The 144,179-nt window shown below is 40.9% G+C and overlaps 3 protein-coding genes across 5 annotated transcripts; 2 read left to right on the forward strand and 1 right to left on the reverse strand.

The window, feature by feature from the left end:
* Window positions 1-53,514: 53,514 nt before the first annotated feature.
* LOC101698915 (mitochondrial import inner membrane translocase subunit Tim9-like) lies at window positions 53,515-53,845 on the forward strand. Of its 3 annotated transcripts, none has more exons than XM_013070069.2 (2): window positions 53,515-53,688; window positions 53,778-53,845. In XM_013070069.2, exons 1-2 carry the CDS (start codon window positions 53,556-53,558, stop codon window positions 53,843-53,845), a joined length of 201 nt encoding a protein of 66 aa, XP_012925523.1. In that variant the 5' UTR covers window positions 53,515-53,555. The 3 variants fall into 3 exon arrangements, with proteins under 3 accessions (XP_012925523.1, XP_012925524.1, XP_012925525.1); XM_013070070.2 differs by having other exon boundaries at window positions 53,793-53,845; XM_013070071.2 differs by having other exon boundaries at window positions 53,796-53,845.
* A 30,495-nt stretch (window positions 53,846-84,340) lies between these two features.
* Window positions 84,341-85,785, reverse strand: LOC147827020 (uncharacterized). Its single transcript, XM_087216478.1, has 2 exons — window positions 85,326-85,785; window positions 84,341-85,024 (listed from the first exon to the last, which is right to left on the reverse strand). Exons 1-2 carry the CDS (start codon window positions 85,368-85,370, stop codon window positions 84,341-84,343), a joined length of 729 nt encoding a protein of 242 aa, XP_087072604.1. The 5' UTR covers window positions 85,371-85,785.
* Cdc42ep3 (CDC42 effector protein 3) lies at window positions 84,472-107,289 on the forward strand. The gene is made up of 2 exons (XM_004839304.4): window positions 84,472-84,608; window positions 105,257-107,289. The coding sequence occupies exon 2, from the start codon at window positions 105,477-105,479 to the stop codon at window positions 106,239-106,241; it is 765 nt and encodes a 254-aa protein (XP_004839361.1). The 5' UTR covers window positions 84,472-84,608; window positions 105,257-105,476; the 3' UTR covers window positions 106,242-107,289.
* The last annotated feature ends 36,890 nt before the right edge of the window (window positions 107,290-144,179 follow it).

The raw sequence follows: 144,179 nt of genomic DNA on the forward strand, positions 1-144,179 counted from the left end.
ATTATTGACTGTACGTACAATATTGTACAGCAGATCTCTAGAGCTTTTTTACTCGGCTTCACTGAAACTTAATGCTTGGTAGTCAGTAATTTCCCATTTCTCCTTCCTCCAGCTAAAGTGTTTTTCCCAGGGCTTCACAACCTGTGTGCTTCAGAGATGAAAGAGAAAACATTTTGTGGGAAGAAGCAGAAGGCTTCATGGTGGGAGGCATTTGAGGTATGTCGTGAATTTGAAGTGGGATGTCTATGCCAGTGATGGAGGAAGCAGCCAAACTGGACAGGAAGAGCAGCCTGGGAAAAGGCCCAAGCTGGAAAAGCCTGTGGCTTTTTGCAGATGGTTAGATCTGCAACAGGAAGGAGGAGAAAACATGCATGGGAGGGGGGTTGGATGAGAAGTTAGACAGGACCCAAACTCCGTCATACAATTAGAAAATTGGGAGCTCTTCCTTTGTGTGTGTGTAAAAGAAAAATACACTTATCTTTAAATCTGATAACTGGGAACTTGTTAGAAATGCAGATCTCAGGGCCAAGGATTTAGCTCAGTGGTTCTGCCGCCTGCCTTGAAAGCACAAGGTCCTGAGTTAAATCCCTGGTACCAAAAACAAAACAAAACAAAACAAAACAAAGAAATGCAGATCTCTAGTCCACCCCAGACCTATTGAATAAGACTGCACATTTTAATAAGATGCTCAAGGGACCCACGTGCACAATGAATTTTGAGAAGCCCAAGTATATTGGATTTTGAAGGCCAAGGTAAAATTTGTGTATTTTATTCAATACCCACTTGGAACCAGTCAGTAAACCCCTTGGGAGCATAGATTTATGTCAGACAGAAAAACAAAGGTCAAGTATTTGCCCAATCAATGTGCTATGTTTTTTCTATTAAAATACAGTTTTCTGTATTAAAATCGGTTCTTAAAGATCAGATAAAATGAACTATGGAGACCAGTAAAAGAAGACACGGGGAGAGCAAAGTCTGGAAATGCTCCTCTGTGTGTATCCGAACATATTCTTTATCTAGTTCCTAACTCCCACTCCTACAGGCTCACACAAGACAGCCTCTGCTTCCCAGGTAAATGGGAAGGCACGAAATGACACTTTACCCAAAGTGCTCACAGTCCCTCTGAGCAAGCACCAGCTCTGAGAACTTGGGGCTCCTGTTCATTGTATAGCAATGTGGGCACCCTGGACACCCGTGGATGGGGAGAGGTGCACAGGTTCTGCCTCTCAGCCATAACTCCATCCTTCCAAGTGAAAGCAGAATCAGTGGGAGGGAGTTCTAGGGACTCAGATTTGAGTTTGACATGCAACTGGTCGACCCAGTGCCTGCTGTAGGCAGGGAAAGGGAGGCCTGAGGAACAGTGAGTGGTGCTTCTCAGTGGGGCTTATCTGGACATTTCCCTCCTGGGCCTTACCCTCCTACACCAGAATCCTTCGAGTCAGCCTCATAACCAACACCTTTTACAGTAAAGAAATCCTAGTTGTCCTATTTGCCTAGTTCAAGTCCTGGTTTATGTTTGTTGGGCAAGTATGATCTCTTTCCATTCTCAAAAGTGTCCTGGTTTAGATGATAAAGGATCCAGCCATATGTCTTATGGCAGCACAGCATCCTGAAATGCCTGAAATTAAATCCTGCCTCTGTTACTTACTAGCTCTGTGACTCAGCAAGTTGCCTACATTCTCCCTACTCAGTTTCTTCATCTGTAAAATAGGATGCTGATAAGTGGTATCTGCCTCATGGATTTGTTGTGAATATTAAATGATTATTAGGATTATTGTGGCTATTAAATGAATCAGTGCATATAGGATTACAGTAAAGTGCCATTTAAGTGTTTACTATCAATATTGATATTGTTGTATTGATTTGTTGATTGATTATAGTTTCACTAGGTGCTCTATTATGTCCCTCCCTCCTTCTAAGAGTTCTGTGAGGTAGGAGAAAAATAAGTATTGTTTTCCCCATTTTATAGCTTGGAAAACTGAGAGAAGGTAAAGGATGTGCTCACTATCAAACAACTAGTCAATGACAGGATTCAGGGCTTATAATGTCCATACTTGAGTTCCAAGGTGTTACCAAGTATCCCAATCAGGAGATCTCAGAAATGAAGCATGCAACCTCATAAAAATAGGTAAAAATAGGTATAATAAAAAGAAAATTGTAAATAGGTATAAAAAATAAAAATAGGTATAATAACTTTTAAATGCATATTAATTATAAGAGTAAGGGGTTTCATTTGGCATGTTCGTACTTGCATATAATATAATTTGCATTTTCTATCCCCTTTTCTTCCCTCCCCACTCTCCCTAATTCCCTTCCTCTTCTCTCTCAATCTCCCTTCTACTTTCATGTTGTTTCTTTATTTTATAAATTTTGCTTAGGAGAAAAAAAAGTTCTCTATTTGAACAAGATAACTTTTAAAGTACTTTCCCTTTCACCCTACAGTTCAGGGTCCACACAGGTGGGGGGAAGCACTGGTGGGGGGCTGGAGGAACAGGGGGCACCAGGGAAGGTGTCTGTGACTTCCTCTTCCACCCAGGTCCCGCTCAGCACAGTGTGCACTTCTAGGGTGGCTTTGACCACCATCCGAAATGCACAGCTATATTTCACATAATTTAACTATAGTGTAATAAATTATTTGCTAAAGATATGAAGCATAATGAAGAACGTAAAAATAATGGTCAAATTGGCCTCTTGATCCTACTTACCAGATTTAATTGTATTCGTGTCATCAGAATTTTTCCTTAAGAAGTCTGCAGTACTTCAAAAATCAATATCAAAACCAGAAACTGTATACACGATATCTAATTTGGCACATCTGGGGGGGGTAATATTAATAGTATTATGAGGCAAATGGAGTCATCCCAAATACTGCAGCCTTAACTCTGGGTACTTTAGAATGGGAAAGTATTTGGAGTCAGGGTCTTTACAGAGGTAAAACAAAGAGGTCACCTCACCAGAGGGCTCTAATCCAGTGTGAGTGGTATCTTTCTAAGAAGAGGAAATTAGGGCACAGGCACAGAGGAAAAGCATTTAAGAAAACTGGTTGAAGGTAGCTGTCTGCAAGTGTAGGAGAGAGGCCTCAGAAGAGTCTGACCCACTGACACCTTGATCTTGGATTTCCAGCCTCCAGAACTGAGACAATAAAGCTCTGTTGGTGAAGGCACCCATGCTGTGGTACTTTGTTGTGGCAGCCCCAGCGAAGTCACACCAGTATCTAAAGTTAGGTGATGTTCATTGCATTCTGGGTAATTTGAAATATGTTTACCATGAGTTTTCTCATTGAAACTTCACATCAACATTCTAAGCTCTGTTACTGCCCTTTCCTGATAGTATGGAGGTTGGCTAAAACCAAGATACCAACAAGGCATGGAGTTTTCTCAGCATCACCAGACCGTAAATGTTATCAAAAGCTGGGTTTGAACCCAGGTTGACTAAGTCACAAACTATACTGGTAACCAAATGTAAGTCTATTAACAACATCTGTGTGTCATTAGCAAGGAAGAATTTACAAATCCCAGCCTCAAAATATCTCTCTGACTTTTCCATTTAAAAGCAAACTGCAAAGATTATTAACAGAAACTAGTTCTTATAATCTTAATATAAAAAAAAATACTCCAAACAGGCAGGGGAAGAATTCTGATGTCATAAAATAAACTTAAATGTATGTTGTATGTTGTACTGTGTATTTGTGTATTGTACTGTGCATTTGTGACTCAAATTATGTTTTCCTATATAAACAAGCCTCAACTGAAAAATTAAAATATACAAGTAAATAAGAGTAGAAATGTATGTATGTATATATATGATTATAAAATAGTAGCTTAAAATAAATAATGCTACAGAAATTTTCATTATACAAATAAAAATTTATGTATTGTACAATAGTATGTCCAAATAAAATTCATTCTTTCATTTATTCTACAAATATCGACTGAACTCTATATTCCAGGCAGCAGAGTAGGCACTAGGGTTAAAAGTTAACAAGAAAGACATGTGTTTTATCCTCTGGAACTTATAGTCCAAGACCAAATCAATGCAGGCAAGGGAACCAATTCCATCACTGTGCATGACAAAAGTACGAGGAAGGGAGGAAGCCAGGATAGAGAGCAAGGGCAGGCTTATTCCTCTAGAGACATAATCAGGAACATCTTTGTGACACTTGAGCCAAAGTTTGAAGGGAGGAATGGAGCTGAACCGAAGGCCAAAATACTTAGCACTGGGAATCATTGTTTTCTTTTTCCCGTCATTTATTTTTTGATTTTGTATTTGATAAATTTCAGCTGTGTTCTTTCTTATTAGTATATATTTGTAATGCATAATGCCGACATTCATCTTGGGGAATTGGTACACACATATCCCACATCTTGGTGCTTTACTCCTGCTCCACAGCCAGCCCTTCATCCTTCATCCTCAGATGCCTCCACCATCTCCAAAGTCTGCCTCCCTCTTTCCTAGCCTTTCTCTTTTATTTTACTCTTTAAATTATTTATATTTGAGATCTCCCATATTAGAGAAACCATGCGACATTTAACCTTCTGTGTCTGATTTCTCTCAGTATTATATTTGCAAGATCCAACCGTTTTCCTACAAATGACTCAAATTTATTGATCAAAACCACTGATCCCTATACAAAATGGAATCTATCGTTTTGAGGCAGTGAAATAAGAGGGAGGAGCAGTGAGGGAAGAGATGAAGAAGTGGCTGGGGTGCAGGTCACTGTGGCCCTGGGCTATGTGAGGAATTGGCAAGAGAAAGTCATGTGGAGTGTCAAGCAGGGAGTGACGTGGTCTGCCCTAGTTTGAGAAAGTACTTCTGCTGTTGTATGGAGATGATTGGAGGAAATACTGTACTTGTGGAGAGACCGAGTAAGAGACTCTTGCAATATTCTGGGTCATAATGTGTTTACTATAGATGTGGCAGCAGAGCTAAAAAGGAGATTGATTGGAGATATATCTTGCTGGTAGAATTAATGGAATTTGATAATAAAATATGCAAGAGTAGAGAGGATGGCAAAGGAAAGGGAAGAGTCAAGGATGACTCTGAAAGCTCTGAGGAAGCATTTCCTAGATGAAGGAATTCAGAGGTGGGGAAAGTTAGAGGGTGATGGCTACCGAAAGATGCATTCTATATCTGGTGCTGCAGATGCATTATGTCAACAAGCTTTAGGTGCCTTTTGTTTTTCTGCTCTGCTACCTAAGTTCCTGGTGCTCATCCTCTCCTCGTGGTCACAAAATGGCTGCTGTACTGCCAGTCTCACAAACAAGAAAATGGAAGCAAGATGGTGGTCACCTGTACCTGAAACATGGAATCTTTTCCAGAAATCCTCTCAGACTTCTGCTTATGCCTTCTTGGCAGAAACACTGCCCCAAGTCTGGTCCTTGTTGTAAAATATAATACAGACTGTAGTATGGATACTGAGACAACTGGGTCACTTAAACCCTAACAAAACCAGGGCTGTCATATTAGGATGATGCAAAATGGACTTTTGGTGGACAATCAACAGCATCTGCCAGAACACTCCCTGCTTACGCTAGCCTGTGCATCTGAGTAGTCCGTAGGACAACATGTTTTAAAACTACTTGAATCTCAATTCTTCATGAGTGAACAAAATATAGGAGTGCTGGCAAATTTGGCCCTGTTTTCTTTCTAACTGAAAAGAATCTTTCCTCTGTAAATAATACCAATCTCCTGTCTCTGACCTCCCAGCTATCCCTCAACTGCATCCTGTGTTACCAAAACTTTTCTCTCTCACAGTCATTTTGTCATGTAGAAACATTGCAGTTGGGCTTGGTGTTCTGGCATAGGGACACTCACACCAGGTGTCCTGAGAAGCTAGCATGGCAGAATTGAATGGTGGCTCTTTCTTCCTACCTGTTGCCTATGATCTTGAAGACAACTGCTACCTTGGCTCTAGGGTGTCCAGATAACCTAGGAAGTTCAGCTGGCCACCCATGCCTGCCCCTCTGGAATGCTGAGGCTTTGTCCTCTGTACACCATAGGACACCTTGAACCCAAACCTTCTCTTCCCTGGCAGAACACAGGGACCATTTGCACACTGCAGCCCAGTATCCCTGAACAAACCTAGACCACACTCTGGTGGAATCAGTCTGGAAACACTTACTACATTCGCAGCACAAGTGCCAGCTACTTTACTTAAGAGAAGCCATGTTCACTTCTTTTTTTCTTAAAGAAAACTTCAAACTGAATATAATTATATTGATAATAAAAACAGTCTTCACTAGGGGAAACTGTGGTCTCCAGAGAACATCAGCCAACAATAAAGAGAAAGAGGAAGAAAAGACAAGAGCAGGAAGGGAGAGGCTCTGATTGTGTCAAGAGAGAAACCACTCTCTCTGGAAGCAAGCCAGAAGGTGAGGGCTCCATCATGTTACTCTATCAAAATCAAGGACAGTGAAATAGCACCAGCCATCCCCCAGGGCTCGAGCTTGAGATATGAAATTTGGCGAAATCTCAAGCTACTTTCCAAATGCTTGGGGTTTGGCGCCGTCCAGACTCACGGTTGGGAAGTTTTCTTGGAGGTCTGTCTAAATGCTCTGATTTTTATTCCAGCTCCTTGCAGTTAATATTCAGCTAATTCATTTGCTCCAAATCTTTCCTTTTGTCCATGTTAGACATCTTCAGATTCTTGCCGTGTGAGTGCCAGAAATTACACAGCTTTCCACGCATACCTGGTTTTCAGGGCAGGGGCCCATCCCTTCATGTGTGTCCATCACAATCAGGGATTTAGAGAGCTGTAACAAGAATGGAGAGGGCCTTTTCATGTTCTTACTGCAGAAAGCCTTGGGACTGTTGCCCTTGACAGCAAAGCATCATGGGGAAGTGACAACTGCCTTCAAAGTTTTGAAAGGATGGCAAAAGGATGAGGCCTGTTCTTTGTGACTCCAGAGGTGCAGGTGGGCTCAACGGAAGAAGGACTCTCTCCTCTCAGAGCAGCCAGCAGAAGAGATGGCTTCCCCTTCTGGACCCGAGTGCCAAGCCTATGCCAGAGGGTTCTAATAGTTCACCATTCGTTTTTGGAGATTAAAAAATGAATTAATGAAGCTATTCAAGGGCAGATTGAATATTGGATTCAAAGACTTTACAAGGATTTCTTCAAGTGTGGGCACCACATTCCAAAATTCAGCACAGTACTACTCCATAAGAAGTGCTCAGATAATATTTGTTTAGGGATTAGCTGGTTGGATGTAAAGCAGACAGTTTTAGCAGTGTGGAGCACCAACACACACTCAAAAAATAAACTGAGTGTGTGCAGTGCAGTCCCCTCTTCTCTGAGCAGGCCCATTGTTGCCTGCCTCTCAGAGGCAACTCCTAAAGTTTGAAGCAGACAATCTCCTGCCTCTGCTTCCTTCTTCAGCACTTCCCCAAGGCTGAGAATGAAACTGCTGCTCTGCCCCCATGTGATGTGGCCTCCGTGCCTGATGAGGCTGAAGTGACATGTGTGGTTTTCATGTGAATAGGTGTGGTTAACCAGATCATTAAGTAAAATCATGTCATGTCACAGAGCTCTCTAGAGAGGATCCTGGGGCTTGAATTAATACTCCCACCAACCTATCTTTGAAGGCTGCTAATTACACTGGGGAAAGGAGGAGGTGGCTTCTCTTTGTCCCCTGTGCCCATGACATTAGATGCCAAGGAGCCCTAATAGGAAGCCTATTAAGGGAAGAAAGACTGTGTGCCCTCAGGTAAGGCGGTCAGAACAGAAGGGGCTCAGCATTCCTGTAGGGAGTCTGCTGTGTGTCTAGCTTTTGTAGGTAGTAGAGATATTCAAGAACCAGCAGTGAGAAGTGCAGAAAGGGGAGTCTGCACTGATTCAGCATCCCTGTCAGTATTATTTTCTATAACATCCCATTTAATAGTGTCCCAAATTCAATAGAGTAGGGACTTATATCCACATTTTATAGGTAAAGAAACTAAGGTATTGGCAAGACAAAAACTGAATTAGTTGACAACACACTTTCAATCCCATCACAGCCAGGGTGCAGGCTAATTCTGCCTAACTCCAGGTAAATCCTCTGAACACAACATTCCTGACCAGAAAGCTAACACAATCTCTTTCTTTTCTAGTTTATTTGCCATTATTGTTCATTTGGCAAAGAGCTCAACCCAGCTGTTGACCTGAAGCATCTTTTGCTTGCTGAGATTGACTCATGCAGTTAAGAAAACTGAAGGCCAGAAAGCTGAGTTTTCCCTTCCCTAGTCCTTTCCAAGATCAGCAACAAGGAGAATCTGCAGGGCAGGAGCACATGGGCCTGAGCTTGTCTAACACATAACTGTTTGTAGAGGTCTGAGCCCATTTCCACTCATTCCAGAAGTGGGTTCCCACCACTTCGTTTGGATTTCTGAAATTTGACTTACTTAACTATTAAATAAGTCCATAATTATTGCAAATACTACTTCAAAAACTGAGAATAATTCACCTTAATAGAAAGATAAGCTCTATCCCTGGTGCCCCACTTAGTACCCCTGTGAGCATGGACAGTGTGCTTCCCCTTTGATGATCAGTTTCCTCAGATGTCAAATGGGGATGGAGTCAAGAAAGCTCATGAAAATATTTTGTCATCTCTAAAAGGTTAGTCACATGAATGATGTTAGTCATAATTATTTGTTTAGTACTTTTATATGGGAATTAAACACCACTGATTTGAAATTAGGAAAAAAGAAAACAGTAAGTTGAATAGATTAAATAGTTTTGCATGAATCCATTTTTAAAACAGACAAAAATTTATATTATGTTATCTGAAAGTGGGAATTTTAATCTGGGTCTCAAGATTTCTAACTGAGCTTGAAGATAGTTTCCTGTAATAAGAACTGACTCCTGCACCAATAGGCTACAACTAGATTGTGCATCTCAAAAAAGTCAGTCCCTAATTCCAGAACCTAGAAAAGAAAAAGTATCTATAGCAGCTTCCAATTTTTCTTGGGTTAATTTTAACTTGTATTCTTCAACATAAAGAGTACATTTGCAAGCTCTCAGAAGTGTTCATACAACATCTTTTATTTCAAAGTTCCAAAGCATTCTTGACCATAGTATTTTGTTTTCATAATTATAAATTAATACAGTGACATAATTTAGGTTTACTTAAGGTTGCTCTTTTGGGAACCTCTGTGATGTCCATCTCTTCTAATTTCCTTGGTGAAATACTGTTGACTAAATAAGTATGCATGTTAATGAACATCCCACAAGTATCTTTTTTGTCCACTGGGCTATGACACATTTGGAGCCATAGAGAGGCTCTGATATGGAAGTTTGCTTCCCATTTCTTTTTTGTGTGTGTGTGATATGCTTATTTATTTACTTATTTTTAATTCTTTTATTGGTACATTTTAGGTATACAACACATTTACATTTCTCATTGGGAACTTGTACCTTTACATGATGCATCTTGGTTCTTATTTTTTCCCCATTCCTAGCCCTCCCTTCACCCCCTCCACCCTTCCCTATTTACATAGATTTTGTTTCCATTTTTTTCCATTTCTCATAATTTTTCCTTTCCTTTCTTTCCTTTCCCCTGCCCCTCCCACTACCCCCACCCCTTTGGACCTTTTCTTCCTATTTCGCATTATTGATTATTCATTCTAATCATTGGTACACTTTAGGTATACAATATAATGACATTCATCATTGGAAATTTGCACCTTTCCATAATCTCTCTTGGTTCTTATTTTTCTCCCTTCCCCTGCCCTCCCTTCAACACCTCCGTCCCTCCTTATTTACAAAGATTTTGTTTCCATTTTCTCATATTAATTCCATTCTCTTTTTTCCTTTCCCCTACCCCTCCCACTTCCCCTTCCCCTTTGCCCCTTTTCTTCCTATTTCACATTATCTATTATGCCTTTTAGTCCTTATTTATGCTTTCAGTTTCTCACACCAGAGAAACTATTTAGTATTTATACATGTGTGTCCTATTTATTTCACTTAAGAGTATGGCCTCAATGTGCATCCATTTAGCTATAAATGTCTCTAATTTTTCATTCTTTATGGCTGAGTAGTACTCCATTTTATTAAAAACCCACATTTTCTTTATCCAGTCTCCAGTTGTTGGGCACTTGGGCTGTTGCCAAGTTTTAGCTATTACAAACTGTGCCTCTATAAACATGGGTGCACATATGTCACTGTGATAAGATTCTTTTAATTCTTTGGGGAAGATACCCAGCAGGGGAATAGGTGGGTCTCGCTTCCCATTTCTGAGACCTGACCACAGAGAAGATCCTTAGACATAAGAGTGGGAAATAGAAAAGCAGACAGGACTGACATCAAGGTTCAGAAATCTTATCTCCACCTCCCACCAGGAGTGTCCAAAGAGATGGATGAGAAGTTTGGCAGCTTCACAGTCCTCTGAAGAGCCAAGGCCAGATCCTCAGAGGTGTAGCCACCAGCCCACCTCAGTCAGGAAGCTTGCCATACGCAGGAGGACTTTATTTTTGGGAGTTCAGGGGGAAGCTCTTAGTGTTTGCCTTACGATTTGAAGACCATTCCCCTCTGCTACCCTCACTTCCCAGTGCTTTTTACTTACTGTTCTCTGGAGTTTCCCTGCCTGCTCAGACTCCTCCTCTCATGGTGAGCTTGATACTGCTCTGCCCTGCTGATCCTGCACAAAGAATCACAGAGAGTCATATGGTGACAAGAGAAGACTGAAGGTCAGGAAGAAGAGTCCAGTGGCTCAGCTACCGGTTCTTCTGAGTCCCTTGTCCTTTAAAAGGCTGAGGCCATATTCAAGATGGAGGCAAGTCACACAGAAAGGGGAGCCAGTGTCCAATTTTCAGCATTCATGGTCAATGCTAGTGGTCTGATTGGGGTCCCTTCTGGCTTCTTGTTTTTGTTCTACTTCCTGCAGGCTACCCAAATGTCAGTCATCACCACCACCACCACCACCATTGCCTCCATCATCATCATCATTGTATCATCACCTACGCGATTTATATTTTCTGAGTACTACTACATGCTTGGTAGCATTTTAAGTACTTTTACACATAAACCCTCATAATAACTCTACGTGGGAAGTACATGTTGCCTTTCATAAAATACCAATGGGTTTTGACTATCTGATTCTCTTTTTTACTTCCTTTTGTAAAAAAAAAAAATCCTTGTTTTCCATATCATTATTGCTATTATCTAGCAATTTTAAATGTGATGGCAATTCACCTCTGTAATGCAATTTCTATATTTGGGGGGAAGAACCAGAAAGGGCTCTCTGGTTACACAAATATAAAACATGTGCTCTTATTTGTCTTGGAGAGAAATGAAGTTATCATAAATCCCGATGCAGATGCTGCAATGTATCTTACTAAGTTCTATTTTGTAATATAAATGGAATGTATTTTTTAGGATGACTGTATCTTTACAGAATTAAAGAAACTTTCATGTACCTTAATATGGACATATTAAGAAGCTGCTTGGTTGTGACAGCCCACAAAGCATTTGAAGGACTTAGCTCATCATCTGGGTAGCAATGGGAGTTTCTCTTCAAAGCAATGGACATCTCCACTGTGGGTCATTCTGTGCTAGGAAGGTACAGAACACCAGGAATACAGAAAGGCCTGGAGCTGCTTGGAGAGGGAAGGCAGGGAGCTGATGTGGGTGAGAGAGAAGTCAGAGGTTGGTGGCAGGAAGGGAGCTCCAAATACTACCATCTGAGTATTCACGATATTACTCTTCATTATTATTGGACTGTCTTTGCGCTTTCAGTCAAGCCCTAGGCCTTCATCTTGACTGCTTTGGACATTTGGAAAACAGGCCAGTGGTCATGATAGGAGCTAGATCTCCACCAGTGCTCTGGAAAAACATACGGTTGGGAGGGAGGGCAGGGGACAATGACAAAGATGTGTCAACATCTCCAGGGATGCCCAGAGAGAGGAAGCATACATTATTTGAGAGTGAAAGAGGCTTGTACTTTAGTGGTTTAAATGTTAAAGGGGATTTAATCATAGGTTCAAGCTCAGTTGTCTTGAAATAATTTGCACTGTTGAAAATTAGCTAAAGAACCAGCTTCATATGTGGTAGAATACGTGATGCTTCATTTTCTAATCAACTATTTCTCAAAATATTATTTATAAAAAACTTTTTATAAGAAAGAAAAACTTACGAATTCTCAGTGTTATATTTTATGAAAGTATTATTGAAATGTATAAAAATATAAATCCAGGTTAAAAGTCCTTGTCCTTTTAGTTCTTACCCAACCAGAACATTGAAAAATTAATATGAATGAAATTATAAAAGCACTGTAATTAACAATAGCATTTTAATGTCACCAGTGATATTGTTTGGTAAGACTAAATGACCAAAATGGTGTTTAAGAGTAGAAAGTAATTGGTTCAGTTCCAGTTCTACATCAAATTTTGTTCCAGAATTTTTATGGTTTCTTTGTTAGTACATGTGTGTAGTATATAATGTTTCTATTCCTTGTGGGGAGTTAGTACACACACATAACACATTTTAATTCATGTTTTTATTCCCTTTCCTTCTCTGCCCTCTTTCTCCCTGTGTCTCTTGATCTCCCAAAATTTTGACTTTAGAGAACTGTATAGTGAGTACTTATCAGGACAAGTATACTATCAACAGTTGCAAAATTTCAAGACTTTATTTCCTAGCTTAAAATAAGCAGACCTAAAATTTAATGAAAAGAAGTTCTCTCAATGAGCAAACCTTAAATGCCAATGCTGATGACCTGCCCACTTGATAATCATATAAAGCTGCCTTGTGTGCTCAAAGATGAGGTGATATTTATGGAATTTTTGAAACCTGCATTTCATGGGAATGTAGTACAACTTACAATGGTGTGAATCAGAAATAGTACATTTTCCATCCTGCATTTCCTCCTCACTCACTGCAAGGTGATATGAACAAAGAAGTGGCGTGGGATACATATACTGCTCACTGCCTTCCTGAATACGCCACTCACAGCTCAATGCTAGCACTGTGGGCCTTCATCATTGTGCAATGGGCAAGCTCAGTTTTCCCACTCCCTCCTTTTGTTTTTTCCACAGCAAAAACTTCATTCAAATGGTGTGCCATGTTATTGTCCTCTGTTGATGCAAATATGAATGGAAAACAAAATTGCAAGTGCAAGCAACAAAATTATGTGGCAGTATTTTCTTATATTGTGCTCATTTAGATGATTAAGTCCATGCTTGATTGGGAGAGGGGTGGCAATACTGGGAATTGAACCAAGCCCCACCTCTAAATACATGAGACTGTTGGGGAACATTTTGTCTAAATTATAATAAGGCATTTTTCTTCCCAGCAGGTTCTTTTATTCTTACATATAAACAGAGTCCGGAGATGAGATGCCAGAGTCCCAACCCACCTGATGTGCTCAAATAAGCCTGAATCCACAGAGGACTACAATGAGGCTCACACTGTACGACTTTAAACTACATCTTAAAAATTCCTATGTTTTTTATGCCATGGAGACCTGGAATTTCACTGACCTGGAGAAGACTGACCTTCCTAGGGTTAATTAAGTTCTACAGGTGGTAGCTTGGAGCCTGCCTTGGATGTGCAAACCAACCAACTCTGAGTCCATACCTCTACTCCCATGCTCCCCAGTTGTCACACTGCAGGAGGCAATATTCTCTTGCCATAACCATCCCAGGGCCAGGTACCAGACAACTAGGGGCTACCCCTATATCCTAGAGCCTGTAGAAATTATTCAAACTAGCCAATCCCATACTCATCTAGCTGCTTATCTGGCTTTCACATTCATTTTCATAAAGGGTAACATAAAGACTTTTGCACATGCTTTGCTTGTCTGGGACCAAACCTGGTGCCTCCCCTGCGCCCCTATGTAGTTAGTGTGGTATGCCCCATGTCTCGGGAACTTTAAGAAGCAACCTGTCTTTTCACTGGCAATTGTACCTTGATCCATTGTCCTCATCATACCCCAAGACACCAACTCCCCAGCCACATTTAAAAACAACTGGAAACTTGCTTTAGTTGGAGATAAAGCTGGTGCATTCCTGACGATGGAGCCTAGTTTTAATTGTCTTTAAATCTTAAGGCCTAGCATAGTAGCTGGAATCATTGTAAGCTTCAATACTTCTATAAGCATCACTGAGATGTGTCCTAACATATCTGTAGCCTCGCAACTGATAAACAAAACAAAACAAAACAAAAACCATGCTGGGTCCACAAATCTACCACAGAAATGAAGATTCTCCCTTATCAGTACAGAGGGATAGGTCTGCAAGATGTGTGGGTGTCTTTTCAGCTATCTAGGGGAGCAAAAGTCACTCCCATCCCCCAAATAAATACAGTAACAAAATTTAGACTCTGTAGGAAATAAGTAATTGAGTTTGGGCATTTAATCTGATGAATTGTGTATCGTATCAAATTCTACCTTCCCTAACGACATTGTCCCTTGATGGAGTTGTAGTGCTTTTAAAAACATGTCCTCAAATACTTTGACACTCTCACAAGGAGAGGTGGTCTCTGTGTTTCCTTCCTTTAAGTTTTCCTGCTTCTTCGCATGACTAGTAAACTTTGATTGGATGCCAGACATTGGCTTTATCTGGTTTAGTGCTGGATACTTTTGTATTCTCCATAAATATTCTTGGACTTTGTTCTGGGTCACAGTTGAGTTGTTTGAAAACAGTTTTATCCTTTCAAGTAGGTCTTGCTAAAAGTTTGTTAGCAAGACCAGAGCAACATGCATTCTAGAGATAATTATTCCCTACTATGGCGGTAAGGACCTTCTGAATAACTTACTCAAAACCACGTGAATCACGTTTTCCCATCTGCTGGTAGTAACAGGCATCCCTCCTTGCCTGGTGTGAGTGTAATCATTGTTCTTTCTAGTTCTTTCAGGTGTTCTTCTCCACCCAGCTTTGAGTAGTCCTCTCATACACAGGTAGTGGCCAGTACTCTGCTAGGTGGACACAGACTCTCCACATACAGTGTAGCTCTATGGTTCTCTCTCTAGATGTTTGCCCTATGAACTTGAGCCTCCTGACTCCCAACTCTGTCTCCTCAACATGGGGTGGTCAGTGGGCTCTTTGTAGGCTCCCCTTATGCCACAATGTTAGGAGGTGGGACCCAGTTGGAGATGGCCCCCTGGGAGCAGACTCTTGGAGAACACCCACTCCCACCCTCTGCTCTGCTTCCTGGCCACAAGGAAGGAAGCAGCTTGCTTCACCAGACTCTTTCACCATGATGCTCTTGCCTTGGAGCCAACCAATCATGGAGAGAAACCTCTAAAATCATGAGCCAAAATAAACCGTCCCTCTTTTAAGTTGTATGTGTTGAACATTTGATCCCAGTGATGAAAAACTGACTAATACACTTACCTTAATTGCTTCTGATCTCTCAGGATCATTTTCCTTCATTGTCTGGTGCCCTACATCTTGAAAAATATGACTACAACTAATTTATCAGGTTTTTTCGCTTATTTCAGGCAGATAATATTAATTTTTATCAGTCATCTTGACCAGAAGTAGAATTTTCCAAATTATATTAAAAAGTGGCTATATCGATCTGTATTAGGACTTGCTGTTGCTCTACAGCCTCACCAGTTTGTTTTTTTTTTTTTTTGAGACTTTCTAAATTTTTAAAGGATTAAACGAGTCCCCACAAGGAATTGAATGCGCTTCTTCTCTCAGACTGATCTCAAGTTAAAAGAGGTAAGACAACATGAAACCTAAAGGAATGAATCTCTAATCATGGAATTTCAGACAATAGGTTAATAGATGAGGTATATACCAAGACTAGAGGAATTCAGTTCAGTACTCTTTGTCATTTCAGTATTTCTATTTGTTTAGGTAAAGCAAAGTCATTAACTCATTTAAAAAAAGTAACAATTCTGTGAAATGGAGGTAAAGCTTAGTGTCTAGTGTGATTCAAAGACTCTCACAAGCATGTAACTTCCTGAATGGAAAGTATGCTAGAAAATTTTGACTATAATTTTCTACTTCAAATCCAGACGAAGATTGAAGATTAGGTATTTATACACACAGGATGCTCTGGGTCAGCGATGCAGCACTAGCGGCCACGTAGGTCATTCTGTGAAGCCCCCTCGATCTCTGAGGAGTATGTTGTCACAGTTAAAAGCATTTTAATTGTTTCTTTTAAAATGCCCGTATTCTCCAGAGAAAAGTGAAACCTTCATTGAGCTCTCATGAAGGAATCTAATTACTTTGAAGTCGTGGAATTCTCTAGGTGACTCCTTCCCTATAAATAAGGTTCTTACGTTGTCTCAAGAAAAGTTTCTTGGTATTATTCATTATGAACTGTCTGTTCTCTCTCTCTCTCACTGTTTTGCACAGAGGAGCAGTGGAATTCTTCAGTCTCTCCTCTCCACCTGGCCTTCATCAAACTTTATATCCAACACTGTGTGTAAGCATTTGGTTTGAAAGAGAAGGAAGGAAGGAGGGGAGAGAGAGAGAGAGAGAAGAGAGAGGGAGAGAGAGGCTTTGCTAGTGAGGATACTCATTAAATTATAGAAAGCCTTTATAATCTTCTTTTGATTTAGCTTTTAGTATTTTTGTATCCATGGTCCTTATTCTGGAATAACATTTGTTTTGTGGTTGCTGGTGGATGTGATGAAATTGCCCAAAATCTGCATTCCACAGTTCTTTGTGACAGACCAAAATAGCATTCTTGTTCACACTAGGATACCCTAGATTTGGCCTTCATTCTGACCAACTAGCAAAGGGCTAACAGAAAGTAATTAATTCTTTAGTACCAGAATAGACCCTTCAAGATTGCTTCCAGTAAAGAAAGTATGTAGCTGCTTCATGCTACTCTTTTTCTTGATCTAACTCAAAAGCTCTCCTTCAGGAGAAATAGGGACAAGTGGAGTCACAGCCTTGTGTCTGGCGAAAAAAGGTTTTACTTCCTTGTGAATATGAGTTCCACAAGTTCACTGGTAAAAATTAAATGCATGTTTTCCATCAAAGAACTTTATTTTGGAGGCTGCAAAACTCAAACTGCCAACTGTAGGTTGTTCTACATAATAAACTGTTCATTTTTCAGATTTTTTTAAACAATGGTAATTCATACTTTCTGTGAACTCCTGGAGAAACATTTGCAGTAGAAGGAGGAGGTGGTTCAGATTTGGCCATTGGTGCTAGAGTTTTATTCTGCTCCTCACTGTTAGACACAAGAAGGGAAAGACAAGGCCCAGGGGAGTGTTAAAACTACTATTATTAATGGTCCTATTCTGAATCAATCTTGCCTCTGAGAAAGCTTCTCAAATCCAAAGCCAGGAACGATCTCAAAAACCAGTCCTATGATTGTGGCATTTCCTTTCTGCATGGGAATTCAGCACATTCCAAAAGCAGTTGATAAGTCTTCTGTTCGAACGGAACCACTTCACATCTAATAGAAACATTCTTGTCAAGTGGATCTGGATACTCCCCGCCTCTGCCTGCCTCACACCAGCTAGAAGGAAACTTTAGGGTCACGCTCACTGCCCTCCCATCCCCCACTCTCACTCAGCCAGCCTTAGAAATACTTTTTGTCCTTTCCAAGATGCTTTCTTCGAGTCCTATCACTTATGTGAATAGGGGCCCCACATGGATCTCCCTTCAGTCCCAATTCCACAGTGCTCCCACATCGACCTACAGAGTCACAAACAACTTTGGGTTACTTCTATGCTTACAGTCTCCCCATCATCATCCAGCTTGCCTTTCAGATGGCCTCCTGTGGAGAGGAGGTACTGAGAACATTGAACCCCAGATTTTCCTCCCTCTGCTTGAAAGAAGCTACTCCTCATCCATCTTTCTTATAGTTTAGGAACCTGGGTCAAATATTTCATGGAAAAGGAAGTATGCTAATTTAAAAAAAAAATCAATTCCCAACTCCCTCTTGTAGCATAGAAGGCCCTCCACAGACAACTCCATCCTGTCTAGGCGCCTCGTCTCCTGCCAGTTCTCCTGGTAACTAACCTCTGTTCCAAGTCCCAGAGCCCCTTGAGAAGTCTCTGATATACAAAATGTGACAGTTAAGCTTCATTGCCAACTTAATTAGATTGAAATGTGCCTAGGAAATTAGTGCAGCACACTTCCGGGCATGCCTATGAGGGTGTTTCCAAAGAGAAATGGGGGGAGGGGGGAGACCCACCCTGAATATGGGGAGGCACCATCCAATATGGAAAAAGAGAGAAAGAAAGAAGTCCAGCTCCCTCTCCCTCTCTCTCTCTCTCCCTCCCTCCCTCCCTCCCTCTCTCTCTCCTGGTTTCTATGAGGTGATTTGTTTTCCTCCACCATGACCTTCTACCATGGTGCTTCTGCCTTGCCGTGGGTTTAAAAGCAATGGAGCCAGTTGACCAAGGACTGAAACCAGGTGCCAAAGTAAATCTTTCCTCCGTTAAGCTGCCATTCTCCCGTGTTTTGTCACAGCACAATGATAGAAAGCTGACTAACACATCAGGGTTCCCACTGTTAAGAGTCCCTTCCTGATCTTCATGTTCTAAAGAACTCCTGTCCTCAAAAATACAACTCATCCATCACCTTCCCAATGAATCTTCTAATTCCCAGTTAATTATTTGTATCTCAGTGCTCCCCTGGAGTTATAATCCTGCTTTGTAATCTTCTACACTGCATTATAGTTTTGCCTTTTTTCTTGGACAATTTCTTATTAATCTTACTAATCTACCACTGGCATTGGGCATAGCTTTTCTGGCACATGGAAGGCCTTCTTAAATTACTTAACGCTCTCATACTGTAAGCCACTAAATCTTTACCCCAGTATTTTAAATGTGTATTTATGGACCCTCTTAAATTAAACTTTAAAATTAGGACTGGGAATATAGCTTAGTAGTAGAGCACTTGCCTAGCATGTACAGGCCCTGGTTCAAACCCTAGCATTGCAAAAATATAATTAATTAAATAAAAACAGATAATGAAACAAATACAAAAATCCACTTGCAATATAATAGAAAAATAAAGCAAGCTTTGAAAAGGGGAAAGAATGTAGCCATGACAGAGGAAACTGAGAGCCACAGCTGACTAACTGAATCTCAACTAACAGTTCTGAGTTTTGCAAAAATCTGCTCCTTGAGCACAGTTGGAAACTCCCAGGAGCTCATTAGTACCAGAGTAAATTCATTTTGGAGGACAAAACTAATATTTTCTATTTTGTGTATAGGTAAGCTTCACTAACTGAGACTAAAGGGTAAGACTGAATTAATGAAATTCCATATTATAGAATGTTTAAAATGTAATACTTTTAAAAATACTGCAGTTTATAAAAATACAGGAATATGTAACATGAGCACAATCATTACGTGCAAATTAGTTTATCACTTAAGAGTTTAGTCTCAGAGAAACTAAATATCTATCATTTGTTTTTTAATATTAATTCTATGAAAATCTTATTTTTCAAAAGTATGACAATGGTAAACTTTGTGATGCCTATTGAGACAATCATAATTCTGAAATAGGGTCATGGGAATTGATAACATTTAAACATAATTGTCATATTTCACCAAATATGCATGAACACATAGTACCAAGCCAGGAATAAAGAACTGGGCTAATAAGAGGCCACTCTGCACCCACTGCTTGTTTCCAAATTATATTCATGGTGAATTTAGCCAGTTTTCCATAGCTCACAAAACTTCAGGCTGGCTTGAGTTTCCTGCTTCCTTCTTTGGCAAGCCTGTACCAGACCTTCTCAAGAGAAGGGTTCTTACTTAGAGGGAAAGGAAATATCCCATCCAAGCCATACACCAGATGCCAAGTACCAAACAAAAGCAGCTCAGCTTTTCAAAGACTTGGTATCTTAGTTGCAGCCACTTGAGTAAAGACTAGTCTCCAGAATGGCCAAGTTAAATAAGGCAGGATTAGGTCTAAATTGATCTCATCTAGTGTTCATAAAAATGCATGAAGAAGTTCTGAATCACAGAAAATAAATTTAAAATATGTAATATTAGTTTACATCTGTGTGCTTTGGAGAAGAAATATATGCCTCATTGTTGCTATGAAAACCGTCATTTGTCAGTGCCGGTTGAGTTTGGGGCTGCTTGTGGAAGTAGAGCCCAGTTAACTCTGGAATTCTAGAAGACTGTCCCTCAGGAAACTCTCTACTTGGAATCTTTTCCTCTACATGAGGAGAAAGGAAAAGGCCTCATAGACATCTTTAGAGCCATCATGAAATCCAAGTGACTTTCAGGGAGAGAAGCAGGAGAGCTACTGGCTCTTCTGTAATCAGATGCCCATCTCCGGTATAAAGATCCAAAAAGGTTACAAATGAGACAAGTCCTGTAGGTCTGATGGGCGGGTGGAATTTCTAGTTCTAGGAAGCAGGGATACTAATGCAATGGAGTTGTATTTTGAGGAAAGGGTTGGTTTTCTAGCAACTGCAGTTAGCCGAATACAGTAAATGTCTTTTGGTGATTGCTGACAATGGTCCTCCTTATCTGAGAACCATCTTCAGGCAACAGTAGGACCCGATGGCACAAGTCCATGGGCATTGTGTGTACACAACACATTATGAATATTGCCATCTGGAACTTCATGCTCCAGAATCCCTACTCAACAACCCACTGTGGAATATGGGATCTTTCTCACTTGGCTGCACTGGGGGTGAACCCTTGACTATGCTAAGCCAATCAGAGAATGACAAGCTCTCTTTCAGGAATTTAGAATTGAGATTGAAAGAATGTCTGATTAATCTAGCCTGTTGCCTCATACAAAGGCAAGCTAAACATTAGTACTCTGACGCAGGGTGTGTTTATGTGTTGGGTGATGGATTGAAAGGGCTAAAGTCGTCTACTTGAGGCTAAATATTCTATAGAGGGAACAGAATATAAGCAATAATCAGAGAAAAGGAGCAGCAAGAGAAAGAGAGGCAGACCTATTGGGACTCCTGACAACTTTTTGCTTTCTGGCTGCAGATCTCTCTGGAGACACGCTGCATTTCTGTTCTTGGATTCTGTGAGACACCTCCAGCCTTAAAACAAATCTTTACCGAAACTCACTTAAAGCAGTGATGTTTACTAGCAACCTAAGAATTCTAACAAAGATGCGACATAAAACAGTCACTTATGGCAAAATTGTTTCTGTGAGAGTATGCCTTCCTTTTTAGTAACTCATGCAAAGCCTGGGTAGGTCTATAAATAAACCAAGCCAGGCTTTATGTTTATCTATTCCTTTTTTAAACAATTTTTTTATTGGTACATTTTAGGTGTACAATATAATGACATTCATCACTGGAAATTTGCACCTTTACATAATCTCTCTTGGTTCTTATTTTTCCCCCTTCCCCTGCCCTCCCTTCAACCCCTCCATCCCTCCCTATCTACAAAGACTTTGTTTCCATTTTTCATTTTCTCATATTAATTTCACTCCCTTCTTTCCTTTCCCCTAGCCCTCCCACTTCCCCTTCCTCTTTGCCCCTTTTCTTCCTATTTCACATTATCTATTATACATTTTAGTCCTTATTTTCACTTTCAGTTTCTCACACTGGAGAAACTATTAGGTATTTACACATGTATGTCCTATTAATTTCACTTAAAGAGTATCACTTCAATGCGTATCCATTTAGCTATAAATGTCTCTAATTTCTCATTTTTTATGGCAGAGTAGTACTCCATTTTATTTTAAAAAGGCCACATTTTCCTTATCCAGTCTCCAGTTGATGGGAAATTGGGCTGCTTCCAAGTTTTAGCTATTACAAACTGTGCTGCTATGAACGTGGGCACATATATTACGTGGTATGATTCTTTTAATTCTTTGGGGAAGATCCCCAGTAGAAGAATAGCTGGGTCAAATAGGACCTTCAGTACTAGTTCTTTGAGGTAGCTTCATACTGATTTCCACAATGGTTGCACCAGTCTACACTCCCACCAGCAGTGGAGCAGGGTTCCTCTTTCCCCACAGCCCCGCCAGCATTTGTTATTGGTTGATTTCATGATAGGAGCCATTCTTTCTGGAGTGAGGTGGAATCTCAGCGTTGTTTTCATTTGCATCTCTCGAATGACCAGTGATGTTGAACATTTTTTTGTATGTTTATTTGCCATTTCTACTTCTTTGTGTGAGAAATGTCTGTTCATTTCAAATGCCCATTTTTGGATTGGATCTTTAAATTTGGGAGGTGTGATTTTTTAAAGTTCTTTCTAGATTCTAGATAGTAGACCTTTGTCGGAGGACTAGCAGGTGAAAATTTGTTCCCACATTGTGGGTTGTCTCTTCATACTGCTGGTGGTTTCTCTTGCTGTACAGAAGCTTTTTAATAAGATGAGATTCCACTTGTTGATTGTTTGTGCTAGTTCACAGACAAGTGAGGTTTTGTTCATAAAATCTTTTCCTACACCAATGTCTTCAAGAGTTCTACCTAACCTCTGTTGCTGCAGGTTCAGCATTTCTATTTTAATATTTAGATCTTTAATCCATTTTGATTTTAGTTTAGTGCATGGTGAGAGATATCTATTCATTTTTAAGGTCCTCTAAAAGCAATTAAAGTCACTGTCCGATCCAGCCTCCTAGTTAATATTTCTTCTTATGGTCAAGTTCTTTAAATTCAACCTATGTGCTAATTGCTACAAACTTCAGTTCCTTTATGTAAGTTCATATCTAAGTGGATTTGGAGAATAAATACCAACCAACCACTCTTTGAGTAATAATTTCAAGTCTGGACATAGAATGAGGTAGAAAATTGAAACTTACTTGGTTGGTGTAACCCTCTAATTTGATGAATGAGGAGTCTGAAGACCTCAGAGGTTTATGTGCTTTGCCCCCAGGGTCACATGTCTAATTGTGACAGATCAGGGAAGAGACCCAGATTACAAACTGTCCCAAAGCCAACTTTCCTCCTAGAGAAATGCTAAAGGCAAAGCCAGTCATTTTCTGGTCATTAATTTTAACTTCCTAGTTATATGGTCTGGATAGTTTCTAACTCTGGGACACTTTTACAAGTAAACTCTTGGAAAATAATTAAATGGTTTCTCTGTTTAATTGCTGGCTCAGTACTATATAGTAAAATCACTGGGCCTTTAAGACAGTATTGACAATTTTATACATGTCAGAGTAAAAGAAATCTTCTGAATTTTGAGTTATGGACCTTATTAAAGGAGTATGCAGCCAAGATGTCAGTCAAATTTCAGAAATGCCTATGCTACATGAAGTTAAAATTGTTATAAACTAAAAAGAAAAAAGCATACCTATTTAACTATGTGTTGATAGTGTATTTGTGAGTCATGACCAAGTCAAGTTTTGGAATGAATTATAGGTGGGAATGGCTTTTATTATAATCATTTAATATAATTCAAGTTTCAGATACACTTCAGAAACACTTATGTGAGATGACCTAATCCTGCTAAATCTATAATGCTTCCTTAACATTGCATTATTCACAAAAGAATGGCAAGTTGTGCATAGCTAAACCCAGTATTCTTCTCTTAAAAAAGAGTTCGGGTCATTTGGACTCAACTAAAATTCCCTTCCTTTCAAATCATTAAGGATTTTAATATTCAAGATCCTTTTATTCAGAAAAAAGAAAAGAAAATTACTTAATAATATTTATGATACTAGATTTAGTGGAAAATAGAAAAGAAACAGGGTTGTCAACAGTGGTGTTGGTATGTGTGTGTTATGCTGCATGTTAAGGGGATGGTGCCTGCTCGTAAGGTCCAGCTGGTTCAGCTGGATCAATCATGGCTCTGATTCAGTAGGAAAACTAGAATTTTGTAGCATAAAGATAAATAAAAATATTCAAGATAATGGCAGCATGATAGAAAAATGCCATGATTCTTGACTATATATCCTGGGCCGAGGCTTTAGCTCAGTGGTTCCGCCACCTGCCTCGTAAGCTCAAGGTCCCAAGTTCGATCCCCAGTACCAAAAAAAAGAAAAAAAAGAACAGACTATATATCCTGAAAACAAACAAAAGACATGTTGTTAAGGAAAGCCATCCAATAAATAAGAAGGCATTAAAAAAAAGAAGGCATTACCCCAAAACTACAGTTAGAATATTGTATATAACACCATAATCTTATGTACCATATACCAGTATTTTAAACTTTATTCACACTGGATTTTAGTCTTCAATCAGATCTTTGTCATAATGAGTACAAGTCAAGATGATATAAAATTTTCTTTTGAGCAGCTTTTCTCTATAAGAAACTCCTGACAAAGAAATACTCAGTGGTGCTACACCAGTCGGTGTCCAATGTCCACTGTCCAATGAGAACACCCTCAAATATACTGCTGAATTCCAGCCTTCCTTGCTTTTCAGGGTAGTGGCCCTGTGGGATGTTGTAGGCCCTTCTGCCTCCTCCAGCCAGGCTGTACAACTTGTGGCTCACAGAACAAGCCATGCTCTCTTTTATCTCCATGCTTTCTCTCTCTCCCCTTTCTTCTGCCTCCCACCACCAATCCTCCCTAACACACACACACACACACCACACCACACACCACACACCACTTATCCTTCAGGGCTCAGCTCCTTTGTTACCTTTTCTCAGGAGCTCCTCAGTACCTTCAATCTGGCTTTGGAGCCCCTCTCAGATTTGCCAGCACCAACCTTAGTGTATTGGTCAGCTCAAAGAATCTCAGTGGAGTATAACAAGAAGCAGTTATTTCTCACTGGCCCACCTGCAGGTTGGCAGGGGCAGCCAGTGCTCCACTTGGATGATGCATAAGCTCAGTGACCCAAGCCCAACCTGTTGAGCCCGTTTCAAGCCTCTGCCCATTTGACCCAGCAACCCACATAGCCAAAACCAGAACCAAAGGCAGGGATGTGCACTCCATCCACAATGAAGCCATAGAAAGTGAGGCTATATAATAGTACTATTATAGGGAAATGAGGAGTTGAGACCAATAATTCCATCTCCCTCACTTTTATTGACAGTGCTTATTACAGTATATGGTCATTGTCTGGGTAAGTTTCCCTCTAGGCTACTATTTTTAAAAAATTTTTTTAAAGTTTTGTTTATTTTCAATTGATACATAACTATTACTGTCTTAAAAACAGGCACTATATATGTTCGTCTTTGTGCTGTATTTTCAATCTGGTATGTAATTGAAAACATTTCAATGAATCAATAAATGAATGAGTGAACTGGAGACAGGCAGTACGATGCCAGGCTCTGTCCTTGGTCCTTCATAATGCCTCTCCTGTGTGCCTAATGAGTATTCTTACTATAGTTAGCAAAATGAGAGCAAAAATAGTATGGGTAGGGGCCGGGGATTTAGCTCAGTGGTTCCACCTCCTGCCTCGCAAGCACAAGGTCCTGAGTTCGATCTCTGGTACCCCAAAAAAAAAAAAAAAGAGTATGGATAAGACCTGGTTTTTACTGGGGTGGAGAGTGAGGAAGAAGGCACCTGCACTACAAATCACTTGACCTACTTTGGCCCCTGTCCTAGATCACCAGTGGTAGCCTTGCCAAAAAGTTACTGTGTCTACCCTGCCTGGGTCCTGAGATACCAGTATCCCAGGCCAAGATAGTGAACCTCTAGAACACACTTCCAAAAATTATTTCAGAATCTATCTGCAGCCCAGTAATTTGATTTAGAGCAAACAGGAAATGGAACACATTTTTAAGCAAATACTTGGCTGATTACTTACACATGCAAATTCATGCACTAAGTTTAGAAGTATAATTAAGCATCTAGTTATTTCTGAGCCCACGCTCACAGGCCAGATCAGATGCCAAGAAGAGGCATGTGGTTGGCTTATTTTTATGTATTTGCTTGTATTCTCACTTCCAGGCTCTCACCTGGAAAAAAATGCACTGGCTCAGAGATTTCAGTGACCCACTTGTGGTCCCAAGAACAAAGTGACTCAAGGGCACGCCAAGTTTTGTGAATTTTAAGGATGCACCTGGCCAGGATGCTGGTTCTCTGGGCAGAGAAATGCGTGAGGATGGCACCCTTGTACAGACTGGGAAACAAGGCCAAAGTTGGTGTCAGCCTCAGCAGCTGTCACTCTTGTAATGAATGACTAATGGTCACCTGGCCAAAGTCAACACTGGTTTCTTATATTGCAATTCATTTTTTATATACTTTCATAAGCCATATGAAAACTTAATGTCGTTCATTTTTGTGCCAAATGACGTGTTTAGATGTCTGTTTTACACATGCAAAACAGATGAGGGATTTGGAAAGTTTGTGTACTTTGTTATACTTTGCAAGCAGATGGCGTCAATCCCTCACCTCCTAGTCACAGTGGTCAACTGTTCAAAGATCTTTTTGCTTTTCCTAAAAGCATCATTTACTGAAGATTTTCTCCAGAGAGCACGCACTTAACAACACTGTCAGCACAAGTAGGGATTTGTCAGTGAGTAGCCTGGCATGCTTGTGGTCTTCCATGGGGACTGACGCTTTACGTGACCCTGGCTTCCTACGTCAACATTATGGAGAAAGACCGCTTTGACAGGCTGCACCAGGAACCCCAGAGAATGTCTTACGCTCTTTTTGTCTTTACTTCTCCCACGTTGATTCCAGAGCCTGTTTTTTTCTAACTGGGTGTATCAGCTTTCTGTCACTGTGTCACAATCCCTAATAATACCAATTTGTAGGAGGAAAGGTTCATTTTTTGCTCTCAGTTTCAGGGTTTCAGTCCATTGTTGACCGGCTCTATTTCTTTCAGGCCTGTTGCAAGGCAGAAATATCATGGTAGAAGGGCATGGAGCAGGAAGGCTGCTCGCCTCATAGCAGTCGGGAAGCAGAGAGACCAAGAGCCAAAGAGGAAGAGATCAGAGATCAAATATAGTCTCCCAAGGTCATGCCTTCATGACCCACTGCCTTCAGCTAAGCCCTGCCTCCTAAGTTTCCATTACCTTCTAATAACGCCATCAGATTATGATTTCATCAATGGATTGATCCTCTGATGAAGTTAGAGGCCTTGTGATCCAATCAGCTCTCAAGTTCCCACCCTCTGAATATTACTATTTGGGGATCAAGCCCTTGATACATGAGTTTTTTGGTTTTTGTTTTTTTGATACTGGAGATTGAACTCTCGGCTCCTTGTGCTTGCGAGGCAGGCAGCAGAACCACTGAGCTAAATCCCCAGCCCCAGTACATGAGTTTTTGAGGGAAATACTTCATTTAAACTGTAACTGTGGGGAAAGAGGGCCTCTTGTTTCTCAGGGATTGCAGACCCCGTGGAATATATTTGAGCTATTGTTATTGTTGTTGTTGTCGTTATTTTGAGGCAGAATCTCACTATGTAGGTCAGTCTGGTCTAGAACTCACTTTGTAGCCCAAGTTGGCCTTGAATTTGTGGTGATCCTCCTGCCCCAGCCTCCTGAGTGCTGGGATTACAAGCATGTGCCACCATGCCCAGCTGGGCTACCTTTGCTTAAAACCATTCTGTGAGAACATGCCAATGCCACATACAGTGCTTATAAATGAATATATTTTTACCCCAGGAACAACTCTAACAACATTAAAGCTAAACCTTATTATCTCTACTTCACAGATGAGGTAAAGTAACTTTTGCAAGTCCCAAGTAAACATGCCAATCTGACTGCAAATCCCCATATCTTAACCAGATTATCCAAGCTTCTCCTGTCCCCATGAATGGATAAACTTGTTAATAATGCCTTCCTTATAAGACATTTGATTCCTTCATTGTGAAGTATCAGTGCCTCTGGAAAAGCAATGAGCTCAATTTGGCTAAGATACTGTTTTCTGAATACTCACTTTCCCCTGAATACCAAAACTAAAATTGCAAATCACTCTTTGCTTCTACTTCCATCCTAGGTAACAATAGTATAACCATGTTGAAATCTTACACTGTCTTATCCACTGCATTTTAGCATGCAGAAGTGCGTAATGTGAGAGCCAAAGGTTGTAATCATCATATTGTAAAACACACGCAGTTCAAAAACATCAAGTGGTGTGTTAAGCCTTTGGAGAATTATTCATGGTGGTTTGGAAATGATGCCATAAGCAGAAAAACATAAATTCCATAACTTTTCAAAATGTGGTCTTATTTCAGGCAAGAAAGCCCTGTGCTCAGTTTGCAGTGATTATCTTATGTCTATCGTGGCCCCTCCTTAGCATAAAGATTTCTTAAGGCTCCCAAGGTGGGGGCATAGTGCATGGGATAGCCTGGCTGTATATCTACATATGTACCAAGAGAGGGATAATAGAGATGCTCTTCCCAAAGCCTGTGGAGTCACCTTTGTATTTAGACTATCCCTATCCAGTAAAGAATGCAATCTAATTATTTCCTTCTCTTGGGTAAAAGTTTCATCATGGCAGTTTACGTACAGCTTTCTTTATCATTATAGCCCCAGCCTTAAAAAGAGGTATTAATAGAACACAAGCATAAATATTCATTGAATAAAACATTTATTCTGAAATTTTGGGGCTTCTTATTTGTTATAAATGAGATAAACATCACGATTTACTTGTAGAATATTCACTGTTATGGTTTGAATGATTGTGGGACCTCCAACATTTATGTTGAAATTTATTCCCCAATGCAATAAGATTAAGAGGTGGGGCTTTCAGAAGGTGATTAGGTTGTGAGGGCTTTGCCTTCATGAATAGATTAGCGCCCTTACAAAAAGGCTTGAGGAAAAAGCAAGACATTTTTGGATGTTCTGCCATGTGAGGACACAGTATTCATCCTATGTGGATGGACAGCACTCAAGATGCCATCTTGAAAAATTTATGCTGGTATAAATTACCAAGTCTAAGAGGCTTTCTTATAGCAGCACAAATGGACTAAGACATTTACCTACTAATATCAGTTCTTCTGAATTTCTCTTTTCTTCTGGGAAAGCAACACTCACAACCATAAATCAGTAGAATTCATACTGAGGAACACGTGAAATTGAAAATATTCCAATCAAGCAAATATCCCATGATCATAGACCCAGACATGTTGCCCCAGCTACCCTCTGTGCACGCTGGGTGTGTTGCCTTCTTAGGAAATGATGTTTGCTAGGGAAGTGGCAACAGCAGAGGAGATGGAACTCCTTCTGTGTCTGATTTTGTCAAGTATCCTAATCTTATCCTGTGAGCTAAGGTGTGCACTTTGCTCAAATTGCAGAGTATTGGTTATACACATTCATGAGAAATATCACTACCTTCTCATGTGCTTTGCAAAATGCTTCTCTGAGTTCGGAGCTGCAGAGGACTGGCTTCCCTTTTGGTGTATGTGGTCTCTCCTACAGCTCTCTGTGGCTCGGATCACTTCCCACCCCACCCTGCTGCAGCTGTTCTCTGATCCAATTCAGCATATCTTCTACAGGATGTCAGACCTGAGAAAGGCTCCCCCACAAAACAGATACAAGAAGAGCAATTCATTGCCTCCATTCTTGAGGAGACATCCTTCCTCACCGCAGATGTGTGGGGATCACTGGTAACTCTGTTTTGCTCTCTGATCTGTACAAATGTTAACCAAAATGTGAAGGAAACATAGAACTAGAGCATTGGAGGAGACTGAGAAAATAAAAAACTGATAGTGGGAGAGGAATATTAGAGAAAATGTAGAGAAGTTATTGATGAAAACACAGCTCACTGAGAATGTGAGCCTGTTACTCCATCCAGCAGGGACAGCACATTCCTGGTACTCTCCCACTTCAGAAGTGAGTCGGGCACTGAGATTCTTGAGAGACGACAGGATCGTTCATGTAGAAAACTCTATGAATACACAGCTATGAGAACTAATTAGTGAATTCAGCAAGGTCAGTATGCAAAAATCTGTTCTGTTTCTTCTACAGCAACAAACAATTGGAAAGCAAAGTTTTAAAAATACCAATTGTAATAACATAAAAAATATCAAATACTTGGGAAAAAAAATCTTTTAAAAGTATGCAATTCCTCTACAATTAAAAGCTATAAAACATTATGAGAAACTAATGTGGAAAAAATGAAGAGAGGTATAATGTTTATAAATTAGAAGATTCAGTGTTAAGATATTCATTCTCCAATCCTATTTGTGGATTTAATAAATTCTGATCAAAATTCCAGCCAGTTTTTAAAAGAGAAATATACAAGTTGAACCTAAAATTGATTTGAAAATACCAAAACAACCTTGAAAAATAATTAAGTTGAAAGATTTATCATACTTTGTCCCAGAATTGAATATAATGCTAGAGTAATCAAGACAAAATGGTAAAAAAGAAAGAATGGTATAGACCAGAAGATTGGCAAATACATCAATACAATCAATCAATACAATATCAATACAATTTTTAAAGAAGTTATTTTATTAGAGCAGTTTTAGGTTCACATCAAAATTATAGTCAATTCCGCCGCCTGCCTCGCAAGCTCAAGGTCCCAAGTTCAATCCCAGGTACCAAAAAAAAAAATTATAGTCAATTGATTTTAACTGAAAGTGACAAGATGCTTCAACAAAGAAAAGAAGACTTGTTTACAAATGGTGCTAGAACAACTGAATAGTCATTTAAAAAGTAAACAACTTTTATTTCACTCCATGTAATAAGATTCATTTGTGATGGGCTGGTCATAGAACAAAAAATAATCTAGAACAATAGTTTCTAGTAGTAATCATAACATAATAACTTTTCATCTTTAGAGTAGTCACATATGTCTTATAAAGGACACAAAAGCCACTAACTATGAAAAATGACACTTAGCTTTCATTCAAACAAAAATTTTTGTGTGTCAAACTGAAAGTGCAAATAAGGACTAAAATGTGTAATAGGTAATGTGAAATAGGAAGAAAAGGGGCAAAGGGGAAGGAAGTGGGAGGGCTAGGGGAAAGGAAAGAAGGGAACGGAATTAATATGAGAAAATGGAAAAATAGGAACAAAATCTTTGTAAATAGGGAGGAATGGAGGGATTGAAGGGAGGGCTGGGCAAGGGTGAAAAATAAGAACCAGGAGAGATTATGGAAAGGTGCAAATTTCCAATGATGAATGTCATTATATTGTATACCTAAAATGTACCAATGATTAGAATGAATAATCGATAATGCAAAATAGGAAGAAAAGGTCCAAAGGGGTAGGGGTAGTGGGAGGGGCAGGGGAAAGGAAAGAAGGGAAAGGAAAAATGCTGAGAAATGGAAAAAATGGAAATAAAGTCTTTGTAAATAGGGAAGGGTGGAGGGGGTGAAGGGAGGGCTAGGAATGGGGAAAAAATAAGAACCAAGATTCATTATGTAAAGGTACAATTCCCAATGAGAAATGTAATTGTGTTGTATACCTACAATGTACCAATAAAAGAATTTAATACAAAAAAAAATTAAGAAAATAAATAGGCAAGCTAATTCATGTATATGACAAGAGGCTTGTATCCAGTATCTACACAGAACTCTACCAAATCATTTTGAAAAATCTAATTTCTAAAAATGGGCAACAGATGGGAGCTATTATTTCTCGGAAGAAGACATAAGTATCATGAAAATGTTTTAACATTATTAATTATCACAGATATGAGAGTTAATCACAATAAAATATCATTGTATACCTACTGCAATGGTTAAAACATAAAGCATGGCAAATACTAAATGTTGAAACTAAACTCTCAAACATTGTTGCTAGGAATGGACATGGTGGAACCACTTAAGAAAATAGCTTTTCAGATTCTTAGACATTGATGTCTCTATCCTACAACCCAATAATTCCAAGGCTTCTGAAGATAAATGAAGACTTCTCTACAAAGAAACTTGTAAAAGAATATTCAGAGAGCCCTTATTTATAACAGCCCAAACTTGAAGTGGCCTAAATGTTTATCAATAAGAAAATGGATAAACATACTCTGATATATTCTCAAGCTGAAATACTACTCAGAAATTTTAAAAAATGTGTTGATGCAGCCACATGGGTAAAACTTTAGACCTCCAGGTATACTAAGCGCAAGAAGCTGGAAAAAAAAGTATATACAGTACTATGTGACTCCACCTATATACCAAAGAAAGTCCAAAAAGAGACAATATTAATCTACAGTAAAAAAAAAAATTCATAATGAGTAGCTGCCTCTTACTTGGTATAGTCAACTGTCATGATGCATTCAACTGTCAAATTATTAACTGAATAGTTGATACTTTTTGGTGGATTATATGTAAATTATATCCAAAAAGCATCTGCATCTATTGGTTAGTAGCTACGGAACTAACTGTATTAGGTTAAGTTCATTTATCCAACAAGCATTTATCAATAATTTATGTATCAAGCACCATGTTAATCTCTAGGAATATTGTATTCTAAAACATGTTCCCAGCACTAAAGAATGCATGGATTTGCGGGGCATGAGGTAGCCCAAAGAATTCCAAAATATTGGAATCAGTGATTTAATGAAGATATAGATTAAAGCTGTGTTTGGGATCACAGGGAGCAAATGGGATGCTACAGAATAAAGCCAGGCATGGTTTCACATACCTGTAATCCCAGCTATTCAGAAAGCTGAAGGAAGAGAATAACAAGTTTGGAGCCAGCATGGATAGCTTAGTGAGACCCTGTATTAGTCAGTTTTCTCTTGCTGTAACTGAAATAAACAGTTTAAAGCCAGAAAGGTTTACATTGGCTCACAGTTTCAGAGGTTTCAGTTTATGGTTGGCTAGCTCAACCAGGTAGAAACATCATGGCAGAAGGGCATAGTGAAGGAAACTGCTCAACTTGTGGCATCCTGGAGGCAGAGAGAAAAAGAAAAGCCCTAGGGGAAGGGGCCAGAAAGTATGTATAATACCCAAGCTCGTGCCCCCACGGCCCACTCAGACACACCCAGAAGTGTGCTTTGCTAACCTCCTAGGCATCTCTCAAGACAGTCAAGTTGACAATCAAGATTAACCATCACAGATCCTGTTCCCTGTCTCAAAATAAAAATACATAAATAAAAAGGATTGAGGATGTAATTCAGCACTCCCTAGGTTTAATCTTCAGTGTCACACACTAAAAAAAGGATGTTACAGAACGGGATAATGGTCTCTTGTGTGACAATGGTGGCCCTATCATTGCTTGGGAAAAGGGTAGAATGTGGCCTTATATTTTTGGATTTGGGAAGGGTGATATTTTAGCAGGTGTAAGGATGCTACATAATAGTTCCCCAGAACTTTAGCCTGAACTACTATTTGCAGAGGGAAATTGGAGAGACATTTTGTCTCAAGAATAAGCAGAAATGGGTCAACCATTTCCTGAGTAATAGGTTTAAAGGGAAGAAGGTCTCTCAAGGTGGTGTCCTTATGCCATACTGCAGAGCCACCTACAAAACAATCTAGAGGAAGTGGCTTGCTGGCCACATCCCTGGGTCATGACAGTCCTGACAAATAATGTTCTGAAAACCATTTAAGAGTCATCCAGGAAAACCACAGTCAACATTCCACCACTTGCAATGTGTGTGGTTGGGCTCCTGCTTCTCCCTGTCTTCTTTGGCTCCCTTGAGCTCTCCCCAGATCCCAGGTCTGTTAAAAAAGAAAGTCCAGTTTGCTTTCAGGTGATGTAGAGGATGAGCACCTGTCTGCAAGTCTCTATAGGAGTCCTGGGGAGCCTTCCTCTAAGTACCTCCAGGGTCCCCCTTCCAAGCTCTAGCTCCTGCAGGATTGTGACTATGACTCAGCAGATGGACCACCCAGAGAAGTGGCTGTGGGAGAAGCCTCAACAGGTCCTTTCCAACCACAACTGTATCAGTTTCCCATGGCTGCTATAACAAGTTACCACAAACTTAGTGGCTTAAAACAACGCCAAGTTATTATTCTACAGTTCTTGAGGTCGAAGTTATAAAATGGATCTGCAGGGCTGTGTTCCTTTTGAAGACTCCAAAAAAGAATCTGGATAATAATCCCAAGCTCTTTCCAGCTTTCAAAAGCAGTCTACATCTTTTGATTTATGCCCTCCTTCCTTTACCTTCAAAGCCAGCATCTTCAAGCAGCTCACCACACACCTTCTGTCTGGCTTTGACTCCTTCTACATCCCTCTTAAAAGGAACCTTGGGTTTATATTAAGTCCACCAAGATAATCTAGGATAATTTCCCCATCTCAAAAGCCTTACCTTGATCACATCTGCAAAACACCTTTTGCAATATAAGGTATAAGCCTTAGAATCCCCAGACTCTAAGGCTTAGGTTATGAACATCTTTGGGGGATAGATTTATTATTCAGCCTACCACAACACACTAAGTCCATCTCAACCCAGGATAATAACAACAAGAACACCTAGACAATAAGTGCTTTTATGTGATTATAAACATGGATATGGACAGAAATATAAATATCAATAGAGAGAATTTGTGTAGATATATATTTATATATTTAAATTCATAGATTATATATGCTGACATAAATTTTGTTTCAACATAGTCCTGAAAAATAATTCCACTTTACAAATGAAGGAAACTAGGCCTAAAGAATTAATAAAGCAAAACCAAAAACCACTTGTCAGAACAGATTTGGACAACTCCAAAGCCAATCCTCTTTACCCCATTGTTTCCCTTTTCTGTTCTATGTTTCAGTGAGAAACACAGAATACGAATTATTGTGAATAATGTCTTCAGTCTAATGTTTTACCTCCAAGGTAGGACTGAAGAAGCCCCACTCTATGGCTTAGAAGTCTAAAAATGAGTTATTCCCATTTGGCCACTTCTATAGAAAACACAAAATTATCCACTTCTATTATAGTTTAGATCTAAAATCTTCCTCCATAATCTCATGTGTTTGGAAAGTGATCAGATTGTGGGTTAGGGTTAGTACTGTACTCATCAGTGGATTCATCTAAGTCTGCTGTTAGAGAATAGAACACTGCAAGAGTGACCTAGAGAACATATTTTTGTTCTCAGCTCCTCTCTTTCTCTCTCTCTGTCTCTCCCTCTCTCTGGTTCCTGGCTGCCACGGATGGAGCACTTTTTCCTCTGTCATGCCCTTTTGCCATTTTGCTTCTGTCTCAGAGCCAACTGACCACAGACTGACACTGTAAGCCAACTCTTTTAAGTTGCAGGTGCTGAGCATTTTGTCCCACTGATGGGAAAGTGGCTAAGATAACTTCCCTCAGTAAACAAACTTGTCCATTCCTTTTCCATGGTGTCTTCTTTTCTTGCTTTACCTCCCTTGGTGTTTTTGCTTTTCCTCATCACTGTCCAGTCTCACTGGAGGATGTATTTCCATGCAACACTAGTTGCCACCCTAAAATCTTTCCCTCATTTCTGAAATCCATTTCCTCATATAAACCATCATATGTTATTCAAGCATGACAGGGGGAAGTCTAGAAATACTACAGTAAAGAAAACAAAATTAGAGGTTGAAAAAATGTAAATATTAAATCACAGTTAAAAAATAAAGTAAAATAGAAACCAGTATCCAATGAAATAAAAATGAATGGAGATTTGCTTTAACAATATTATCTGGACAGGATCATTCTCTCTTTTCTTCAGAGAGTTTATTTTTAAATATTTTAATGTATAGATTAAATCAGAATTAAATTTTTAGAAGATGGAATCCCTTTTCTCAGAGACAATCCTTAAAAAACAGTTGTTGATTCTTGTTTGTGAGAGTTTGTTCATCTCCATTTTAGTTAGCTTTCCCCTCTTTTCAGCTGAAGAAACATGTGGAATTTTTTTATTACTACAGGTTTGCAGTATATAATGTTTGCATTCCTTGTGTGGAGTTGGTACTAGTAAGCCTTTTATTGAAAATAAGAATTAAATACGTTTCTGATTTTGTATATGCCCGTTACTACTAAATCATGTGATTTGGGGATTTGGAGTGATAATGCACAAATATTTTTTCAATACTGCCTCCTCATCAAATGACTCATGAGTATTTATTGATAAGTACAGCCACAGTAAAATCTGAATCACAAATACATGAATTAAAAAAACTAGGGCAGTAGGGACAGGAAGGAGAACTATCATCAAATTTGGAAAACTATATCCTGGACCATGGTAAGTGCACCAGAGCGAGGCCACCTTGAGTGCTTTCCGGTTGTCAGACAGAGACAACCCTATTCTTAGTCTTCCCCAACCACTTATCTCCGTAGGATCTTCCTCCTCTCCGCCTTCGCTGGCAAGGAACTGCCACCCATTTGTACTGATCATAGTAGGAAGTGCTCTACTACAGTAGTGTTAGAAAATGTTCTACTATAGATGATCGTAACTGAGCAATAGTTTATGTTTTTATCTTTAAAAATACTTAACTGTTTGAAATTGATTTAATATCAGAGTGTATGGTAAGATACAGACATTTTTAAAGATTTTAACGAACTAATCTGATAGTTTCAAGAATACCAGAGAGGTAGAATTTGCTGTCTACGTATATTTTGGTCTTTTTAACTTGGTCTCTTTGCATCTATGGCTGCATCCCTCCAGCTTTTCATCTCTACTGCAGTCATAATTTTTTGTTGATTTAAAATACAAATCTGATCACCTCTCTCTCTCTCTCTCTCTCTCTCTCTCTCTCTCTCTCTCACACACACACACACACACACACACACACACACACACACACACCTTTAAGACCTTTCAATACCTTTTCATCTTCTCAGAGTTAAAGGCTAAAATCTTTAACATGGCTGATCTACACTGCATGAGCTATGATACATGACCCCGTCTAGCTCTCAAGCTAATTTGTCATCTTTATATCCCCTTACTTTTTATGTCCTGTACAGTCCATGAAAGTACTAGGTTTCTGCCCACCATAGGATTACTGGGTATGTTTAGTCCCTGCCTGGAATGTACCCCACCCTTAGTCCTTAGTTCCTACACACACACACACACACACACACACACACACACAACTATTCACCCAGTTATCTCCTCTCTCAGATCTCATACAAGCACACATTTACCTTCTAACCTGGGCCAGTCCTCCTGACACAGGTTTCCTAGCACATAATAGTCATTCCAGGGTATTTGTAACAAACACAGGAAAGTTAGCAGACTTTTTCATTGATACAGATTAATCCAGAGCACATGTCAAATAGGGGGCCATGGTTTTCAGCCAGTGAGTGAGCAGGGGAGGGGTGAAGAGTTAGATGATGTAGTTATGCAGGAACCTTAGAGGAGGTCTGGAGTAGACTTAGGTTGGAGTATGAGAAAGGGGTTATCTGAGGTAAAAGTCAAGCTATGAAGCACAGATGATCCTCCCAAATACTGAGCGCAGGGAAAGAGGAAGAGCAGGAGGAGGAGGAGCAGGGGGAGGAGAAAGAAGAGGAGAGGGCAGAGGAGTTGCTTATTGACATCAGCTTGACAGTTTGTTTAGAAAAGGGGCAGCAATCAAGAGAAGGGGAGGGGAAACAGAAGCGAGCACCGTGCAATGGACTTGGGTGTTGTTTTCAAATATTTTAAAGAACTTTTACAAAGATGCATTAATATGTTAAGATAAACTATGTTCCCAATAAATAACAGACCTAAGGACAGTAACTTATATAAAAGTGATCTGCAAGAAGTATCTGCAGTCAAGGTAGAAAGCTTTTAGCCAATACTTGAATTTAGTGGGTATGGAAAATATTTTATTGACTTCTAAAGTAACTATCTATGAATTTTAAGGAAATCCATTTTAATTGATATCATTTATGTAAAAACGGTATTTATTTATCTTTGCATGGTTTTAAACTGTATAGAACTGATCTAGAAGAATACACAAGTGTGACTCTGGTTTCCTCTAAATAAGGAGACAGATGAAGAGAGGGTTAGGACATAGAAAGGATTTTAGTTTTTGCTTTATATATGCCTGAATTTTTTTACAGTGAGCTTGCATTTATATATGACTTTTGTAATTAAAAATAAATAATATAAATGAAGTCTGTACAAAGAAATCAACATATTCACCTTAAATGTCCATGGATATTTTATTAGCACATGTATATTCACTGAGATCCCATAATAATAACAACATTCAGAGTGCTTTGAAGTGTTTGGAATGTTGACACCTATTATATAGCAGCCCACTAAGACCTGTCAGAAGTAGCCAGGGTCAGTAAGAGAGATCCCCCTTTATCATCCCTCCTTAAAGACAAAGAAACAGAGGCAAGAAGCAGCTAGGTGCCCAGCCCTGGCCAGGAGCTAGTGAACAACAGAGTTTGCAAAGGAACCCAAACTTTTCTATTCTTTCCCCTTCTGTACCCTGTTCTTTGTTATACTTTGTTCCCAGTGTGTCTGGGAAGTCTGAGCATTTTGAGGCTAAAATAAGGGAAGATCTTCGATTGCTGTACTTGATTGCTCATAAAAATGCTTCACTGTAAACTGCACTACAACTTCTGAATTGTGCTACATAAATGGTTTGAGGGTTTCTGGTTATTGCAGAAAAGGAAAATTTACTTCTCTAAAAAGAAGCTGTAATAGCCAAATATCTTTATTCTACTCACCTTCAGAGTTAATGTCTTAGAAAGCCAGCCCTGTTACACAGTAGCATTCAGGGTAAGGCATTTCTTGATTCAGAGACATAAGATAATAAAGTATATCTGCCCCTCAGTAGACTTGGACTGTTTCATTTCTCTTAGACCCTCACCTATGTGCTTAATATACACACAATGGGCGCTCTGTCAGTCCAGGCACTCTGTATGATATTTCTCCTCCCTCGTGGTAGTTTGTCTGCAAACATGGCTGTGACAATTCCCCCTCTTCCTCTACAGCATGCCACTGCTTCCATGAAGAAGGTGGCCTCTCTTCCTTCTCCTTGGTCTGGCCTGGATTTGTGACATTTTTTGGTCAACAGAATCCACCAGTACTGATGCCTTGCCAGTTTCAGGCCTTGGCTTCACATGAGCTGAGAGTCTGAACACTGCCTTCCTGATTCCAGCCACTATTTGAGAAACTCAGGCTGCCCCATTGGATGACATAGGGCCGTACCACAGAGGTCCTGGAGGGCAAGAGGCCATCCCAGGTGGAGCTCCCAGCAGAGCATAGCCTTGCAAGTGACCCCAAATGACAATGTATTTGGCAAATCTAATGAGCCCAATACCCAGCTCAGCCCAATAAGCCTAAAAATAATGAATGTTGTTTAGAGCTACTAAGTTTGGAGCTAGATTGTGACACAGCAACAGATAACTCTCCTGCTTCCCTCACCACTCAGTATATCCCTGACCATCTCTTAAATTCATTGTCTGTGCCATTATTTCTGTCTGAGGAAAAGGAAAGATTTTTCAGTAAGTCTTCGTAGTTCAACACATGCTTTTCTGGCCCTATTCAGAACTGAGTGTCATGTGAGGCTTTAGGAATACAGAGCTGGATAAAATACGTATCCTGTGTGGTTCAAGTAGTCTATAGATCAGTAAAGGAGACACATCTAAAAAATAAACTTTCTCACTCCCACTTTCCCCACCCACTCATGTCCCCACAATTCTTAGCATGGCTTGACTCTAAAGTCTATTCTTGGAGTCACACAGGTAACAGTAGAAAAAGTACCTAAGTGAGTTAAATTGTCTAAACTTACTGAAAATGATCCATTTTTAAATCTCTCTCAGATATGGGGTTGTCTTACAAAACAGTTAAATGAAGAGACAATTATCCACTTTATAAACATAGACCTTTCATTTACTTATAAATTCTTTTAAATTATCTTCTGCCCACTTAACTAGGCCCTGGGTAATATCAGGGAGGTATTTTGGACTGGAAACCAGTAAACCTAATCATAAATATTAACTCTACACCTAAGTAATTGTCATTTATGTAAATCATTTAGTTTTTCCTATTTCTTTATTAAAGAAAGTTTGACTCATTGATTACTAAAATTCTTTCCAGTTCTGAGAGTCCAGGATTACTGGTAGGTTTAAAGCAATATGTATGAGGGAGGAAGAAAATGTTAGCTTTCACAGTCAAATTGAGGGTCAATAGCAATATAAAGCATGCCTCCAATGAAACTGAACCCAGGAGAAAGCAAGACTATATCTTTGGGAGCCGTTGTTTGAATGATTCATGCCCTAAAATGAGATTGAGAGAGAAAATGAGTATTTGATGGACGATTTGGCAATAGGACAGAGTCTTGGATCCAAGGGAAAGAGAACCTGGGGGCATCCTGGAATGCTTTCTATTTGCACAACATCAGAACTGGTCATTAAAGCAAATGTGACCTTTTAAGTTCAAAGCCAGTGAGACCTGAATACAATGGACAGAGCAGATAAAGAGTTTCAAATTTCTCCACAGGCTTTCTCCAAGAATTCCATAGAATTCACAGAAGGCTTGTTGAGTAGGAAAGAGTAACTCTCAAACCAGAGTGTTGGCTCTCTCCTTGGTCCTTTAAATGCAGCCAGCATAATACCCAACCACCAGGCAGGAGAATGTATAGAAGCCAGCTAGGCAACCATGCTTGTTCTGGGTAGAACCTTCCATTCCTCACCATGGCCCAGCAGGTGATCTGAATTCAGTCTCTATATTTGAATTTCAGTAACTATCTTGTTCTCTTCATTCACCTGAATGCTTTTCTTTGGCTTCCTAGACCCTGTTTCTTCCTAGACCCTACTTCTTCCTAGACCTTTACTCTTACACAGAGCTTGATGACAACATTCCAGAGGATTTGGGTAAAACTGTTTCTCTTTTAGACCAAGGTCCCCAGTACCCTCAAAATGAAGGCCATCTGGAGAGGCCCACCCTGATACCATCAGCAAGTGTGCATAGATCCCAGCAAGAAGCTGGTGTGAACCAGAGTGACACAGCTGCAGTAAGGTCCAGCCAGGGCCCTGCCCTGATCCCAGCCACTTTGGCCCACAGGCTCCAGCCAAAGGCCTGCCTGGAAAATAGCTGCACAGGCATGCAAGCAACAGCCAGGGGCCCGCCCAGATTCCATCTATAAGTGTGTGCAGACCCTAGCCAGAAGCCCACTCTGACACCAGCAAATGGGGTTCACAGCCCCCAGACAAAGGATCAAGGAGACAACAGGTACCCAGGGGGCAGGCTCTAGGTAGAGACACACCTAGATAGCATACCAAGTGTGCACAGACCCCAGCCAGAACCCCACCCAGACAACAGGAGAGCACAGGGATCCAGAAGGCCACCATTCTGAACCCAGGAATTGGTGCAGTGGTGAGAAGCAGAGAAAAGACCCCTGGGTAGCTTGCTGAGAATTTAAGACCACTGGGTGAGCAAAAGTTGCCTCAATAAAGGCCCAGCAGGCTGCATCTGTTGAAATGAGAAGACATATAAAGAAAGTCTCAAAACCAGAGTTTCAGATCATCTAAGGTAACCCCAAGGGTCAACAGGATGGAACAATCTGATACTCAACCACCTGGACTCCCCGAACTGGCAATGAGAGAGGATCTGGGAAAAATGAAATCAGAAATAATTTCTCAGATAACAGCAAAGATTGTGCTCAGAGTGCAAGACATGATTAATAAATCTAGAGAGGACAGAGATAAAAAATAGAGGATCTGAGGAACATGATGGAATCCCAACATAGGAAACAAATGGAAACCATAAAACAGATACAAACAGATTTCCATGAGATTAAAAACTCCATCAAAAGTCTACACAGCAGAATGAACCAATGTGAGGACAGAATTTCAGGTATAGAAGATAAGATTACAATTAGTGACCAGGAAAAGAAAAATTGCTTTAAAATTGTAGGGAACATGAGAAATCAATCCAGCAGCTGCTAGATAAGGCAAAGAAGAATAACATAAGACTGATTGGAGTCAATGAAGAAACAGGAGAGAATGCAATTCTAGGCAATAAAGACAAGGTAGAGGGTATCACAATCCCTAACTTGAATCTATACTACAAAGCTACTGTGATAAAAACAGCATGGTACTGGCAAAGAAACAAACTGGAGGACGAGTGGAACAGATTAGAAGATACAGAAACAACTCCAGATACACTCAGTTGCCTCGTATTCAACAAAGGAGCCAAACATCCTCACTGGAGGAAAGATAGCCTCTTCAATATATGGTGCTGGAAAAATTGGGTTTCATCTTGCCAAAAATTAAAACTAGACTTACATCTTTCACCATGCTCTAAACTAAAATTGAAATGGATTAAAGATCTCAATATTAAAACAGAGATGCTAAACTGGCTAGAAGAGAGGTTAGGTAGAGGGGCAGAGAAGATGAGCCAGTCCCAGCTCCCGGGAGGAGGCTCCCCTGCCTCCATTCCACACCAGAAGAACCCAGGCCCCCCTCCCCATGGAAATGAGAAGACACATAAACAGTTCTCAAAAACAGACTTCTGGATCACCTACAGCAACCCCAAAGGGAAACGAGATGGAACAATCTGATACTCAACCACCTGGACTCTCTGAACTGGCAACATAAGAGGATCTGGGAAAAATGAAATCAGAAATAATTTCTCAGATAGCAGCAAAGATTGTGCTCAGAGTGCAAGACATGATTAATAAATCTAGAGAGGACAGAGATAAAAAATAGAGGATCTGAGAAACATGATGGAATCCCAACATAGGAAACAAATGGAATCCATAAAACAGATGCAAACAGATTTCCATGAGATTAAAAACTCCATCAAAAGTCTATGCAGCAGAATGAACCAATGTGAGGACAGAATTTCAGGTATAGAAGATAAGATTACAATTAGTGACCAGGAAAAGAAAAATTGCTTTAAAATTGTAGGGAACATGAGAAATCAATCCAGCAGCTGCTAGATAATGCAAAGAAGAATAACATAAGATTGATTGGAGTCAATGAAGAAAGAAGAGAGAGTGCAGAAGACATAAAAAAACTGTTCGCAGAAGTGATGGCAGAAAACTTCCCAAGGAGGGGAAAAGAACATGACATACAGATAAGTGAGGCATATAGGACTCCAGCTAGCCTTGATCAAAAAGAAATCTACACATAGGCATATAATAGGATTCCAGAAACCCAACAGAAGAACAAAATTCTACAAGCAGTGAGAGAAAAGAAACAAATCACATACAAAGGAAAGCCCATCAGAATCACAGTAGACTTCTCAATGCAAACCCTCAAGGCAAGAAGAGCTTGGAGTGATGTATTTCAAGCCCTAAAGGAAAACAGCCTCCAACCCAGATTGATGTACCCTGCAAAACTATCTTTCAAAATTGATGGAGAAGTAAGATACTTTCGTGATAAAGAGCACCTTAGGAACTTCATGAATACCAAATCAGCACTCCAAAAAATTTTAGACAGTATCCTAGGAAAAGACAATGAAGATCAAAACCCCAGGACGCCCAGCAGAATGAATCCACTGGACGTGACAAATTAAACATAAAGGAGGAGAATCCAACAAAAAGAAAAAGTCATGACAAGGCTTTTAAAACTTTTAACTTCATCTCCCTAATGAGTGTATAATTCAGTTTTGTTATTGTACTGATTAGTACTTTTCTGATTCTAGAGTTGCACATCTCTCCTTGTACTGTACTGGCTATTTATCATCTTCCTGTGTCTACTTTTTAGTTGGGTTGTCTATTAATGAGCTGTTAGAGTTCTTTATATATTCTAGTCATAGGTTATATGCATTGTAAATATGGTCTGGTTAAGGACTACTTTTCATTTTAATGATGTCATTTAAAGTTCTAAATTTTGTTGGAATCCTATTTATCAATTTTTTTCTTTTATACATCACATTTTTTTGTATCCTAGGTAGTTCTTGCTTACCCTAAATTCATAAACATTTTCCCTTATAATTTCTTCTCAAAGTTTTATACTTTTAGGCTTTCATATTTAGGTTCATAGATCCTTTCAAGTTATTTTTATGTATGGAAATAAAGGGTTGAGGTTAATTTTTTACATATGAATACCAGGTGTTCTAGTGTCATTTGCTGAAAACACTACCTTTTCCTCGGCTCTTGAATTGAGTTTATATTCTATAAAATGTTAATGTTAAATAATCTTTCAAAACTCAGTGGACCATATATGTGTGGTTCTATTTCTAAATTCTCTGTTTTATTCCAATGATCTATATGTCTTTCCTTACACCAACACTGCCTTGATTACTGTAGCTTTAGAAGAAGTCTTAAAATTAGATACTAAACGTCTTCCAACACTGCTTTTTTTTCTCCTCTTTTTCTTTTTGCTTTTCTAGGTCCTTTGTACTCCTACATAACTTTTAAATTTCAATATCCAATTCTTCATTTATAACAAGTATACATAGACATGAATTTTTATATATACCTTGTGTTCTAATCCTGATAAATTCAAATATAAGTTCTAGGGGCTCAATCTTAGTATTTCCTCTGTAGATGATCATTTCATCTACATATAAAGATTTTGCTTCTACCGTACCAATCCTATCCTAATTGTGTCATTTTATTGCCAGACTATTTTGGTTTGGGCCTATATTTCAAAATTTAGTGGACAGATGAAGAGTAAGCATATCTGCCCTTGTTCCCCACCTTAAGGAGAAAGCATTGTATCTTCTCCATTCATATAGGATGTTTTCTCTGGAAGTATGGAGTACATGCCTTTAATCTGTTGAGAAGGTTCTGTTCTACTTCTAGTCTCCTGATAGCTTTTACCACGAACAGCTGTAGAATTTAATCCAATACTTTTTCTCCAACTAGTGACAGGATCATATGGCTTTTTCCTTTCCTCTGTTAAAATGATGACTTATGGGGGTGGATCTTCCAATGCTGAACCAACACTGTCATCCCTATAAGAAACTCACTTTCTACATCCTGCCAGATCTGACTTCTAATAGTTTTTTTTGTTAAACAAATTTCTATCTATGTTCATACTTTTTTCTTCTATTATCTTTATCCAGTTTTAGGATTAGCACAATGTTGAGTTCCTAAAATGAGGGGAGAAGTGTTCCTTCTTTTTTCTGCTTTAAATGTTTGATATAATTTATCAGTTAAAATATATATGAGCCTGCTGTTGTCATATAGGTAAGGTTTTCAGGCTAGGAATATACTTTCTTTAATAGGTGCTATTCAAATTTTATATTTCTTCCAGAGTTAGTTTCATTAATTTGTCTTCCAAGGTACTTCTTAGAAGTTGTCAAATTTATTTCGAAACAGATTTTTGTGATATGCTTTCTATATCCTTTTAAATTCTGTAAAATCTGTGGTAATGTCTCCTAGGTCTTGATATTTTAATTCTAAAAATGTATGATTGATATTGTGTAATAGGAAGTAAAGGTCTAAAGGAGCAGGGGAAGTGGGAGGGGTAGGGGAAAGGAAAGAAGGGAAAAGAAAAAATATTGGAAAAGGAAAAAATGGAAACAAAGTCTTTGCAAATAGGGAAGGGTGGAGAAGGTGAAGGGAGGGCAGGGGAAGGGGAAAAAAATAAGAACCACGATACTCATGTAATGGTACAAGATCCCAATGATGTATGTAAATGTATTTTATACCTAAAATGTATCAATAAATTTAATGGGGGTGGGGGGAGAAAGAAGGTTCAAGGGCGAAATGTTTACATTGTATTAAAAAAAATTTACAAACATTTTCTGAGCTGATGGATCAGCTGGAAAACTAAATAAATCTAAGATCTTTTTTATGTGATAGTAAGATAGGTAACATTAAAGTATACATACTTTGAAGGTGTGGTATAATTTTGATGCAGAAATTGTATATAATTGTATATAACTTGTTTTTATATGATTTTTCCAATAAGCATAATTAAGAAGATGGTGATTAATTTTGTAAGCTTTTTGGTTATTTTTTCAACATTAAAGATTTGCCTATTTTTGTTCTGCTTTAAAAAAAAAAGAGAGAGGTTAGGTAGAGCTCTTAAAGATATTGGTGTAGGAAAAGATTTCATGAACAAACCATCAGTTGCACATGAACGGGTACAAACAATTAACATGTGGGATCTCTTCTTATTAAAAAAGAAAACTTCTGTAGTACAGTTTCAAGTTGGGGATTGTGATACCCCAGCCATGTCTCTGTTGCCTAGAATTTATTTTGCTATTCTAGGTCTCTTCTGGTTCTGAATGAATTTTTGGATTGTTTTCTCTAGTTCTGTGAAATATACTGATGGAATTTCAATCAGCATTGCGTTAAATCTATATAGTAGTTTTGGAAGTACGGCCATTTTCGCTATATTGATTCTTCCTACCCAGGAACAAGGGATGTCTTTCCATTTTCTTATATCCTCCTCGATCTCCTTTTTCAGTGTGCTATAGTTTTTAGTGTAGAGATCTTTTGGTTCCTTTGTTAGACTGACTCCTAGATATTTCATTTTTTTGGATGCTATTGAAAAAGGATTTGTTTCCCTAATTTCTCTCTCAGTGAGTCTACTATTTGTATATAAAAAGGTTATTGTTCCTTGAATGTTGACCTTACATCCAGCTACTCTACTGAATCTGTCAAGTGAGTCTAGAAGTCTTTTGGCAGAATATTTTGGGTCTTCTATGTAAAGTGTCATATCATCAGCAAATAATGACAGTTTAACTTCTTCCTTTCCTATCTTTATTCCCTTTATATTACACAGCTATTGTGATAAAAACAGCATGGTACTGGCAAAGAAACAGACCCAAGGATCAGTGGAATAGATTAGAAGATGCAGAAACAACTACAAATATACTCAGCCACCTCATCTTTGACAAAGGAGCCAACCATCCTCATTGGAAGAAAGATAACCTATTTAATAAATGGTGTTGGAAAAACTGGATTTCAACCTGCCAAAGATTAAAACTAGACCCATACCTATCACCATGCATTAAACTAAGATCAAAGTGGATTAAAGATCTAAATATTAAGACAGAAACACTAAACTTGCTGGGAGATAAGTTAAGTAGAACTCTTGAAGACATTGGCACAGGAAAAGACTTTATGAACAAAACCTCAGTAGCATGGGAACTAGCAGAAAGAATCAACAAGTGGGATCTCATCTTATTAAAAAGCTTCTGCACTGCGAGAGAAACCACCAACAGAGCTAAGAGACAACCTACAATGGGGGGGAAAATTATCAGCATCTACACCTTAGACAAAGGACTACTATCTAGAATATGTAAAGAACTGAAAAAAATCAGACCCCCCAAATTCAAAGACCCAATTCAAAAATGGACATCTGAAATGAACAGACATTTCTCAAAGAAGTAAAAGCAGCAAATAAATATATGAAAAAATGTTCAACATCACTGGTTATTTGAGAGATGCAGATGAAAACAACACTGAAATTCCACCTCACCCCAGAAAGAATGGGTGCTATCAAGAAATCGACCAATAACAAATGCTAGTGGGGGTGTGGGGAGAAAGGAACCCTTCTCTGTTGTTGGTGGGAATGCAGACTGGTGCAACCACTGTGGAAATCAGTATGGAGATACCTCAAAGAACTAGGATTAGAGGTCCCATTTGACCCAGCTATTCCCCCGCTGGGTATCTTCCCAAAAGAATTGAAAGAATCATACCACAGTGATATATGTGCACCCATGTTTATAGCGACACAGTTTGTAGTAGCTAAAGCTTGGAAACAGCCCAAGTGCCCATCAACTGGATATTGGATAAAGAAGATGTGGTTTTTTAATAAAATGGAGTACTACTCAGCCATAAAGAATCAGAAACTAGAGACATTTATAGCTAAATGGATGCATATTGAGGTCATCCTCTTAAGTGAAATAAATAGGACACATGTGTAAATACTGAATAGTTTCTCTAGTGTGAGAAACTGAAAGTGTAATTAAGGATTAAAATGATTAAAACTAATAATGGATAATTTAAAATACAAAGAAAAGGTTCAAAGGGGTAGGGGTGGCAGGAGGGGAAGGGGAGAGATCAGGTTACAGGCTGGAATCTGAAAAGAATTCATATATAGATTGTGTTTAAAACTATGAAAGAGATGTAGATAGAGACTAGGCTGGAGCTCATCAGTGGGTTGGGAAGGAAGAGTCACGGAGGTCAAAGGAGAGAAGGATGTGTTTCCAGAAGCAGCACATATAGCTATGTACAGTACACAGTATTCAATAGTGTGATAACTGACTGTTACTGTTTTAGGTACTTATCATAACATGCTGTGCTTTTCATCCTTTAGAGAATAATCCTACTTATATAAAAGAGTTTACTGTAAAGTAGTGTGCTGCTATGCCTGTGGTACCCTCATGTCTCTCGTGTTTAACTGCATATTTGGATAATATCAAGGGGCCATCACAGATAATTGACATATACTTTTTCAGTTTGCACTTAGAAGTTGGCACTCTGTGTGGTACTTTGCTATATACATGGATGAAATTGCCTAATAACATATTTCTCAGATTATATTTCCAACCTGTGTCACATGACTGTATTGAAATTAAAAAAAAAAAATTTGGCCTATGTGAAGTCTACTAGTTAATTAGAATTTTTTCTCCAGATCACTATTTGTTCAATATTAGTTTTGAAAATCTTTCTAAAAAAATCATATCTTCTTATGTCTTGTTAATGCTTGAGATTTTTTTTTAAATTATATGGAAAAATGTTTAAGTACTTTTCAGTTTTGCTTTGGTTGAGTTCTATTATATTTGAATATTATTATAATGTTTTTCCTTGCATTATTTTTCTTTGAATAATTTTAATTTTTGTATATTTGTGTGTTTAGTGAATGATAATGAAGTTACACATTAATAATTAAAAAAAAAATTCTGCACAGCAAGAGAAACCAACAACAACTTGAAGAGGCAACCCACAATGTGGGAAAAAGTTTTTTACCAGCTGTTCCTCAAAGGTCTACTATCTAATATATATAAAGAACTTTAAAAAAATCAGACCTCCTAAATTTAAAGATCCAATCCAAAAATGGGCATCTGACAAAGAAGTAGAAATAGGAAATAACATATGAAAAAATGTTCAATGTCACTGGTCATTCAAGAGATGCAAATGAAAACAATGGTGAGATTCCACCTCACCCCAGAAAGAATGGCTGCTATCATGAAATCAATCAATAACAAATGCTGGTGGGGTTATGGGGCAAAAAAAAACCCTTCTTCACTGTTGGTGGGAGTGTAGACTGGTGCAACCACTGTGGAAATCAGTATGGAGATATCTCAAAGAACTAGGATTAGGGCTAGGGATTTAGCTCAGTGGTGCCGCTGCCTGCCTCACAATTGCAAGGTCCTGAGTTCGATCCCTGGTACCACACACACACACAAAAAGAACTAGGATTGGTGGTCCCATTTGACCCAGCTATTCCCCTGCTGGGTATCTTTCCCAAAGAATTAAAAGAATCATACCACAGTGATATATGCGCATTCATGTTCATAACGCCACAGTTTATAACAGCTAAAACTTGGAAACAGCCCAATTGCCCATCAACTAGAGACTGGAAAAAGAAAATGAGGGGTTTTTAAAAAAATAAAATGGAGTCTTACTCAGCATAAAGAATGAGAAATTAGAGACATTTATAGCTAAGTAGATGCATATAGAGGTCATACTCTTTTTTAAAAAAATTAATTTTATTGGCACATTTTAGGTATACAATCTAATGACATTCATTATTGGAAATTTGCACCTTTACATAATCTCTCCTGGTTCTTATTTTTTTCCCCCTTCCCCTGTCCTCCCTTCAACCTCTCCATCCCTCCCTGTTTACAAAAGACTTTGTTTCCATTTTTTCATTTTCTAATATTAATTCCATTCCCTTCTTTCCTTTCCCCTACCCCTCCTATTTCCCATGTGTGCAGCTGAAAAGAATGTGTATTCTGATTTGGTGGAGTGGAACACTCTGCAAACATCTGTTAAGTTCATTTGTTCAAGAGGTTAATTGAGTTCTAGTATTTTGTTGCTTACTTTTTGTCTAGTTGATCTATCTGTTTGTGAAAGTGGGTATTGCGGTTCCCCATTACTATTGTATTAGTGCTTATTTGATTTTTCATGTCCATTATTATTGGTTTTACATAGTTAGGTGCACTAGTGTTTGGTGTGTATGTTTATGATTGTCATCTCTTACTCTTGGATTGTTCCCTTTACAAGGGTGTAGTGTCAATCTTTGTCTCTCTTAATCAGTGTTGGTTTGAAACCCACTTGATCTGCAAAGAAGATAGCTACTCTTGCCTTTTTTTGGGTTCCTGTCACATGGAGTATTGTTTTCCACCTTTAACCCTCAGTCTATGAGTTTCTTTTTGAATTAAATGTGTTTCTTGTATGCAGCATATTGTTGGATCTTGCTTCTTGACCCATTCTGCCAGTCTATTTCTTTTGATTGGTGAATTGAGATCATTAACATTGATGGTTATAACTAATACATATTGACTTATCATTGTCATGACTTTTTCTTTTTGTTTGATTCTCCCCCCTTTGTGATTAATTTCTTGTCATGCCTGATGGATTCATTCTGCTGGGCTTCCTGGGGTTGTGATCCTCATTGTCTTTTCCTAGGATATCATCTAAAATTTTTTGGAGTGCTGGTTTGGTATTCATGAAGTTCCTAGGGTCCTCTTTGTCATGAAAGTATCTTATTTCTCCATCAATTTTGAAAGATAGCTTTACAGGGTACATCAATCTGGGTTGGAGGCTGTTTTCCTTTAGGGCTTGAAATATATCACTTAAAACTCTTCTTGCCTTGAGGGTTTGTGCTGAGAAGTCTGCTGTGATTCTGATGGGCTTTCCTTTGTATGTGATTTGTTTATTTTTTTTCTAACTGCTTGTAGAATTTTGCTCTTCCATTGGGTTTCTGGAATCTTAACTATTATATGCCTATGTGTAGATTTTTTTTGATCAAGGCTATTTGGAGTCCTATATGCCTTACCTATCTGTATGTCAAATTCTTTTCCCCTGTTTGGGAAGTTTTCTGACATCACTTCTGTGAACAGGTTTTTTTTATGTCATTTGAACTGTCTCCTGTTTCTTCATTGAGTCTTATTAGTCTTATGTTATTCTTCTTTGCATCATCTCGCAGCTGCTGGATTGATTTCTCATGGTCCCTTACTATTGGTAAGAAATTTTTATTTTCCTGGTCACTAATTGCAATTTTATCTTCTATACCTGAAATTCTGTCCTCACACTGGCTCATTCTGCTGTGTAAACTTTCAGTGGAGTTTTTAATCTCCTGGAAATCTGTTTGCATCTCTTTTATGGATTCCATTTGTTTCCTATGTTGGGATTCCATCATGTTCCTCAGCTCCTCTATTTTTTTTATCTGTGCCCTCTAAAGATTTATTAATCATATCTTGCACTATGAGCACAATCTCTGTTGTTATCTGAGAAATTATTTCTGATTTCATTTTTTCCAGATCCTCTCTCATTGCCAGTTCAGGGAGTCCAGGTGGTTGAGTATCAGATTGTTCCATCCCGTTGACTTTTGGGGTTGCTTTAGGTGATCTGAAACTCTGGTTTTGAGACTTCTTTATGTGTCTTCTCATTTCAAGGGGGGAGGGACACGTGCTGCTGTTGCCCGTGGGGATCACTTCCTTGGCACTGGGGTTTGTGGTACTGCAGCCTGGAAGGTTCACCTCCTCTGCACTCAGAGCAGCTCTCAAGGTGATACTCTTAAGTGAAATAAACAGGACACACATGTGTAAATACCAAATAGTTTCTCTGGTGTGAGAAACTGAAAGTGTAAATAAGGTCTAAAAGGTATAATAAATATTGTGAAATAGAAAGAAAAGGGGCAAAGGGGAAGGGGAAATGGGAGGGGTAGGGGAAAGGAAAGACGGGAATGGAATTAATATGAGAAAATGAAAAAATGGAAACAAAGTCTTTGTAAATAGGGAGGGGTGGAGGGATTGAAGGGAGGGCAGGGGAATGGGGAAAAAATAAGAACCATGATAGATTATGTAAAGGTACAAATTCCCAATGATAATGTCTTTATATTGTATACCTAAAATGTACCAATAAAATTAATTTTACAAAAAGAAAATAATTTAAGGCCATTTGACAGAAGAGAATGGTTCAATTTGGAAGATGACAGAAAAAGCCATGCTAGGAAAGGCCAAAGAATATCAATATTTTTATAGGGACTGCGATGGGAGGTTGCTGTGGGTTTATTCCTCTAGGTTCAGTAACATGAGAAGAAGAGGTTGCATATAGGTGTAAAGTAGACAACCCAACCCATCAAAGCAAGGATGTGCTAGACGTGAAAAACTACTGCTTTACCCCTGAAGACGGGAGGTGAATATTCAAGCAGAGATGGTACCGGTCATCAGCAGAGGTTGAAGTAGTCATTTGGGGATTAGAGAAATCTGGCATGAGATATTAGGGACCCTGGGTTTTAGTAGCAAGAAGTTCTGGCATTAGAGGAGAGATGATACAATACAAAATATAGCTGTAAAGGAACTACTTTTAAAATATACATTGCTTTGAGATCTTTCAAATCACTTTTATTGTTTCCTTGGCTTAGTAGGATAAGTAAGGTAAGCTATTATTATTCTTATTTGACACATGAAGATGAAGCCAGATTATTGAAGTCTCATAGACGGAAAAATGCTGTAACACTGTGACAGGTGATGTGTAAGGAAAGCTATGATGAAGGTTGAAGACTCACCTCTTAAATGCCTTTGTTTCGGGTCTTCTTAACATTATTCCTTTGCTTAAAATCAATTAAGATGCATTATGTACATGTACCAACTTCCCATAATGAATGTAATATTATGTACTGCAAACATATGTAAATAAAAAGATAAAAAATGATTTTGGAGTACATTTTTGTATTGAACCTTGTAATCAATTAGATGCCCACCTACAATATCCATACCAATAACACTCAGGAAAAAATAAGAGGGCTTTAGATGTTAGACTGAATGTGAAAAAAACATCTCTTTTAAAAACTCATTTTACTCTGCAAATGATTTCAAAATCACTTCTGAATAACAAAACAGAAGTCATTCAATTTATGCAAGCATTTGTTTCCTTGATCTTTCCATTTCCTTGCACCTTGCCTCAGTACTAATGTAGAAGAAAATGTGAAATATTTTGATTAGTTAAATGGATATCTTCTGGTTAATTTTCTGGCTGGTGTATACTGCTGGATAAAATCATACAGACAGAGATCTTGGAGCTATGTTTTTTCCAGTATGGCTTCCATCTACCACGCAGCTCATACAGCCCATGGGTGCTGCTGTCTGAAAGCCATCATCACAAACCTGGTTGTCACATGAAGCTAAAATCACCACCCTATTAACCACTCTTGACTAGAGTCACCCAAGGACAAGCCCAGATCCTGCCCTGCCTAAAATCCAAGGGAGGGAGGTTCCTTAGGGCTGGCTGATCCTGTGGAGCCATGTCATTTTTGGTCACCAAACAAATGTTACTGAGACCCCCCTGACCTTCCACACTCTCATTTCGTAGGACTCTAAGCCTCTTGTTTCTGTTCAGCTACACCTCACTCCCCTGCTTCAAAGCTATCAACAGTGTCCTCTGGAGTTTTATTCCCATGGTAATCCAATCGTCCTGCCCTTCAAACTCTTTGCATTTTCTCCTTCTACTTCCTGACCTTAACTGAACCTGCCTCTCCCTTGAGGACATCGCTCTTCCACCCATCCTTCTCCAGTTGAAGGTAATCCTATAGTCACTCAAATATTCCCATCAATACCTCAAACTCAACAAGTACAAAACTGAATCTGTCATCTTCCCTCCATCATCCATTCTCTTTTCTTGACTGCATGACACAATGATGATGCCCAGTCACTGAAAAGAGGAATCTGGGGTCAATCTAAACTCAATTTTCTCTTTCATCGTCCATATTCTATCATCTCCATGTCCTGCCAAATGTTTTCTACTAGTTCTCTAATCCATTCCTTCTCCCATCATCTTTCTATTCTTATAGCCCAGTTATAAAGTACTCCATCAGAGTCGTCACAGTCCCCCCAGCCTCACATGGATGAAAGCCAGTGACTGAGTAGAAATCAGCCCTCACTGGAACCCTGAGCAGAGGTGGGACAACTGCTTCTCAGGAACTCAGGAAACTCATGTGTCAGAAAAGGTGACTCATAAATAAACCAAAAGAATATGTCTGCACAGATAGCAGATTCTGATCAAATAAAGCAGTTTAGGGAATTCCTGGGAACCTACAATAAACTTACAGAAACCTGCTTTTTGGACTGTGTTAAAGACTTCACAACAAGAGAAGTAAAACCTGAAGAGATCACCTGTTCAGAACATTGCTCACAGAAATGTTTAAAAATGACACAAAGAAAAAAAAAATGACACAAAGAATATCCATGGGATTTCAGGAATACCATATTCAGCAGAATGAGGCCCTGGCAGCCAAAGCGGGACTTCTTGGCCAGCCTCGATAGAGAAGCCCCAATGGCTGAGCTCTGGGTGGAGGCTGCCACGGCTGTTGCCCTGGGAAAGAGGACTCATCAGGTGAATCCCTGGAAGTGGTGGGCACCATGTTGAGCCATCTGTCATGACTATTTGGCAAATGGAAACCACTGGAAAAACGAAATTGCTGCTCACCAGGAATCAAAATAGAGGATCTTATTATTCATTGAAAATAATAAGGTGCAACATTAAGGTTGAGGCCTTAAGATTCAGTAGCTTGGTAAAAAAAAAAAAAAAAAAAAAAAAAAAAAAAAAAAAAAAAAAAAGATTCAGTAGCTTGGTAACTTAATTAGAAAAATAAGCCACTATTTCTTCAACTGTGACTGTTAACTTTAAAGCAAAATATGTGTTCAATCATGTAAGAGAAAAACATTACTGAAAGTGAAATAAATGGGAATATCACTGAAAAAAAATTTAAAAATAAAGTACTCCATCATCTCTTGCATAGATTCTTTTGCTTCTTTTAATTCACTCAGAAAATCCATCTCCCACTGGGCTACAGGAGTGATCCTTCTAACACAGAGTTGCCACTGTTACTGTTCTGCTGGTCATGGCCCAAGGACTCTCCCAAGTCTAGTAGAGCTCCTCAGGAAGAACAGGCCCTCCATGATCTATCCCTACCTACTTCTCCATTCTTACTGCTCCCAAACAGCTGCCTCCCATTTTGTTCTTTAATAATACTAAACAACTGGATCTTCAATGTACTCATGGGCTAAAATGCTCCCATACGTTACTCATGTGGTTTCCTTTGCCTAAAATGCTCTTCCCCACTCTATCCCATCCTTTGTCTGGTGATCTCTTACATGCTAGGCTTTGACTGATGTCATTCTGGCCAGGAATCATATCCTAAGTAATCATCCCATGCTCTGTAACCCTCCCTGCGTACTCAACATCCTTTTCTTGGCTTGTATTAACCATGTGAATATGCATCTTTCCCCTGTATCTATTTTCCCTGAAGTCATAAATTGAATTTTTTATATTTCTTACATTTCTATCTGTGAGTCTAGCAAAGTGACAGAGGCATACTAGGTGCTTAATAAATATTTGATGCACCGAAATAATTTCCACTGGAAATGGATTTTCTTAGCCCCAGTGGTCCTCAGGCATGCAGGTGTTCATTTACTCTTACTTGTTCAGCAATAGAACACCTACTAAATATTTATATCCCATTTATCTAGCATTCTTGACCTTTCTACTGTTTAGATATGCTGTAACTTCTTGAGATGTCCCAGATTCAATTTCCCTCAGAAGCCTCCTTGCATGTGGACTACAGCATATGCCTTATGCAAAATAACTGACAGAGATTATCTGAGAAGAAGCAAAACTGAAACAGCCCATGCCCTCATGGAATTTACAATCTGAACTGGCTGTACATATGTGCAGTGTTTGGCAATACTTTTTGTTTCAAACCTTTCAGCAAATGTAAATTAATAAAACACAAATGAAATACTTTCTAGAGAACTCAGAAAGGAAAAATGAAATGCTAAGAACTGGGTAAATTTAACCCAAACCAGCTGCAAAAGGTAAGATTTTGTTTTTAATGTAAAGACTCACTTACCATGAATGACTTAAAGAAGAAAAATAGCATTTCAGTTTAAATAAATGACATAAGCAGAAGAAAAAATATAAAAGCTCTATTGAGAAAAGTCACAAGCCCATTTGCTTGACTGAACTGCAGAATCTGAGGCAGGGAAGGAAAAGAGGTAGTTAGCATTCAGGATATGCACAAAACCTATCTATGAAGTTGAAATTAGTCTTTAAGGCCAAGCCAATTGTGGTAGAGTCTCCAAATCTATTTTTTCTTCCTTTCTTTTTCCAGAGAGGCATTTTTGTTTGAACCCTCCTGAAACATGGTAGCAATCATATTTTATTGTTTAGAAAAATGTCCACTATAATGCAATGTAAATAGTGAAGCTTTAAGCATGACTGCAGACAATGGAGGAGATATTTAACAACAGAAGCGTGCCTTTGTTTCTGCTAACTTACTGTATAATATTAGATGTGGGAGACATTAACATCACTCTAAACTATAAGTTCTTGAAAGGCAGGATTCAGGTTTAATATACAGATAGTTCTTCTGCAATGCATCATCTGAAACACTTGAGGTCTAAGAAATTGCACACAAAAATACAACAGGAATTATGGTACTAGCTAGGGAACTTGGGGCCTAAAAAATAACACAACGGTGAGTTGCCTGGGTTTCTTTTCTGCACATCTAAGCCAAACTTGGAGCTGAAGAAGTCAACTATCCCGGAACTGCCAATAGGAACAGACGAAAACACTCAAATCATATCTTGCAGTTTTCTTGTTTCGTTTTGTTGTTTGTCTGTTTGCTAAAAGATCCTTAGAGGAAATCTTAGACAGAAATTAAAGATACAGTATCATTTAAAACAGCTCAAGAAGAGGAAATACTTTGGTATAAATATAACAAAATATGCAAAACCCATATGATGGAAACTACAAAATTCTGATAAAAGAAATCAAAGATCTAAATAAATAAATAGACAGACTGTGTTCATGGATCAGAAGACTAAACAAAATAAATATATCAATTTAAAAATTAACATATAGATTTAACAGAATTTCTATCAAAATCCCAAGTTTCTTTGTAGATATACACATGGTTGTTCTAAAATGTATATGGAAAGGCAAAGTAAAAATGGTTAAAAAATAACCTTCAAATGGTAGAATAAATTAGGAGGAATCAATTCACCGAACTTCCAACTGTGTAATCAAGATAGTATGGTACTAATAGAGGGCTAGACAAATAGATCATTGAAACAGGGAGCTCAGAAATAGACCCCCACAAAAATACCCAATGGTCTTTTGAAAAAAGTACAAAATTAATTTAACCAAGAAACCATAACTGTTTTAAGAAATGGTGCTAGAGCAACTGGACATGACCAAAAAACCAACACAAAAAGCAAATAACTTTTTCATGAACCCACATCCTATTTCCCATATCCTATATAACTCTAAATGAATCACAGATTTAAATGTATAATATGAAACTATAAAACTTTTACTTAAAAAAGAGAAAATTTGAGCCACACATGGTGGCACACAACTGCAATCCCAGCATGTGGGAGGCTGAAGCAGGAGGACTGCAGCAAGTTTGATGCCATCATAGGATACCTTGTGTGTTCAAGGCCAGCCTGAACTGTATAGAGAGACTCTGTCGAGAGCGAGAGAGAGAGTGAGAGAGAGAGAGAGAGAGAGAGGCAAATTTTATAAGATATGGAGCTAGGGGGTAAGTTTTCAGACTTGACCCTAAAAATACAATCCATAAGAGAAAAAAAAACATTGTCAGACTTCTTCAAAATTAAAAATATTTGCTGTAGAGGATAAAAGAACAAATTACTGAATGGAAGAAAATATTTGCAAACCTTATACATAACAAAGGACTAGAAGCCAGAATATAGAAAGGACTTTAAAAATTTTGTCAGTTAATAAAATAGAAATCCAATTAAAAATATACAAGTGATATGAAGAGACATTTCACTGAAAAGGACATACAATTGACAAATAAATAATGAAAAGATGTTAAACATCACTAGATATTAGGGAAAGGTGAGCCAGCATCACGACATCATACCTATTAGAATGGCTAAAAAATAAAAAATAAAAAAAGTGACAAAACTCAATGGCAGCAAGTTTTCAGAAAAACTGAATCATGCATATTGTTCATTGAAATTGTGAAACAGAACAACCACAGTGGAAAACATGCTGCTGTCACATAACCTGGCAACTGTACTCCTAGGCATAAAATGAAGATTTATGATCATACAAAAGCCTCGACACAAATTTTTATGAAAGCTCAATCATAATAGCCCCAAACTGGAAATAGCCTGGATGTCATGGGATACACCAATGCCATGGGACACAGCAATAAAATAATAAAATATTGACACACACAACTTGGAAGATCTCCAGGGAATTTAACCTGCGTGAAAAAGCTCAATACCAAAAGGTTGCATACTGTATGGTTCTGTTTAATAAACCTTCTTATACTGACAAAATTATAGAAGTGGAGAATAGATCAATGAGTACAGTGATGAAGGGGGAGAGTGGGAAGGGAAGTGAATGTAACTATAAAAGGGCAATATGAGGGATCCTCGGGGTGATGAAAATGTTCTGCATCTTCTTTACATTAACCTCAGTATCCTGACTGTGATATTGCAGTATAGTGTTGCAAGATGTTCCATTGGGGGAAATTGGGTAAATGGAACTTGAACTGTCTTTCTATTCATACAACAACATACAATTGCATATGTCAACAATTACCTCTGTTATGGTTGGAACCCAAGGTATCCCCCAGTAAAGCTCACATATTCAGAGGTGAGACTATTGGAAGTGATTGGATCATGAGGGCTTCATTAGTGAATTAATCCATTGATGAATTTATAATTTGATGTCCTTATTAGGAGGTAATGGAAATTTGGCAGGTGGGCCCTAGTTGAAGGGGTTAGGTTAGGGAGACACGATATCTTGTTCCTATTTCCATCCTTTTTGGTTCTTCCTTTTCTCTCCTTCCAGGCTGTCATGAGGTGAGCAGCTTTGCTCTGACATCCCCTCTTTGCCATGATTCTCTGCTTTACCACAGGCTCAAAAACAATAGAGCCAGCTGACCATGGACTGATACCTCTAAAACCATGAGCCAAAGTTTCATTTTCTAAAAAAATTTGTAAAAGGCATACACACAAATATCAAGAATTCTTCTAATAATAAACTCTTACGAGATAAAAACCTTCCAGGACATAAAATATAATCAAAATGAAGGAAGAGTAAAACCATGCAGTAACTGGTCGTGTGTGGCACTGGTCTGTTGCATTCAGTTAGATGATGCCCTTTTTGTTCAAAAGTGTTCAACACAATTATTTGGGTGACACACATCTTATCACATGTTACACACATAAACCAATATTACTTCTACATTACTTTAATATTATTCTTTTATTTACCAGTGTTATGGCCTGTGTTTAGATATCCCACTGAAACTTCATGTGGTCATAGGTGGGGCTTTTTCAGAGGTGGGTGGATCTAGAGTGTGTGATGCTGCAATTGATTCATGGTGCAGTGCTAGGATCAAGGACACTAGGATTAAGGGTGTGAGTGCTACCTGCCCTAAGTAGCCTGGATAAGATATAAGGGATAGAAAGAGCTGTAGTTATCCCTTGCTTGTTTTGCTACCTTCTACCCACCATGAACTGTTTCTCCTCTGCAATGCCTGTCTGCCATGCCACCCTGCTGGAGCAGGGACTGAAACCTCTACAAAGTGTGAGCTAAATAAACCTTTCCTTCTTTAACTTTAGATATCAGGTATTTTGTCTCAGCGATGAGAAAAGTAACTAAAATAGAATTTGGTACCACAAAAGTGGGATTGCCGCTGTGACTGTACCAGACCATGTGGTTTAAGAGCCTTTGGAGCTGGCTTGTGGGAAGGTGAAAAGTTAGGAAAAATTTGGAGATGCCAGCAGAAAAGGTAGAGCCAGAATGCCTTAGGCTGTACTTGATGGGAGATTCTGGTCAAAGTTCAGAAGACCAGAATGCTGATAGAAAATCTGCAGGTAAAGAACAGGCTTAGGAGTTTTCTGCTGGAAACAAGGATTGCATTGGCTGTTAGACAGATGGTGCATGTTATGCTTAGGCAGAAAGTTTGTCTGCATTTTGCTCATGTCCAGAGATTTTTCCTGAGTCTGAGATTGAGAGCAGTGGACTAATTAATCTGGCAGAAGAAATTTCAAAGCCATCCAATGTTGAGGCAGTGGCGTGGTTACTGTTAGGGGTTTTTAGCCAGATTTATGTTGAGAATCAAGAGCAAAGATCCCAGCAGAATGATTTAAAATGTTTTGAGTTTGGCCAGAAAGGAAGCTCCAGTGAAGTCGTGGCCTGCAAAGATGGAACAGAGGAGAAATTGGTCACTGAAAAAAGACTAGCAAGAAAAAGCCAAGTATTTCAGGAGAAGACAACAGAAAAGATGGCCTGAGGGTATCACAAGAACCAGGAGGACTCCAGCCTTTGCAGCCTCAGAGTTGCAAAGGCGAATGACTTGAAAAGAGAGCCCCCAGAGCACCATGTTCCAGAATGACAGCAACCTAGGGGAGTTGTTCCTCAGGATTTGGTTCACAGGCTCTCAACCCCTACAGCCAAAAAAGAAAGAAGCCTGGCTCCTACTCCAGCTGGCAGCAGACCTTGGCATCATCCATGTGGCCCTGGCTTTAAGTGCATATGGAATGCAAGAGTTGTGGGGTCAGGAAGGCTTCCACCTAGATTTCAGAAGAATGTCTGGGAGGCCAGGCACTGTGTTCCTGAGAGGGCAGTGTGTGAAGCTGTGAGTGTGAAGGTGAAGGTGCAGTGGAGACCCCAGAAGTTTGGAGAAGCCACGAACATGGATCGTCTGAGGAAAACTGCAAGGAGAGAGTAGAGCTGGCCCCAGAGGGAAGCCATGGGAGCTACAACCACCAGAAGTCCCATAGGGGTGGAGCCATCCAGGGCCTTTGGAGTTCACAGCTTGCCACTGATTGCCAGGATGCTGGAAATGGAACTGCGGGATTTAATATTTACCCTGTTGGATTTGGGTCTTGCTTTGTTCCCATTCTTTGCTTTCCCTCTGTTTGTAACTATTGGAATGGAAATGTCTATCTTATGCCATTGAATGTTGGAACTGTTTAACTTTCTTTTCATTTATACAGAGTCTTGCAGCTAAAAGTTTGCCTTAAATCTCAGAGGGGACTTTGGACTTAAACTTTTCAGCAATGCTGAAGCTGTTAGGGCTTTGACAACTCTTGGAGATGGACTAAATGCCTTTTGCATAAAGGGGTGTGCATGAGTCTTTGGGGAGGCAGGGGAGGAAAGTTATGACTGGTGTTTAGATGTTCCCTGAAAGACTTGTGCGGTCATAGGTGGGGCTTTTTTAGAGGTGGCTGGATCTAGAGTGTGTAATGCTGGAATTAACTCATGACACAATGCTAGGATCAAAGACACTGGGAGTAAGGCTGTGAGTTCTACCCACCCTAAGTAGCCTAGGTAAGTTATAAGGGATCAAAAGAGCAGTGGTCATCCTTTGCTTGTTTTGGTACCTTCTGCCCACCGTGAACTATTTCTCCTCCTCAATGCCTGCCTTGGAGCCAGCTAATTATGGACTGAAACTTCTACAAACTGTGAGCTAAATAAATCTTTCCTCTTCTAACTTTCTGTGTTGGGTATTTTGTCTCAGCAATGAAAAAAGTAACTATGCCAACCATTCATATATAAACTATTTTGCATTACAGATTTGTTTACTTTGTGTTGGTACTGAGGACTGAACCCAAGGCCTTTGCACTGAGATACATTCCTAGCCCTTTATTATTTTTTATTTTAAGATAGGGTCTCACAAATTCACTATGTTGCCCAGGCTGGGTTTAAATTTACAGCCCTCCTGCCTCAACCTTCCAGAGTGCTTAGATTACAGGCATATACTGATCCCAGGCTCAGAAATGTATTGATATACCTTCAATCAACACAAGAAACGTAGTAATTTTTTTTCATTTCCAAGTGGCTATGATGGCATAAAGTAGATAAGCAATTAGTATTGGGGAAAAATGAATAAATGAAAAAAATTAATAAATGAAGTCAGACATGAGGCATGTGGGTAAAACTGGAAAACTACACATGAAGACAATAGGATATAACATAAAGTAGAGATTGAAAACAAAAATCATCCAAGTTTTTGTTAAAGTCTAACTAGGAGTAAGGAATACCTGAGTGGGGAAAAACAATTTTAGGATGTGTAAAACAGAATGAGCAAAACTGCAATACAATTAAAGCCAAATTCCCAGTCTTTCTCCTCACCAACCCTCCTGCCTAATTACATGATATGGTTGGAAGCCATGCCAAAGCCTTGTTTTCATTTTGCAGCAACAATACTATCTCAGACCCCACTTTCTTTTCCCACATCCAAAACTGTTAATTCCTACTTCTTCAACTATATCATCTCAAAAATAAATCCTTTGAGGCCTCTACAGTTTCTGAAAAATTCCTAAGTGTAACATTCACCAGAGCAAACCCCTCCACAAGTTTTCTAGCTAATTAGCTTCACAAAATACTACTTTGACTGGAATATTTTGCCAACATCCCTGATTTGCCTAGTAGTATCTGAAATAAAGAACAGATACTCCTCTTGTCAAAGCTTCTACTACAAGATTATTTTAATACAAGTTTAATTCATAGGAAGCAACACAATAAATAGTATCAGCAACAAGCAAATAGAAATAACAATTCCTAATCCTTCCAAACTCTCATATCTTTATGTATGTGTTTTTCCCACCTCACTATAGTGATCAATGAGATACACAGACTTTCTGTTTTGGCTTCTCCCCTGGCTTCTGTTACAGGTCCCCTCATGGGTCCCTCCTGGTTCTCACCTTCTCCATGTATCTTGAACCCTTCTGGAGCCCACTTAAAAATCTTTAGCATCCCTGAGACAGACATGGCCACGTGTGTACTCAGCTCTGTAGCTATGTAGGGTACTGAGAAATTTGCCCTTCCAACATCTTAATGGAAGCCTAGCAGGAAAAGCCCCACTCTTTGATTTATGTAATCACAATGGATTCTTCCTCCATTAAAGGGTGCTCCACTTCCTGTCTGCTCTTGAAGTTGTCCACCACCAGTTTTCTTCTCCCAGATCCACCATTGGTCCTTTGGCTGCTCACTGTTAGCTCATTACTGAGAAGGCACTGTCTCCTTCCTAGAATTCTGCCCTTGTTGCTAACATCAGCAGAAGATGACACTTCCTTCTACTGACACATTCCTTCATTCACCTCCTTCTATCCAGAACACACAGCTGTAAGACTTGACAAAGGATGTGGTAGTGGAGGTAATTCAAAATTTAGTATTAAAAATGACCCTGAACATTAATGTTCTAAGAATCTATGAAAAATCAAAGAGCAAATCTTCACAACAGTTCACAACAGATCTACTCAAAGGTCTCCAAGTGCAATTCTCAGAGAACAAGAACATTCTTAAATTCATCCTACTGTACATCTCTACCTTTCTGTAGGGCACTTTATCGTACTGTTTAAAGGGATTGGTCATGTCCTAAAATATAATCTCTTACTCTCCAGTAGGACAATCGTGAGACATCATAGTAGCTCACAACAGTATCTCCCTTAAAAGCTGAATTGTTCAGTCTGGGACAATCCTATGGATCTTCAGTCAAATAGGAGGGAGGATCAGAATGTTTTTATAAATACAAAGAAATGAAACATTCTCTAAAGGCAACATAATCTGCAGAACTTGTCCCACATCACAACAGAGACTGTATATTTAAATTATCAGAAAAGAAATTCCAATTCCCCTTTCTTATTCTCTTGTTTTCAGATCTTATCCAGGCTCTTCCCCATGTAAAGCAACCAGCCAAGAAAGGAACTAGGTACAGTGGCATTGAGGACATCATTGCTACTCTTAGCTTTTCTTTACTTTAGGTCAAATCCTATCCTAATCAAAATTCTGTCCTCATTCTGCTCTTGATAAGAGAGAAAAGACTAAAATAAAATGCATATCTTGCCAAATGCATCTGTTTCTTCTCTGCAGGGTTACTTTCTTCCCATTGTGTTGGGCATGGAATAATACTTACTTTCCCTACAAGGTTCTCTTCCGTTTATCTTCAAATTTCAGTTTCTTTCTAGGTTATACTGTGTCTCCCGTCCATGAGAATCAGTGGCAAATCTGGCAGCCCATTGGTTACATCTAGCTTTTTTCATTAAAGTATCTCTCTAAAACTAAACTTGCTCAATCCAGAGACATTCAAGATCATCTCCTGCCAAAATCATCTTCTAAAGGAGGAGGAAGGGGAAGTAAAAAAGATCAAAATGTAATATATATATTGCATTTATATATATATTCCTACAGGGAATGTATTTATGTATTAAAACTACATACTAATAAAAAGGGAAAATAACAATATAGCAAAATCATCTTGTTTCTCTCAGCATAAATCCCTCACCTTGTAACTCTACATTGTAGCTATATTGTAACTCAAAGTGTTTCTCTTAGTTCCCAGTTTCTTCTTAGTTATACTTCTCATCTTCAGCTAATTCTGACCCTACTGATTTTTAATCTCTCCTCTACTTACACCATTATTTCTAGGTTTCCTTTTTTTCTTGTCCTTTTTCTACTTCTCGCCTGCACATTTTTTTCCTTTTCAAATCACTAGATCTTTCTCTCTAGAATAGCTTCTCTCTTCTGATTTGACAAACCAGCTCTTTCAGCTATAAAAATTGAGGCAATTCCCAACCACTCCTATTTCAAGATACGAGTGACCAAATCACTACTGTTAACAAAACACAGCCTCATAAAGGCCAGGACTCAAGACAAATATTCTTTAATTGATCAAGGCCTTGATTATCATTTTGCAAGAACATAATATATACTTTACCTCAGCTACCTTGTGAATTAGAAATGTGCTCCAGCTGCATCATCAGTTAAACAGCTGTTGTGGGCTAGCCCAAGAATATTTAACCAACATTTATGGCATCAGGAAAAATGAGGCTTCCGTTTTAAATATCCACAAATGAACTTCTGGAATGCAACTTGATCACACCTGACATCTGTAGACATTGTTGCAATTCCCTAATTACCACCAAGAAGCACACTGATGCTGATGAACCCAAATGCTAATGCAGGAAGTGACCACATTTTTGTTTCAAAGACCTGGAATGATCCAGAAGAAATGCATTGCTGAAAACTGGAGGAGTCTTCTTCATGATGATAATCACAATAAAACATTTACATCCTCAATATTTTTACCTTTTTTTCACATCTAATTTCCAAAAGCACCCTTAAGATATTTGGATCCATTAGAATGTATTTTGCCAAGGAGCAAACTATTTAGAGACAGAAGTCTTAGCTTGAGGCCTGATGTCGCTATTTATTAGATATATATTTGGCCAAGGCACTTATTCTCTCTCAGCCTCCCCTCAGTTTCCCTAACAGTAAAGATAATAGTAGTGACAGCACATGGCCCTTATCCCTTCTGTTCAGTTTTGAGAGTTTTCAGTAAGGCATGCCAGCAAGATAAACTACGGGTAGAGCTGCTGGGGCAGGTAAGGACTACAGTGACAAAAGAAATTCAGACAAGCAAGTAGGGCATAGCAAGCAAAGTAACTGAGCAAGGTGTCGATATAGTGCCGGCAAACACCTTATTAGAAGGCAGAAGTAGCTGGATGGCCCCACTCAGAGTTGATTAACAGAGCTGGATGGTGCTAGTTGGAATCCACTTACTTCCAGGAGCTATACCAAAGCCAGGCTCTATTCACCCGGGAGAGATCCAGCAATAAAAATTATAAGGAAATAGGCTGGATACCCATAGTAGGGATCCAAGGGAAGCCCAGTTCTATAAAAGGAGTGGGGCAGAGAACACTTGGAAACTTAGGAGGCAAACTACAGTGACACCGTAAGTTGGCTAAAGCATAATTCAAGCTAAATAAAAATTCTAATGATCGGGGCCGGGCATTTAGCTCAGTTGTTCTGCCTCCTGCCTTGAAAGTGCAAGGTCCCAAGTTCGATTCCCAGTACCAAAAACAAAAAAATAAACAAACAAACAAATTCTAATGATCATCCCTGAGATTCCATGTCATAGCAGCAAAAGAATCTTAGACCATGACACTGAGGCTCAAACATTGTCAGAGTCAGACACAGGTCAGAGGAAGGTATACTGAGTCAGCAGAAGGTGGTTTGGAAAATAAAAGCATTCTAAAGTTGTGCTTGACCTACCAGTTAGCTCAGTTAACTGGGACTGTACACTTGACTAGTTTCTCACTCCCAGAACAGGTGTCTGGCTCACTGTGTCATGTCCACGGGCCTCTTCTTTGCTCCAGCCAGTAAGTGCAGTAAATCCTCTGGGAATGTTACCTTCCAGGCACCAGGGACATGAGGTAAATTGACAGCAGATCAGAATGAGTGCTTGGAGAGAAGTTTGAACAAATGTTCCTTTATGTGAAAAGGAAACTCATGAAATATTAAGAACAGTGTCTCTTCTTTGTAGTTTAGTCAACAGACATCCTTAGTCCTCTTCTTTCTAGTGCAGTCTAACAGCCATGTAGAAAACAAAGAAGAATTCAGTGAATGACTAAAAGCCAATACAACAATAAATTCAGAGCTTCTATTAGAGATCAGTCCAAACAAGTAAACAATGAGTGTGTTAGGCTAGGAGGTTAACTGCTTCACTGATATTGTCATAACTATTTGGAATTGACTATCAGTCCTCACATATGTCTTTCTCAATGCAATGAAGAAGAATGATCTAGGGTGGAATCCAAGGTGTCCTGTTCTTGGCCTCCTGATGATTAGGTGAGGAATGTGGCCCGGTCGGGACCGGTGAGGGCTACTCTTGTACCCCAGAGGGCCCAAACCAGTGTGTGACACTCAGTGAGGCTCGCCTGTGTCTGGGAGAGGCTATGCTTCCCTGCGTTCCTTCTCAGCAAAGGGCCCTTCACATTTATTTCCTAATTAGGTTATATTCAGTATTCACGGGGCTGCTGATGGATGAGATACTGAAGTGTAATCACAACTGATATTATTCATGTCCCAGGAATGTGCAGCCCAGGCAGCCTGCTAGCTTCAGCAGAAAACAATGGTGTGATTGACAAGTCACCTTTTTTACAGTGCACATTCAGATCCAGACTTATTCTTTTTGTTTGGTCGTAAATGTAGAGCAGATCTCTAGCGAGAAGAAGTAAACATGCTGTAAACTTCCTTCTCTGGTCGTATGAGGCTCATTAAGTCAAATACAGACTGTCACAACCTGCCTGTTAGAGTGTCCAGACAGGGGACTGGCTGGTGCAGCCTGGACACCCACCTTGAGATGTTTGGTTGCCTAGAGGCCTGAGTAACCACAGAAAGGGCAATTATCTTAATCAACAGGTTTTGTGCCAGACATTGTGCTAAAATAAAAGATGAAGATAAGTTCCCTCTTCTGAAATGGTTTGCAAGCAGGTGATAAAGCCAGACAAAACATGCCAGCAACTCACAGGAGGCAGAGGCAACTCAGTACTCTGAGGGAGGAATAAACAAAGTCTTAGTGACTCACCAGAGGTGGAAACAACTAACTCTGACTCAGGACAGGAGGGCTAACAAATCTTGAAGGATGAGTACGAGTCTATGAAGGCAGAGGGAAGCGTGCATACTCCAAGAGATAATAAATAGGACAAGCACAGGAAGGGGCAATAGGCCACCATGTGGATTCCTAAGCACCTCACAGAGGAGGCGAGCTTCTGCTGATCTGAGAAGGACCTGGAGGTGGTACACAGCCAGACACAGGGCAGGAGGAAGGACGTTCTAGAAGGAAGGGCAGCCATGTGCATGCAGAGGTGAAAGAACACAGAAGTTTGGGATTCCATAGTAACTCACCATGCTTGAAGCCTGTGGTTTGTAGAATTATATTCTACAAACTGGAGAAGGAGGCAGGCTGGAGAAGGAGGCAGGACAAGACAGAATTTTTTGTAGCTAGTAAAGTAAGTATTTTATTTTATCCTGATGGCTGGGAGAGTCATATGAAGCTGTCCACCTATTTGACTTGGTGTATGGATTTGTGTAGAGAGTGTAGATGAAGGATCCAGGTGATATATGATGAAGCTTCAACCAAAGGTATAATGAGGTATAACTGACAAATAATCTCAAGATCCCATAGGTTTTTCTAGGCAGGAGAAAAATGGAGTAATTCTCCTACCTACTCTTACGTTCAAAGACAACTTTCTCTTTGTTTATTTATTGCAGAAGTTATCACCTCTAATTCAATTACCATTTTCTTAATGGAAGATCAGAGAGATCTAAGTCTAATTCATCCTTGTGTTGTCCATACTTTCTAGAATTGGCCTTATGCATATTAACCATTCTGTAAATATGAGTTGAATAAGTAGAAAAGACAGCATTTGTATGTGTTGGCGATGGGAGGCAGGTGCCTGGTCTGTATTTAAACCAAGAAAAATTCCTCAACACCCTGTGTGGCAGAGGGTTACTTGGTCAGTCACCCTACAAATCTACATGACACTTGGTGTCCACCAAGGGCCTGCTCCAAAGTGAATGGCAGGGTCTTGCCAAAGATTTAAGACATCGGCAGGCAGGGTGGTGCACGCCTGTGAACCCAGCACTCGGGAGGCTGAGGAAGGAGGATCACCATGAGTTCGAGGCCCGCCTAGTGAGTTCAGGGTCAGCCTGGACTGCAAAGGGAGACTCTGCCTCAAAAGAAAAAAAAAAAAAAAAAAGATTCAGGGCATCCATTCACTTATTGATTTCTAAGAGTTTGGGTTCATCAGGATGCCGTAGTTTTCCATTTCCAAATACACTCTAAGGTTCACAGTATTTTGTGTGCTAAAACTGTATACTAATCTAGAGTAGCTGCATTTAATGTTTACGTTTACCATGGAACTTTCCTGTTTGCATTTTTATAATGCAAATCACAATAGGAATATAATCAACCCTTATCAGTATGGAAAAATAGAGCCCTATACTTTCGTACACATATAAACACTTGTTCTTGGTAACTTTAATTGTTTATTTTCTGTGTTCTGCTTTTTATTATTTAAGCTTGTTTAGCTCTTTTTTATGACATGTTAAAATTTAATAATCTTATTATGGAAAGTATTTTAAATAGGGAAAGGTAGAGGGGGTGAAGGGAAGCCTGAGAAATAAGAAAAAATAAGAACTAAGATACATCATGTAAAGGTACACGATCCCAACGATGAATGTAACTGTATTTTATACCTAAAGTGTACCAATAAACTTAATGAAAGAAAAAAAAGAATTTAAATTCCCAAGCCTCAAATTTTAGAACAATAAGTAAAAGACAGAAACCAGCTTTAAGCAAAATAATTGAGCACATAGCCTTTTCCCAGCACTTTTTAAAAAAGAAACTTTATTTTAAAATAGTTCTAGACACTGAGAAATTATAAAGATCATAAGTTCACATTTTATTCAACTCTCTCTGTCTCTCTCTCCTTTTCTTTTTGTGGTACTGGGGATTGAACTCAGGGCTTTGGGCATGCTAGGCAAGTGTTCCACTCCTGAGACCCTAATATTCTTTTTCTGGGTCAAGATGCCATCCAGAGGGTGACATAGTGCATGCCAAAGGCCCCAGTGCTTGGGAAGCTGAGACAGGAGGATCACTTGTACCCAGGACTTCAAGATCAGTCTGGGTAACATAGAACATAGAGACCTCATCTAAAAAAATAAGGGGTGGAGAGGGAAGGGGATCAAAGGGAAGGGAAAAGAAGGAAAGAGAAGGAAAGAGAAGGAAAGGAGAAGGGAGGAAAAGCAGGGGGAAGGAGGGAAGAGAAGAGGAAAAAGGGAAAGAAAAAACCCTATCCAGCACACCATGTAGTGTTTAATTATTTGCTGTGACAATTTCCAAGACTTTCCTAGTTCTTGATGACCTTGAAAGTCTTTTTTTGTTTGGGTTTTTTCTGGTATGGGGGATCGAACTCAGGATGTTGCACTTGCAAGGCAGGAGGCGGCACCACTGAGCTAAATCCCCGGCCCGACCTTGAAAGTCTTGATGAGTACTGGTTAGGTATTTTGTAAAATTTCACTCAATTTGAAATCATTTGACATTTTTCTTATGATGAGATGAAGCCCAGGGATTTGAAGAAGAAGAGCTGAGAGTAAAGTGCTGTTTTCTTAACATCCTAGCAAGGCTGCATGCTATCAACATGATTTATGACTGTGATATTGACCTTAATCGCCTGTCTGGGGTATAGTGTTTGTTAGTCTTCTCCACTAAAATTCTCCCCCTCCCTTTCCCACTGTCCTCTTTAATGGGAAGTCACATTGTGCAGCCCACAATTAAGAAGCAGGGATTTATATTCCACCTGTTTGATGGCAAAAAATATCTATATAAATGACTTGAAATTCATCTGTATGGGAGATTTGTCTATATTCTCCCATTTATTTATTTTGATCATTTATTTATGTCACTATGAACTCATGGGTATTTATTTTGTACTCTGGGCTATAACTCAATGCCACTTTATTTTATTGCTCAAATTATTCTAGTTTTGGCCACCATGAGCTCTTTCAGTTGGCTCCTGTGTCCCTTCATAGAGCCCAGTCATTATGGGGTTTTGCCAAGCACTTTATATTCTGGAATCACAATATACTCTGGGCTCATCTTGTGTATTTCTCACCCCCACCTTCAGAATCAGCTGTTTATACTAGGGTCCCTGGCTCCTTTATTGGAGAATTGTATTATATACCAAGATCCGAGTGCTCTTTGCTACTAGAGTGCTGTAGCTTCTAGACCCTCTCAGCCAGCAGAGAAATAACACATAAGTCTACATCAACCCATGTATGTACACCTAGACCTATAGCCATTTTTATATGTAATAACATGTGTCCATATTGAGCTAAATATGAGTTGATAGTGACATCTCCAACTCTAACCCAGTTCCGCATAGATAATCATAGTCTTCCCCTCCTGGTCTGTATTCCCTTCATCTGACTGCATGGGACCTAGCTCCAACCATCAGCCATCCGTTTTCTAGCTGTTCAGTTTCAGTGTCCTGCGTAGCACTTCCACAGTTGTTAACCCACACTGTTGTGGAAAACAACTTGATAAACTAGAGTGTTTTAATCTTACCAATGGTATTCATTTAGGGCAGCATTTTTCTCCACACTCCCTGCTTCAGTGAGATTGTTTTGTCCATTTGTAACACACTTGGATTCTTTTATCCTATTTTACATCCCACCCTGGTAACCTCCAACCTCCTAAGTGATTTATAATTTTTCTATAATTAAAGTTGTCTGTTTGTTCTGTAAAGCTCTACTGATGTCGACAAGTACATAGTGACATGCCTCTACCTTACTGCAATATTATATTTTAGTATATGTGCTGCCGAAACAAGCACTTATTGCAATATTATAAAGAATAGTTTCACCATCCTAAAAAAATGCCCTAGTGTTTTACCTATTCAACTCTTCCTCTCACCATGAGTCCCTGCTAACCACTGACTAATCTACTTAGCATCTCTCTAAGAGCTTTGCCTTTTCCAGAATGTCATGTAAATGGAGCTGCACATTATGTAGCTTTTAAAGACTGGTTTCTTTCACTTGGAAACATACATTTAAGATGGATCCATGTCTTCATGTGGTTTGTTAGCTCATTCCATTGTGTGAACATGCCATAGTCTGTTTAGCCATTTGCCTACTTAAGTTTGCTTCTAGTTTTTAGAAGTTACTAACAAAACTGCTATACACATTCTGATGCTGGTTTTATGGAAACATAAGCTCTCAGTTCTGTCGGGTAAATACATAGGTGTGTGATTGGCAAGACTATGTTTCATAAGAAATTGCCAAACTGTTTTTCCAGTGTGGCTGTTTCCACTTGGACTCAGCAATGAATCAAAGTTCCTGCTGTTTCACAAAGTTTGGTCAGTGTTTGCCACCAAATGTTTTTAGATATGACCCTTTTAATCCGTGTCTAATAATATCTCACTGTTTGACTACTTTTTAACATAATAAAAATTTGTAAGGAGTGGGGAATAAAATTGAAAACAAAACAAGAAATCTGAGTCACTGGCATAAACCACTGAGGATAGTCTGAAGTAGCTCAGGCTGTAGGAGAAAAAATGCTTCTTCTTAGGTTGTATTAGAAATGGGATATAAAAACCATTAACTTGTTTCCTCCATTGGACTTTAGCTCCTCCATTTTTCTTTCTCAGATAAGATGACGACAACAAAAGAGATGCCTGAGCTAATGTTTTACATAAGAGAAATGCAGAAATAACCTCACAGAACACAAAACATAATTTCCAAAATGAAAAAAAAAAAGATGTCAATAAGGGAAAAGAAGGCTTCTGTCACCTGAGTAAAGGAGATAAAATTCCAAAAATTCTGATGGCTCCTTTTCATAATGGTACCTAGAATTTTTAAAAATCAGATATAATGAAGCACATAGATACCAAAAGGGCTCATAAAAGAAGGAGTTTTTATGTTTATAGAGCCCTAAAATCAGGAGGCAGGGCACACCAGGAGGGGCCATTTGGAGAGAAAAACGTGGTGAGAGGAAAATGTTAGCAAGCGCTTCTATTGTGGTTTTCACCTGAAAGGTAAGGCAAAGCAAAGTAAGCAGCTTGAGGATGTGCTAGGTTGAACAATTTCAGAGGGGTCCTTGTCTCTAATCCCCTGGTATCCCACCTTGGCCTGGGGTAATTAGGGCAGGGGTGATGGACCTGCCAGTTAGAACCTGATAAAGGCAGTAGTTGAAGTGTGGACTCCAAATTGGTTGGTTTGCATGTGAAAGGCTGGCTCCCAAAGTAGGTGTTTGCTTTCTCTAGGAATTTGCTGGCCTTGAATGGTACTGAGCTTTCCAAAGTCCAAAGTCAGCAAGGTCCAAAGATGATAGAGCATCAGAATTAAAAGACATGCTTAATCTACTCCTCCTCACATAGATTTCATTATTGGGTCTATTTTCTTGGAGCTGTCTGAAGCTACTTGATTCTCTTGGCTCCTGGGATTCCCCATATGCTTAAGGCCATATTTCCTCCATGTCCTAGAAACGTGTGGTTACTCCCGGTCTTGACGGCTCCCCTACACCTGTCTTGTGCTTCAAGCTTTGCAAACCATGTCAGTGCACCTGTTGCATGACCCTGGGTGACCCCTCTGGAGGTGGAGGATTTGTCCTGTAGCTTTACTGCCATTTAGCATTTCTCAAATCTTTCCACTTGCCAGAGAATCTAAATATTTACAGCTCAGTTATCCATATATCATCCTGTGTTCTGTTCTCTCAGCTTTATACACTACCTTTCTTCTGGGCCTCGCCTAATGCTTCATTCATCCAACATACATTTGTTCCACAGATGCAGTAATAGGAACTGTGCCAGGTCCCAGGGACACCAAAATGAACAAGTTTGTCACCGTGTGGTGGGAAAAATAGATATGAACATAGGTTTTGGGGTCTGATAATGTGGCAGTCACGTTCTTAAGAATTGTTCCACTTAATCTTCACATCACTCTCAAAGTGGATTCCACCATAACCTCCCCTCACTACCACCATTCTTGGGTTGCAGATGGCCACCTTCTCTCTGTCTTACATGACCCTTCCTCTGTGCTCAGGCAGCCCCGGGGGTGTCCTTGTATATACAAATTTCCTCTTCTTATAAGGACACTAGTCAGATGGGATTATGGTTCACTTATATGACCTTATTTAATGCTAATGAATTCTTTGAAGGTCATGTCTCCAAATCATCATTCTGAAATTCTGGAGATCAGAATTTCAACATTTAAATTGTGGGGAGGGGTCACAATTCAGCCCACAATACTGTCGGAATCCTATCCATCTTTCTAAGTCCTTTTCAGATGTATCTTCCCTTCAAGAAGCCTGAAGTTTAATCAGTTGCAAGCTTTCTTTCCTTGTAATACCTTTACTTCAGTCCAGCACTTAACAAGGCCCTAATGAAAAGTTCAATGTCTGAACAATGTCTTGTTTTATAAACAATGTTTTTTATTATTGTATCTCCCAAGGGCATGTGGCTTAGTGCCTTGCTCTGTGTAAAAACTCAACAAAAATTCAATAGTTGACAATGGAATATCATTCAGTCCTAAAAGTAAATTGATTATCAAGCAATGAAAAGACATGGAGGTCCAGGTGTGGCACTACATGCCTCTAATCCCAGCACTTTGAGAGGCTGAGGCAGGAAAACTTTCAAACCCAACCTAGGCAACTTTGTGACTTGGTAAGATCCTGCCTTAAAATAAAATATTTAATAAAGGGCTGGGAATGTAGCTCAGTGAAAAGGACTTGGGTTCAACCCTCAGCAACACACACACACACATACACACACACACACATGCACGCACACAGAGAGACCAAAGTTCAAATGCACATTGCTAGGTAAAAGAAGCCAATCTGAAAAGGATACTATACATGATCTCAACTATACTTCATTCAGGAAGAGGTAAAATTATAGACTGGTAAGAAAATGAGCTGGTGGTAAGGTGAGGGGCGAGGTGGGGTAGAGTGGGCTAGAAGCGGGGATAAATAGAGGATGGAGGACTTACACAGCACTGGAAATATTCCATATGATACCATAATGGTAGATACGTGTCATTGTATATTTGTCAAACAGACTATACAGCACCAAGCATGAAGCCTAATGTAAACTGTGGACTTGGATGATAATGATATATCAATATTGGTTCACCAGTGTAACGAAGGTCCTGTTCTGGTGCTAGATTTTTGTGACGGAGGAGGCTGTGCATCTGTGAGGGCAAGAGGCATTTGGAAACTCTCCATTCCTTCTGCTGTAAATGTAAAACTGCTCTAGATAATAAAATCTATCTAAAGGGGAAAAATCAACAAATATCATCTTGACTGAATAGGATCCTCTACATAACCCTCACAATTTTGAAAATCTGGATCTGATGTCCATCTTTGGGTTTTCAACAAACTATGCTTTCCTTTACAATTAATTAGGTCACTAGCCTGGCTCTGGAGAGTATCTTCCTTCCGAAGCCTGACCCCCATGGAGGCAAATGGAATTTCCTGAGAACAGCACTTTCATCTGTCACTGCAGTGGCCAGTGTGTACTTCTGGGGTCTACTGCTAAAGAAAGAGATGAGAGTGTTGCTGCTGGCAAAAAGTAAGTATCCAGGACTCTCAGTAAAGAAGTGGACAGTAGTGGGATAGAGAAGACGAAGAGAAGATCTGAGGACAAATTGGCCACAAGAGGCCAGAGATGAATCTCAGATACTTCACCACTTTGCCTGGTGATCTGTCATGAAACTCACTAATGAAACCCTGGATTCTTACAGACACCCTCTGTCTTGGTCATGTACCTACCTGCATCATAAAGATCTGTACCATGTACAGATGGACTCAGGCCACATTCCCCAGCCCTATACAATGAAAGGTCCAATTATCAATCACCCTATAGTAATCAGGTCATCATGTTCAATCTAACCAGAATTCATCTCTCTACTTGTTGATCAACTCAATGTGGTTTCAACTGTGTTTCTTGGAGTCTATGTGGTGTGCTATAACAAAAATACTAGGTAGTTTAACAAAAGATATTTATTTCTCACAGTTCTGGAGCTGCAAAGTCCAAGATTCAGGCCCAGATCCTTGCCTAGTGCGGGGCCCCTTCCTGGTTCATAGGCTCTGTCTTCTCACTGTATCACGGAAGGAGCAAAGGTGTCTTCAGTGGCTCTTGTAGAAGAACACTAACCCTAATCATGAGGGCCCCAACCTGTCAGAAGCCCCCAAACACCTTCACATTGCAGATTAGGATTTTCAAGACATGAGCAGGGTGAGGTGGGGTTAGGGGAGACAAATATTCAGCCCATAACAGAGCCTGTAAGAATTAGGGAGGCATTTCAAGAACGCTCTCGTGAGAGGGTGGGGTGCCAAGGAAGAAGAGCTCCCCACTCCAGCTCAGCCAGAGCAGCCACACTTTCACCTGTAATATTCATCAGAGTCCTGCTTACAATTGCCTCTCAGAATTCAATGTGTGTGTAAGTTTCACAGCATACCTGAGATTAGATGTAAAGTCTCCCAAGTATAGATTCTCATATGGCTGTCTACTTTGAGTAAAGTGTCCTGATTCCCAGATAAGTGACCTGACCATAGTCAGGAGCGCCTACCTATATGTCCCTGCAGGGTTCAGCTGGAGGCTTTTGAGAATAGTTTCCATGTTCATCTAAGCACGTTCGGGAAGATAAGACAAATGCAGAGTTAGGCCAAAGACAGTGCTGAGGTCAATCCAATTTCTCAGCGATAAGTGGACACCCAATAAATGAGTGTTGACTATGGGACAGGGCTTCCTCTTTTCCTGCTAGGTCTTTTCTAGCCTCTTTTCTAGCCAGGTCAGTGGGTAGTGAGGTAGGTCAAAGGACTGTCAAGATCACACACACCCACATTTCTGTCGTTATCCTTCTTGAGAAAAATAAAATAATACACCACAACCACTGTTTCGAAAGAGTTGATGACCAGGTAAGAATCTAACAGGTGGGCTTCCCTGGTGCATCAGCAAGGAGAGGTGCAGAAAAGGATCCTGGCTGTGATCCTCAGCCGCTGTGAGGTCCCGAAAGGAGTAGGACACTATTGTCAGACGTGGTTTATGAATATCCCTCTGGCGATTCTCTGTGATGTAAATGACAGGACAGTCCTGAGTGTCCTCGACTGTGTATTTCCTGGTTCTCTTTATAGGAGTACAAATGAAGTGACCTGTGATTAGTCTTTAGAAGAGGAGCTGTCCTTTGTGCGCAGGGACTTCTGACACTGGGTAACAAAAGAGGTGACTCAGGTGGCAGAGATTCTGCAGGGATCCGCAGGTGTAAGGGTGTGTTGGGTGTGGGGAGAGAGGCTTTTAGGGTACATGTCCTTTCTTCTGTGCCTGAATATGAACTCCTATGGGGAGAGGAGGAGAAATCACTGCAACCCCCCCCCCACCTTCTCTCTCCATTTTCATCTTGTTTCTCACTAACTCTGTACATTAACTGAAATAATAATTTTCCTGCTCACCTTATAGTTACTGTCTTAACTCTATCACATTCCTTTTGTCAGGCACCAAATAGGATAAACAAAGAACCCTTGACAGTATAATAATCTAGGTTTGCTATCAGGTATACAAATGAAGAAGGCTCAGAGAAAGAATTACTAGAGGTTGAAATCTAGAAAAAGCAATTTATCACTATTTGTATGACCTTGAGTGAAAGAATCACAGACCTTTCTCTAGTTCATTCACCAAGCATTGTTTTATTCAACAAATATTTATCCTGGGCTAGGTACCAATAGTAAGCACTGGGAATTTTTTCATTCATTCAACAAGTGTTTAAATCCCTACTATGTGTCAAGCACTAATCAAGGAGTTGGGATGCAGCAGTGAATAAAATAAGCATTGTATCTGTCATGGAACTTACATTCTAGTGATGGGGGCAGGGGAAGACAATAAATAATAAATGATCAGTGCATGCCATGTCGTTTCTGCTCTGCCATGCCTGTTTGTCCTCTCTGCCTTGGAGTTGGCCAGTTATGGACTGAAACCTCTACAAATTGTAAGCCATAAACCCCTTCCCCTCTAACTTTGCCTGTTGGGTATTTTGTCTCAGCAATGTAATGAACACAGAAATTTGGTTCTAGTGAAGTGGGGTTGTTGCTGTGACACTACTGGCCACATGGCTCAAAAGCCTTTGGAACTGGGCTTGTGGGAAGGGGAAGAGTTAGGAAAGATCTGGAGACGTTGGGTACAGAAGCAGCACTGGAACACCTTAGGCTGTTTTGTATGGGAGATTCTGGTCAGTGCTAAGAAGACCAGAGGCTGGTAAAGACCAGGCTCAGGAGGTTTCTGCTGGGAAGAAGGACTGCATTGGCTGCTGGACTCCAGAAAATGTGTATTACGGCTTGACAGAAAGTTTATTTGAATTTTTCTCATGTTCAGAGACTTTGCAGTTAAATTCAGAGATACAAGCTGAAGAAGTAGTGCTGGAACACCTTAGGCTGTTCTGTATGAGAGATTCTGATCAGAGCTCAGAAGACCAGAAAGCTTGTAAAGACCAGGCTAGGGACGTTTCTGCTAGGAAGAAGGATTGCACTGGCTGTTGGAATCCAGAGGATGTGTGTTATGGCTTGGCAGAAAGTTTGTCTGCATTTTGTTCATGTCCAGAGACTTTGCTTGAAAGTGAGCTTAGGGTTGGTGGACTAATTAATCTTGCAGAAGAGATTTCAAGGCACTGGAATATTGAGGCTGTGGTATGGCTACTGTTGGGAGCTTTTAGCCAAATCTATGTTGAGCACTAAGAGCAAAAAGCCCAGCAGAATGATTTAAAATGTTTTGAGTTTGATCAGAAAGGAAACCCCAGTAAAGCAGTGGACTGCAAAGATAAAGCAGAGGAACTCGTGATTGCTAAGAAGGAACAGGAGAATAGAAAAGATGGCCTGAGTGCATCACAAGAAGCAGCAGGACTCCACTCTTCGCAGCCTCAGAGTTATAAAGGTGAAGGAATTTGCTCTGAGAAGAAATCCCAGAGAACCAGGTTCCAAAATGGTGGCTGCCGAACCGTGTTTCAGAATGGCGGTGGCCTAAGAAGTTGTTTCGAAATGGTGCCTTAGGGAAGTTGTTCCTCAGGATTTGGTTTATCGGCACTGGGACCCTACAGCCAAGAGACAGGGTAGACTGGCTACTAATGCTCCAGCTGGCAGCAGACCTTGGCATCATCCACAAAGTGTTGGTTTTAGGAGCATGCAGAATGCAAGAGTGGTGGGGTAAGGAAGGCCTCCACCCAGATTTCAGAAGAAGACCTGGGAGGCCAGGCAGAGTGACCCTCAGAGGGCAATGTATGAAGCTGTGAGTGTGAAGTCAAAGGTGCAGTAGAAACCCCAGAAATTTGGAGAAGCCAGGAGCATGGATCATCTGAGGAAAGCTGCAAGAAGGGAGCAGAGCTGGCTCAAGAGAGAAGCTGTGGGAGGTACAACCACCAGAAGTGCCATAGGGGAGGAGGCAACCAAGCCTTTTAGTGTTCACAACTTACCACAGACTGCCTCGGATGCTACGCATGGAACTACAGGACTTAATGCTTGCCCTGCTGGATTTTGGACTTGCTTTGGTCCTGTTCCTTTGTATCCTCCTGTTTGTACCTTTTGGAATGGTAATGTCTATCTTGTGACATTGAATGTTGGAAGTGTTTGACTTTCTCTTCATTTGTACAGGGGCTTGGAGCTAAGAGTTTGCTTTAAATCTCAGAGGAGACTTTGTGTTTTGTTTTTGTTTTTGGTTTTTCAGTACCAGGATCAAACTCAGGACCTTGCACTTGCAAGGAAGGCCCAGCTCCACTGAGCTAAATCCCCAGCCTTTAAGAGAAGACTTGGGACTTGGACTTTTCAGCAATGCTGAAACTGTTAGGACTTCAGCAACTCTTAGAGGTGGACCAAATGCCTTCTGTGTAACAGGATATATATGAGTCTTTGGGCCGGGGCAGGGGCGGAATGTTATGGGTCTAGATGTCCCCCCAAAGCCTCATGTGGTCATAGGCTGGATCTAGAGTGTGTGAAGCTGGAATTGATTCATGATGCAGTGCTAGGGTCAAGGGCACTAGGATTAAGGGTGTGAGTGCTACCCGCCCTAAGTAGTCCAGATAAGATAAAAAGGGCTGGAAGATGCTGTTAAATTACCTTTGTTGCCTTTGCTGCCTAGTGCATGCCCTGTTGTTTCTCCTCTGTGATGCTTGTTTGCCGTCCCAGCCTCAGAGCCGCTGATTATGTACTGAAACCTCTATGAACTGAAGCCAAATAAACCCCTTCCCCTCTAATTTTGGATGTCAGGTATTTTGTCTCAACAATGAGAGAAAAGTAACTAACAAAGATACTCAATTGGAGTTTGGAGAATTGAAGAAGTGATTGTTAGTATGGAACAAAAACCTGTGTAGAAACTTGTAAAAATGTCACTTAAATTCTTAGGCCTTCAGTCTCCTGCCTAATAATTTACAAATATTAAAATTTCTTTCTGATCTCCTTAAAAAAAAATAAACAGATGATCAATATATCAAGTGTTAGCCTGATATGGTAGTGCACATCTGTAATGCCAGTGCTGTGGGAGGCTCAGGAAGGATTGCTAAGTTTGAGCCCAGCCTGGGAAATTTAGCAATTTAATGAGACCCTGTCTCAAAAATAAAAAATAAAAAATAAGACGGGGGTTGGAGCTCAATGAAAAGGCTTAAACCCCAGTACTGTGGTGGTGGTGGTGGGGGGAGTGGGTGTGTTAAGTGCTATGAAGAAGTATAAAGGGGTTAAAGAGAGAAAGATAGTCATAAGTGATAACTTATATATAGGACGTGGACATTTAAGCAGCAGCCAGAAGGGTACTAAGAGGGAGACACACAGGTATCTGGAACAAAAGCACTACAAAGAGAATAACAGGGATGTCTCAAGCAATTATACCTCAGTAAAGTTGGGAGGTGTGATGAATGACTCATTATACACAAAAGACTTTTAAATTGCCTTCAATCCCTTCTGGAGAGGAAAAGCGTAAACCACAAAAACAACCTAAAATAAGGACAAGATGAGATAAATGTAAAAGGATTTTTAAAAGCATAGAAGGCTATATAAATCTCTGCTAATCCTATTTATTAGTCACTGGTTTCTACTAACAATCAGATGGTGCATGCATCTATATTTGAAAGCCTTATCATCCAAAAGTTAATTCGTGTTGGCCTGAGTTCAACAGCTAATACAAATGCAAAAAGCATTCTAGGGTTTGGTGGCTGGGTGACTGTGACCAGCTGGGAACTGTATGCTATGCCTGCAGCCTGCATGCTAACATAGTCTCATAGTATACCACTTCCTGCTGCATTTGATTAGGAGGAACTGAAATCTCTTCTCCAAGGTGAAACTTGAATTTTTTTATTTACATGAAAATCACTGGTTAGAAAAATCCCTCTGCCTTGGCCAACTAGTCAACCAAATTCTTTAGCACAGGTGGACATATTTCCATAATAGGTGAAGTTCTAAGTGGGCAACAAGAGAATCTTCAACCTGTAAGGAGATTCTTACTTTAAAAAACCTTGAAACCAGACAGCAACATAGTTCAGTGGTAGAGCATGTGCCTAGTATGTGCGAGATCCTGGGTCCCATCCCCAGCACAGAAAAAAACAAATGTTCCAATCTTCCAGCTTCTCTTACATTTTTTCTTAAATATAACTTGTGGGGATAATCGAGAACATACACACTCGAGTTCAGCCTGAATGTGGCATTTTAGAGGAAAACCCCAGCTGAGCACACACGAGTATGTTTCAGCTTTGCCAGAAGAGAAATAGTTATGTATTATACATGGACTATAAAGACATTTTTTGTAAGCCTTACTTTAAAATGTTTGAATTTTGGAACTTAAAATGTTCCATGTGTTTTGTATTTCTTGTTCACTTAGACTAAAGAGAAGTGATTGAAATTTCAGTCTCAGCGTACATGCAGTAGATCCCAGGAATGTTTAATATAATGTTATTCTGTAGCTACAGAGAGTTTGTAAATGAGGCTTTTACTCATTACTGGTTGTAGTTAGGAGGGTATTTATTCAATCAATATTTATTAAGTGCCTACTATGTGCCAGGCCCTGTTTTGGGTACAGGAGCTGCAAGAGCCCATCAAATCCATACGTTACAGAAAACAGACCATTACAAAAATATGATATTGTGTCAGGTCATGGGGAAATTATTCTCCCTGCTTTATTCCAAGATAGGGAATGTGGGCAGAGCTGCTGTTTTAGGGGAGGGAAAGCCTCTCCCTTGAAGTCTTTTTGAATAAAGACCTTGATGAATGGAGAAAGGAGCCTTTGGTGATGGCCAAGGAGTGCCCCAGGCAGACAGAGAGGACCAGGTTCTGCAGGAGTGAGCTGTGACAGCCAGAACACCACCTGGCCAGGGCAGGGTGAATGACAAGGGACAGCAATTGATGGGAAATGAGGTCTCACACAAAATCCTAAGGTTTTTGTCCCCCAAAGTAGAATGTCTACGGCCTGATCTCATTGTTGGAGGTTCAAGAGATGATAATAAATCTTAAGGAGAACCTGTGACAAAACTACAACCTCATTAAGTGTCATGTTAACACACATTAAAACGTATACTTGGTGCTTTCCCTCCTAGGGCAGTTTACCTACGTATGCATCCACCTGCCTGAAATGTCCCTCCTGACTTTTTCACCTGTACAGATTGCTCCATAGTTCAAGACTCAGTTGAAGCTGTGCGTCCTGTAGGAATCCTTCCCTAACTCCTCAGGCTGACCACACTGAGTGGCTCTTGTTTTGTGACTGCAACTCTAATTTAGAATTTCCTTGCCATCAATAGATTGGTCTTCAGGAGAACCCTGAAACTGTGCATGAGCGAGCTTGTGAGTAATTTTGTTCTCCCAAAGAGGAGGTTCATGAATCCCATGAGATTTAAAAATGAGCTTGTTACTTAAAAGGCAGAAAACCACTATGCTTGGCCAGTGCTTCGGGAACAATAAGTTGGCACACAAACCACCCACATTTCATTAAAATGAAGATTGCAGTTGAATACGTGTGGGGGGAGGCTGGTGCCACCCTTCCCTGGACCCACTCTGTAGCAAGCCGCACTTGCTTATGTACACTGGCACGTTGCTCCCCGCTCCTTGAGAAGATTGGTCTTTAGACAGCAAGGGCATTGCCAACACTCTCTGGCTTTTCTCCTGAATACAGACCTGCAGAAAAATACCCAAGGATTGGGCCTGACAGGTGTTCTGCACATACTAGCCTCAATTAGGCTTCTAAGGCTACCACCAATTGTTTCAAGGCTAACCCTTTCCGAAATTCCGAGCAGAATCTCAGAATCCCTAAAATCTTCCTAGATCAAAGCTTTCCCCTCTCCTCCACGGGACAACCCCCCCCCACACACACACACACTGAAATCTATAGCCATCATAGTATAGGAAATGCGCTCATTCGGAAGGATAATCCTCGATATTAGTGATGGTGAACCTTTTAGAGACCGAGTGCCCAAACTACAACCCCAAAACCCACTTATTTACTGCCAAGTGCCAACACTGCAATTAAACCTGAGTATCTGATGCACGGCTTCTGGGGCTGCGCTGGGGTAACTTGGCTCGCCTGCTGACAGGGCGCAGCAGCATGCGTGCCATATGCTCACACCACTGCTCTACATGAAGGCATTTTCCCTCACTGAAGACAGACATAAATAACACGGGCATCAAGGAAGCCTGCATAAAACAGATCAGTACCACCAGGCTCTAGGAGGGGTAGGGTCTATGGCCTGGAAGTGAGATCTCATTTTAAGAATGAAGTGGAGGAACAGTGGAGAAGGAAACAGCGGGGAAGGAAAATGGAGCTTTGAAATAAAATTCCAGCCTCCAACAACTTATCACTCCAGGTTGGCACAAACTGTAAAATAATTTAATCATGTGGCAAAAAGGTGCTTTCAATAGCAGCTAACAATAGAGCAAATGAAAAAAATTACACACAAGATGTGTAAACGATGTCTTTATGTGTGCAAAAGGAATTTTTATGTGATATTTTATAAATACATATTTTTAAAATACAAAAGCTATGCATATTTTATAAAAATACCTTTAGCTAAACCGGCCAGAAATATTTAATTTTTTCAGTAAATCCATATATAAAATAAATCCATATATAAATTATATACATTACTGCCAAATGGAACATGTATTTTGAAATATGAACCTCTAGTAACTCTCAGGAATCTAGAGTAGAACCCAGGTATCTGCCAAAGGAAACTTCTCAGCAGTTGTTGCTTGCAGGAAGGAAACAATGCGTTATCTCTTATCTTCCAGACTTCTTCGCTTGCCAAATTTCTAACATCACTTCAGCAGAGTTCTGTATTTGACTTTCGACCTCGTGGCTATCTGACCTGCCAACTACTATTTTCTTCCAGGCCTTTAAACACTCCACCCACTATTTGGTTTTCCAAAGCAGTGGTGTCGTTTCCTTTTCAACTTCACCTTAAGACTGGCCACGGTTTACGACGTTGGCTCAACCCCCACCCCCTGAAGAGTCAGGCGACACAGGGCATCATGGTGACGACCTGACGCTGGCACCGCTCCGGGAGCCCTGGGCTCCTGCAGGTCCGGATTTCCACGCACGCAACCTGAGTCCTTGGCCAGGCCAGGCCCTGCCCAGGCCACCGTGCGGGCTGGGACCTCACAGCAGGCAAACACCGCCCTTTCCTGTCTCGGGTTCCTTCCCCAGGTGGGCGAATCGCGGAGGAAGAGACGGAGGCTGATTTAAAACTACTGATTCCTCGAGGAGGCTCAGGCTGTGGCCCGGGGCGGTGGCCGGACGGCCGGCTGGCGCAGGTGTCGCACGGCCGAATTTTACCTCCCGGCCGCGGTGGCGCCACCCGCTCCCCTTGCTTTGGGTACGGTCTCTAAAGGCGCGGAGGCGAGGAAACGCCTCCTCCGGGCGGAAGAACCTGTGACGCCCTCGTCTCTCCGCGTGCCCAGGGTCAGGCCCCGGCTTCGCGTCCTCAGCGCGCCAGATCCGCTCTCCGGGTTTTGGCGGCCGTTGGAGGGGGCGACCCCGCTCCGCAGCCCTGCGCGCCAGGCCGGCTCCTGGGCCCGGGAGAGGCGGGGGCGCGAGGTCTTGAGCCCTGGGCGCGGGCCGAGACCTATTGTCCTCGGGCAAAACCCGCGCGACGGCACGGACCCCCGGGCCCTCCTCCGAACCGAGCGTCCCGCGGCCTTTCTTTGTGCCAAGGGAGCCGAGGGCGGCTCCTCCGAGGAAAAGCTCATCCCGAGGGGGACGGGGAGGGACAGCGGGCCCGCTGGGGGAAGCTGTGGCGCGTGCTCCGGGGCCCCCGCGCGCCCGCGTGCCAGGCCGGGGCACAGGTACCACGGCTGGAGGGCCCGACCGCCCACCCGCGCCGAGCCGCGCCCCGCCCGTGGAGGCCCCGCCCCGCAGAGGCCCCGCCCCCGCCCCCCCGCCCACCTCAGGTTCGGGGCTGGCGTCCGCTCGCCGCGCTCAGCTCAGTCTCGCTCGCACCTTTCTCCCTGCCGTGGCCCGCAGCTCCGCGGCGGGGCCTGAGCAGGGACACAGAGGCCCGGTTTCTGCCCAGGGGAGCCTCCACGCCGTCCCCGCGCGGGTAATTCTCTGAGTAGGCGTCGCAGCGCTGCATCTGTGCGCACCGGCGGGGACTGCGGGCGCCCGGCCCCGGGTCAGCGGCTGGATCCTCGGCGGCGGCGGCGGCGGCGGGAGTCGGTGCCGGTCCAGGGCTCCCGCGTAGCTACCTGTGAGTGTGCCCCGCGGCCGCGATCGCTCCCCGCGCGCGCTGGGGTTAGGCTCGGAAAACTGCGGGGAGGGGACACCGAGGGGCCGCCTTCTCAGCTGCTGTCCGGAGGGCCAGCTGGGGATAAAGCCAGCGGAGGGGGTCGGGCGGCGAGACGGGGACGCTGAGCTACACTGTTTGTGCCCACGACTTCTCGGGGTGGGGGTGGCAGGGTCGCACTGCACCCTCGCGCGGTTGACGGTTGACGGAGCCGTTCTGGGTAGTGCATTTTTCCAGCCGAGGACGAGCCGCACTTGGCCGCCGCGCCCCTTTTGTGGATTTGCACCAGGGCCCCAGACGGGCGCGCTGTGCAGATCTGCTGTGGCAGTGCCCCTCGCGGTCTCTCTCGTCTTGAGGAGGGCGTTGTAGCTGACTCCAACCTGGCGGTTGAAAAAAATTTTTTTAAATTGTGGTTTCTGAACAGCTGAAGCGTTCACCCCCGCCCCTTTCTCCTTGAAACTAAGTGTCTTGACACCGACAAGTATCAGACACGTGAGGACGATGGGATCTGACCAGTCATTTTTTATGAATTATTATACCCCATCCCCCTCTCGCCTTTGGGAGGCATGTGTTTCATCTTATAAATAGAAAGTAGCATTTTTTTTGGCAGGACCTCCTTTATACTGTACAGTCTAGGAGAGGTCAGTTTAAAAATAAATATGCACTTGAATGTTACATTACCGAAAGCCGGGCTGTCGCTGGGACAATCTGCGTGGACAGCAGCATCAAAGCTGGGAGCACAGCTGTGTTGAAAGGAGTAAAAGCCCCAGAGTGCAGCCCAGGCTGACAGTCAAGTAATTACATTTTGCTTTAAAAAAAAAAAAAAAAAGTGAGTGAATTAAAACGAGGGCGGGAAGAGGAATGTCAGGAGGGTATTGCAACATGAATCTTTCCAGCCCTAGTGTGTTGGGGGGAAGTGGTCTGCTCAAGTGTGCTGGGTGTAGGGGGCTCTGGGGAGGCGACTGACAAATGTGTTAGGGAGACAAAGATTCCTTCCCCATCCCCCAGCTCCTAGTCCTTACGTCCTAGAGTTTCTTAGGGATGCTGCCTTTAGAGAAAGAACAAAAATTAGGATGGCAGCAGATGTCCCTACTTAAATAGCAAAGCCAACCTGGGATGTCCCCTTAACATCACAGGGAGAAAAAAGGCTCACCAGGACGCAGGAAGGGTGCCGCAGGGGTAAACCTAAGTTGATTTATATTTCTATTTATTTATTTTTCTCAAGTTGATTTAAAAGACTCCTGTAATGGTCTAACTTATAAAAGACCTTTCATCTAACAACTAGGAAATGCCTTCTCCTTTCTGGACAGTTCTAGAAAGCTTCTTTGGAGGCCTCTGTGATTTATATGGGCTTTTATTGGTGATTAAGAATGAGCTATGCAGGTATGTGAGTGACACAAACCCTTTACAGAATAAAGCACTCAAAGTGGCCAGTTGTGAAGTGTTTAGCACTGTCACGTGTGAAATAAATGATAAAGATCATTTCTGGATTCAAGGAATGGTTGAAAGTCCTTCATTAAGTCTTCCAAAGAACATAGGTTTCCCAACAGGCCCCATTCATTGCCTAGAACATTGCCTAAAACAGAAATACCAGCCCCCCAGGCTCACAGATAAGTTCAGAGAGAAATTTGGAAATGTTTTTGGATCCATAGCAGTTTCTGTTTCCCAGTGGTGTCACCTGCTAGAGATTTACATTGTGAATTTCGTGATTAGAATGTGATGCTAAGGCTGTGTGTGGCAACCCCTACAGACATGAAATAAGAGCCCCTCCTTTGCTTGGTCTGAGCACTGAAACTCTGCTTCGTATCTCAATGGAACTTGTAAAGGCAGCTAGAGTAATAAGTGTTGCACTTTTTTTTTTTTTTTGCTTTTTATTGCAAATTTAAATGTGGTGCAAGATGCATAAATACAAAGCCATAACAATGATTGCAGAAGGGCTCCCTTGAGCTAGTTTGCCCTGTCTGCTCTCCAGCTTTTCCTTTAATGTGGTGTTTTGTTTTATGTCCAACATGTTCACAAAGGCTGCCCTTTTTCACTTATAAAATTCCTGGCTTTCAACAGCATTGGGTATAAAGTCACTTTAACCTATATTACCCAAAGATTGTTACCAAGCCATAAAACTTTCACAAGCTCTTTGCCCATTAGGCATAGCATTTATCCAGTGGGCGGATTACAGTTCACAACCTAAAAAGCCTCCAGGAAGACTGCTCTGATTTCTTCCCCCTCTATTATATCGGTTCTTGCTTTCAGTCTGATTTTATAGAGGCCTGGCCTGATTTCTTTCTAACCAGAATCCTGTGGACCTGTCTTTCTTTTCATTGATTGAATAAGAAATTAAAACCTATTTTTAATGCAGCCATTTGAAACTAGTAGGTCCCGCTAGCCACAAAATACCCACCAAGCACTGGAGCCTAAGAATTCTTCTAATACAACATGTTGTTTATTGCTTTGGATGTTTTTCTTTTGATTTTTTCTGTTAAGTATTTGAACCCAGGGCCTGGCACATGGTAGAAAAGCACTCTACTATTAGGCTATCCCCATCCCATACGTCCTGCATGAAGCTCACCCTATGTGCCAAGCACTCTTCTCAGCCCTTTATCTTGGTTAACTCATGTATTTCTAACAATCATTCTATGAAAGAGGAGCTCTTATTCATATCCACGTTTTACAGGTGTAGAGATGGAGGACAGCCCAGTTACATAACTTGGCCAAAGTCAGACAGTAAAAAACATGCCTAAACGTGTATATGCAATTGAACAACACCATGTGCATGTGTGTGCATGGTTGATTCTACTTGAAAGTCAGCTCTTTGTGTGAAGAGGATGGGAAAGAACCCCTGGAGTTACTACGTCTCTGGGCCACATTACCTAGGTACATGGCCTGCTTCTGGCGTGTAATACTTGTGTAGACTTTGGGAAGGTTACTTAGCCTGTGCATCTCAGTTTAACATTTGTAAAAATGTATATCCCATGAAGATTAAAGGAATTAAAGAATATAATGCACTCAGAGCAGTGCCTGGCACAATAAAAAGTTGATTTTTTGTTGTTGTTGCTTGTGTTGTTTTACTAGGTACTTAAATACCGGTTCTCTCATTTAACATTCATAACCATTCTTTAACATAGGTGGTAGTGTGCTTCTTTTCCAAATGCAAATGCAGGCTCAGAACAGTTCAGTAACTTGGCCAGCATCACACAGCTAAGTTAGTAGCAAAGTCAGGGTTTAAACCAGATCTGTTTGAGTCGTACTGAAAATCACATCCCTACAACCAGGGAGGAGAGGCAGAGAAGCTGTTAAATCTGATTATTGTTATGGTTTTTGGCCTCTGGCAAGGAACTCATTTTGTATTACTCTACATCTCACAGTTTTACCACCCGAAGGAAGATGACCGTAATTGCCATCCATAGGGAATATAGTGTGAACTATTTTATTATTAAAGATGATTTGGTCCCCCATGCCCTGCAACAGTATTCTACAGCAGATCCAGCATGAAACAGCTAGAGTTAACATGGTATAAGCAGTTTAGTTTATACCATAAATGAGATTTACTAGGTAAAAATGTGGGATTCTAGAATGGGCAAGAAAACCATGCCACAGCCGAGGGTGAGGAATTTCAGCAGCAAAGGATGAAGTAGGGCTCCTGTGTGGACCGTATCCTTGCTGCAGAGTCGGGCTGTCGCGTCCAGTCACCAGGTCTGGACGGTCACCATGTCCTCAAGGCCTGGCCCTTAGTCTCTGGTGCTCAGCGGATGCTTAGTGCGTGTTTGCTAATAATGCTGCCCCCAGAGCTAAGGGAAAAACAGCCTGGGCAGAAAGGCTCTGGGCTCAGTCCTGGCAGAGGGGAGCTGTGACAGTTCTGCATATGCCCTGGATGCTTCCAGATAAGCTTCTTATAAAATACAGAGCAAGGAGGCCTTGAACACCTAGTGTGCACCCAGAAGAACCTGCCAGGCCTCCTCTGTCCTCATTGCTCTGGGTTTGTGATTAACTGAGTGCCAGGAGAAGGCTCCAATTGCCTCAAAACCAAAGGAAATAGCCCCGGAGCTGTCCAACTCTGTTTGAAAGCATCTCTTCTCTTGCCCCTCTCTTTAAAGCTACAAAATAAAACAACATCCCACAAACCATAATAAGTAAGTAGGTAGCCAAGTAGTTCTACAGCAATAGGTAAGTGTCTTTCCTTTAAGAAATACCTTCTTAGGCCTTGATATACTTCAATGCCAAGTTTCACCAGAGTCACACGATGATAGACTGAGTTTGTCAGGACCTGTGGTGGAAAGGTAGTTTTAAAATTTTAACTGTATGGTTTTATAATGCGGAGCTTGACATTGATATATAAAAATTACAAATTGTGCGAAAGGTGATGAGTTCCCAACTAATGTTTATTTGGTTCTTACTGCTTGGCTAAGTCATGAATTAATAGAACTCTATGGTCTCAAATTTAAAGTTAAAATTAAAAAAGGATTTTCAGTGATTGGGAAGTTATTTGCTTGTTTGAGAAGGTTAGGATTAGTCTACTAGTCTCTAGCTCTTTGTCAGTATCCCAGTATAGGGAGCCATCTAAAGCGTACATGGAGACTTGAACAGCATCAGAAGAGGGTTGTGTGTGAACCCTGGGTGTTTGGTGAAGGTTCCTTTCTGCAGGATTTTGTAGAGCAGTTTACTATGCCATGTGCACAGTGAATGTCCACAGAGAGATGCTGTCGAGTGCTTCTCAGATAGTTTTGCCCACAGAGCAGCTGCAGGACTGATCTGGCAGAAAACACTGAGCACAGACAGAAGCCACATACTGCAGTGTGCCCTGTAGAGTGGCAGGACCTTGTGAACTTTTGAGAGAACCACAGGCTATCCAGGACTGGAGCTGGAAGAACACACTAGAAGATGCCAGCATTTTGATAACTTTGTTAATTTTGATAAAATTCATACAGAATTAACTGGGCAACATCAAAAGATACAAAATACTAGAGATTAGAAAACGTAGGCTGTGGTCTTAGCTCTGACCCAAATGGTCTAACATGAACATTTATTTCAGAGTCTTTTTCTCATCTCTAACATGAGGCATTTGGTGCTAGATGATCTCAGATAGTCTCTAGGCCTAGATCCAGTGAGCCAGGCTCCATGGTACCTATTAGTTGAGCTACTGTACTAATAATAACATGAAACTGTAGCTTGGAAACCAGACCAGTGTCTGTGGCGGAGCAATCTGAGCAGGCTGGAGGGCAGGGAACTTCAAAGGCAGGCCTCTATTTGGACAGCTTACATGTTGGGGAATCTGTCATGTTCTGGTGACAACTTGAAGGTCATATTTGTAGATACATCGTGTCAATAATAGATCACTGTCATGTGTTTAGTTGAGAAAGACCTGTTCTGTTCAAATACATCACAATCATTTAGGCTGCACACATTTTTTAAACAAGCAAAGGCATTTTTGGTGAAATGTGGTTTTGCCATTTTGGAATGTATTTGACTTCTTAACCCCTTTTATTTATTTTTTAAAACTTCTTGGCCTAGGGTCAGTGCAGACTTAAAACATTGATTTTACCCCAGCAGGAGATGAGGCTCTATGCTTTTAAGAGACCAGCTGGTCACAAGGGAAAACTCTCCTTCTCTTGGAAGGAGTAGGGGAGGGGGCCGCTCAGTATTCTCCAAGCTCTTGGCTCTAAATTTCTGTCCTTTTAATTCTGTTCTTCTTTTCTGAGGAATTTCCATATATCTTATGTCTTCTCCTACCATGGCACTTACTACATTTACAGTGATCATTTATTGACTCCTGCAGCTGCCTAATTAAACTATTTGGAGCACAGGGACCGTACCTACTTTATTTTGGGTTTTTTTGGTACCAGGAATCAAACTCAGGACCTTGCGCTTTCCAGGCAGGCACAGTGCCACTGAGCTAAATCCCTGGCCCTGCACCTACTCTGTTTTGGCATTCTTCTTTCTTACAGTTGGACTTAATATAAAAATCTAGTCCTAGCCACATTGCCTAATTCTTCCTATAGCATCAGCTTCTCCTGGTTGTCAAATCAGAAGTTATTATCACTTATCTCGATTAAGTCTTGTTGTGGTAAAGTTATTTCTTCCTAGGCTACAAAACATTGACATTCATGGGGAGGCATTCCCAGGCTTCTGGTTCTGGTGGTAATGGTCACCCAGGGTAACTGTGGAAGTCAGTGAAGTCTCCACCAGAACTTCCTCAAAGTCTTCACAGCTGAGCAGTTGCGACGCCCACCAACACTTCTGTGCCCTGGGCATGATGTAGTACCCAGATGTCTGCCTGCAGTGTAGAGAAAGGACTGTCGCATTTTCTGGGACTGGCTTAGACCTCTTGCCAGCCACGATCATAGAAGCCATCTATATAGGGGTGTACTTAATTCACCTCTGTCTCTCCATGCTGAGCGTGTCATTGCTGTGGATTCAATTTCTAGAATAGTGGCTGAGAACTTGTAGGCTCTCAGTGGATGTTTGTTGTTGAATGAATGTGTGAGTGACCTGCTTGGGACTAGGTGAAGGCATGTGGAAGCTACATCTCCCTGGGGGAACCACTTGAAACCTGTATGCATGTCCTAACACCAAACTGGAAATGATTTTCTTGCTCTCAGCTGACTTCAGAATGAAATGTCTTCCAATATAGTGTTGAGTTCTGCCCTGAAGCTAAGTTTAATGTACATTGATTCTGGGGAGTTCTGTTCTAGATTCCTCCTGAAGGGGCCTTTAATCTATGGGCTCACCTGGAGAAGGGTGACGCTTCCCCTGCCGGTGCTGGGACCCCACAGATGGCTGCATGTGGAGTCAAATAAGGAATTCTCCAGTATTTTGTCAGATGAGGAATTAAACTGTTGGAACCAGGACCTTTGGGAGCTTCTCACACTATATTTAAAACTATTGCTTAAGTGGCCACATCCCATGGTCTTAAAGAAATAAAGTTGAAAGACACTCCCACAGAGAGCTTTCAGCCCCTCTGTGACTTCTACAGCTCTGGGATTTTGGAGTCATGACTAATAATATCTGCCCTTCTCATTGATTTGGAGCTTGTTTCATGCCAGGCCATTGTCAAGCACTGCATTGTCTGCTCCTGAGTGGAGACCCTATTACTCTTTCCTCTTTCCAGATAAGAAGACTGAGGCTCCTAGAGGAAGTCACTGGCTTCCTAGTTTTTACCCTTTAATTTACTATCAGGAAGGATGAGAAAGGGTAATGAAAATTGCATATACTAATAAAAAGTATTTTGATACTTAGGATAGTCTTACTTTTATTAAATAGTTTACATTTTTTCTTGAAATTTCATAGAAGCCACATGTTTCGGCAAATATCTAGAAACACAGAATCCTAACATTTTACAGCTGGAAAAGACCTTATCTCCACTTATTTTTGACATGGTAAAACCAACCCCCAAGAGTTTCAGTGACATGGAGCATGAATCTTTGTTCTTGAACTTAGTTTTTCTTTCAAACCTTGTTTTTTCTTTTTTCTTTTTTTAGGAAAAGAATAAAAATATTCAGCCAATTATATTAGCAGATAATAACATAATTTCTTTGGTTAAAGAAAAGGTGAGCTCTACCTTTCTCAGTTTTCTGTAACTTTACCACTCTTTCAAAAGTGCTGAGCTTGAGCCCTGTGAACTGGATCCAAAAGACACCGACCACTGGCTGAAGAACCACTATCCTAAAATACTTGCTCTAATATTAAACATAAATAAGTCTTGAGCACAAATGAATATATCATCTCTGCTCATATAGGTGCCATGCACATACCAGGGGCTGTTCCTTTAAAGCAGACATGGAAGAGGGGATGGATGTCTATATTCACCCTTCACTCAGGGCTGGAACACTCACTCTTTTTGCTTCCATCCCTGTCCCTCATCTCTGGAGCCCCAACTGCCATCTTGGATTCAACTGCAAAACTTCCTAGGATGGTTTTGCATCCACTCTTCAGCTGCTAACTCAAGCTGTTTTAGACTTCTTCCTTATCAAATCCCTCCTGGCCTTCCTGTGTATCTTTTTCTTTTCTTTTCTTTCCCCCTATGGTAATGGGGATTGAACCCACAGCTTCATGCTAAGCAACACCTCTAGCCCTTTTATTTTTTATTTTGAGACAGAGTCTCATTAAGTCTTTAAATTGCCCAGGATAGGCTTGTGTTCCACCTGCTTCAGTGTCCCACAGTGCTGGGATTGTAAGTGTGCCCCACTATACCTGGCATTCCTTGTACATCTTAACTGCACACCTAGTTCTTTCCTTGGGACCCTACAGGTGCAAACCTAAAGCTGTCACCTGGTAGCTTATCATGTATTTAAAGAAAATAAAAATATACTCTTATTTTTTCTTTCTTCTCTCATAAACCATCAATTCTGTTTGCTATGGCTCCACCTCTGCCACTAGTTGCCCTTCTCTGGTGGGCACCAGCTTCCAGTGACTGCAGCCTTTTCAGCTGCCCACACACACCAGGCTCACAATAACCTTGTGGTAAACTAAAATGCCCGGGTCTGTTTTTGTAACTGCCAGCCACATCCTGCCTCATTCTGCACTGATGTGATTATATAAATGAACCCAAACGCAGGACTGCTCAGTCATTCGGTTTATTCCTCTGGGCTTTGTCCTGCCCCTACTCAAGTCCATGAGGTGATTCTGGGCTCCAGTTTGTGACTGGCACAAAGCTCCATATGGTCCCATGCTATACACGCATGAGTGGACCTGCTGTGTCTTTCAAGTCATTTAGCCTTCCAAAAAGATTCTTCTTGTGCTTTGCTAAAATCAGCTTTTGATGTGTAATCTACTGTCTAGCAACTCTCACAAAAGAGGTGAACTAAGTGAGGTGCTGAGTAAACTTCCTATCAGAACCTACTGAGTATGTGTTTCCTCCATCCTCAAACAACAATTTTTACTAAAAATGGGTGGAAAAGTCATCAAGTAGTTCTCTTTTCTCTCTTTTTTGAAAATCAAGCCAATTGCCTGTGTGTGTGTGTGTGTTTCGAAACTACTGTAGTTTTCCAAAGGTTCTGGAAAATGGTTCAATGATGTAAAGATGGTATTTGAAGGACCTTGGGATGATATTTACTTATCAACCCCTGGAAATCTGGATTCAGCATAAAGTTAAATGATTATTGCTCCACCTTGGGCTTCTCTTTTTTTATACACTGTCCATTTTAATTTCTTGAGATTTCCTAAAACATCTTAAGCCATATAAACCAAGCTTCCTTCTAACTCATTTCCTTTTGAGAAAGGAAAGACCAGGAGGGTGGGATCATTGTTTCTACATAGCCTCATTCTTTAGGCATGACTTGAATATAACCAGGGGACCTGGATTATTCAGGGGACTGTGTTGTCAAATTTCCCTTGAGTCTTAACTCTTTAAGATTCTATTTATGCATTGCACTCATGGGTGGAAGTCATTTTGCTTTTAAACAGCATGTCCACATGTATTCCCTTGATTCCAAAGATCTGTAGCATCTTGTAGAATCACTGCAGTTTGTACTGATACGCTGTTAAACTATTACCCTGCATGGATACAGGAAGGTTAAAATGTCTTGCAGATTGGAAAAATAAAGCCTTTGCTGTAAGAGAAGAGGCCACAGTTCTTTGTTAAATGACGTTTCCCCCCTGGTAAGAATCACAGAAAAATTATCTTGCATTTTTAGCAGGGCAGGCAGGGTTGATGAGGGAGCGGGTCACAGCAGTCTCTTTTAAGCTTTCTTACTTGCTCATTCATTTCACAGACATTTATTTAGCCCTTCTCATGAATAAGCTAGTTCTCACTCCCAGACAGCAGCCTAACGAGGAAGATGGTCGGGTAAGCAGTGGCTACAGGATGGTGTGATTGATGGTAGATGTGAGGTGTACACAACGTGTTGGGGAGGTCAAGAGGCCTTGAGAAGTGGAGGAAGTCTAGCTGCAGGGCGAGCAGTCCCCAGGTTGCCAGTAGGGTCACTTGCTACCTTATGCCCAGCCCCCAAAGAGTTTCAAGCAGAAAGTGACAAGGTTCCATTAGATTCTAGATCACGCCCACTGATGTAATTTGCAGGATAAAGTGGAGGTGAGGGGAGGCACAGAGACAAGTGGGAGGCAGTGTCCTGATGCAGCAGAGGCAGTGAGGGACCGAAGTGAGGTGGAGGTAGTAGGATGGGCGAGGGGACCCCAGAGTCCAGACTGAGGAGACATCAAGATAAGACTTGACATGAAAAATGAAGCAGGGGGAGGAGCTGGGAAGACAGCTGGGTTTAGACAAGGGTAAAGGTTTAGACCTTGATCTGTAAAGGGTCAGTTAAGACTCTGAGGGTCACATAGGGTCTCTGTCCTAACTATGCTGACCTGTTAGGGCCAAAGCAGCTACACTCGGGTTTCTCAACCTCAGCACTACTGAGATTTGAAGCCAAATCATTCATCTGGGGACTGTCCTGTGCATGGAGGATGATTAGCAGCATTCTTGGCTTCTGCCTATACACCAGATGCCAGTAGTAATACCCCATCCGCAGCCATGAGAATTAAAAATGACTTCACACATTGCCAGATGTCACCTAGGTAGGGGTAAAATCATCTGATTTGAAAAGCAACAAGCTGTAGACAATATGTAAATGAATGCACATTCATATTGTGTTCCAATAAAACTTTATTTACAAGTGTTTGGATGTGGCTTACCTCTAGCAGTTTATAGAGCCTTGAGATAAGAGACGAGCCAAGGGAAAACTAAAAGCTTGTTCAATAAAATTTGAGCTTTCTTTGATCACAGCCCAAAAGAAGCCTAAGTGAACTAGCATAAATTTTTTTTATCAATAGTAGCTCTCATTTGTAGCACTTTTGCTTTCCTTATTCTTTTTGAGCTTACCTTCTACCTAGAGATATTAGATGTAAAATCACAAAACCAGGACACAGGGAAATAATGAATCACATAATATAAGCTGTACACAAATCCTACGGCTGACTCCAAGTGAGGCAGCAGTGAGGCTGGATTACGTGAGATGAGCTGGAGAAGACTTCCTCCAGGAAGGAAGTGCCTCTGAAGCAGGTCTGGGAGGATGGTGTGAGTCGTGACTGCCGGTGAGAGGGTAGGAGGACATTCCACGTAAGTAGCACAGAGTTCTTAGTTACAGAAACTTAGAAGGGACGTGAAGTGTGACTAGCGAGGGAAGGAAATTACTGTCCTTTGTGAAAGCCATGCAGTTGTACACTGTCACATCCATGTGTTTCCTCTGGGAAAATTAAGAGCACTTGACAGTATTCTGTAAGAACAGGATAATTTTTTTCTTTGCAGCTCAGGGTTTTTATTGCTTTAAAATTCCAATCTTCTGACCTTTACCACAAAGTCAAATTCTTTTTGAGATTCTTTTGGACAGAAGCAAAAATACTCATAATCAGAGCTAGAGGGGTATCTGGGACATTCTTCACTCATTTTGGTTTCTGACGAAGTCAAGTCAGTATCTCTGCCTCTCATTGATGTGGAGATCTCAATGCATCATTTTCTCTTGGTGCTGCTAAACTTTAGGGTGGATTGTCTTGGCTAGTAGCTCAGGTTATTAGATCAGCAGTGGTTAAGAATACAGTTGTGTCTGAAATTCTAGTTCTTCTGTATTTTGAGTGATTGAGCTGGGGCATGGGGTTAATTTGAGACTGTTTCCTAAGAGGTATGTTCCAGGTATTACATGAGATGGTAACTGCCTGGCCCACAGAAAACAGTCTCATATGGCAGCCATTACTCTTTACGGTATAAATTCTTTAGGGAATTAATAGTTTCAAATTTGCTGCTTTCTAGAGAGCCCCTGGAGTTGCACTAGGGGTTTGCTCCGGGAAGCAAATCAAGCTGTCTCTTGTGGAAGATCTAACAGGTTATGGAGTAATGGATTTATTTCAGATTTGAAGTTCTCAGTATACTTAACGTGGTGGGAGACAAAAAGATAAAGCCATGCTCACAGAAGAGCTTCCAGGTGAGTTTAGAAGGTTTATTCATAAATTCATTTAACACATACACATGTATAGATACGTACACAGCACAGGGGAGCTGGCTGTGGAAGTGGTTGAGAATGGAATGTCCACTGCCAGATTACAGTATATCCAGTGTTGGTATGAGGCAGAGCTTTGTTTCAGCCCATCCAAGGGGGATGGATGGCTGTAGAGGGCTCTGGCAGGGTAGGATAACAGCATGGAAATCCCATGCCTGTCGTTTTACTTCACTGGGGAGAGAGAGTTTTCAGAGGGCTTAAATGTGAGGATGTGTCATAAAAGTAATGGACCAGGAACTTGAGTCTCTAAGGTATCAGGGTTTAGAATGAATGCTCTGGCTGAGTATTGTTGAAGACTTCAAGGTCAGCATCTCTTCCTGCATTGATATTGTCCTTGTGGCATTGCTGACCAAGTCAGATCCATTAGTTACAGAAGCATGTGAGCATTTCACAGCCATGGCCTTATTAGATTCCTGTCCATCAAACAAGATCCCCTGCCTCGGTGCTTCTAACCAGCCCTGAGTCAGAGTGCCTTGTAAAACCAGTCCTACAAAATGAACAAGGCATGAAAGAACCTGCTCTTTGCCTGCCTTGTTATAAATGCTAGGGACTGTTGCCCATACTGAGTCCTCCTCAGTGACTCATTTTTATAGGAAAGGGTCAAATGGCCTCTCTTCAGAAGTGACAGTACTTTATGATGTAGACATTCTGTCATCCAATTTTCTTTCTAAAAGATCTTTGAAATAGTACAATTAAGTCCTATAAATATGAGGAGTGTAGGTAAATTAGTATCAAGTCTCCCATATGGTATTTGTGGATCCCTCTAGAATCAGAGTTGCCAAAGGAAAGTAAGTATAAGCTGTGGCTGAATCATATATAAGAAGTCCACTTATAAATAATTGAAGGTAGAATGTATCAGACTTTCTGAGTGGGTCCATAAAATACAGGCTTCTCGGTCTGGCAAAGATTTCTGTGAGAGACCTCAGCAGTCAGGAGCTCAGCTAATGGAGTTGCACAATGTTGCAGCATATAGTTCTATCTTCAGTTTGGATGCTTTGGGGAGAGGATAAGAATCTAAAAATAGGAAAGGCATCTTATCTTCTCAAATGGGTAGAGAGGAACAGACTAGAAATATGAAAAGTATGCTCCTCAGTATGCTGTTGACTGGATGTGTTCTGGTTCCACTGATCCCTGTCTTATACTTTCATTTAAGTCCAATGTGGCCGTTTTAACACCATGATTTTTTTCTCCTTGAATTATTAAATATTTTGTCTGATCTGAAGCAGCCCTCCGACAGAGGTTTGTGAAAGGGTTGGCATGAGTGCACACATTGTAGGGATACTTTAGTGTTTCTGGTACCAAGGGTTGGCTGGTCATCTCTGTATTAGTAAGACTATAACTGTGTTTTAACAGAAAACCTTTTTCAAGGGCAAGTCTGTGATGTCTTTATATGGGAATGTGACATGAGATCATAAGGAAATTAGCAGGGACAGTGTCCCCATGTAGGAGGGCTAACACTGTCCTTTCTCACACCACTCGGGGGGGGGGGGGCTCCTGGTAACTTCTCTCCCCTAATTCCTTGAGGTCCTCATCCCATAGAGCTACTACCCCACCCTGCCTGCAACCCATTCCTTCTTTCAAGAAACCTAGGTTCCTCTTCAGAGGAGCCAAAAATCTGTTTCCCTGTAGTTTCTGCTTAGTAGCTTCCCAGAGCAAGTTGACCCCTTTTCCATTACAATGAAATGAGTTCTTCGGATCCCTGAAGATGAGTTTTCCCTCTCTAGTGGTTTTTTTTTGGCTGTTACAGTATTCTTGCAGCTTCTTAAAGGTTTACTCACTTCCCCTAAGGGTAGCTATTAGCCCTTCTAAAGTGTGGAGCCCAGAGCCCAATATAGTTTTCTGGAGACTGAATGCAGTGAAATCATTATCTTCTCCTAGTTGGCAGTGGACTGAAATACGCCAAAGGCGCTTGCCAGTGGGGAAATGCGGAAGGTGCGTGGCCAAGTCATCGGTCCTCCCAGGACTGTTGGCTTAGACAGGAAAGAGGAATAACAGTATTTTCACTTGGGGCACAGGCATTGGTGCTCTGGATGAGTCCTGGAGGATGGGCACACAGACACTGTGCTGAGGCAAAGGGAAACATGATCCGGAAATTGGAATATCCTTGAAGGATGTGACAAGCAAGCAGAAAAGGGAAATGACACGAAGGCTCGCTTCCTGCAAGTAGAATAAGGAAAAGGACCACAGGTCCCTTGGGAAGGTAGCACCCCCCTCACCCCACCAACCCCTGTTTTTACACGTGTGTTTTACATTAACATTGCAACCTATTTTGTAGGATGCATGACATTTTTTGTACCATTTCTCTCCACCAAGAATTAATCTAAGACAATTAGTAGACAAACCAAACATTCCTTTCTTAAAATAAATGGAATTTTAAAAAAAATCCCAACTCCTTTGTTCTTTTCAGAGCCCTATGATTTGCCAATACAGTCAACTCTGAGTAATTCAGGAACTGATTTTTCGATCTAATTAAAAAAAAAATAACCCCTTGCTTTCCCCCACCTCCTGGCTGTTGCTCTGTTTTGGTATTTTAAGCAGTATTTTATTTGCCAAAAGGATGATAAAGCGATAAATCCAAAGACCTCTTCAGTTTTTTTTTTTTTAAATACCATTGTTATTGCTGTGGTTATTTCTGTTATTAGCAGTGTCATTTCTGCCTAAGGCAGTCACAAGTAAGTAGAATTGTCTAGCGTAGTACAGGGGTGACAGCCCAGCTCTGCTTTCCTTACCAAAAGCATGGCTTTAATTTCCTCTGAGGTCCTTTGTTTTGTGTCTTGACACCTTGTATTTCTCCCGGGTACCCGTATGTGGGAGCATGTGCAGCCACAGCTGGACTATATGACCTACATCTGGAAGACACTCTCAACCTTGAGAGTGGGTGCCAAGCAGCTGGTCTGGGAGCTGACCCCTTGTGTTGGCAAATTTTTCCTTCCAAGTGCCAAGGAACCAGAGTGTTTGTTTTCAAAGGAATACAGTTTCCCAGATGAGTATTATCTTAGATGCCATCTAAGAGGGAAAAGGAGAAGCAAACCATGATCCACAAACTAGGAGAAAGGGATTAGTAATCATGGAGCATCCAGATTTCAGGGTCAAGGGAAGGTTTTTTGAGAAAGGGCTATGCATAGGAATCTTTCTTTCCTTTTATCTGTCTTTTAAGATTCAGGGAAGGTAGTGGGAATGGAGGAATGGTAACTAAAGAAAACTGGAGATGCAGGAGAATAAAATGCAGACTGAGCAAGGGAGTCTTTGATTGCAAGAAAGGGGGAAGGGAGGCCCAGCACTCACAGTAGCTCAGTGCTGGGAGTTAACGTGGCAGAGCCTTGACTGACACAGAAATTCTCTTTCCCTGGCTCATGAGAAAAAAGAGGGCTCCCTTCCCCGTGCTAGTCTAACACCCCACTTCTGGTCTCAAGCACTTTCTGATTTTCTTTTCTCTTCTCCCACAACCACCCCCCTCCAAACAGTTCCCTCTTCGTTCTGCGTATCCCCGCAGCCCCAGCCCTGCAGCTCTGATTCATTGGTTTCTCTGTCTGTTGCCATATTTGTCAGCCACCAGCAGTGTCCTGGGCACATCTCCTTTTCTTAAAATGATGAGGAAGGATGGATTTCATGTCAGGGCATTCAGGACCCTTCCACTATAAAATGTTGTCACTAGCTACCCTGCTGCAAGGAGCTGTCCCAAACCTGGGCAACTCCACCTGCCTGTACTCCTCAGCACATGTGCTCTGCCATCTTTCCATTCCTCTGGCATCCCATACCCTCCTGCCTCCTGCCTTTTCTCATTTTCCTTCTGACTAAAACCACTTCTCTTGTAAGATCTTTTCCGTTCTGCACAATTCAAATCAATGCCACCCTTCGACAAAAGACTGATCCCAGCAGGAAGAGGTTACCTATCCCTTTGCCAAGCTCAGGTGGGATGGGTTCTCAGCCCTCTGTGAGGTCTTTATATAGCCACACGCTGTCATGCAGACTTTACTTTTGAACACATTTGCCTATAGAAATGTTGGTGTTAGGATCAGTAGCTTAGCTTCCACAGGCTCTATGTACAGGCAGGACCCATGTGCCATATATAAAATTGGCTCTCCAGAAAAGTGTACACAGAGCCCTGTGCATTTTTTATTTTTTTAAATAGCCAGTTTGTTTACATGACTTGAAAATCCAAAATCATGAAAGGATATATCATGAAAAGTTTCTCTTTTGCCTTTGCCCCTCTTCCATCTACTTTTCCTGAGGACAGTCAACATTGCAGATTTCTTTCTCTTTTTTTTTGGTACTGTGGATCGAACTCGGGATCTTGCGCTTGAACATTGCATATTTCTTGTGTATGCTTCCAGAAATATTTTATAGACATACATGCAAATACAAATATATTTTACACTTTTGCACCTTTCTTTTTCCTTTGAAGATGCACATCTTTGGGCTCTTCTTTCTGTATCACCTTATTAATAGATGTGATAATATTCATTTGTGTGGATAGGCTTTACTTTATTTAACCTGTCCTCTGCAGGTGGGTAATTGGTCATTTCCAACTCTTGGCTGTTATAAACTGTGCTGGTATGAATACCCTTGCACATTGTCTCCCTGTAAGTGAAATCTGGAGTCAAAGCATAATTTACATTTTTGATAGCTTTTGCTAGTCTGTCTCCACCAAAGCTGGGCATGTCCATGCTTTGGTCTGTGTATCCAGGACTGGTCCCCCATCCTCATCAGCCAGCACATTGTCACATGCTTGAGTCTTTAGCAGGCTTCGAAGTGCACTCCTTCTGCGTTCTGAAGCTGACTGAGCTCCTAGGGAGTGTGCTCATTAAACGACACATGAGACTTTAGACTCCAGAGCCCAGCCTTCGACTTAGTGCTCAGTAGCATGGTGCCCTGGTAGGATGACTCAATGTCTGTGCCTCAGCAGTGTCTCCTTTATAAAATTGTGACATTAACTTATTAGCAGCAGCAGCCTCCTGGGTTCTAGTCAGTAAGAGAATTCATGTCAAAGGTTGGAACAGCGCCTGGGACATAGAGAAACCCTGCATAAATATCAACTGTTGTGCTACAGTGCTGAGGGCTCCCAGGAGAGGCACGGATCCTTTCCAGGACCTGCTGCTTTTTAACCAGTGAAGAAACTACCCCATGAGGTTTCAGCATAATTGAGGACAGAGATGATGTTAAAAGAGCAATCAGCCAGGGAAAGGAAAGAGGGAAACTGATGGGAGATTCATAGATATCCACTGCTTGATAAGCCAGGAGCCCTGAGGATTCAGGAAGGAGAAGAAGTGATTAGGGCAGGAGGACATGGGCAGTGGGTTGACTCTGCTGGGGTCAGGGAAGGTTGCCCTGAGTTGGAGGAAGACAGATAACCACAGATAAGACAGAGGGGTGGGTCACAGCTGCCAGATACTTCCCCAACACCACAAACACCAGCTCATCAACAGTTGTAAAACTGATATCTTTTTCCCATCTCATTTTTTTAAAACTTCTAGTATATTGAGGAACTCTTAGAACTCATGCGGAATAGAAATTCAATTCAAATTTATTATTTCTCAAATTGTAGAACCCCGTATCCCTGTCAGGCAGTAAATACTGTACTATGTAAACATTTGTAGAAAGAAAGGACAAAACGCTCCAGAATCTTACAGCTGAACTGACTTCTTCATCAGGCCCTTTCTTACCTTTCTCCTTATTTTTGGTCACTGACATAAGCCCAGCTGTTTCCAGGCCAAGCGAACCTCTGGCTGGAGGCCCAAGGTGTTCACACCCATGCCAGGTGGGGCTGACCGAAGGGACATGGCTGGGAAGCCTGAGGCCCAGCCCCTCCTCCGTGCACCCTCAGAGAGTGGCACCCACCTCCTCTCCCTCCTCCTCCCTGTCTCAGGTAGAGACATTTATTCTGGGTGGAGGAGGATGACCCAGTCACCAGGGCTGAGAATTGCTCTCTGATGAATTTTCACGGCAGGTTTTAAAAGTTCAGAACACCATTACCCAGGCCCTGGCCCCACATAACCACCAGCTGACCGCAGGCAGGCAGCCCTCACATGCCCTGATGTATGTTTCCGTGGCAGCTGCCAACCTGGTTCTGCACGTTGAGAACATCGCTCCAGAGGCAGCTGTTCCTCAGGACTGCCTGCTACCTCCTGCCACTTCAGTAACCCAGTGGTTCCTGCAGGCAGCCTTCCACCCTGTGCTCAGAGAAGCTGGAAGGGTGCATCAAGGGCCCTGCTCTGGGACTGTGTGTTGTACACACATGCAGGAAGGAAGTTCTGGTGTGGTAGCAGGGAGATACAAGGTTTCAGCTCTCGTAACTGGGACAAGACCTATGATCCTGGGGTGGTTGGCAGCTCTATGGTCAGCCTGCTCTACTCAGCAGTCCTCCTTCTGCCTGCATCTCCTCCCTGTACCCCCGGCTGTCATCCTATGCCTTCTCGAGCCTGGTTACTGGACAGCAGGCCTGTGCACACTAAGCAGGCTGCTTTCCAGAGTTAGTTGTTACCTTTGCCAGCAGGTGGTGGAGCATAGTTCTTGTCACCTGCCACTGGTAAATGAGTTTAAAACTCTTACTGAAAGGAAAGAAATATGGGGAGGATGCAGATGGCCTCCAGCTGCTATAGAGCACATGTGGCTCTCTTCAACCTACTTTCTAACCCAACTCTGGAGTATTTGTTGGCAGGTTCTTTACTGGGTGGGCCGGGAGTGAGGATTGTTGGAAAGGTTGCGACAAAATGGGAGAGATTTTTAGCTTCTCTACATCAGCTGGTACAAATGAGGAGCTGGAGGATTATTTTCCAGAGGTAAGGGTAAAATGAAGGCGTGACACCCTGAAGCCTTCTTCTAGCCCTTCCCTTCTGATCCTATCAGATGATATATGAAGGAAGGATGTGCTAATAGTCTGTGCTCGTAACAAATCACCACAAATGTAGTCTCTTACAACAGCCTTTGATTATCTAATGGTTTCTGTAGGTTAGGAGTCTGGGTAGGACTTGGATCCAGGGTCTCACTGGGTTGTGTGTGGCCCAAGGCTGTGTTCATCAAAGGCTCAATTGGGGAAAGATCCACCATCAGGCACCTTATATCTTTGGTAGAATTCTTCTGCATAGGCCCCCTAATAGTATGGCAGCTCACTTCTTTAAAGCCAGCAAGACAGATCTCTCTTATAGGCCCAGATGGGATCTTCTGTAATGTAACTGGATCTGTGAGTGCCCTGTCTTTGCCTTACTCTTTTGGATAGAAACATTTCACAGGTTCTACCAACAAAGGCAGGAGACCAATCATGGGGTTACTTTAGAATTATGCCTACCTCAAGGAAAGGATACAAGTATTACTTATAATGTTTCAGAATATTCCCAAGTGAAGCCCCAGCTGATTTTATTTGATTCCAATGTTTTTTTCTTTTAAATGAAGCAATTTTGTTCTTTTCATTCCATCTCATAATACCTCCAGATTCTGAAATCCTTGGCTGACTAAATTTTCCACCCACTAACAACTTCATTCTAACTCTAGCTCTTTTGTTTTCTGGCTATATGTTTGTTACTGAGAAAGGGTGAATTTTTTTCTTGACCCCTAAGCTCAGTTTTGTTTTCTGTGGGAATGCATTCCAGGATTTTGTTGGGTGCTTCTATAATAGTCTCTGTCATTTAGTAAATGGTATCTTCATCCCCTTTCCTTATAGGACTACAGTAAGTCCCCAACTTACTAATGAGCTCCATTCTGGGAGAACGTTCATAAGTTGCATTCATTCATAATCTGACAAAGTGAATCTTAAGCAATACTCCTGTGAAAGTTCGCAACTTGAATGTTCATAAGTTGGGAACTTACTGTACTCGTTTTAATTATGTACAGAACTCAACTACAAAATATCATCAGCCTTACTAGTGTATACAACAAAAGAGGAAATGTATTTCAAAACAAGTCCAGGTGGTCATATGCTGGCAGCAATTCTTAGAATAGAAGGTGTATTAGTCACTTTCCTGTCACTGGGACAGAATACCTAACATCTGCAGCTTAAAGGAGTTCATTTTGGCTCGTGGTTTCAGAGGATTCAAATCATGGTTAGCTGGGTCCAAGGCTAAAATGGTGTAGTAGAAAGACATAGTGGAGGAAAGCTGCCCACCTCATGGCAGCTGGGAAGCAGAGAGAGAAAGGAGGATCTGGGGACAAGAATACACCCTTGTAGTTCACACCCCAGTACCCAAGCCCCATCTCCCAACAGCAGATTCAGCTTTGAACTCATCAGTAAATTTATTGGCTGATGAATATAGAGCCCGAGAGCCAGTCTCCTTCCGGAAGTCCCACTCTGAACATGTGCGACTTTGGAGAGATGTTTTAGGTCTGAACTGTAAGAAAAGGAAAGGACTGAAATCTTAGACATCTTCAGAAAATTGTTTCCATGACCATCTTTTTACAGTACTGATGTCATAGGGTTAGGGTTTTTAAGTTCTCATCCCTTTTTTTTTTTTCTGTTTCCTCCAGAATTAAAACAAAAATTAGTGAACCTTTATTAAGATCAAAGTTTATTTTGCTTAATGGAGGGAAACAAGGTAAAGTTGGGCTTTAGGTGGGAAGTGACCCTGCCATGATTTACAAGGCAGGCCAGAGCAAACTGTGACATCAGCAGATTATAACGTGTTTTGGTTTCTTCTCCAGGTTTCTCCTTGTTGTGGAAGGAAGTGAACGATGTAACCAGCTGTACAGGAAGCTCACAAGGTCTCTTAGATCTCATCTCATTTCAGAGCCACTTTTGAAGCTACTGGAAAAAAATGATGTGACAATTCCTGTCAAAAAAGATTTTTCAGAAACATAAAACATCTGTGAAGAAAGTGGCCCTTTTCCCCTTCTGTGAAGTAAGACATTCCAAAATTCCAAAATGCCAGCCAAGACCCCAATCTATCTGAAAGCTGCCAACAACAAAAAAGGAAAGAAATTTAAACTGAGGGACATCTTGTCTCCTGATATGATTAGTCCACCCCTTGGGGACTTTCGCCATACCATTCACATTGGCAAAGAGGGCCAGCATGACGTCTTTGGAGACATATCCTTTCTTCAAGGGAACTATGAGCTCTTGCCCGGAAACCAGGAGAAAGCTCGTTTGGGCCAGTTCCCCGCGCATAATGAGTTCTTCCGGGCCAACAGCACCTCAGACTCCATGTTCACAGAAACACCCTCCCCAGTGCTCAAAAATGCCATCTCCCTCCCGACCATTGGAGGGTCCCAAGCTCTCATGTTGCCCTTATTGTCACCGGTGACGTTTAATTCCAAACAAGAGTCCTTTGGGCCACCAAAGCTGCCCAGGGTCAGCTGTGAGCCTGTCATAGAAGAAAAAGCTCAGGAGAAAAGCAATCTGTTGGAGAATGGGACCCTCCACCAGGGTGACACCTCATGGGGCTCCAGTGGCTCAGCATCTCAGTCCAGCCAAGGCAGGGACAGCCACTCCTCCAGCTTGTCCGAACAGTACGCCGACTGGCCGGCCGAGGACATGTTTGACCATCCTGCCCCGTGTGAGCTCATGAAGGGAAAGACTAAATCTGAGGAGTCCCTCTCTGACCTGACAGGTTCTCTCCTCTCCCTGCAGCTCGATCTTGGGCCCTCACTTTTGGATGAGGTGCTGAATGTCATGGATAAAAATAAGTAACAGGATACTCTCCTTCCTTTGGGGCAAAAGGTACCAAAAGAAAAAAAAAAAAAGTCAACTAGCCACAGTTGAAGAAAAGAGCTACCCTGGCTGGTTTTGTTTTTGTTTTGTTTTGTTTTTTGCCATCATATGTTGCATTTTCTAAAATAATATTCCTAATCCTACAAAATATTTTTTTAACTGTTTGCAAAAACAATTTAGAGAAAAAAAAAATAACAACAAAAATTCTGCCCTGGCAAAAAGAGAGGAAGTGAGTCAGAGCCCATTTCCGGCAGGCGCTGCTGAGGTTCAGCTCACATTTTTTGTTTGCAGGCATGTAAGAAATCCAGCCCGGCCAGGATTGACACTGGCCAGGAAGGGCTAGATGAGTTCTGCTAAGGAACTTGACAGAACTCTGACATTTTTCTGAGTATGAAAAAGTCAAAATGTATTTAACACCTAAACCTTTTTTCTAGACTCTTTTGTATATTATATTGTTTGGGCTCACCATCACGAGTTCTCCAGTGTTAAAACTTCTCTGTGTTTTCACATTTGAACAACTTTAATGGGTTTGGGGGATTTTCATGTAGTTCTTATGTATCTCATATATTATACTGTATCTATATTGCAAAATTTTGACTGTCAGCTACATGTTGGTAAGATACAAGCAAGGTATTACTGTAACTAAGTTATTTTTAAAGTTAAAATATATTTTTATGTCCCTTTGGCTTTTTATTGCAGAGTCTACATTTTATAGATAATACATCAAATGTCATTTGACTTGTTTCCGTAGGGGCTCCATTGTAAACTATGGATGTGTGTGTTTGGAAAAGTGTATTCATACTTAGCTTTTTTTCCTTTTCTTTTCATTTCTTTATCATCTGTTATCATACTTCCAACAGTAGCCAACAACGGATTGTAAAGTAAAAGGCACAGGTTACTCTTAATGCTTCCGCAGAGACTGTGGGCTACACTACCTAATGTTTTCTGGAAATATGGATATTTTAGTACAGTACATTTTGCATTACCTAGGTACTTCATACCACACAATAAAGAGTAAATGTTAAAATGAACTTGCTCATTTATAGTAATAAACAAGAACATAAGAATATTTTCTTTATGACTGGCTAGAAAAGTTGCCTCTCTAAAATGTGCTTGACCCTTTAAAATAAGGTAAGAAATTATTTCCATCCATCATTTTATTTACTTTCTAATGGTTTGAGACACTAGAAACAGGATGCCTCAACGTAAGTGGAAATGAATATATGAGATCAGATTTTTTAAAAAATATTAACTTCTCAAGGCACATTTCTATCTCCTCTTCCCGTACATGGACACCCTCTACGGCACACTCTGCAAGCTCAGTCTCATCCTATAGGAAGAAGGTTTGTCCACGAAGCTGGTACTGTATGGGATGAGACTAATGAGCCTACAAAGAGGGCAGCAGAAAGCCCTTCCCTGCACCAGGCAGATGGAGGTACCTGGAGGGTGTTGGTTTAGAAAACAGGAACAGGAAATGTACACACAGACTACTACAGCCACCCTCTCTCCCTCACATAATAAGTGCTATCTCATTCTCTCAAATTTCCCTTTCTTCTTGAGCTGTATCCCTGAAATGACTTCTCCCAACCACCTCTGATTTTTTTCTTTCCCCTGGTTTGAAGTTCTTGCACTTCTCATATCTGACCATCTGAAATGACTAACCAGGTCAAAGAGGAAGCAGGTTCCCCTGCAGCACTGCACGTTTCCCTTATTTCCCAGTTGTGTGTCTTTACCCCACCCCTTGCCAGTTTTCCTTTTCTGTTGCACTACATCCTGCTCACAGTTCCAGAGACTTCCAGCCTCTCCTAATTCTTATCACTGAGGCTGAGTCCAATGAGCTCATAATTTTTAGACAGTGTTAATCAAGCTCTTCCAACACTTTTCCCCTCTTAATTATCATGGATCATAGCCAGTCTCTCATTAGACTCTTCATTTGTTACATGACCTCAAGGAAAAAAAAATCAAACTTATTACGTAAAAGAAGGAGTGTGGAGTGTATATTTCCTCTGCTTTCTCTCTGGAAACAGTGGGGAGCAGCTCTGCCAGTACTGGGTTGTTTTTATAGTTTCAGTGATCATGCCACATGCATGTGTTTAACCGTATTACTCTTACTTCTAAGCCTGTTCACATGCATTTTTCTCCTTGTAGATGTAACTGTTTCCTATCAGAGGAAACAAAGCCACTTCTGGATTATAATTTTTTTTTTTTAAACAGTCTCACTGTGTAGTCAGTGCTGGCCTGGAACATTTTAGGTAACCCAGGCTAGTCTTGAGGTCACAATCCTCCTGCCTCAGCCTTCCAAATTCTGGGATTATAGGTTTATCTGTGATGCCTGGTTATAAATGATTTTATTGTATCAGTTCTATGGCAGCCTTCTGATGTCTAACCCCTTCTCCAGGGACTGTCTGTCCTGCAAAGAGGCACTGTAGACACCTCCTGAGAGCCAGATTGGTGTTCTCTTCAAACCCCTAACAGCCTCCCACTTATAATCTAATTTATCTTCATTTGTTTAAAGATAAACAAGCTCAAGTTGCACTTTATTTGCGGACTGAAAGAGAACAACCACAAGCTACCTGTGGCCCAGCAACCAGAAAAGAGGTCATGCAGTTTGCATAAGCAGAAACCCTCTTGTTAAGCCAGCAAGATTCTTGTGGGTGAACTTTTCCCTGGGTAATGAAGCCTAACAAAGGACAAGCTGTATTATTTCAGCCTAAAATTATCTGCCTAAAAAAATAAGAATATCTGGAGCCTTAGCTCTTCACAAATATAAAATCATTAATTATCGTGTTTCAGTGAGCCAACATCATTGTCAATAAGCAAACAAAAGACTAAACTAGCTGAACAGAAGAGAGAACCCAGGTGTTCAGAATTACGCCCTAGTCCTTTTTCATATCACTGCAAGCTATCTTTTGTTTTGTTTTGTTTTTCCTAAAGTCTTCCTGTAAACAATTGGAGTCATGGAATGGATGAAATCTGTGAGTCATGAATTAATTTGATAAATATTTTAGAATAGATTAATGTATACATTAATCCTCTTCCTAATATGGAGCCTAGTAAGACTGAATCATTATACTGTGAATATATAAACAATAGAACAAGTCAGCATGATCTTTTCCCAATAAGAGAAACTATATTATATTAGCAACCTATTCCCAGATAAAATTCTCAGGTTTTAGAATTGATCCCCCAGACTATAAATAATTCATTTTTTCTTAAGCCATTTAGATAGGATCTTGCCCTGTGTCCCTACCAATACTCTTAGACCTGGTCAGCAAATAGAAGAAGTTTTTTTTTCCCATTAAGTTTATTCGTACATTTTCGGTATAAAATACAGTTACATTCATTATTGGGATTTTGTACCATTACATTAGTATCTTGGTTCTTATTTTTTTCCCCTTCCCTTGCCTTCCCTAACCCCCCCCACCCTTCCCTATTTGCAAAGATTTTGTTTCCATTTTTTTCCTTTTCCAATATTTTTTCTTTTCCCTTCTTTCCTTTCCCCTACCCCTCCCACTTCCCCTGCTCCTTTAGACCTTTTCTTCCTGTTACACAATATCAATTATACATTTTTAATTACAATATCAAGACTTAGAGGACATTACTACAGATTTTACAGAATTTAAAAGGATATAGAAAGCATATTACAAAAATCTTTTTTGAAATAAATTTGACAACTTCTATGAAGTACTTTGGAAGACAAATTAATGAAACTGACTCTGGAAGAAACATAAAATTTGAATAGCACCTATTCAAGAAAGTATATTCCTAGCTTGAAAACCTACCTATATGACAACAACAGGCTCATATACCTTTTAACTGATAAATTATATCTAACCTTTAAAGCAGAAAAAAGAAGGAACACTTCTCCCCTCATTTTAGGAAATCAGTATTGTGCTAATCCTAAAACTGGATAAAGATAATAGAAGAAAAAAGTATGAACATAGATAGAAATTTGTTTAACAAAACAAACTATTAGAAGTCAGATCTGGCAGGATGTAGAAAGTGGTTTTGTTACAGGGATGGCAGTGTTGGTTCAGCATTGGAAGATCCACCCCCAAAAGTCATCATTTTAACAGAGGAAAGGAAAAAGCCATATGATCCCGTCACTAGTTGGAGAAAAAGTATTGGACTAAATTCTACAACTGTTCATGGTAAAAGCTATCAGGAGACTAGAAGTAGAACAGAAACTTCTCAACAGATCAAAGACATGTACTCCATACTTCCAGCAAAAATGCCTTATATGAATGGAGAAGATACAGTGCTTTCTCCCTAAGGTGGGGAACAAGGGCAGATATGCCTACTCTTCATCTGTCCATTAAACTTTGAAACATAGGCCCAAACCAAAATAGTCTGGCAACAGGATGACACAATTAGGATAGGATTGGATAGGTAGAAGTAAAATCTTTATATGTAGATGAAATGTTCATCTACAGAGAAAATACTAAGAAATCTCTAGGAGCCCCTAGAACTTATATTTGAATTTAGCAGGATTAGAAAACACAAGGTATATATAAAAATTCAGGTCTATGTATACTTGCTATAAATGAAGAATTGGATATTGAAATTTAAAAGTTATGTAGGAGTACAAAGGACCTAGAAAAGTAAAAAGAAAAAAAAACAGTGTTGGAAGACATTTAGTACCTAATTTCAAGACTTCCTCTAAAGCTACAGTAATCAAGGCAGTATTGGTGTAAGGAAAGACATATAGATCATTGGAATAAAACAGAGAATCTAGAAATAGAACCACACATATATGGTCCACTGAGTTTTGAAAGATTATTTAACATTAACATTTTATAGAACATAAACTCAATTCAAGAGCAGAGGAAAAGATAGTGTTTTGAGCAAATGATACTAGAACACCTGGTATTCATATGTAAAACATTAACCTCAACCCTTTATTTCCATACATAAAAATAACTTGAAAGGATCTATGAACCTAAATATGAAAGACTAAAACTATAAAATTTTAAGAAGAAATTATAAGGGAAGATGTTTATGAATTTAGGGTAGGCAAGAACTTCCTAGGATACAAAAAACATGATGTATAAAAGAAAAAAATTGATAAATGAGATTCCATCAAAATTTAGAACTTTAAATGACATCATTAAAATGAAAAGTAGTCCTTAAACAGACCATATTTATAATGCATATAACCTATGACCAGAATATATAAAGAACTCTTACAGCTCATGAATAGACAACCCAGCTAAAAGGTAGACACAAGAAGATGATAAATAGCCGATACAGCACAAGGAAAGGTGTGCAACAATAGATTCAGAAAAATACTAATCAGTACCATAACAAGATCGAACTATACACTCATTAGGGAGATGAAATTAGAAGTTTTAAAAGAACAAATGTCATCTTAGGTGTGAACCAGTTAGAACTTCCTAATACTACTAATGTGAATATAAAATGATAAACAATATAGAAATTTCTTGTATTACTGTTAAGAACGAACAGTCCTGTTCTTAAGTTTTTACTTGAGAAGAATGCAAACACATGTTCACAACAAATTTGTACACACAAGTTGAGTATCCCATATCTGGAATTCTTGGGCCTAGAGTGTTTCAGATTTTTGTTTGAAATCCACTTGATCTGCAAAGAGGAGAGCTGCTCCTTTTTTTTTTTTTTTCAGGTTCCTGTCACATGGGTATTCTTTTCCATCATTTAACTTTCAGACTATGAGTTTCTTTTTGAATTAAATGTGTTTCTTGTATGCAGCATATTGTTGGATCTTGCTTCTTGACCCATTCTGCCACTCTATTTCTTTTGATTGGTGAATTGAGACCATTAACATTGATGGTTATAACTGATACATATTGACTTATCATTGTCGTGACATTTTCTGTTTTTCTCACCCTTTGCATTTAATTTCTTGTCGTGCCTGATGGATTCATTCTGCTGGGCTTCCTGGGGTTGTGATCCTCATTGTCTTTTCCTAGGATATTGTCTAAAATTTTTTGGAGTGCTGGTTTGGTATTCATGAAGTTCCGAAGGTCCTCTTTGTCATGAAAGTATCTTATTTCACCATCAATTTTGAAAGATAATTTTGCAGGGTACATCAGTCTGGGTTGGAGGCTGTTTTCTTTTAGGGCTTGAAATACATCACTCCAAGCTCTTCTTGCCTTGATGGTTTGTGTTGAGAAGTCTACTGTGATTCTGATGGGTTTTCCTTTGTATGTGATTTGTTTCTTTTCTCTAAATGCTTGTAGAACTTTGTTCTTCTGTTGGGTTTCTGGAATCTTAACTATTATATGCCTATGTGTAGATTTTTTTTGATCAAAGCTGGTTGGAGTCCTATATGCCTCACTTATCTATATGTCAAGTTCTTTTCCCCTGCTTGGGAAGTTTTCTGCCTTAACTTCTGTGAATAGTTTTTTATGTCATCTGCACTTTCTCCTGTTTCTTCATTGACTCCCATCAGTCTTACGTTATTCTTCTTTCCATCATCTAGGAGCTGCTGGATTGATTTCTCATGGTCCCTTACAATTTTAAAGCAATTTTTCTTTTCCTGCTCACTAATTGCAATCTTATCTTCTATACCTGAAATTCTGTCCTCACATTGGCTCATTCTGCTGCATAGACTTTCAATGGAGTTTTTCAAATTTTAGTTTTCAATCTCCTGGAAATCTGTTTGCATCTGTTTTATGGATTCCATTTGTTTCCTATGTTGGGATTCCATCATGTTCCTGAGCTCCTCACTAGATTTATTAATCATCTCTTGGACTATGAGTACAATCTCTCCTGTTATCTGAGAAATTATTTCTGATTTCATTTTTTCCAGATCCTCTTTTGTTGCCAGTTCAGGGAGTCCAGGTGATTGAGTATCAGATTGTTCCACCTTGTTTCCCTTTGGGGTTGCTGTAGGTGATCTGGAAGTCTGGTTTTGAGACTTGTTTACATGTCTTCTCATTTCAACGGCGGGGGATGGGTGCTGTGCTGGGACTCACCTCCTCTGTGCTGGCAGGAGTGATACAGCAGCCCGGAAGCCATCTTTTGTGCACTGGGAGCAGCTCACCTCCTTTGTGCTGGCAGGGGGTGCAAATAGAAGTTTTTAAATGCCAAAAGATAAGCTACCAGTGGGCCCAATGAGTAGCTTTTGAGATTTACTGCATGAGATTTAAGAAAGTATAATATTTAAAACTATTTATATACATTAACTGATTTACTGGCTAAGCAAGGGATTTATTTCCTAAAGGAAAAAAAAATATCTCTGGTATAAACACATTTGTTTCATCTGACTATATCTACAATATCACATTCTTTGTTCTGATCATACACTATTTCATCCAGTGGGCTCTTCATCTGAGAATGTTTAATTTTCACCTTATTCTTAGAGCCTGGAATAGGCTAAATATTTCCTGCATGAGTTGTCAAGGAATCATTAGTCTGTGGTTAAATGATACAAAGAACATCATGTAGAGGAATGGGAACTGTGCTTATTTTATAAAGTGATGGACAACAATGAAATTGTTTTACAACTACTGTGCTGCATTTCATTATCTTCCATTTTTATTTTAAGAAATTTTATAGTGATGTCACTTCCATTGGCTTCCAGGGGAAGTCAGTGATATTTATCCTTTGAAGGTCAGCCAAATTTTCTTCGCGGAAAGCAGACTGACAAGGACAATAGGTAAAAACATCTGCCCAAGTAAAAGCCCAACAGGCTTCCGCTAATATTCCAGAGACTCATCATGTAGGCAGAGATGTCTGCTGTACATCTAAATGAGCAAAGCTGAGTAAGTGAGCTGGGTATGAGACTTACCATAACATCATCATTGGAGTGTGTCAGAAGCATGTGCATGATTCATCACCATAAGCATCAGTTCAAAAAAGAGCTTTGAATTCAAAGAAGGGAGATATCAGGGACAACTTCAGGGAAGAGAAGGGCCAGAATGGGGGCCTCAGGAGACTGGTAAGACTTTAGGGAGGGGGCATTCTTGAAACGATCATAAGCTTAAAAAGACCCAAAAAGATGGACTCCTGTGCTAGTAGGGTTTCTACTCAAAACAGCCAGCCAGCCTACAAACAAGGATTGGAGTAAAAAAAATGCTCATTTCCAAGCCTGAAAGATTAGATTCTCTCTTGAAAAAAGACTCTTCAGGGAAAGAAGATAAGAGACTGAAATCAGACTGCTGAACAGGTGATTCCCCAGGGTTAAATGTTGATACAAAACTAGACACCTTATTTTGGAAGGTTCACACCCAGTCCTGAGTGCCTGTTCTGTGACCTAAAGATCACAGTAGGGGCACTTCTAGTGAGGTGGACATGAGGTAGCCTTCAGGAAAAGTCACTTATTATTATTTTTTTAGTTTATTAATATATAATGTTTCCATTCCTTCTGTGGTGCCAGTACATGTACATAGCACGTCTTACTTTCTTTTTTCATCACCTTTTCCTTACCTCCCTCTCTCCCCCCATCCTTTAATCCCCTTCCTGTTTTTGTACATGTTTTCAGGACATAATACTTACATTCCTTGTGTGGTGTTGGGACATACAGTAAATTTAGACACCATGGAGCACTACTCTGCCATAAAGAAAGATAAACTTGAGTTGTATGTAGGAGAACGGACGCACCTTGAGACCATAATGTTAAGTGAAGTAAGACACAGGCTTAAATATCATAGTTTCTCTTACATAAGAAACCCACAGTAAAAAAATAATGAGCAAAATAAAGGATACATAATAGGAAATGGGGAGACAGATCTTTCTCAAAGAGGAGGATGGATGGAGGAGGGAGGGAAGAAAGAGCTAAGGGATGGAAAAAGAACCTGGGATGCATGCTACACAAGGAAAGTCATTTATCATGAAGAAAGCATCTTGATATTACTGGGCCTGGACCTGGACGCTCTTTCTCAGCTGTCTCACCAACAGTTGCCTCCAGGAACTTCAGTCCATCTTCTCTGGGCCTACCTTATAATTTCTGACTGAGTATCTCCAGGAGGAACAGAAAAACCTCCTCAGGAAACAGAGGCCACATGTGACTGAAGAGTCTTGGCTGAGAATTCCTTTTTCCAACTGGGCCTCCAGAACTCAAGAGAATCAGGGGTTCTGAGCAGGAAAAACAACTCAGTGGAGGACAGGCAATTAGCCTCTGAAGTTCTCTCAACTCCGAAGTTCAGAGTCACCAAACTGAGCCTTAGAGAGAGGCAGAAGTCCCAGACTTCTGAGGACCTGCACCTTCCCAGTGGTCATTACTGGACTCTCTACCCCTCAGGGACAATCACGGTCACACACATGAGCCCTTACCCTATAGGACAGGTCAGAAATGATTGTCTCATCATAGCACAAGGCAACAATACACTACAAATACTCTCATAAAATAGTGAAAAGATCCTGCATTACGCTTGGGTCTTAACCCCAGAAAAGAATCCTTTTGAGGTACTGTTTCCATGGAAAATTCTATCTTTAATACAAGTCACAACTGTGCACTAAATTCATGAAGTCTGTTGTCTTCATACCCAGGGCCAGCCTAGTTTGTAAGGGAAATAGGGTCTCTGAGTGACCCTGTAAAGACAATCCTACTCAAAACCACTTCTCTACACAGCTGCCCCACAGCTAAAAGCCCACCATTGGGGATGTGTTCCTTTGGGTGAGATGTGGAGTTCCCTCAGAATCATCCCAGGAATGACAGCATTTGTAAAACACTACAGATGGATATAACTTGCTTATCAGGTGCATACTGTAGGAGCAAGAGTCTCTAGCAACTAGCCTGGAGCAAGGACACAAAAGAGACACACACAAAAAAGTGAACTCAGTTAAGGCATAATTTTACCTGAACCCAAAAGGAGAGCAAAAGTGATGAGATGGTTTTCTAAAAGAGTTGCTTGTCACTGAATGTGGCCCTCACCAGAGGAGAAAATAAAGATGATTGTTGGCTGGTCTCCCTGGTGCTGAAATAGCACATGCAACCATTGCAATTAAATCTAATTTTGAGTTAACCAAATTGGATAGTACAGAAGATTAATATAAAGCTTACAGTGACTGACATGATTCCATTCACCTTGCAGACCACAAGGCTTCAAGGCACTATGCCCTGACGCCAGATGTCAGCATTTCTAAATCACTGTCTGATCTTTCCTCCACTTTTTCCTCCCTCTTAACAATAGCATTTTAGTAACATAATTTCCTTGAGGAGATTATGATTTTATGCTGCCTGCCTTTATAATACTTTTTTGTGCATACTAAGGTAAACCATTAGCAATTTTCAAGAGACACATGAAACTTGGAAAAGCCCAAAAGGACATTAAAAATTACATACTGGATTTTTTCAGAGACAGTAGTAATATTTAGGCACACTTTTGTAAAGGGAAAATATCTTCTAACCTTTAGACCTACTGCATGCAAATTAAATTTAGATAGGACAACAAACAAGGAAAACATTTATGGTGTTCTGGCAGCAGATTTTTGTTGTTGTTGTTGTTTACCGTAAATGGCAAGAAGGAAGAGCAAATGAACCCAATCCTAGATATTAGATTAGCATCCTGTAAAGTTCTCCTATCACAATATCAGACCAAGGCTCTCGTGACCAAATAAAGCACTGTTTGTGAAGCTTTACTATGTGTAATCCCTCCCTGATTTTAAAAAGCAAAGTGCTGGGTTCACTGTTGATTAAAATCACACATTTTCAACACTGCTGGATCCCTAGACTTCATAAAGCCATCCAATATTCATCAGCTACCTTGGGTATTGAGAGGAAAAATTGTAATAATTGTGATAGCAAGACAGAGAAAAGAGGAAGCCACAGCCATAAAAAACAGGAGAAATAGCACCTTCCACCCGAGCCCACACTTCTGGAGATGGTTCTAAGCAGGAATTTAAAAAAGTATTGAAAGTGAAATGGCTTCCAGGAGGAGAGTTCCTACCCTTCTAACCAGCCACACAGAAGAAAATCCTCATTTTTTTCTACCCCTGTCTCGGAAGCTTCACCTCCCTAGGAAGAATCTCAGCTTCCCAGCCCCCAGTACCTCCCTGTGAACCCTAGGGGATGGCAGAGCTAGGAGTCTGGAGTGTGATTCAGGGGGTGTGATCCTATCTGGACACACCCAGAAAAAGCATCTTGGAGTCTCTTTCCCACCCCAACAAGTTCTGTCCCTGTTGATTGACTCCACTATTGAATATGAATAATATACCTCCAGTAGGCTGAATAATATCTCCCAAAGAAAGCATGTCTTCGTTCCTAGGATCTGTATTACTTTATTTGGAAAAAGGGGCTTTATAGACATGATTAAATTAAGGATCTTGAGATGAGGAGTCATCCTGGACAATCTGGGTGGACCCTAAATTCAATTACAACGTTCTATGCAAGAGAGGCAAGGGAACTTGGATACACAGAAGAGGAGACAGTGTGATCACAGAACCAGAGACCGCACAAGTCAAGGAATGTCAATGACCCCAGGAGATGATTTTCTCCCAGAGCCTCCAGAGAGAGAGTGCTGCCTTGCTGAAGCTTGATTTCAGCCCAGTTAATTGCTGACTTTTGGCCCCTAGAACTATGAAAGAACAAATTTCTGTTGTTTTTAGCCACCATGTCTATAATTTATTGAAGGAGCTGTTGGAAACTAAGCAGTAATGAGGCACTAGAAAGAATACAGAAAAAAAAAATGAAGGATAGAGATTATTGTGAGTGGAATTGTGCCCCTGTAAAATCCATATATTGAATCACTAAACCTAAAATTGACTGTACTTGGAGCTAGGTCCTTGGAAGAGGTAATTAAGGTTAAATGAACTCATAGGGGAGAACCCGAATTAATAGGAATCATGTCATTAGAAGGACAGGAAGAGACACGAGGGTATGTGCACACAGAGGAAAGGCCACAGGACTTTTGTGAGGCCACAGCAAAAAGGTGACCATCTTCAAGCTTGGGAGAGAAGCCTTAGGAAAAACCAGCCCTGCTGGCACCTTGATTTTAACTTCCATCCTCCAGAACTGTGCAAAAATGCCTTTCTGTTGCCGAGTCCCTTGTTCTGCTGTGTTTTGTGGCAGCCCTAGCCAACTAGCAAGGCAAAGGTACAAAGGAGATACCCCAGAAACATTAGGTTCCTTAGAGAGATGAGGACCTGGGTCTCCACCGTAAGAAGAGCCGTTCACATTGATTTCAAGGTCCTGTGGCTGGTAGCAAGGAAGGAGAGAACATTCCAGGAAGGAGGCTGGCAGGAGCAAAGCCCAGCCCTGCACTAACATTTCCAGAAAACATCTGCTGCTACTGGTGTGCAAGGGAAAGCTGCATTTATGCACACGTTTGGACAGGGTAATGCACTGTCTAAGCAGACCCACGTGTTGTGTTTGAGCCTAGGGGTCAGAGAGTCACTGTCACAATTGATGCTGCTACAGTAAGTATATGAACCATGGACAGATTTAGGGGAGATGGAGGGAGGGAAATAAAAGACTGAAAATATATTTCAAAGCTTTTTTTTTTAGGCCCGGACAGCATTTGATATGGCCAGAGGCTAGATTCCATCCCTGTCCTCCAGGTAACGGCAAATGGGAAGCAGAAAGCCTGAAGAGGGGGCGCTTGGTTGCTGCTAGGGAGATACTCTTCCAGTAGCTCTTTGCCCAAGAAGTGCTCCTGTCCCACACAGACGCCAGACAGACTTAAACAGCCCTTCCCCAAATGCACAGGACAAATCAAAGAAGTTCAAGAGGTCAAAGGGTTCAGCGAGACCTAAGAGTATTGTGAGCCACGTTTCAATAGCATTCAGGAAGTGGGCTGATGGAGAGGCAGCCTGTGTGCTGGCATGCGGCCCCACACCAGGCACACAGAGTGATGAAAACATTGGAGCCACCCTGGGGGGACACGCCCATGTCTGACCCCAGCCCAGCCACGTGCAGCAGGTGCCGAGGGTTCAATGCCTCTGCAACCTACTAACACATTTGACACCCAACATTTGCATTGTGGAGAGTCCCGCCCTGGAGTGCGTCTTTGTCATCTCATTGGCCCCTGGCTATTTATGGGACAAACCTGTACCTCCTTGGAGGACGCAGAGTCCTGGAAGCCATGGAAGGCACAGGCAGGCAAAGGAGAAGGTGATGCTGAATGTCACACCAGGTGGGTGTAACTACCCTGGTGGGAGCAGTAGGGGCACATGAAATCCTTTACCTGTACCAGGTGTGGTGGCATATGACTGTAATCCCAGAACTCTGGGAGGTTGAAGCAGGGGGATTGAAATTCAAGCCCAGCCTGGTAATTTAGCAACCTGTCTCTGAATAAACCATTGAAAAGGGTTGGGGATATAGCTCAATGTGAAGGCTCTGGGTTCAATCCCTAGGACCATCACCAAAACATAATCAAGCAAACAAAAAAAATGCTTTACCTGTAAGAGTGGGCAGTGAGCCCAGAGGAGTCCAGCATGCTAGAAACCAAATGGTGAGTGGAGAAAGATCTAAACAGCAGCAGGAGTCAGGCTGGCAGGAGGAGCAGACCTGAGACTGTGTCTCTGACCACCACGGCTGATACAGTCCATCGGTCTTAGTGGCCAGGGGCTTCTGCTCATGTTCATCAAGTTTCTGCCTCTAAAAACTAAGCACAGCCCCACTTCAACCCATGAACCACTTCTACAACCTCCAGAAAGTTGTAACACTGATGCCTCTGTTTTCTCACCTCACATTCACTGAAGCACTGTCCTCTGGATCCACCACCATGGTTTCCCTGAAGTCGAAGTCAACTGTGTTCCTAAAGCCATAGCCATTCCCTGTCCACAGTCCTTCCTCTTCCACAGTACCCGACTCTACCAGATGCTATTTCTCCTCTTATTCCCTCTTTCTGGGTCTCCTTCCTCTCTAACTATGCCACTCTGAATCTTTCCTGGCTCCTTTTCCTCTGCACCTCAGGGCCACGCTCCAGGATAGGTAGCCAATAAGGTGTTGGGGATAAAGCCCTCAGTGGTAACAGCTGTCCCTTTCCCAGAGTGATCCTCAGGAGCTCACCTTGGTAGCATGGAACAGGAGAGGATTTGGAGCTTTTGGATCTTGTCTACTCTCTCTTTGTGGAGGTAACTAACCAAGAGGTCTTCAACCTGCCACCGAGTAGGCATTGACCTTTAGGCCACCATTCTGCTTCTCTTAAAAAAAAATAGCCCGGAGCTATATGTCAGCTGATCTTACTGCAGATTGCAATGGAAAAACAAATACACAAACCATAATACAACAGCAAATAGTAATTAAAGAAATTTTAATATTTGTAGATTTACTTAAACTCTAAAGGAAATTCAATTCATAGTTAGTTCACAGTTCTGCCAGAATTTTCCTAGAGATTGCTGAGAAGAAGCACTATGACTACTTACACATTAACCATGTTATTTATTCTATTCCCTGATAGATTTGTCTATAATCTCATGGAAGGTCTTGGTCTTTAGTCCTCATTCCTGCTCCTACTATTGTTAAGAGCTTCTGATTCCAGTAGTGCTGACTCTGAGCCATTTTCCCAACTACAATCTTCACCAGGTCTGCATAGCTAGGAGACAAAATCCAAACTCTTCAAAATGGCCCTTAGGACTCTTTCACTTTGGGTTCCTCGTAGCATCCAGCCTCATTCACACCGCTGGCCCCACACTCAGATCTGACCCATCGGCTGATACTGAGCTCCCCAAATTCCAAACTTTTCAGCCCCTTTGTCTTTGTATGAACTTTCATTCCCCAGCACAGTGACCCTCATCAGAAGCGTCACTTTCTTACGAAGCTTGTGCTGGAACCCCCAGTGCCCAGTGCTTCTCTCCTTCAGGCCCCATCACCCTGCACAGTGGTTCTCACCAGGGTCAAGCCCATCCTCCTGATGAAGGGCATCTTCCTCAGCATGACTCACAGCCCAGCACAGGACTTGTCGGGGAATGAAGGAAAGGAGGAAAGAATGAATAAATGGATTAAAAAGTAACTGCTAACAGTAATGCTCACCAGAGAAGTATTTTGTTGCTGTTGTTATTGTTGTGGTTGTCGTTGTTTTCAGTACTGGGGATTGAGCCCAGGGCCTTTGCACTGAGCTACATCCCCAGTCCTCTATTATTTTTTATTTTGAGACAAAGTCTGGGTAAGTCATTAAGTTGCCCAAATGAGCTTGAACTTTCAATCCTTCTGCCTCAATCTACCAAAGCACTGGAGTTATAGCTGTGTGCTAACACACCCAGCTCAGAAGAATATTTTTATTAACTCACCAAAAAAAAGTTTCTTATGAGTCTCTACTGAGTAGAAGAAATGCCCTAAGGGCCAGGGATTTAGCTCAGTGGTTCTGCTGCCTGCCTCACAAGCGCAAGGACCGGAGTTCAATCCCTGGTACCAAACAAAAAAAAAACAGAAATGCCCTAAATTTTTTGAAAAAGAATTTTTGAGGGAAAGAGAAAAACACTACCTTTCTTCAATACAATAAAAAGATACAGATAAATAGACTAAATCCTTTTCTAAATATATACTGCAAATGTTTCTGTGGATCTAGATTGCTTTTTTTAATTTTCAGCTTTTAATGATTTGCCTTATAAAAGATAATTGTCCTATAGGAAACTATTATCATTCACTACAATAAAAGAAAGCTATTGCAGTAGGCTTTTAAAGTGCTGTTGGCTTAAAGGACAAAAATGTGATTTGGATCCTGTAAGCACTTAAGAGTCTTGAAAAAGCCTAAACAAACATTTTTAATCAGCATTAGTGCTTTTAAAGAAATTTTTAATCTGCCACTTAAGAGACACTAATGTACAAGTTGGCAAAAATGAAAACAAAACCCTGTCACCTTTATCATACATTATCCAAATGTGCTAAAGCAAATCTGCCTCAGATTCCCTGACTGGTTCTGCATGAACACATAACAGGACAGGAAGTCAGGACAGCAGCAACTAATTTTATATCGTAATTGCCATCATTGGCTACTTTTAGGACAGCCAAATAGTGTCAGGAATAAAGAAATATTAAGTACCTGTTATGACAAAGAGGAACAACATGTAATCATTGACCAGAGTAACTTCTAGTGTGAAGTAAACATTGAATCTCAGGCTATCTAGATATTTTAAATGATATAAAATGTGATTCGAGTTCAATTGCTTTAGTCAAAACATATGCCCTCAACCACGAATACACACAGCATTCAGTTCTCTCATCCACACTGCAGCTGTCACACACCATGGGACACTTGATCCACAGGCAACTAAAGATGGAAAGAGCCAAGTTCTAGCCACAGATACTCAGGCACAGTAGGGCATCTAGAAAAACTTCTGCCTGTGGCATCCTGGACATCATGGCACTGATAGCACACTCTGAGATGATTATCTGGACACAAGATCTGAGAATGAAGGTAAGAAAGCCTGACTTCCCTTTCTTTTATCAAATATGTGGCCCCTACTTTATACGTTTCATAAAGCAAGGAACAAATTCTATGTAAACATGCGGTCTATATGTTAAAATAAAATATTCATTGGTTCTTCTAGACATATGAAGTGGTGTGTGTATCTGAGAGAGAGAGAGAGAGAGAGAGAGAGAGAGAGAGAGAGAGAGAGAGAGAGAGAGAGACAGCTTAAGACAGGCAGATGACTGAAGAAACAGGGAGAAAAGGTACCAACCGAAAGCAAAAGTGACATCATAAAAGAAAATAAGGTGGCACCAACCATGGCCATCCCTATGGTGTAAATCCCTTCTAGATAAGCAGTTTGATTTTTAAAAGTTTACCAAATTCATGGGCCTATATCAGGTCTTAAGCTTCTTCAATAAAGTTTTAGAACAGTGGGTAAAGAAGAGGTGTTTTCATATTTGTTTAACGTCAAATCGGTACAAATGACAGCTACACAATGTCGAAGGACCCTTGCTTCCTATGCAGGTTCCAGAACCAGCTCTTTGTGTTATTTATGGTTAGGTATGGTGCTAATGTCACATTTGTTGCTGTGAGAAAAGGATGACACCGTTGTTCCTCCCAACACTGTGGCTTTCCAGAATTTGTTTGTATTGAAACAACACAGGTTGCCTTGCTTCTGCATTTCCTAGTGCTCTTTATTTCATGCCAGCTGTATCATCCCTCATGGCACTGCCTAGTCCATCCTGCCACCTTTGAGTCGAAGATTCCAATGGCTCCCTCAAGAGTCATTACTGTACTTAGTAGATAATGACACAAAGGCAAGCCTTTCCCAGACCATTCTGGAAAATGTAAACGTTAATTCATTTTCTGGTTATGTTAGATTTACTTTGGGAATTGTGTAGCATAAACAGCATAGCACACTTTCCCATCATGTCTGTTCTTGAACTCCTTAGGGTAATTGTTCCCTGGAATGTGATTCTTTTCCACACAGACAGCCTTCCACAGCCTTTCGAGCCCTGCCTTCCACAAACCATCCCCAGTAGGGTAGGATGGGGAGGGGTCATGAGTGGAAAAAGACGAGCATTTTCATTTGTGTAAGGAACGCTCATCTGTCACTGACCCAGCTTAAGCCTGGAAACTTGAGTGTTTACACACTGATCTGTAGGCCAGAGAGCATCCATCAAGAGAGTCTGCTGGCACTGCAGAGCTACAATCTCTACAGCTCTCTGAGGATAATGACACCTGGAAGACTTCTTGGGGGAAGAAGTTGGGCCATCCTGGTGCAGTGATGAGAAAGGATGTGTGACCACTTCACTGCCCTAGGGCACTATAACTTGAAGCTTCTACAGCTCCAAAAATGGAAGTGTGAGAAATGACATATAGACCTCCGTGTACTCAAGTTCAGAGCTTGGCAGTAGCCCATAGGCATCTCAGAGCTCTGAATTTGTGGGCCTTATATAAATGAGAGGCAACAAAATCAGTGCATTTATACTTTGATGGTGGCTCGATCTCACACCATCTTAAGAAAGACTGGATTGCCCTCAGGAGCAATTGTTTATCAGGCCACTCTCCTAGAATTAGGCCCAGGCCAGGAACTCCTTTGTGGTCCTACAGAAGAGTCTTGGAGCTCCTTCAGGCATCTGGTCAACCTTAGATGAGCAATGGGGAGTATCAATCGAAGAGTGCCCTCACTGAAGAGCGACAGAGACCAGGCTTCACAAGGATACTGTAGGTCCCACTTTGAAGCACCTCACTTAGATGGCATTGCTGCCCCAGCCGCTCTCAAGGGCACTCCAAAGCAGAGGGTTCCCTGGGGTGCATTGCAGAGACTGGGACAGACAATACAAGGTATAAGCCCTGTCTATTACCAACCCTAAAAGTTACAGAGGTATCCAAGACAAAGAGCAATTAGGCAGAATGTCCAATATATAGTTACGAAGTGGTGGAATCTGATTTGAACCAAAAAGCCTGATCATAGAACCCAAGGTTGGTTGGTTGGTTTGTTTTGCTGTGAAATGATCTAAAAAGATTATAGACTTCATATTCTGACAGACTTGGATTTGAATCACTATCCTTACAACTAACAGTCTGTGATTTTTAAGGTAAAGCATGGGTAATAGTATATACTGTATAGGAATTCTTTGCAAGGATCAGCTAACTTCTTCCAAAGGGCCAATGATAAATTCTTTAGGCTTCACAGCCCATACCGTCTCTCTCACAACTACTCAGTTCTGTAGTATGAGCGTTGCTGTGTTTTAATAAAACTCTGCATAACAACAGGCAGTGGGCTGAGTTTGTTCCACAGGCTTTAGTTTGCCAAATACTTTTTTGAGACCTAATTCAGATAATGACAATAAATAGCTACCTGCACTTGGTAAGCATTCATAAATATTAGCTGTTATCGTTGTACCAACAAAATAACTGCATTTTAAATTTCTTGGCTTATGGTTCTAGTGTGCCTGCCATTTTTTAAAGTATCATTATTTTACAGTTACATTGTATAATGTGGAGGGAAGGTCATGGATGAAAAAGGGTTTTGTTATTTGAATTCTTTCTCTTTACCATTATTGTTCAAATTTTCTTAAGAATTATTTTCCACTGAAAATTGTCATTATCTTTGAAATGTGAGTTAAAGGAGCTGATAATAATAAAAGTTCCAATCATTGGCTCCAAATACATGTACGAAAAAGTAATGGATGTCTCTTGGTATAGCTTTTGCATATAGTTGAAATGTTTCCATTCTTTCATATTTTCACTTAACTAACATAAAATAGTGAGAATTTTAGATGCTATAAGTTCATTTTTTTTTAAAGTCATTTCCAAAACTACATTATATTTTTGTAATGTATAAGGCTTTATTATAACTTGTGCTTCCCGTAGGCCATTTACAGCATGGTTTATTTGGAGTCTGTATGTCTTTTGTGAGTAGCATTTCTTGGCACTGGGAGAGGATCCCTCCCTCCATTCTAGCCCCGTGCTTTGAAACAGCTATTGTCAGTGTCAACTGTCATGGGGTGAACACTGTGGGCTGGGGGCTGTGGAGTTGGTTGCTTCTGCTGGTCTTATGTCCAGCTGTCAGGAGAACATGTGTCAGACAGAATGGAAGCAGCAAGTACAGATCAGCAGAGGTCATGGGTGCTTAGGAAGATGCGTCCTCATCCCAATTCGCCCTAAGGGCTGACCACACTCCTGCCCTCCCATGGTTAGGTTATGAGAGACAAGGAATTCCCCTTTTGCCTAAGCAAGTTTCGCTTGATCGTGGACTATGACATCACCCTTCAGTGATGTGAATCATCCCCATTTGGCTTATCCCACGGGAAACTTCCTCCTCTGTCACTCGCTGTTTATGTGGTTTTGGTCTCACAGAAAGTAAAGAATAAAGCTCATTCAAGGGAAGAACTCAGCTCAGTGTGCTATACACTTTTATCCAGAAGACCAGATAGAGCCAAATGCAGCAACAAGAGAATGAACTGAAATGACCAGACATGCACTTCTCATGTATCTTTTATAACTAATACAATTGGGAACATTATACCCAATTGGGTGAAAAAAGAAAAAAGAGAAAACTCCAAGCTACTAGCTCCTTGATATTCAAGAGATAGCATGGGTTATCTTGAAGCAAGTGACCTCAGGGGTTTATTTTGGAAAATCCTAGTTTAAAAAAGGAAGTGGCAGAATTCCTTGTTGTTGTTGTTGTTGTTGTTGTTGTTGTTGTTGTTGTTGTTTAAATTCCTTGTTTTTTTTCTTGGATTATAAGGATGCACGTGGCTATTGGGTAAGTATAGAGCAGATATGGCTACACAAGTGGCAGTGTTCTCAGTTCTCCCTGAATCACCCTGAGCAAACTGATGATTGTTAGAGATTAGCTTTTTAGGCTCCTTAAGGGGGAGAAGACTCACCTAGTCAAGTATATGTCTTCCTGCTGTTCAGGCAGCAGGTGCAAAAGAATGAGCAAGACCTCTGGGAGCCAGAGATCTGGGTTGAAGCCCAGCTCAGACTTTTTGCTTAAGTAGGTTCCTTATGTTTTCTGAGTCTCAGTTTCCTAGAAGAATTAAGGCAGTGAGATTACCTTCTTCACACGGATGAACAGGATAATATACGCAAAAGGAAAGATATAAAATTTTCCACAGTGAATAACCCCTTTCATTTTATAGGCCTCAAATGTACCAATCATTCAGTATTAGTGAGAATTAGTCAGTGTATTTGCTTCTCTCAGGAGTAGCCCTGAGAAAACAGGTATTCTGAGGAAGTGAAGGCAGAGATTACTTAGGAAGGTGGAATATAGAAAAATGAAGGAAGACTTTGGTGGCCTTTCAAAGAAAGATTAAACTGGACAGTTAGAGGGTACCAGGATGGGCTCTGTCAGCAGCAAGGATGAGGGGGCCAATGAGGGAAAGGCCCAAAGAGAACATAGAAAAAAAAAGAAATTGGAGGCCATCAAAGAAGTTCATTGGTTTTTAAAACTGCTCTGAGAACAAGACTCTTGGCTCTCTACAAATGCCTTGTGACCCAAAGGAAGGCAAGAACCCCTGTCATACCCTCTAATAACGAGCACATCTATGGCCAGAGGAGTGAGCAAAGACTAGGGGTCCTCTCCAGGCTGAGGTTCTGCACAGCACAATCACACCTGACCCAGAAAATTAGCAGGCTGCACTCAGGGCCAACTGCAGTCTGCAAACCTCAGAGCAGATGAAGCCCAGAGGGCTTTCTGCGAGGTGGTGCTGTCCCTCCCTCAGGCAGGAAGTGCCTTTGGAAGGCAAAGAGACAGAGAGCAGACACTCAGCTAACAAGTGTCTAATCCTCACCACGAGTTGCTTGCACAGCTGTAGCGGGCGCATGTGGCATGTCCTTCATCTGCGTGCTGCCAACCGTAACAGAGAGAGCTGTTTCATAAAGGAATAGAGAGAACCAAATACCACCAGAGATTCTTTCCAAAAGTGCCTTGAGAATGCCCTTCCTCTCAGAGGACTTGGTCCAGCTATATCTATCTTACTAATATTCTTCTATTAGAGACTGAATTTCAGATGGCAAACTATGTTTTTCCAGAATCTTCCACCCTGTAGCTGCTTATTAATGACCTCTCCTGGCCTCACACGCAGGACCTGAATGTTTAGTCTGCAGTTTGTGTAATCATTCTCCTGCTTTATAATTACTCTCCAGAATTACTTAGCTCTGAAGGCACCACCGCAAAGTCTGTACTTTTCATTTTCTTATAAATAGAACATTATCGGAATGCCTTGCTCAGGAGAAAAAAATGAATCTTTATTCAATATGGTCCTTTGAACATGTTCCCAATTTTACATTCATTACCGCTCAGGCTCTTGGTTCAGGAGCCAGGTCAGTGGTCCTGGGAGAATGGGCAATAAGAGAAACTCACTCTATTTTCACTGTAAACATTCAAGGAGTCTTCATACTTCCTGAGTAAAGAGGACGTCAACTGCTCCATTTTCCAAATTGACCCTGACCAAGTTAGAATAGTAACACGCTTTGAGTAGTGGCCTTCTGTACTTACCTGCCACACCAAGTATTCACATTGAACTTGCTCACACGGAGCCAGCAAGATGGGCCTATGGGATGGGACAGGACTCCTGGCTTCCAGGGAAAAGCAGGAAGGGGAAGCAGCCCAAGATGGCTCTGTGAAAATGGGGGATTCAGAAATGATTTCCATGTGGAGCAGGTCTTCCGTGGTGCATATAGAAGCTTCTTTTCCCCAATAGTCAAGGCTCCTAGCTGTTTGTAGCACTAAACATTCACCTGCAACTTCACTGCAGCCAGATTGGCTTAATTGCATCATTTCCATGCACAGGGATCTTTTACCACTACTCCAATTCCACTTAGACCGTCTGCCTGCCTGGGATGCCCCCTTCCCACTGAAATCTGCCCTTTCTGCCACTCCCAAATAATCTCTTGCATCTTTGAAACAACTCCAAACATTCCATTTGTAAATTAACTATTCAATTAGTGCTCTTTTCTCTGCCTTACTTCTATTGTTATTCTAAAGTATTATTTGATTTTTCTAAGATTACTTAAATCTGCATTGTTGCGTATTTTTTAATAGTGTAAGTTCCTTGAAGGCAAAGCCTTATCTTGCTGTCTTCACATCTCGTAGCATCAATACTCAACAAATGCTTTCCCTTGATTTAGTCCATGTGCTGTATCATACCAAAAACATAGATTCTTTGCCTTCCTAGCAAAAGCCAGAGTAAAAATCAGTAGACCTGTGATTCAGCCCTGTAACCAACGACACTTGGTAGTACCATTTATTAATTGACACTATCATTTAAGTAATTGGATTGTTTTCTTATTCCTGATAACTGTATGCCTACTACCAAAATGTGTATACTAAATGTTAAAAAAAAATTTTTTTGCTAGACTGAGAGCCAACTTGCTGTGCTCTTTGAAAAGGAGAATTAGTCACGGTTACTAAAAAAAAAAGAACATATTCAGAGCAAATATCGGTGCATGAGATTGCTTTTCACTCAAAATCTGAGCACCCACTGAATTTGTAAATATTTACTGTAACTTATGGGAAAAAATATTGGCTTCCTGAGCTAGATCACTGCCAAAATATTTCCTTCCCACACGCCTGCACGGAGTTCTGGCTTGTGGCTGGCAACACACCCTCTGCCTTACATTAACCTCATAGCAAAGCTAAAGCTCTAAGGGTGCTTATGAGAGAGAGAAAGGGGGAGGGAGGAAAGGAGACAGAGAGACCAGGAAAGACCGAGGTAGAGAGAGAAGGAAAAATTACAAAGGCAACATAACTAACAACACTGTTTCCAATGGTTTCTGAAGGCTACTGCCTGAGTTAAACAAAGCAATAACCTAACAAGTACAGAAGTTTCATAAAAAGCCTGGGCAAGGATGACTAATCCATAAACCTGAGAAGTTTGAAGCTGACACAGGCTTCATTCTATTCAACAATGGGGAACATTCACCACCCCTGCCGTAGTTGGAGACCCCATGATTGTCCCAGTCACACATTCTCAGGACCTCCAGAGAACACCGTGGCAGAACTGGGATTTTCAATGAGTTCTCACCACCCAGAAGCCAGTTGCCCCCCATTCCCCCCCATTTCCACCCCATCTTCCTCTCTACTTCCACCTTCTCCCCTCCCCTCTCCCATCTTCTGGCTGTTAAACCTCCACAGACAATCTCTGTTTTTATGTTGAATCCACCTGGGTGGAGAACTGGGCACTCTTTTGAGCTCCACAAAAACAAACAAACAAACAAACAAAAAATCTACTAACTATGGGAAATAATATCACTGAAAATGCCACAGAAGAGTGGGAAGAGCAGGCAAGTTGCCCTGGATATCTCTAAGAGAAGAGTTAGGTAGAGATATTACAGGCAGTCAGACAGGGCTAGGCCTTTGAGAGAGTCAGTGCAGAGGCACATCTGAAAAAGATTAAAATCACAATGGCCAAATTTGCATACTTCCCTAAGGAAGCTTGAGATTATTGGTACCACCCTTTGGAGATTTCCTGTATAAATATACCATCATCTTATTAAGGCCATCTTCTCCCATTCACTAAGATTACAGCTACTAAAACTAAAGACAAGATGAAGACTAGATTATCGACCAAGGTTACTGTTGTCATCCATATCCCCTTGCTTCTATTGGATCAATATTAGCTAAGTGGTTATACTTGTAATATTTGATTGTGATTTGACCCACATTGTACCTACCCCTTGTGACTTTGCTCTATAAAACTTCCTCAGAAAAGTTGGCTTGATGGAAACCCTTTTGGGACCCCTCTTGTCTCTCAGGAGCTATCCCTGTTTCCCATTCTTATTCCCCATTCCTATTACTCAATACATTCTCCTGCTCTTAAGCTCCATTGTTCCTTAGAATTCATTCTTCAACTTCGGGGAACTTGGTGTATCTGACCTCTAGCAGGTTGAGAGTTACATTTCATTTCCCCATATCAACTCTTCTATTTTCCTTGAAGGCCCTTCCGTAGCCACTGGACCACTGAAACATTCACTCTGCTCCTCGGCCCAGAAGGCCCCAACTTTCTCTTGCCATAGGCCCAACAGCTCAGAGTCCTGCCTGAAAAAGGACTCCCGCCCAGCCTCTTAACCCTTTCAATGGGGTTGCTCTGCCTTTACCTAACCGATCTCTGTCACATGGGATTTTAGGCCATGAAGAGACATTTGAGGCCAAATGTTTCTGCTATCAGATCATCAGGATTCTTCTGCCCCACTTGACTCCTTATGAAAGTGGTTCAATAGGAGAAAAGACTTGCCACAAAATTTGTAGGGCTCAGTGTAAAGGAAAAATTTGAGGTGAGAACCCTTCTTAAAAAGCCATTCACAATTTCAAGACAGTGACCGCAGAGCATTAAACCAAACACCATTTCCTCCTGAGGATGAGGCTCCGTGGGACTGCACAGGTCACACATCCATGAGCAAGCCTTAATATGAGAGGTCATCTACGTAAAATATGTCCCATTTGTGAGCAATTAGTATGCAGCACAATAATGATTGTGCACTTCAGAATTACAAGTGGAAAGATGAATCATTACAACAACACCGATTTCTATATACAATGGGAGATATCATTTTTATTAGTGAAAGGGTTTACTTTATTGCATAGCGTATTTGTTGCAGAGCCAACCCCTGTAAATATGCACACAGTCTTTATAGACAACGCATCTACTCACAAGATTTAATTTGAAGAGGCTAAGGATGTTGTGACTCAAAGAGACAGTGCTTTAAATAACACCAACTATGACGAGCAATAGGAGCTAAAAATAAATATCTTTTTTTTCTGTTTTTAATTTAGGACAAACTAGCTAAATGATATTGTTGGTAATATTAAGAGCAGCGGTTCCATGACTTTTAGATTTTATAGACAAGCAAAATTTCCAAGAAATTTAAAAGCTAAAGATGAAATTGCAATTTTGCCACTTCTAGACATAAAATTAATCAATTTGTTGAAAGGGACACTTGTGACAAAAGAAAACCGGAGCATGACTTCACCATTAACAAATTTCTTTAAGTTAAATGAATTTAGTATCATGAACAACTCACATTATCATAGTTTTTCCACATTTAAACAGTGCCAAGTGAAAACTTTCCCCCTGACAGCCGAAGAAGTAGAGTAACCCGGATTATGGGACCAGGAGTCAGTGGCTAGAGGAATGTCTATAATGAGGACTGAAGTGTTACTTTGTTTTAACTTGGATGATTCCTTAAGACCATGGCCACTACTTTGCTTTTGAAGAACAATTCATTTTGATATTGTCATCCAGATGTCAGCTTCCTGTCCCTCTGCTCCCAGCTCCGTTCTTTAGAGATTTGATTAAACCTGGCCCAAATTCCTAATCCATGTCTTTGGGCCCACAGATGTCCTCCTCATGTTCTCCAAGTACCTCTGCTTTTGTTCTCTCTTACTATATCTCTGGTTCAAATTCATCCATCATTTCCATAATAGCCCGTTCAATTCAAGCACTTCAGGATTTCGTCAACTTTATTGACACTTGTTGGGTAAGTGTGTGCTCTTTGGCCATTTTCCTCAACCCACCTCCATTCTTCCCTTCCTCATCCCTTCTCCCCCAGAGCAGCAAATAAATCCTCTTCTTACAGCATGGATCTGCCCCAAGCAGATACCTTAAGTAGTTAATATCCTCCACAACGGGGCTTACAAACTGATAAGATCTTTCTCTTCTGAATTTATGCAGTGCTAAAGTTCTGTACCACATCTTACAGTCCTTTCTCCAGTGTACTATGCTAGTGTTTCACATCTATTTGTCTTGCCCTTCAATTTGGTCATGCTGTCTTTGTGAGTCAGGACAAGTAATTTTTACACCTCTAATCATTTATTCAGCCAACAAGCATTGACACATCTCCTATGTACTAGGCAAACTTAGTATCAATGCTGCCTCTGCCCTTGAGGATCTCACCACTTAGGAAGTACCAGAAGCAGATAAATAAATAGAAGAATCCCAATATACTATGGAAAGTGCCATATCAGAGATGTAAATGCAGTGCAAGGGGTCCAAAGGAAGGAAAGGCCTCTGAAAGAGGTATAGGAGGTCAGAGGGGAAGGCCATTCCACACAGGAAAACTAAAATACATACAGACACAGAGACAAGAAAGGGCAAGTTATATAGGGAAAATTTAAAGTTCAGTATGACTAGGATGTAAAGCTTCTACAGTGGATAGAAAGAAGTAGGGGTTGGTGGGAAGGCTGTATAAAAGCCTTCTGAATTTCTCACAGCTCCCTGATTATTGCTAGATTTGTAATCTGTGCTTAATAAATAATAGTGTACCTTGGTAGAGAATATTACCATCTTCAAAGAACTTTTACATTCATGATATTTGGTCTCACAACAACTCCATAGATGAATGATATCTTCTCTCAATTTACAGATGATAAAATTGAGGCTCGGAGAATTTTAGTGTTGTACTTCAAGTCACCTTCTTGATTTGGGAGACCCTAATACAATTAACTCTCCTAAATCTAAATCTTCAACCTCTTCCACCACCCAGTTCATGGGTGGGCAAGACAATAGCTGCCATCATTACAAAGCCTTGTAGATGTGGTACAACTTGATAGAAAGGAGCTTCTGAGCCATAACATACAAATTTAAGCCACTTACAACATGTGTGACCTTAGGAAAGTGACAAAATCTCTGACCCTGTTTTGTCACTCACGGTCAACATTGCATGACAAGCCTTGTTCACAGAACCACTGATGAGATCTGAAGAGATCAAAGCATGTTGTCACAATATGAAGACGATGAACTACTTATAAGTGTCTTTTTAACAGACAGAGAGAACTTTAAATGCATATTACTTTTCAAAAAACAAATATAGTCTTACTTTAAGTTATTCCAAATATTTTTATTTGGCCCAAGTAGTCTGATGTACCCTTACAGCTATTCATTCTTTCTTATTTTTCCTGGACTGGGCTTCATGGACTCAGCTTTATTTCTAAAATGAATTATAAATTCACTTACATATGAATCACTTGCTGTCCTCATTTCACACAGCAGTCTATTTTTGGGGGTGCAGAGGGAGAATTGACAACAGTTACAAGTTTCTTTAAGAATTTGTTATTTGCTGAAATAAAATGCCTCCTTTCTCCATGGACTTCACTTTGAAAGAACTTGATGAAGAAACACTGTTTTCCAGGATCTTTGTTTCATTAAACTGTTGCCACTAGGGCAGGCGGAGAGGACACCGGGAAATGCCATGCAAATGTCAGTCAGATCTGTCAACAGCCACCATGGAGCTTTTGTAGGCTCATTTCGTCAGCTTTCCCTCCAAGTGCACGCATCCAGAAAAGTCAGCCAATCCACTACAGATTACCTCAAATACCAAAAAAAATGGTGAAGTAATAAGACACAGCAATGAGAATAGGGGCCCCCATAATGCACCGAAAGTTACGTGATCAAATTTTTATACACCCCAGCAACTTGCTCCCCAAGCAACTAAGCTCTTCAATCAATTAGTGCCATCTAGTATGGAAAAGGCAAAAACAAAAAAACAAACCAAACCCCAACACAGCTCTTACAGCCAGTATTTTCCACTGAGCCAGCCCCACCCCCCAGCTTTTTTTCTTCCTTGAGGTTAATAGTGAAAGCTCTGTTTGTTTCACAATGCGTTAATTCTTGCTGCTTGCAAGAAATTATTTTTGGAGGTATCATATTTTAATATGTTTCCATGAATCTTTCCACATGATTCCCCTGCTTTTAAGCACTGCCCTCCCAGCCAGGCTCACCCAACAATGCCCACGCTTCATACACCCTCAGCCCCAGGACAGGCCAAACACTGTGTTCACCTCCTGGACCACTGCCCCGAGTGCTGGTGGGAAGCAAGAACATTTGCAACTAAGCTCAAGTGTCATGGTGGTTTTTAGCTGGCAAAAATATCCGAACATAGTCACTCAACTTTTCATGCACATGAAGGGTGTTTCCAAAAATCTAAGCTATGTTTTGAAACCTGCATTAGTATAGGGCCTAGCTCTTCCACTCCATTCTTTCTCCAGTTCTCTGCTTCCCAAATGGTTTCAGGGGAGAACTTTTTGAAAACACAGCCAGAGGAAAGACTGGCCCTTTGTGCCAAGGATTAAAACAAGAGGCTAATTAAAAGAAAAGTCACATTATAGTCTTTCATATTTTGATGGACTTAATTATGCCCAATTCTGTGTACTGTGTTCCCCACCCAAATGCCAGGATTAGGAAGGAGGGCTGCAAATACACGAAAGACAATCTTGAGGCAGGAAAACCCAAACACTCTTTAGCACTCAAGTGTGGAAGCCACTGACTAGTCTCCTTCTGTTTTCCTTCCAAATTCCAAGAGCTGTCATTACATTTAAAATATATCTTCCTTTTCCCCTTCATTTTGTATAAATCACACATCTATCTCTTATACTGGGAACTTTGAAACAGAGTGACCTGTGTTGAATTTCCTCTTGTCCCTGTGTCAGGTTAGAGTCTCAGTCTTCGTTTCCTCTCTTATTATATGAGAATTATGATACCAAGCTGACAGGTTGAGTTACTATGCTGATTAAATGTTGTGTGATGTTTAAAAGTCACTGCCTGGCATGTAGTAAGATCTCAATAAGTGAAAGATATCACTCCCGTTCATATGGAAATGAGGGTGTGATTGAGGGTTATGTTGTGGTCCTGGTATTCACCCTTTGATAAAGTCCCTCCCACACTGAGTCTGAGCTTGATCACATGACTTGATTCAGCTAATGAGATGTTAGCAAGTATGATGCAAGCAGAAGTTTGGATAAAAACTTGCAAGAAGCAAAGACCGCTCTTGGATCCCAACTGCCAGGTCAAGAGGAGGCCCAGATGAGATGCCTGGAGAGAGGCCATGTGCAGGAGAACCAAGTGTCCCAGCCGAGTCCCATCTACTGTGATCAACAGCACTGAGAGCACAGGGGCGTCCCGTAGAGCTGTGAGAACTCCTCAATAACTGTTGGCTGAAAAATGAAACACCGGGGAAGGAAAATGGTTTGGAAGATAAATTTTACTCAACTGATGAAGACAGCTGGGCAATAATAATTAAGAGCATGAACTTCAGAATCAGATCAAACATGGGCTGAATCAACTTCAGACTGTGTAACTGTGAGCAAATTGGTTCACTTCTCTGAGCTTCAATTTCACCATCTGTGTGTGAAAATAATAGTAGCTACTTCACAGGGTTGTTGTGAGGATTACATGAGATAATCTATGAGACACATTTAGTTTGGTGCCAGGCACATGGCCTTTTAAAAGTGCAAGTGATATTATCGCTGTCGTCAATGTGGTAGAAGGAGAAACATGGTAATGTTGTTCAGACGCTAGGATGTCTTGTCAATAACAAGTTGGCAGGGGGCACTGCACACCTCGGTAACCCTCCAGACACACTCAGTTGCTGGAGAAGCCAGTCATTGATAGCCAGCTCATGTCTGCTACGGCAGCTAACTGTGTATACTCTCTTTTCCTTTCCTTTAATAAAAAATTGACTTTGAGTTTTCACAGGTGCTTTAGATTTATTTACTCACTGGGGCCTTTATGCAGCCACCTGCCCTTGTTTTTCTTTTGGACAGGGAAGAAGAGGTAACGCTGACCCCAGCAAACCTGATTCAGCTTCAGGAATGCAACACAAGAGAGAAGGAGAAGGCGTCACCTCCCCAATAGTAATCAAAAGAATTCATCAGATCACACACATGGAGACCAGACCTGGGGAAACCTAACTCACCACACACCATTTGGTTAGTCAGCCCCATTTTACCCCAACTATCTTGGTTACTTTCCCATCAATGGAACAAATACCTGACACATACAATTTAAAGGAGAAATTGATTTTAGCTTCCAGTTTCAGTCCATAGTCGTCTAGCTCCAAGGCAGAAACAGCATGGTGGAAGGGCCTGGGTGGAAGTCAGCTGTTCAACCCATGGCAACCCAAGAAACAGAGGGAAAATGGAGGAGCCAGGGACAAGAACATAGCCTTTCAGTTTATGCTCCCAGTAACCCACCTTCAACCAGCCTCTGCCTTCTAATAGGACATTCAGCAACTGAACTAACTCTTCAGTGAGTGACTCTCAGTGAGTGATGAGTATAGGGCCCCCGAGAGCCAATCACCTTTCAAACACACGAGACAGGTGTGTGTGTGTGTGTGCGCTATTTTAGATCTAAACCATAACACTAACAAAAGGCCAGAACTTTCCAAAAAGCCAAGTACTCATGGAACCACCTAGCCTACAAGAAGGACAGTTGAGAGTCTGTGTCAAGTGAGGCCTCTAACAAATGCAGTCTGTGCGCATTAGAACACGCCTAAAAGGTGTTCTTTTGAAAGAAATCTGGCTTGAGCAGGGGTAGTCATGAAGCTCAAACATCTGTTCTACAGTCCCTGGCCCTGCACTTCTCTAGTATTGACTTTACTAACGGCTTGAGCCTGCTGATAAGGAAGGACTGAGTGTTTTTCAGGCAAATACACTATTTTCTGAGTGATTTGGAAATGTTCTATAGGGATTGATGAAGCGGATTTCCCATTGACCTGGAAGGATTATCAAGTTGATATCCATAGACCTTATTGTCTTGCTTGGAATCTTCCATGTTTTAGAAGTCAGTACAGTAAGTGCCCAATTCTCCCTCTGTGTAGTTTTCTCTTAGGAAATCAGGCAGTTTGTCGGGACCTGTGGACCTTGGGAAGGTAGCCCCTGTGTTTCCCTCCTCCTAGCTGCTCAGTGGCTTCTGATGCCCTCACTCATGCTTGCCCCCAAGGCCCCCTCTCCTGTCTATATACCAGCGCCTGGAAAAGTTCCTAAAGTGCCAATTGATTCCCTTGGATATGTAGATTGCCAAGAGAACTTCTGCTTACTTTGCAAAGTTGCCCAAACAATCTGGCAAGTGAAAGGGGCAGATGTGGCTGGGTAGGAACAAAGGTGACAGAAAGGCTGGTCCCAGTGAGAAGCCAAGACCTTATGAAAAAGGAAAAGATGAGACTTTAAAAAGCAAACAGCAAAGACCTAAGAGAAGCAAGGGAAGAGAGTGGGTAGCCAATGGCAAAGGACAGAAGCAGGAGAGAGAGAGGCCCACATTTCTGCCCAGCTCCTCCTCCAAGCCCCTGGCATCATCTTACACAGCAAGGTGTGTGCCAGCTTTGCATCCCTGGCACTCATAGCGGGCCACCCACCCTCTACTACCAATTGTATGAGCACATTAGCCGAAGCCCACTCTGATTTAAATACTAGGCCACTAATATGTGACTCCTAGATGTGGAACTCAGTAAGAATGTCAGTTTGGGTCACTTAATAAGTGACCCCACCCAGGAGTATTTCCTGGAAGGGGGAAGGTGACCATGTCAGACCAGGCCAGAGTTGTAATCCGAGGTACCCAGCAAGGCAATCTCTTGAGGTACCACAGCCAGAGACCAATGCCTCATCACTTGGAGGCCACCAAGCAAGAATTTTCCCTGTCCTTCTCTTCCCCTCACTCTGCCTCCATCCTCAGGGGCATCCAAGGCAGCCCCATGAACCACAGGAGAATCATAAATGTGCTCTATAGGAAATGTAGAGTGACTTTCACACAAGTCTCCAGGCTAAAGCCAACCTGTGCAGAGCATAGCAGAGCTGCTGCTTGGGTTGGGACTGTTGTCTTATTACACATAAGATGCATTTTGTGGCTAAATATGACCAGAGGACTTTTTCTTATTATACAAGAATGATAAATAAAGAGGATGACATCTACATAAGATGTCATCTAAAGGTGGGAGTCAGAAAACAGAAAGCAAAATGGGATGTGTTAGAGCAGCCATGAAAAAAAGTCTTCATGATTACACCAGATCAAATTCCACATGTTCAATACATAGGCTAGGCATTCGTTGGTCCAGGCAATCTCTGGTTAGCATCTCTTAGAATCGAGACTGGCCAGGGAGACATGAGTGAAAAGGCAGCTCAATCTGGAAGATCAAGCTTGCAAAGTGTGGCGATTTCTGTGATAACTAGAATGGGTGGCCCCTTCTTTGCCTGTTACACTCTGTCTCCTTATTTTCCAAGACCTCCTGCTTATCGACTACAGCCAGTCCAGTTGACTTTCTGCATTGCTGACTACCCACAGAGCCTGAGATCAGAAGTTTTAAGCTTTTTGTTTTGTTTTGTTTTGTTTTGTTTTTTGTTTTTTGAGACAGGGTCTCACTATGTAGTTTACGCTGGCCTTGAACTATGTAGTCCAAGCTGGCCTTGAACTGGCGGCGATCCTCTTGCCTCAGCCTCCTGAGAAGTTTTAAGCTTTTTTAAACTGGGAGAATTCTTCTTTCAAAAGAAGTTGTTTGAATTTTTAAAGAAAAATATGGGTGCTGGCAGATAAAGATAAAACATCACTTTCATTACCGAAACAGCCACTGGAGACAGGCTTAACACCACAAAGGAGTATGCCAGCAACGCACCCCAAAAACAAGTGCATCAACAGCAACGCTGGACAATCAAGTCGGCCCTGTTAAAGGCACAGCAGAGGAACGGAAGGACAGGCGAGAGCACACCGTCGGAGGCAGGCTGACCCCAAAGCCAGAGGGGAGAGGAGGGTGTCCAGCCCATCCTTCCCGGGTGCCTCTCCCAAGTGCCCCCATCAGATAAAACACTCTCTTCCTCTGGAGGGGAGGGAGAGAGGAAGCGGAAATGTTAAAACCACTAAGTTCCTCCCACCGGGAAAGGAGAGAAGGGTGTGGCTCTGTTCCCTTCCTGCTGCCACGTAAGTCTTACTACCGAGGAGAGCAGAGCAGCGCCCCCTCTGGCTGCAGAGGACGAAGGAGCAAGAAGCCATGAGCTCCACATCCCTTACCCATGAGGTGGCTCAGGAGACCCCAGCCAAGCATCTCTGAAAACCACTGTTTCAGGTCCCCTGGTGACAGCCGCTCTTTGCAGGGACCCAGAACATACTGCTGTGGTGACTCATCCATACTTTGGCAGATGTCATTTCTGCAGGTTGCTACCCAGCTCTCTGAGTTCTCTGCTTGCTGCTGCCACCCCACTGGCTCCTGCACAATCCGCAGGCATCTCTGTGCCTGGGAGCCTTGTCCTGGCTGTCACTCTCCCACTTCCCCCTGGGAAACCCAGGAGGGAAGGTAAAGTGAGCCCGCTCACTGGGCCTCCACCTATTCAAAACCAGATTCGGCCCGCGGAGCATGGACCTCTGTTGGCCTCCTTTGGAACTCCGCTGGCCAGCTGTGCCTTGCTCTGAGCTGGCTCCATAAACAGCCATCATCTACTTGCTTGGCCAGAAGAACAATTCCTGGGAAAGGTGGAAAGTGATGTTTTTTGAATGGGGAGGAAGAACTCAGGGCAAAACTATGCAGATTCATATTACTGGATGTTTATTTCCATCCTCTGGATTGGCAGGTTTTACCTTTGTGTGTGTGTCAGGGCAAAAAGAAAACTCAGAAATTTGTTGGATAAACTAATGAACATTATAGTCATTCTCTCTTTGAAAATGCATACACATACAATGTACGGTACATGTATATATATGTGTGTAGGTGTATAAACACATATATACAGTATTTTTATAATATGTAGAAGTATTATAATACTTATATATTACATCTGTTATATATGAAAACTACTGTATATGCATATATATGTGTGTTATATATACCATTATTTTTATACATACTGTATTATATATAAGTATAAAGATATGTACATATGTATCCTAGAATAAGAATTTTTTTAATTATACAGAGTTTGAGAAATACAGTCTTCAGAACATTGAATATATTTTCTTACAAAGGAGGATTACAATTGGAATAAAAAACATTTCTCTCTTAGTAAATTGATATCCCATGTTCTTTTAAAAATTAAAATAGAGATAATTAAGATAATTGAGGTTATGTAAAAGATGTGGATCAGAGAGGCACAGTGGTACACACCTGTGATCCCAGTATTTTGGGAAGCTGAAGCAGGAGGATCACAAGTCCAAGGCCCACCTGGGCAACTTAGCAAGACCCTGTCTCTGAATGAATGAATGAATGAATGGCTGAAGATATAGCTCAGTAGTATAGCACCTATGGGTTTGATCCCTGGTACCCCAAAAAAGAGATGGATAATTAATTGAATCAGCAAAAAGTTGCTACTATAACTCATATTAATTCTGAGCTTCTAGCCAGCCTAGTTACAAAGAAAAATATCAGGAAAAGCAACTAGTTATTGAGAACTATGCATTTCTTAATTTTTATTTTTATTAGTACATGTTGGCAGTATATAATGATTATGCTCATTGTGGAGAGCTGATACATGCACATAACGCATTTTAATTCTTTTTATGTCTCCTTCATGTTAAGAACTATGAAGTAAGCTTGGCATGGTACACACATCTATGAATACTCAGGAGGTTGAGGCAGGAGGATCAAGAGTTTGAGGACAGCTTGGGCTACACAGTGAAACCCTGTCTAAAAAAGAAAAGATGTATAAAACATGATGTTTCTTCTTAAAAGGAAAGATTAATTTTCACTAAGAGTATTCAATGGCTGAAGCGAGAGGAGAGGGGTGCTACTACAGGTTGCACGTTCCATGTTACAGGTGGAGGTTAGGGCCTGTAGGAGACCATCCACAACAGAAGGAGACAGCACTGCTCATGGGGAAACATACCTAAGGCTCAGAACAGATCACAAGCAGCCTTTGGGGGCACCCCAGGTTGTAAGGTGTCGCAAAGAGTTCTTTCAACCCATTGTTAGAAGGGCTCTGGGAAGAGCCCCAGTCCTCAGGGAGCCTTCTAAAACACATCTGCATGCTCACACATTTCCATCTTCTCAAGGAGTGTTTCTGAGAGCACAAAGATGTCAGCATAGCCTGTGCATTCCTTCTTTAGAACAATCAATTCCAGACTAGCTGCTGGATTTTACACTTCCCTCAGGACCCTAAAACATCCATTTTCATTCCAGCTGGTCTCTTATGTTCTTCAAAGTAATCCTTGGGAATGCTCTTTCATGAAAAACACCTCCCCCTCCTAATTCTGTGGGATTGAGCTGCGGCAGAGAAGAGACTATTTACCTCCACTTGCTCCGAAAGGAAACCTGTGGCCTGACTCTACCAGGTCCCCGTTTCCACCCGAGTAAGAATTTACAAATCACTTGCAAATAGGAGACAAGCCCCACAGACTATAAGATTAGCTACAGTTTTTAATATATTCCCATCCTTCCAAAAATTTGTCTGAAGGAAAGCCGGTCCTTCCGGTAGAAATTTCTGCCTAGAAAAAACAACAACAAAAATTTCTGCCTAGAAGGATGATGGCTTCAAAAGACTTCAAGACATCAGACAGGAAATCACAGGAGAGGCCCTACCCCATATTTCTGCTGCAGTAACAAGTAATTCTTACTATCATCCAAGTTGTATCTCTTTAGAATAGTAACCATCCAGTCTCATTCAACAAACACTATATAGCACTTACCATACTCTGGAACTTGCTTAAAAGTCACTCATTTAATCCTTTTAACAATCCTTTGATAGGACCAGTATTATGAACCCCACTTGGCAGAAGAGATTGAGTGCAGGAAAAGTTAACTTGCCTGCAATTACTCTGTAGGTAATAGCAATCTGGTCCCTGGACCGACTTATTCACTATACTAGTGGTGCTCAAACTTTAAGAGGTATCAGAATCCCCCAAAGGGCCTGATAAAGTGCAGGGCACTGGACCCCATCCCTAGAGGTCCTGATTGCATGGACGTTGAGTTGGGGGACCAAGAATTTGCACTGCTAAAAGCTCCCTGGATGATGATGGTGTTGCTGGGTCTAGGGCCACATGTGTGCCCCGTCAGCCAGCAGTTGAAAACTGGGCTGTGTGTCTTGAATACCCCGCTTAAATTATTCTTAATGATGCCTGAGCACCAGTAGTTTTTCACATTTTTTCCAGGTGATGCTAATGGGCAAATGGGATAAGAATTCCTGCTCTGCTTGGAACCACTGGTTCCCAGGCTTGGCTATACACTGGCACCATCTGGGAAATTTTAAAAATGGCAGATGCTGATTTAATTGATACAATCTCTAAAAGTTTTTGATTCTCAAGTTTTTAAAGATTCTACAACATGCAAGAACAGTTTGAAGGTCACTGTTCTAAATTCTGTTCACCTACAAGAAGCCATGGATTTTCTGATGATCCATTGATTATGAGACCTTGGGCCTTGGAGGGCTTCAGTGGTTCTCTCTAAAGCATAATGATAAAATTCACCTAGATCAGAGATTATCTGCTGCTACAAGACCAGTCACCTCCTAGTAAATGTTTTTACTTAGAGCTCAGATTTTTTTCTTTTATTAAGTCAGTCCTCTTACTAAAGAGCCAACTGCATTATTCCTAACTCAGATAATAACTTGATTTTGGCAGGCTGTTGAAATTCTTTCATTGTATTCTCCCAAATTTGGAATGGTTTGTATTACAAAAAGATCCTCTGTTATACAAAGGAACTGCTGGCAGGTTTTCTTGAAAGTACACTTAAAAATGACATCTGATTGCACTAATTCATAAATTAAGGTCTGAGCCGTTACGATGATGATAGCTTCTACGGCCCCCATCATCGGCAGAAGCATCTTTCAAGACATCCGTTTGTTTCCACTCTAAGATCTGGTCAACACTTCCCCTCTGAGTTCTTTTGTATCCGCAAAGCTGTGTTGAGTGATAAGACTTTCAGACCTCACTGAGCTGTTTGGTCAGCCCTCTGTTCCCAAAACAGACATGGACAAAGTTAAGAGAATCACTCAAGTGATACTTTCTTTTTCTTAGAAAAAACTAGTCCAAGTTATTAATTCATTAGTCTTCATAAAATATTCTTGAGACAATAAAATAAATTTCATTCATCATATTATCCTAGCAGAAATTTACTTTATATTATTGAACTCATAATTATTTTTTCCCTAGCATACACCTTCAACAGATTACTTAGAAAGTTTAATAGATGGCAACATCAATTTTCCCCCTCCTCAGCCAACTTTTCCCTCAGATTTCTGGGGATTACATGAAATTTCTATCCTCTTTCTTACTGCCCTTCTCCCATAGTGGGCTCATGGTATTCAAATTTGGGCTACAGCTCAGCACTGTAAACTTAGCACATAGGACTCAGAGATGAAGAGCCTTGGAACCTGGAGTTGGCTACTATAGACTTGAAAAAGATTATGACTTTTGTATGCGTGCCTGAGAATGTACCTATTGCTTAGAATATTGTTTCTCAAAGTAAATTTTGAAATCCAAGTTGAAATAGTAGCCTAGTAGTGGAGTCATAGGAGAGAGGAGAGGTTAGAGAAATATTTGGAAGGTGAAATAGATTTTAGTGACTTCTCCCCCCTACCCCCATACCCGGGATCCAACTCAGGACCTTGAGGTTGCCAGGCAGGTGCAGCGCCACTGAGCTACATCCCCAGGAGTGATTTCTTATATTCAAGCAATGAAGGAGAAATTAGACACACTGAATCCTAGCTCAGATAACTGGGTTAATAATGAAGTAATAAAGCCACTAACTAAAAGCATACAAGATTAAGAATAGTGTGTGTGTGTGTGTGTGTGTGTGTGTGTGTGTGTATTTGAAGGCATCACAGAGCTACCAAGACAGCCAAGACTTAAAGGGCCAAAATTATGGAAGGAAAAGAACAGTGTAGTAAACAAACAGAGATGCATTTACTCCAAGGCATTTACCAATTTGTAAGCATTGGTAGAGG

Source organism: Heterocephalus glaber, unplaced genomic scaffold (assembly GCF_053883595.1).
Source record: "Heterocephalus glaber isolate CG9 unplaced genomic scaffold, H.glaber_assembly_v1.0 deba00001457, whole genome shotgun sequence".
NCBI classification, from domain to species: Eukaryota; Metazoa; Chordata; class Mammalia; order Rodentia; family Bathyergidae; genus Heterocephalus; species Heterocephalus glaber.

Excerpts from the sequence above, each read along its gene's own strand:
- Cdc42ep3 (XM_004839304.4), top strand. The coding sequence starts at position 105,477 with ATGCCAGCCAAGACCCCAATCTATCTGAAAGCTGCCAACAACAAAAAA.
- LOC101698915 (XM_013070069.2), top strand. The coding sequence starts at position 53,556 with ATGTCTGCACAGATAGCAGATTCTGATCAAATAAAGCAGTTTAGGGAA. Across the intron at positions 53,689-53,777 it reads AAGAGAAGTAAAACCTGAAG|AGGAATACCATATTCAGCAG; the intron begins AGATCACCTGTT and ends CCATGGGATTTC.
- LOC147827020 (XM_087216478.1), bottom strand. The coding sequence starts at position 85,370 with ATGCTGCTGTCCACGCAGATTGTCCCAGCGACAGCCCGGCTTTCG. Across the intron at positions 85,025-85,325 it reads CAGCGACAGCCCGGCTTTCG|GTTGGAGTCAGCTACAACGC; the intron begins GTAATGTAACAT and ends TTCAACCGCCAG.